Source organism: Copadichromis virginalis, linkage group LG7 (assembly GCF_057382275.1).
Source record: "Copadichromis virginalis isolate Kocher_CV1m ecotype Utaka linkage group LG7, C_Virginalis_male_GT1.1, whole genome shotgun sequence".
NCBI classification, from domain to species: domain Eukaryota; kingdom Metazoa; phylum Chordata; class Actinopteri; order Cichliformes; family Cichlidae; genus Copadichromis; species Copadichromis virginalis.
The window spans coordinates 32,589,883-32,731,830 of record NC_140624.1 but is presented as its reverse complement, the minus strand read 5'-3'; the positions used below and the strand labels follow the sequence as shown (position 1 = coordinate 32,731,830).

The 141,948-nt window shown below is 39.5% G+C and overlaps 11 protein-coding genes across 22 annotated transcripts in view; 5 read left to right on the top strand and 6 right to left on the bottom strand.

Moving 5' to 3' along the window:
- Nucleotides 1–16,625, bottom strand: part of shroom3 (shroom family member 3) — a 73,633-nt gene extending 57,008 nt beyond the window's left edge. The window contains exons 1-2 of the mRNA XM_085463090.1: nt 16,041–16,625; nt 9,555–9,709 (exon numbers count right to left, since the gene is read on the bottom strand). Of these exons, the coding sequence (XP_085319216.1) occupies nt 9,555–9,709; nt 16,041–16,199 (314 nt within the window). The 5' untranslated portion in view covers nt 16,200–16,625. The remainder of the gene's footprint in view (nt 1–9,554; nt 9,710–16,040) is intronic.
- A 4,142-nt stretch (nt 16,626–20,767) lies between these two features.
- Nucleotides 20,768–28,362, bottom strand: LOC146705436 (uncharacterized). 3 transcript variants are annotated; one of them, XM_085463086.1, is made up of 7 exons: nt 28,206–28,362; nt 27,166–27,285; nt 25,708–26,082; nt 25,455–25,568; nt 23,363–23,938; nt 22,976–23,092; nt 20,768–22,890 (listed from the first exon to the last, which is right to left on the bottom strand). In XM_085463086.1, the coding sequence occupies exons 1-7, from the start codon at nt 28,285–28,287 to the stop codon at nt 22,289–22,291; spliced, it is 1,986 nt and encodes a 661-aa protein (XP_085319212.1). In that variant the 5' UTR covers nt 28,288–28,362; the 3' UTR covers nt 20,768–22,288. The 3 variants fall into 3 exon arrangements, with proteins under 3 accessions (XP_085319212.1, XP_085319214.1, XP_085319215.1); XM_085463088.1 differs by lacking the exon at nt 28,206–28,362 and adding an exon at nt 26,940–27,048 and having other exon boundaries at nt 27,166–27,228; XM_085463089.1 differs by lacking the exon at nt 28,206–28,362 and having other exon boundaries at nt 25,708–26,035; nt 27,166–27,220.
- A 736-nt stretch (nt 28,363–29,098) lies between these two features.
- On the bottom strand, nt 29,099–54,571 carry slc71a2a (solute carrier family 71 member 2a). 4 transcript variants are annotated; one of them, XM_085463084.1, is made up of 13 exons: nt 47,564–47,626; nt 42,035–42,179; nt 41,408–41,506; nt 38,842–38,904; nt 38,453–38,580; nt 37,882–37,996; nt 37,475–37,693; nt 35,509–35,622; nt 34,205–34,276; nt 33,794–33,906; nt 33,559–33,656; nt 33,245–33,408; nt 29,099–32,317 (listed from the first exon to the last, which is right to left on the bottom strand). In XM_085463084.1, exons 3-13 carry the CDS (start codon nt 41,414–41,416, stop codon nt 32,045–32,047), a joined length of 1,368 nt encoding a protein of 455 aa, XP_085319210.1. In that variant the 5' UTR covers nt 41,417–41,506; nt 42,035–42,179; nt 47,564–47,626; the 3' UTR covers nt 29,099–32,044. The 4 variants fall into 4 exon arrangements, with proteins under 4 accessions (XP_085319210.1, XP_085319209.1, XP_085319211.1 ...); XM_085463083.1 differs by lacking the exons at nt 42,035–42,179; nt 47,564–47,626 and adding an exon at nt 54,526–54,571; XM_085463085.1 differs by lacking the exon at nt 42,035–42,179 and having other exon boundaries at nt 47,564–47,713.
- A 2,465-nt stretch (nt 54,572–57,036) lies between these two features.
- LOC146705434 (kelch domain-containing protein 1) lies at nt 57,037–73,093 on the top strand. The gene is made up of 18 exons (XM_085465194.1): nt 57,037–57,138; nt 58,866–58,938; nt 59,050–59,092; nt 59,947–60,025; nt 61,347–61,435; nt 61,720–61,866; nt 61,995–62,046; nt 62,951–63,051; nt 63,417–63,502; nt 66,648–66,729; nt 66,819–66,904; nt 67,001–67,088; nt 70,404–70,452; nt 70,609–70,699; nt 70,837–70,937; nt 71,109–71,193; nt 72,479–72,583; nt 72,949–73,093. The coding sequence occupies exons 1-18, from the start codon at nt 57,077–57,079 to the stop codon at nt 73,051–73,053; spliced, it is 1,524 nt and encodes a 507-aa protein (XP_085321320.1). The 5' UTR covers nt 57,037–57,076; the 3' UTR covers nt 73,054–73,093.
- Nucleotides 73,094–80,034: 6,941 nt separating this feature from the next.
- On the top strand, nt 80,035–99,332 carry LOC146705433 (spindlin-Z-like). 7 transcript variants are annotated; one of them, XM_085463076.1, is made up of 8 exons: nt 80,035–80,194; nt 85,797–85,900; nt 87,399–87,494; nt 90,535–90,583; nt 90,693–90,828; nt 91,662–91,779; nt 91,888–92,121; nt 94,733–99,332. In XM_085463076.1, exons 3-8 carry the CDS (start codon nt 87,455–87,457, stop codon nt 94,930–94,932), a joined length of 777 nt encoding a protein of 258 aa, XP_085319202.1. In that variant the 5' UTR covers nt 80,035–80,194; nt 85,797–85,900; nt 87,399–87,454; the 3' UTR covers nt 94,933–99,332. The 7 variants fall into 7 exon arrangements, with proteins under 7 accessions (XP_085319202.1, XP_085319200.1, XP_085319204.1 ...); XM_085463078.1 differs by lacking the exon at nt 80,035–80,194 and adding an exon at nt 80,349–80,505; XM_085463074.1 differs by lacking the exon at nt 85,797–85,900.
- A 3,161-nt stretch (nt 99,333–102,493) lies between these two features.
- On the bottom strand, nt 102,494–107,625 carry dnajc25 (DnaJ (Hsp40) homolog, subfamily C, member 25). The gene is made up of 5 exons (XM_085463073.1): nt 107,236–107,625; nt 104,888–105,040; nt 104,437–104,807; nt 104,250–104,349; nt 102,494–103,385 (listed from the first exon to the last, which is right to left on the bottom strand). Exons 1-5 carry the CDS (start codon nt 107,623–107,625, stop codon nt 103,263–103,265), a joined length of 1,137 nt encoding a protein of 378 aa, XP_085319199.1. The 3' UTR covers nt 102,494–103,262.
- Nucleotides 107,626–112,426: 4,801 nt separating this feature from the next.
- On the bottom strand, nt 112,427–122,574 carry LOC146705431 (uncharacterized). The gene is made up of 10 exons (XM_085463072.1): nt 122,510–122,574; nt 121,765–122,284; nt 121,250–121,287; nt 120,885–120,956; nt 119,944–120,018; nt 115,909–115,983; nt 115,496–115,570; nt 115,034–115,108; nt 114,657–114,764; nt 112,427–114,437 (listed from the first exon to the last, which is right to left on the bottom strand). The coding sequence occupies exons 1-10, from the start codon at nt 122,529–122,531 to the stop codon at nt 113,809–113,811; spliced, it is 1,689 nt and encodes a 562-aa protein (XP_085319198.1). The 5' UTR covers nt 122,532–122,574; the 3' UTR covers nt 112,427–113,808.
- Nucleotides 122,575–122,704: 130 nt separating this feature from the next.
- Nucleotides 122,705–123,846, top strand: LOC146705430 (GTPase IMAP family member 7-like). Its single transcript, XM_085465193.1, has 2 exons — nt 122,705–122,732; nt 122,806–123,846. Exons 1-2 carry the CDS (start codon nt 122,705–122,707, stop codon nt 123,546–123,548), a joined length of 771 nt encoding a protein of 256 aa, XP_085321319.1. The 3' UTR covers nt 123,549–123,846.
- Nucleotides 123,847–129,977: 6,131 nt separating this feature from the next.
- Nucleotides 129,978–131,084, top strand: LOC146705429 (GTPase IMAP family member 7-like). The gene is made up of 2 exons (XM_085461004.1): nt 129,978–130,005; nt 130,160–131,084. The coding sequence occupies exons 1-2, from the start codon at nt 129,978–129,980 to the stop codon at nt 130,876–130,878; spliced, it is 747 nt and encodes a 248-aa protein (XP_085317130.1). The 3' UTR covers nt 130,879–131,084.
- Nucleotides 131,085–133,744: 2,660 nt separating this feature from the next.
- On the bottom strand, nt 133,745–137,852 carry LOC146705428 (uncharacterized). Its single transcript, XM_085465192.1, has 6 exons — nt 137,788–137,852; nt 136,677–137,217; nt 136,249–136,341; nt 135,956–135,993; nt 135,102–135,158; nt 133,745–134,904 (listed from the first exon to the last, which is right to left on the bottom strand). Exons 1-6 carry the CDS (start codon nt 137,807–137,809, stop codon nt 134,279–134,281), a joined length of 1,377 nt encoding a protein of 458 aa, XP_085321318.1. The 5' UTR covers nt 137,810–137,852; the 3' UTR covers nt 133,745–134,278.
- A 153-nt stretch (nt 137,853–138,005) lies between these two features.
- LOC146705427 (GTPase IMAP family member 7-like) lies at nt 138,006–140,179 on the top strand. Its single transcript, XM_085465191.1, has 2 exons — nt 138,006–138,033; nt 138,578–140,179. The coding sequence occupies exons 1-2, from the start codon at nt 138,006–138,008 to the stop codon at nt 139,300–139,302; spliced, it is 753 nt and encodes a 250-aa protein (XP_085321317.1). The 3' UTR covers nt 139,303–140,179.
- Nucleotides 140,180–141,948: the final 1,769 nt, after the last annotated feature.

Sequence of the window (141,948 nt, the reverse complement as noted above, 5' to 3'; positions counted from 1 at the left end):
AGCACGAAACAAAGCACATGCAAATATTACAGAGAACAACAGGAAGAGACTGTGGCCAAACCTGCTCAACAAAGCACCGACCAACTGCAGCGTATGCACCAAGGAAGACACTGCCAGAACAAACGCATACAGAAAATACACACTCATCCACACCGGTGCTGTCATTGATAACACTGAATCAGCTCTGATAGTATCAGGACTGAGAATCGAGCACCATGTTATCCCCCCGAATGGATTCTGCTGTGCAGCATAAAGGCCCTTTCACAACGGACGCGGCATGCGCTGCGCTCACCGCTAACTCAGAGCGAAGGATGCAAAATTAGTTGCGCTGGCCGCAGAGCTCTGTCATTATTTTGCGGCACCTCTGTGTGTACTAGATGCGCCTGCTTCTTGTCGTTTCAAAAGATGTACATCTCTGGCTTTATATCCTCTACAAGAGTTTGTGTTGAATTTTGTTCAAATGTTCAATAAAAACATATCACGTATCACTCATTCAGAACGAAGAAAGCTTTATAACTATCCCGACTAGTGAAGAGTGTTTCATTTCCACAACACTGCTGTCCCCCTGATGTCCACAGATCTGTTGAAAAGGCTCTGGAGGTCCCTGTATAAGCACGTAAGCCTGTGACAAAGAAAATCACCGAACTCAGACACGCACAGACTGTTTTCCTGTGTGGTGATGAAGGAAAACGCTGGCACGTGAAAGGGCATTTATTTACCCTTCCAGGTCCTGAAGCTCAGTAAAACGCCCCTCCGACAGCCAAACGCATCTGTTCTCAGATTGGATTGTTACACTTGTGATTGACATGACATTGACCAATCAGCTGAAAGGAAGAAAAATCTGGTCAAATTCGTTCTTGCAAGTTGAAACTCACACACAAGCGAGGGACCTTGAGCGCATAGTTTTACAAAGAGTTTTTCGCTTTGTATCTGTAACCAGAACTTAACAAAAAATAAATAAATTGTAACTTGTGTAAATATTTTTTACAAACACACAAACTTTCATCGATAGATGCACAAACATAAAATTTTCAGATTTCTGGTTTACAAGGTTACAAAACTCAGTTCACAACTAGTACAGAATATTTATGACCACAATTTGAGTCCACAGGAAACTGCAGAAACTATTGGATGTGAAGACATGTACAAAAAGTGGAAAAGCTTAATAGACAAAAGAAGAAAAGAATAAAGCAAAAGGCCACAACAAAAAGCGGGGACCCAGCGGGGGGAAAAGTTCCAGGTTTTTATTGTTTCTGTCGTGGCTGCCAATGTGTACAAAACACTACGACACAACCACAAGGTAATTAACACCATCAACTAGCATGAATGCTGGCAACAGTGTTGACCACTTACAAGGGTCACATCGCAGGCTCTACAAAGACTTACCGCAGAGGTAAATCAGCCGTGAAGTCTAAACCTCAGAAAGACAGGCCTGACGGTCTAAGGCTATGAACCAAAAAACTGTGGTTGGGTTAAAATACACTAAACTAAAGCCCTTCATGTAGACTGGCAGTGTGAGACAAGCAGGTGGGACAGATGCCGAATCAGCAAGGCCCAGGCAGTATTTGTAAGGTCTGGCCTTACAAATCTGGCCTTAATAATAAGCAGCATTAAGTTGTGGCAGCAGATCTTGAGAAGGAGATGGGGGCAGCTCAGTTATACCACGAGAAAGCCAACAACCAACATTACAATACAGGCTCTGACCTGGAACCCACAAGGAGAAATAACAAAGGAGACGACCACAAAGTACCTGGAGTCACAAAGACGTTGCAGACATTAAAGCAACAGGACGGACAGTAAAGGCGGCTCAGGACAGACACAGCACTGCTGGGTCGTTGTCCAAGAGTACCCAACTGTCTAACAAGAGTAACCATGCATGTTAATGCTAAGGACGGCTTCATCATTAACACTGCAGCAAAAGGAAAAATCATGAGTGATCATGATTCTTCCTCTGGCCAATGCAGAGAACAACTTCATTCATATCTATCTATCTATCTATCTATCTATGTTAGTTATCTTATAAAAGAGACTTTAAGGACATTGCAGTTTGTTATATTTAGCTTTAACTGTAATTTAAAATATCAGCTATGTAATCAGTTCCTTTAAAAGTACTCCAATCTATTAAGTCTGTGTTTCTCTGATGTTTTCTGGCAGACAATGATGGAAAATATGCTCAACTTTATGCCAAGAAAAAAAAATCATCACAGAGCTGCTACTAGGCTGTAGATTATTAATCCTGTTGGAGAAGCACAGATTTGGCATTTTCCTGAATTTTCCACAGAGTAAAGATTATTTTAGGAAAAGCAGCCATAGAAAAAGACACACCTGCAGTGGCCTTGACATTGTAGCATCCAGCAGGAATGCAACTAAACAGTGACTAGAGTTTTTTTCCCCCTTTCTGAAAAAGCCCTGAACATGATCGATGCACTTCACCCAGCAAGCGCCTCCTATATGCACTCTGTGTTTTTTTTGGTTTTTTGCCTAAGGGGAAATAAAAGCTTTTCCTCATGTGTAATGTAACACTGCTTAAGTGCACGCCGCTGCTTACTGGAGATTAGAAGACAAAACGCAGGTACAGCAGCTGCAAGACGTAAGGGGAGTAGTAGTAAAGGTAATACAGGTAACACACACACATAAACACACACAGCAGGGGTAAGCCCCGATAATATTACCTTACTCATGAGGAAAGCAAGTGTCAGGTATCAATTAAAAGAAGAACAAAAAAGATCTACACACTCGCTACACACATGCTCCACTGTGGATGCACACGCACGCACACGCATAATAAGGAAGTTCATTAAGAAAAAACCTTTGAGTGGCCAGTGTCACAACCTTCACAACCCACAACCCAAAGTTGCTTGTCCAATCCAAACTCAATCCAAGAGCAGAACAAGCTCCTCTGGGTTTAATGTGTGGAGACATTAAACTTCCTGGGAAGCTAAACTAGCTCCTTTTCTACACAAAACTATAAAGGAAAATGACAAAAATGACACAAGGCTAAGAATTTTTACAGTGTCTATGTGTCAAATACACAATAGGAGTCAAGCGAGCTCAGCATAAAGACTGGAATTAGGGGGACGTTAAGAAAATCAACTTAATTAACAGACAAATTGTCACGTATTCAGCCAAACGTCCATTTTTTAAATAGAGTCTACTAGAGGTACACGCTGGCACTATGTCTCGACAAACACCAACATATTCACCCGCTCAGCACATTGGTGCAGTTCGTTTCCCAGCAACCCAGTGGTGATGACAAGACTCTGTGATGTCACTAGACCCATCTGTTGTTTGCTGAGAAATACTTGAAGTACCTCCCTCTGAGAAGCGCTACATGTGGCAGTTTCGTACGGCCTGGACCCAGCTCGCATTCAGTCTGATCTACATCAGTTTGCATCCAGGGCCCCAACATAGAGGAGGACCCTCACGTGTAAACGAAACTGTAGAAAACAAATCTTAACAAAAACAGCCCAGTCACCACAATGCACCATTTCACTGGTATATTCAAACAAACCTGTTAAGATTAGCCCTTTTTTCTTTCATGTATATCTATACTGTTGCATTGATGGCTGTTCATATTAGGCATGGTCAAAGATTCAGTTAATAACATCAGCATATATGCAAGTGATCCCATTTAGAAGCAATTCCTGCCACTCTAGACAGTGATTCTGACACCAAAATGAATATTTTGATGAATAAGGAGAGAGTCAACTCCCCCAAATCTGTAATCACCAGTAAAATGTGACAGAAAAATGCTTAAAAATCGATGACTTTGACTTATATCCCTGCAGGTTATACTTCTATATGCGTAATTTAAGAGAATCCAGAGTTCTGAGTCAGCAACCAATGACCTTAACAATAATCCGTAAGTTTTTAGACATAGAAGTTAAGCTTTTGGAAAGACTGTGGATCTTCTGCAAAACTACCACTAGATTCCTTCTAACATTATCTCTCATCTACTGTTTGTGGAAATTTACAAGAAGAAAAGCTGTTGAATAAACTGTTGCATGTATGCAACAGTTCACACAGCTCAGGAAGAAACAGAGAATACATCGCACTGACTGAGAGACCAGAGAGACAAACACTCCAGTTGGTTGTTGGTAATGTTCACATAATCGAATGTCACTATCTGCATGAACCAAGACAAAAAACAAAACAAAACGATAAAGCAAAAAGAATATTTGGAGACAAGTCCCAAGTGCTACTAGTGTCAACCATGGCAACTTGCTAGCAACCAAAGCAATTGTCACCAAGCAGTCAGGAAATTCTTCCAGAGGTCACCAACTGGTCTCAAAGCCTGCATAAATGAGGCCTCAGCAACTGATTTCATAGCAATTACCTCTGGCAACCACTTGCTAACTGTTGCTAAATAGTTTTCCCTATTGATCAGTGGTTGCCAACGAGTCTCTAGGCCTCACGAAGGCCTACGTGTGAACAAAAAAAGAACATAAAACAGGAACTGACAAATACAACACAGGTGAGGCTGTCCCAAGAAAACTACCAAGTGAAGAACCAATGAATAGAAAATAAAACAGGAAATAACCGAACAGACACTTCACATCATGACAAAAAGATTTTTCTCAAAGATCTCTACTCACGATTCTTTACTTGCCCGTATTACCCACATCTGGATTCCAGGTACTCTCTAATAATTTAACTACAACTTTCACCACTAGGGGCAACATTTTACTAGCAAGATGTCTATGGATGTTTGCTGCTGTTTAACATTCATTATCTCTTTTTAGCCCCACCCATTTGACTCGCTGCACCATCTTGTGGTTCAAATTGGTATTGCACTAATGTGCAGTACAGCCCTGCTTTGACTTCAGGGGTTATCTCTTCAATACAACAAACATATTTTGCATAGGTAGCTTTCGATTGCTTTAGTTAGTATCAGCAGGTTTTAAACTATTTTTAAACACAACAATGTACAAGAAAGTACCTTTAATCTGAGAAATCTCCCAGAGCCAAAAAACATTCCACTGAAAACAAACACCCTCCAGGCATTTAAAGGCTTTTCAAGTTTCCAAGTACAATAATTTGGAATGGGCGTTACCTACTGAAGCCTGTCAGACTGAAAAACAATTAAGTGTTGTCTAATCATGTTCCCCAAAGCTTGGAGAACATGACACTATAACTAAGGAGTTAAACTACATGGATTTAAATTAGACCCTCATATGCTGGCTTTATATCACAATAGTCACATTGAAACTCTAAAGTTTGAAATGACATCAGCCATCTTTACTTAAATACAAATTTAACTTAAAGTCTGCTTCATTTGTTCTCACTACTTATAGAAAACACACTTACATACACTTACAGCTCTGATGGGCAGCTCCTCTGAAATTCTTCTGCTTTGTTTTCAGCTTGTTGTGAGTACACTAATGGCATGATTCCCTCTGAATGTCTGTGCTTCTGAGTGTGTGTTTGCGTGTGTGTCTCTCTTTGCTTTTGTGTCTCCAAGCCAATCAGGGCTCACCTGAAGGCACCAATCAGATCGAGCACAGTCAGGTATGGAGGAGAGAAAGTCGTAAGGAGAGACAAAGAAGGCGTGGTCTGACAGGTGCGTTTGGTGTCGACATCATGCGCCTTTTGTCTGACTGACACCAAGGATGGAGGACACACACACACAATACCAACAATAAAAGCAGCTAATACCCGCTAAAGTCACACACATAGTTTTATAATGCCTTCCGGATAAAGGACACGCATACACACAAACAGAGACTTTGGTCTTCTGCGGTAATAACCATCAGTTCAGCTCAATAAATCTTTATTACCCCACCGAGAGGCTGTTGCTTTGCAGCTGGAGACGATGGAGGAGCTGCAGGAGGAGGTGATGAATGCTTCTCCCAAAACAAGACAAACCCTAATCCTAGTGTTAGGCTGAGAAAGAATACACATTCAAACTTTTCTTTCCTTGGATCAACATTACGGGAAGTAACACAAAGAAAGAAACCTACACAAGTCATGGCAAAAGGTAAAGGTGAAAAGTACCAACCCCCCCCCTCCCCCGAAAAACGTGTCCAAAATCTGCAGTTCCTCTAATGTCCACTTGAGGCTGACTCAAGGTAGGCTTCACCTGCTCTGATGAAAATCACTTTAGTAGGTTTTTCAGTAAAGTTTAAGGTGCTAGACCATTTTTTATGGGATTATCATTCAATCCCTTGTCTCTAAATATGGTCACTAATGGTTCCAGAAACCTGGCAGCAGCCAGAAGGCCGGTGTTGAGGCTTCAAAACTGGTTGGCATCACAGTAATCCAAGTAACTGGACTGGATTTCTGGACTGTGTTTTAATGCAATTATATGAAAAATATTATAGCTTTGTGTCATATAACACCGTTAGCAGCTATGTGTCTGTTTTGCCAGCTTGCTAACTAAACTTCCCAGTAGTTAGATGATAACCACCATTTTGTGGTGATAATGTTGAGGCTTCAAAACAGAGACTCCCATAAGACAGAAAAGTTCTAAAATGATACAGCTCCTTCAGACTTTATTACATTATTAGACTAAAACTCCTGACACCTGCAGAACCAGCGAACTTTAACACTTCTCAGGCCTATAGCCAGAACAGCCAAGACTCAGGTGGGTCCATCTGACGTAAACGCACAGTCCCAGCCTTTTATCTATTTTTGATTTGTGTTTCTGGGCATGACTTTTTTGCATCTCTGGATGACATTTTTCTTCTGTTTGAGCTCAGATGTACTGATTTGTGTCCACATATAAAGGTTGAAGGGAGTGATGGTGGAGGGGTCATATCAGAGACCCAAGTTTGGCTCTGTTTGGTTGCTGCGGCTGCCTAGATAACCCTCTAATGTATTTAGTACCCTGTCATGTGTCAATCACCAGTCTCATCGGTAGCTCCTGTTGCATTAAAGTTAAGAAAAACCTTTTTGGGCCTGCTGATTTAGCATTCCCAGTGTGGGAAGGGTTGCCTATAGTTGCTTAAAGTCACTGAAGTCCATTGATTCGTAAGAATGACTTTGGTTTGGTTTGGAACAGATCATAGTCTGGGTAAAAGTAGAACAGTCAAAACTTGTTTTACACTTTCTTGCTTTCTGTGGACAAAATACAAGCTGCAAACATGAATATGCTTCGTGCCAAAGCAGAGCACTTTCAGAGCTGTGCTCGTGAAAAAAACGTGACAAATTGTGTCTGTGGTATCAAATGGATTGCTGGGCTGATCCATGACACTAAAAAGCATCTAAAAAAAACAAAACGCTGACTGCACATCAACATGCAAACCAGGGTCCAATGTTCAAACCTTCTAGTTTGCCTCCGTACAGCCCCATCACAATAGAGTAGAGCAGAACAGAATCGAATAAGGACTAGAAATGAAATGTTGAACCTGTGCAGTGTCCAACTTTTACAGTTTCAGATCCAAACAGGAAGAAAATCAGACCAAAACACACACACAGCCTTCCCTTGTCACCACGCCTTCCACAGTCCTGTGTGTGTGTCTTTACACCTGTCCCACAGAGTGTGTGTGTGTGTGTCTAAAGTCTAAAGTCCTGCATTGTGTTTGGCGTCTCACGCGTCTTCCAGTAAACAGAAGTTGCAGTAGCGACAGTGGCCTCGCTCACAGTCACACCCCAAACCCAAACACATACCTGGCAGTGCATCAACCTCAACACTGATGCTGGGTGGCACGACACGCCCTCTGCTGAGGTCTCCTGCTCCTTATTTTACGATTAAATGGGTGATTGTTGTTTGCTTCTTAGCAGTCTTATGTTTTAATACAGCCTAACCTCAAAACCGACTTAGCTTTAAAACGCTGGACAAAGTCTGAACATCAGCGCTAATCACACAATGAGTGCTGAAGTTGGCACCCGGGCATGTCAGAGGTCATAAATGGGTCTAATCAGCATGCGATCCTGGTCTGATGAACCTTTAACCGGATGTGAAGAAGTGTTTGATGCCTTCAGGAGATTGTAGAAGCTTCACCTACAGGACCCAGGAACAGGCTAGTTTAACCACTCCAGTACTGTCATAGCTTCAAATGCGTCACTCTGATACATATTTGAAACAAGACTCCTTAAGAAAACAAACTGCAATTTCAACAAGACTTCTGTTTTCCCACATCTGCTCAGTACACTGCTTCTCCTTTTCATTAAATGTTTATGTCATATCTTTATGATCTAAAAATCTAGAGCTCTAGAAGTAATCCAAAAACAAATTTCTATATATTTTCCCTACTTTACGGTCATACAGGTATCACAACAACGGGAGTACGCTGAGCCTCAGGTTCAGCTCAGATTTGGAGCCAGATGTGTTGCACCAGCCCAAACTGGATTCAGGCATAAAAAAAAAAGTACTGTCAGGTATTTAAAAAGAGAACCCAGTGACAGGATTGCCTGTGAGAGAAGGGAACCTTTTGCAACTGACTCTGTTGCATATTTCTGGAGGTGCAAAATACCCCAACCATATTTAAATGTGGTTGAATCGATTTATCTTCATTTGGCATGTCAAAAACATGAAATGATGACATTTGTTTCCCAAATAAGAACAAATAGAATAAACAGAATAAACCTTAGCGGTCAACATAATTATAACATGCAGTTTACTGCTAAATATGTCAATATTTAACGTCAAAGAAAACAAGCATGTCTTATTTTTGTGCTTGATATTTGAATGAGCTTGCAGACCCTCGTGTTGAGAAAATGGGGCAACTTTTATACATTGCCCATAAAAATAACCACACCTATGAGAGCTATTTAAGGTGTGCGCTCACGTGCTATTTTGCCCTTTTGTTTGGCCCTTGGTTTGGTAGTTAGGTGAGTCTTTCATCCTCATTTTGGTTTGAGTATAAGAATGTTGTAATTAAGCTTCCTGAAGTTTGCACTCTGGAGGTGTATGGAAGCAAAATGACAAAATGTGTCCTTGGCCAATAACTTATGAACCTCACTGTAAGTGTAATACAACATAATACAACATAATAAATAATCAGCACGACATGAATGACGGCTCCTAGAACACAGGCTGCACTTTGGGCTAAAATCCTATCCCCAAATCAAACTGTGTGCTGGGCACGCTGGACTCAGCTGTTACTCCCAAAACATCTATACCGGACATCCAGTAATATCATTAAAGTGAATTCTATTAATCGCTGACATGGTGACAGCCTTTAATAACACACAGTCAACTGAGTCAAATCCCCAGCCAGTCTGTGCTTGTCTGAACTGTTATTATCATAGATAATAATTAATTATTTAGGGTAAAAGTCTAGACGTGGGCAACAGATTGCGCTCACTCCAACCTTGTACTACACTGTTGGTCACTCATTCCAGATTTTCTTTAATTTAATAAACTACTGCACTGAAAACTCACAGCTGAAACCAAGTGCTGGAATAAAACCAACATTTACAGCAAGTAAAGCTACACTCCAAACACACTCACCCACCGCCTGCTGGGATTATCAGGTTTCAGGCTGTTGCTAGAAAGAGAAATATCCACCCTGCGTGCTTGCAGAAAGCTCTGAGTCGGACTCAGAAACAGACGTTTGTGGTCCGTTTGCCTCAGTTTTGTTGGTTTGAGCTTTAACAACTGGCGTGTGTACCTGCGGACGGTGAGATGCAGAGTCTTGTACGATCCTTTTATCAGAGCGACGGCCTCCTGACGGTACCCGGTCAGCTCAATGTCGTTGATGATGACAATCTCATCGCCCACCCGCAGAGGCTGCTCCAAACTGTCCGCCTTGCCGCCCTCCTCGACCTGTACAAACAAACACACAACATCAGCTAATGCAGTCCAAACATGCGGCTGCAAAGTGTGAGTTCCTAGCACCCGAGTTTGTGGGGCAGGGGCTCGTTACGCAAGGCTGCTCCTGGTACTGACCTCCAAATGAAAGGTCTGAGAGCTGAAAGGGGCCAAGGTTTAAGAGGTTTGTAAGATCCAAGACCTTGAACTTCGACTGGTGTCTGTGCTGAGTTAGGCTGAACATACAAAATGATGAAACATGTTGGGCTACACTTCCTCTGGCAGCTGCTATCAGGCCGTCTATTGTTCTGGCAGGACTCGCTCCCGTGTGTGTGTGTGTGTGTGTGTGTTATGGACAGGGTCACTGCAGGGAAGAGCAGGAGGTCTTGGGTGTTTGTGATCCTTACATCCTGTATGTCTCTCAATTCTTCATAGGTTTCCTTCCTCTAGACGTCAGAGTTCTCATAGTTTTGTCATTTCTAATCAGTTTTTATTCCTATTTCATTTGTTTTGCTTTTATTTCCTTAAGACGGAAATATTCTAAAATGATCCTAAACTAGTCTAAAATAATAAAGTACTTATATTTAGAAGGGAATCAGCACTAATGACACAAAAACAGATTAGATGAGTGTTAACAGGAAATGCTGTTGTTGAGGTTCTTTTTGTAAGTGAAGTTTGGTTGAGTCTCTGAATGAAGCATCAGTGTTTTAATCCTCTCAGTCTGAGTGCTGCATACTGGAAACTGCATACGTGTTTGGAAAGCCTGACAGGGGTAGCAGTAAGCAGGGGAAGAACTTGGCATTTTACCAGCTGCATACAATACATTTTTCATGTCATAGCACACTGAAGTAAACCTTCACTTTAATTACAGCACAAATCAAAATCAGAGCAAACCCAAATGTGACTCGAATGTCTCTGATCACTCCCACACGCTCCTTCTCTAACACACACACATACACACACACTGTAAATATCAGTGTGACCCTGCTACTTTATCATTGCTGACAGTGATGACCCTTAGCAGCCTGTCACTGTGTGTGCATCAGTATCACAGCACACGACTGCCTGTTTATCAGTGTGTGTGTGTGTGTGTGTTTCCTCTTAAAGTCACATCATCTTGTTCAGCACAAGATAAACTCAATCAAATCCTGAGCTGCTCATCAACATATTTCTGGACAAGCGTCATCTGGTCAAAGTGCACTGATTGATTAGAAGTAGTGCACAGTTACAGAGGACGAGCGTTCTGGTACTGAAAGCTTCTGAAAGTTTCCCTTTGTTATCCTATAGGTAAACGGTGCATGTGGTGATCAGGAAGAGAACTGGGTTTGCCTAAATGTAATCTTAAAACCCCTGCTTGTCATCTGAAGACCATTTTGATTTTTATTAGCTGCATTTCTAAACTTTAGGTGATACACGGAACAGGAAACAGGCACCGGTCCACTTGCTCCCGAGGCTAAAACCAGCAGTGTAACTAGTGAGTTCCCAGATGGGAAAGATGCATTATTGATAAGATAAGATGCCTTATTGTCCTGTTGATTCCTGTTTTAGATCGTAATAAGTAAGCATTAGAGATGTCACAGCAACATTTACTATAACATTTGGATATCAGGCATGAAGTGAGCAGCAGTAGACATTTTTTAGAGCCTAAACTCAGCAGAGTTGTTTTGGAAAACATATCTCATCAGTTTGGTCCTGTTGAGGCTGCTAAGCTTTGCACTTGGAAAGGTCAGATTAACCACGATGGGTAAAAAACACACGAGAATGACTCTGTTTGTTTTGCACATATTTTCCTGTGATCGACAAAAGTGTCTTGCTCTGTTCTGAAACAATAAACCCCACCCACCTGGGACTCTTTAAGTTTTAAAACCACTGCCAAAAATGTCTTGCAGGGAGTGTCTGAAGCTCTTCTGAATTACAACACGTGTTACTTCTCAACAAAAACATGATGCGTCTTCACCCACATGCTGCAACTGCAGCATCGGGAAAATACAAAGTTTTGATGAACATGTACCATCTGCGCTAGGCGACTTGAATCACCGACTCTGAGGAGATAAACATTAGTGCGCGGTTGCAGGTGTTTATCTAAACTAGTGCTGATTAACACAAAGGAGTAGTATCTAATGAGCGTTACTGATGTGAGGGAAAAGAAACATCCTCTCAGAGCTGTGAAGGAAAACTGTGTTAAAGCATTCCCGAGCTCTGCAGAACGATGCACATGCCTGCACTGTTTGCCTTTTTCAGGAATAAATATACCCAAATAAGGCCCACAGAATCACTCAGTAACTCCACGAGTGTGTGTGTGTGTCAGTGACTGTGGTATTCCAGCTGAAATTCATTATCCTGCAGACCGAGATATCTAAACAGAGTGGCTCAGCCCGCTCATACCGTGACTGAAACAACATACCTCCTCTAATCAATAAAGACTGTGTGATTTGGGAAAATATCCTCTGAGAGCGATGGGGGGCCTCGGCCAAGGAAAAGCACTCTCTCTCTAAACTAGAGCTGGACTCAGGTTCACTGCCTCTCTAGCTTGTGAAAACCTGAAGTTTCCATACTTTTGACCTCTCATTAGAGGTTAAAGATTAGGCATGTGCTCTTTATTTATTAATCTGAGGGATATTTAGAGGTGATTATAGCCAGTGTTTAAAAAAAAAAGAACACAAATAAAACATCCTGAAGATATAATATGCTGACTTTTAGTTCCAGGATTAAAGGATACAGGAGTGTAATATAAACGGGTAAGCCAGTTCACTGTAATTGCATGAAGCTGGTGTACTCCCAAGAGACATATTTAAAAAGAATTATGAGGATATCCTGATGCTTTAACTCTAAAACACTGGATCCTACATTTACCACAGTGGGATACTACAACATCTATTCATCAAGGACTTCTCACCTCTTTATTCACATTTCCAGCTTTTAACACTGTGGTTCTGAAATAAATCGAATAGCCATCATTATGACATATTCGAGGTTATGTTCTCATGCTTCAAAACCGATACTGAACCTGTTTAAAAGAACCAGTGGACTAGTGTGACACTTAATACACACCATTAACTGGTGTGTATTTTGCTTGGCCACAACCAGCATAACCCTTTAGATTATAGATTATAATATATAAATCTTCAGCCCTGAGCTGGGTCTAAATGAGTCCACTGGTCTTTGCTTTTCTGGAAAATCTCAATATCATGTCATCTAGGTTGTTTTGTTCAACAGCTGCGAGACTGGTGAAAACACTGTGAGTGTAAAGGAGGCTTATCAGCAGATTAGAATTGACGGTAAAAACACATCTTTGCATCACCAGATTAATACATGCATATTCCTGTGATTCACTGGGTGGTTTTTAAAAGTTATATGGCTTAAAAACTGGGACATATGAAACACATCCGACCAGCAATCATCAAAACAGGCTGTAAATAAAAGAATCAGTGAAAACATGGCACTTTCAAATGATCTCAAACCAAAACGCTGAACATAACCTGCATTTGACCAAGTTATGTGTTCAGCCTGTTACCATGGTGAATTAGCCAGGTAAAAAAAAAGAGCAACTTTCATGACACAGAAAACTCTGACTATTACCTTGACACAGATTGCCAAAAATGTAATATCCTTTTGGAGTACAGGCCTCAGATTTTGCTTAAGGTTAGCAACCAAAGTGCAGTTAGCCAGTTTATCAAATTATCCAGGCAGGTTTGTGACCTTAATGGCAAGTTTGGTTGAATTGCCCAACTTATTCTTTCAAAACAGTATTTTGTGTAAGCTAGGTAGCTTGTTAGCTACCTTTAGCTCAAACAAAGCTAGCTTTGATCCTAAAAGTGCACTTAAAATGTTTGAGTCTTTTATAAAAAACAAAGTTTTAAATTAAATCATAATAATAAATTTTCAATAAATAGCATTTTAAAAGATGCACAACGCAAAACTAAATAAAGCCCTGGATCTTTTTCAGGTTGAGTAAACATTTCAGTCCCAGCAAAGACTTTGTTCACCTTTACACTGATGGTGTAACTCTGGCACACACACAGGTCATGAGACCTTCAGATTAAAACTCATTAAGTTTTAATCTGAAGGTTTAACTTTCCTAGAGCCATCGCTGTGACCTCTGACCCCAGTTCAGCACAGCGTTGATACAAAACAAGCAAAGTGTGCCAGGTCTCTTTTACGGTTGGTTGGCGGCAAAAAGAAGAGAATGAGTGAGACACACAAACAGAAAAGGAGACAGGACATAAAGAGAGACGCAAAAAAACTGAAGCGCGACATCATGCTGGTGTTGGGGTCAAACATGGAGAACTGTGCTAACGCCAGCCAAAGTACAGCACAAAATAAAAGCATGATTGTATTCAAAAGCAACCAGGAAAACACATTATTCACATTCTTGTCCTATTTTACAGTGTTTGGCCTCCATCCCAGAATAACCTTCACAGAAAGACACACACACACACACGCACACACGCACGCACGCACGCACGTACCAGCCTGGCGATTTGCATTTTAATAAAATGAGGCCAGGATGGTGGCTGTAAGGATGGAAGTGGTCATCTACTAATGATGATATCAAAGGTTTTGGGCTTTTTTCTTGGCTTTAAAAAGAAGAAGAATTAAAAATCCATCACAGATTTCACTGACTCTTTGGCCAAAGTGTGGCTCAAACCTACAGCTTTCATTGGGCCATATTTGATGGTGTTGACTCAGGCTGACTCAACTTACCCAGAGGTCCATCTTATATGAGCTAGAGGTCAAGTATGTTGTGATGTCTGGCTCACACAATACTAACCAGTGCCATAACTAAGCCATGACTGCCAAAAGTAGCCAAACTTGGGCCCATATTTCTCTGCCGTCTGGGATGATTCTGGGCAATGAAGCGGCTGGTAAAGAGTAACACTTTCATTACTGACATAGTTATAGGGGTTACTGATTATTGGCGCATCGAGTGATTTATTTATTTTGAATTTGTTTAAGGCAAAAAGCCTCAAAGACAGTGAAGCTTGAAAGCAAAGACTACATGTGAATGGATATAGTCACCAGTAAAGTCTTGATTTTGAAGCCTCAAGCCAAGTGTTTTCTTTCCTTTTCTGTTTTTTGCTCAGGTTTTCCCCAACACAGGTTGCACAAGTTTATTTTGCAATCCTTCTCATCTCATGTTTCATATACTCTCGCTGGTCAGGTTTCTGCTCTAGCAGCCGATGATGTCACTTTGCAGTTTCTAGTCTCGGTTCTGGGGGTCGGACAGACTTTAACTCCACTTCACAGACTGCAGCTGGGAGCAGGCAGCGGTTATTGTTCTGCAGCAGAGTTAAAAGCCCATCCAAGAGATGAGGAAGCTACTGAAGAGGCAGCTGATTATTGCTCCTGAATATATCGTTTTATCTGTTTGTTTATTTTATAAAAGCAAAACGCACATACGCGTGTCTGTACAAACATAATCATTCTCAGTCCATGAGAAAAACTGCCCACATGGCCTTCTTGATGTTTTGAAACCAGACACAATGAGTGAGATGTGGATCACACCATTTTATGAGCCTGTTACAGATGTATGTGTTTATTTTGTCCTGCCTCATCCTCCTTTCTGCCTTTAATGGGACCATAATTTATCAAATGAACATCATAATCTATTTAATAAAACTTAAAACGAGCAAATGAAACCATAAAATCATCAGTAAAGTGTGTATTCAGATCATAAATCATTCGAGAATTAGGCTCAATTACCCACAGACTTCTATACAAACCGACTTCAAACCAGAGTTGTCGCCCCCTGTTGGTCATTAGAAAAAGAAAATGCAGAATTAAAGCTCTTCCACATTGGCTTCATCTTCCAAACCTCTGTGGTGTCTTTTAAAGCCTGCCCCGTGCTAGGATGTAAAAATCAGAAGATCTCGGCCTCACCTCCATAGACATTGTCCTTCTGTTTCATGCAGCACATTAAATTAGAGGCAAGTGCTACTAAAAGGCCTGACTGCCCCTTTGAACTGCAATCTGTGTTGATCAGGTGTTCGCAACAACAACAACTTTAATAACTTTTCTGCATATATTTAAAATACATTTAAACTTCTGCCACTGATATGCTGTAGTTACAGATTAGATTTGTGCTGTGTGTTTTATTATTAATGTATTTTATGTATTTCTGTTTTATATTACTGTGAAGCACTTTGTGGTTTTTATCCTGTGAAAGGTGCTATATAAATAAATTGATTTGATTTGATTTACAGTTTAGAAATAATAGTATTCACTGATTCATGCAAAATCAATCGATATGATTGGAATAATTATTCACTCTTTCCCTGTTTCCGGCTTCCCGTCATGCGCAGAACAGGTCACAAACACAGCAGGCCTCACACGTCCTGTCTCCTACCTTGGAGATGATGAGCGGCTCTCCGTGCTCCAGGCCACCCTGCAGGGTGAAGCCCCACGGCGCTCCTCCATGCAGCCGGGCCTCCACCAACACCCAGCCGCCTCCTTCTCCTCCACCGCCCGCCGCCTGCTGGAGCCCCGCCCGGCCACCGCTCTCCATGCCTGGCCAGGGGGAGCGCACACTCCCGGCTCCTATGTCCTCAGCCTGAGGAGGATAAAGTGGAGGTGGAGGGGGGACCGGTGTGAAGAAAACGAGCTGTCCTTCACGAGTGCATTGCCGTCATTCATTTATAACTCCTCGTTAAGAGCGAAGAGAGCAGGAGGTGTCCGTGCACAGAGTCGCGTTTCCTGCAAAGTGCATTCCTGGAGCGCGCAGAGCGCCGGTTCCTCCGCCGGAGAAACTCCTAAAAAACACCCCGTAGGAGTCTGAAAGGAGTCCTAAAAGTTTACGGAGAGGAGAAGGCCATCAAATTTCCACATGAACGAGAGGCAGCCCGAATCAGATCTGCTCAAACACAAATCCAAACCTACTCTCCCTCTCTCTCTCCCTCTCTCTCTCTCTTTCTGTGTCTCGTCCAAAAATCAGTTTAGCATCACAATAGGATTTACTGCGACTCACTGAGCGAGGAGAAAGGAAAGAGACAGGGGGAGGGGGGAGAGAGGGAGGGACAGGAGAGGTAGAAGAGGAAACAGAAACTCTGAGAGAAAGGAGAGAGTTTTAAAAAAGGTGTGAATTAAAAAAGGACACTGGGATAAAAAGCTGAGTGTTTCCTGTGTGTGTGTGTGTGTGTGTGTGTGTGTGTGTGTGTGTTGATGAGCAACAATCCAATCCTTCGCAACTGAATCTGAATCCTTTCTATTCACACTGGAGCCAGATTACTGGATTTAAACTGGATTAAACTTCCTGGTGGATCAAATCGTTTACACGCTGAACAGTAAACTGACAAAAAGCCAGAATATAAGCTTAGTTTATTTATCCCCCAAAAGTTGGGGGATTCCTTTCTTAAAACACATTAAAAACATACCATACGGCTTAAAATACAAACAAAAATTAAGATAATCTATATTTTCTCCCCAAGTCTGTAAACTTCTTTGTTACAGCAGTTAAAAAAATTAAACACAACAGTGTAAGAGTAAGACAGAACAAATGTCCCAGCGAGGTATAAAACCAACATGGACTGAATGGACTTCTTATATAGTGCTTTTATACTTAAATGCTCAAATCTCACATTCACACCAGCACTTTTGCTTAAGTGCTCTCTATCTAGCATTCACACTCCCATGGATGCTTTGGGTTCAATATCTCGCCAAAGGATACTTTGGCATGCAGACTGGAACAGCCAGGGATCAAACCACAAACCCTCTGATGACCTACTCTACCTCCTGAGCTACAAACACCCCTAAAATAAATACAATAAGGAAGGGGGGGACTTTAACAGAAACTTCACAAACTTGCAAAGTCATATATACTTCATTGGTATCACGATCACGGTTTTGTGTTTTGTGGATGATGTGGTGTTTTTTTTGGCTTCATTGAGTGGTATCCTCCAAGTCTGAGGTCATGGTTCGGAGCCAGCAAAGGGTGGTGTTCCCACTCTGAGTGGGGCAGAAGTTGCTGTCCCAAGTGGAGGAGCGTCTTTGTGTCTGTCCTTCTTCTTCTTGGGGTGTCTGCAGTGAAATGCGTTCTTTGCAGCTTTGTTGCAGTGAGTAGACAGCTGTTGATTTACTCGTCAGCATATATTCCTACCCTCATCTGTGACCACGAGCTGTGGATTGAAGTCGCAGAAGTCGCTTCTTCTAAAGGGTGCCTGGGTTTGGGACATAGAGGAGGTTGTTCACTAATCGGAAGGTTGCTTGGCTGTTCTAGTCTGCATGCCAACGTATCCAAGGTAGCTAACTCCAAATTGCTTTCATTCATCATAGTATGATGAATGTTAGCTAAAAAGAATTTGCACAAAGTAAATCAAGCCCTTATTATTTGGTTTACTGCTCTTTTTGAGCATTTTTTTTCTAATGAGCTAATTCAGTGGCTTGTGATACTAAAAATAACACATTTGAAACGTTTGAACGTCATTAGCAAAGTTGTTATGATGCCATAAATCTATCCTGTCAGTCCATGAAAGGGATTTCACAAAGACACTTTTGTGTTCCACATTTTGTTTTCTCTCACTTTTATTTGTTGATTACATTTTAATCACTAAAAAATTACAAATTTCAGTCACCTCTCACATCATTAACACCACATGTTGAAAAACGATGTATCCAACGTGTTTAAATGTGACGCCAAATGGTCCTTTATGTCCATATGTTTGTGAGTTGGTGGGTGGAGAGCTTTGGCTTGAGCTGGGTGTGTTAGCACTTAGGAATGCGGTTTCAGTGAATATCATCAAGTGTATCATCTAACAAAGGGTTAGAGGTTACAGGGTTACTATCGAGAGTAGAGAATGAAAAGGCTTCAGGTGACACAGTGACGTTTTTCACCTGAAGCTCAGCCTGCAGGTCAAACAGGTGGCAGGTGAGTCAGACACAGGTGTCAGTATGACTCTGTCCTGCTTCATTCGCAGGTAAATCTTTTAAATTCGAGGGTATTGGATACTATTTAGTGTTTGCATTGTACAAATACTGTGTAATACATTCAGGACAAACTCCACAGGAAGAGACTATCATCCAAACAGTTGTAGTTTCTGAGGCATGACAGATATATGGAAACTGAGGCCGGTGCTGAGGAGGCTGCAGTATGTTAAGAGATTGCCATCTAGTGGATGGCAAGAGATTTACAACCAAAAGGCTGTAAAATACCAGCGTCATTTGACCTTTTTTTCCTTTATCAATCTTGATAGTATGGATTGGGCATCCATCCATCCATCCATTCGCTTCCGCTTATCCTTTTCAGGGTCGCAGGGGGTGCTAGAGCCTATCCCAGCTGTCATAAGGCGAGAGGCGGGGTACACCCTGGACAGGTCGCCAGTCTGTATGGATCGGGCAAAATAACTGCCCATGAACTGAGAAAAGTCAAGCGTGCAGCTGCCAAGATGCCACTTGCCACCAGTTTGGCCATATTTCAGAGCTGCAACATCACTGGAGTGCCCAAAAGCACAAGGTGTGCAATACTCAGAGACATGGCCAAGGTAAGAAAGGCTGAAAGACGACCACCACTGAACAAGACACACAAGCTGAAACGTCAAGACTGGGCCAAGAAATATCTCAAGACTGGTTTTTCTAAGGTTTTATGGACTGATGAAATGAGAGTGAGTCTTGATGGGCCAGATGGATGGGCCCGTGGCTGGATTGGTAAAGGGCAGAGAGCTCCAGTTCGACTCAGACGCCAGCAAGGTGGAGGTAGAGTACTGGTTTGGGCTGGTATCATCAAAGATGAGCTTGTGGGGCCTTTTCGGGTTGAGGATGGAGTCAAGCTCAACTCCCAGTCCTACTGCCAGTTTCTGGAAGACACCTTCTTCAAGCAGTGGTACAGGAAGAAGTCTGCATCCTTCAAGAAAAACATGATTTTCATGCAGGACAATGCTCCATCACACGCGTCCAAGTACTCCACAGCGTGGCTGGCAAGAAGGGTATAAAAGAAGAAAAACTAATGACATGGCCACCTTGTTCACCTGATCTGAACCCCATTGAGAACCTGTGGTCCATCATCAAATGTGAGATTTACAAGGAGGGAAAACAGTCCACCTCTCTGAACAGTGTCTGGGAGGCTGTGGTTGCTGCTGCACGCAATGTTGATGGTGAACAGATCAAAACACTGACAGAATCCATGGATGGCAGGCTTTTGAGTGTCCTTGCAAAGAAAGGTGGCTATATTGGTCGCTGATTTGTTTTTGTTTTGTTTTTGAATGTCAGAAATGTATATTTGTGAATGTGGAGATGTTATATTGGTTTCACTGGTAAAAATCAATAATTGAAATGGGTATATATTTGTTTTTTGTTAAGTTGCCTAATAATTATGCACAGTAATAGTCACCTGCACACACAGATATCCCCCTAAAATAGCTAAAACTAAAAACAAACTAAAAACTACTTCCAAAAACATTCAGCTTTGATATTAATGAGTTTTTTGGGTTCATTGAGAACATGGTTGTTGTTCAAAAATAAAATTATCCCTCAAAAATACAACTTGCCTAATAATTCTGCACTCCCTGTATAAAAAAGATCTGGTAGCTGATAGTAGATAGTGAAAACTGGAACTTTTCTGTTTGTTATTTATCTCTTATTTAATTACTTTGGTGTAGTATGAATGTCATTTGGAGATCTTAATCAGTAGGAAATTCTGTGAAACTTATGAAAATACAGCTAAAAGTCCGAAATCTCATTCAGGCTGATTGTGGCCCCTGGGCCTTGTATTGACGATGGCATGATGTTTTTGCTTCAATCGTGTTCCAATAAATATTTACTAATTACATTTTTTTTTCCAGCTGCATCTTTAAAAATGTTTTTGTGTTGCTTTGAGCCCAGTGCTTCCTGACTGTTATAACTCCAAAACCTCTTCTTATAAACTGCTTGAGCTCATTTTAAAATGAATATGGACTGCTTGGCTTAAATGTACTTTTATAAAAAGCTACTTAACAGCAATATATTTCAAATTAAAGTAGGTCTTAAACACATCCCTTGGATGGGAATCGCTGCCAAGTTGAAAGGTCGACTGTAACTTGTAATATCGTGTTGTTCAAATCAGAGCTCAAGTTAAACCAGGTTTGATGTGTCAAAGAACAAAATGAATAAAGGTTTGTAAATGTAGGTTTATTTGAACAAGAACGTTCAGTTACTGTGATTCTGATAAGGCACTGAATCGAATTTAAACAAACGCCAGCCAAAAAGAAAAGTAATTACATAATAATAATAAAAATAATAATAATAATGATAACTAAACTGTTAGTTATAGCATGTGCTGCAATTGTTCAGTATTGCATCAAAACCATTTATACTTTCCAAAAGGGAAAAAAAAAGTGTTTTTTTTAACTCTTTACATGTTGACATTTTTTCATTTTAAGATAAGTTTATACAATTTTAACAAAAGTAACAATTCTGGCTTTGTAAAAAAAAAGAAGCAGCAAATTATTTAAATATTATGACACAATAGGATTAGAACAAGTTAAATAAAGAGGACACACATGAAAAGTTTGATTACATTTCTACAGGATCTGTGGTCAGTCACTGCCAACAGCGCAGCTCTTTAAGATGTCGGTTTGTTGACAAAGTGCTGAACCCATCTTTTCCTTTGGCACTTTCAAAAGGACTCTTGATCAATAAAGTCTTTATACGTGAATGTCACAACCAAGTCTGAAATTACACAGCACTGAGCGTAGTTTCACTGTATCTCTGTAAACACTGAATATGGGCCTGGTGATGCTGATTTTAAGTGGTGGATGTACCAGTTTGGGATGAACCTCATTACTTTGGGATAAATCTGTACACGAGAAAGACGCCTCAGCTTGCTGTAGTGTTCTCAAACTATTTGTAAATAAAACTCAGTTTGCTGTTATCTATGACATCCGTGCATAATCTGCAAGAAGGGCTTGCAAAATTTCAATAAAGTGCAGAATTAGGGAGCCAGGAAGTGAATTATATACATTTAATTAGTGTTTATATAGTATCTGTTCACAAATCTGTGTTTTTGTTTAGAAATTTTCAGGACTTTGTCCTTTGCATAAAATGCTTAAAAGTGTTCCTGTCACATTAATGCTTATCAGCTATATTGCTGCTTTCAGTGTATGTTACAGTATTACTTACATAGTTAAGTTTTCCCCCCAGAAATGTGGGGTCATGTGTTTATTGTTAGTTTTCTTTGGGGGGGGGGGGGGGGGGGAACGACTTTACAAGTTTTCTTGCTGACATATTCATCATGTTTGTGATGACAGCGTTCAAGACAGTTCTGAATTGCGGTGAAACAGTTTTCTGTGACTTTTAGGTCACTTTATGTCACAGCATCTACGTCTACATTGAATCTAAAGCCGAATGCCACAAGTGTTTTATTTAATCTACATTATCAATGCTGTGTTTTGATAAGCATGAAATGTGGGTTTCTCACTATTTAAGCTGTTTAGCTCAGTTCATTTCTATTCTGCATGATGTGGATGAACAGGAAGTGGAACAGCTCCACGTTGGAAGAGCCCCTGAAAACTGAAATCGTGGTTATTATGATCATTGTACCGAAGTTTTGAGATTAAAGAGTCACAGCTATTAGAAGAGATGATCATGAGATCTAGACTCGGGCTGAAATGAAATGAATGAATAAGCACACTAAACATCCTCCGACATGCTGTGAATCGTCTCTATTATCTTCTTCTTCAGCTTCCTCGCTTTGTCAGGCGGCGTCTCATTCAGACACTCCTCCACATACCTCAGGAACCCTGCGTGTGGGGACGCTGCTTGAGTCTGACATAGTGTCCTCATGAGGTCCAGCACCTCGGTGGTGGTTGCCCGGTGGCTCGCGCGCTTGCGTCCAGATACTCTGCTGTCTGTGTGGGAGGAAGATGTGGAAGGGGAGGGGGACGAGGAAGGGGAGGAGTGCTGGGAGTCTGGGGGTGTAGGTGAGGGGGGGGCTTTGAGACCCCGCGTGTTCAGCTTGGAGACAGTTTGGTTGGTGGCACGGTAGTGTAAGGGGGGAGGTGGGGCTTGGCTGACCATATGGAGGAGACCGGTGTCCTGCAGCTGGCAGAAGTGGACGTCCTCGGGCTGCTCATCCTCGTCGCAGGAGTCGCAGAGGAACATGAGGTCACGGTAGTGCTTCCACTTTGGGAGGTAGAAGTCCTCCGAGCCGCACGTTTTGTTGGAGCTCACCGCCTTGTGTTCACGCTGGAAGATGGTTCGCAGGTTCCTGAACTTCGTCTTTATGTCTTCCACTAAAGGATGAGAAATGACAGAGATGCTGTGAGTTCAGATTAAAGGCTCCGTGTGGTGACAACATTAAGGTGGCAGGAGTGTTACCTGTGAATGAGACCGGCTCGTTGTTTGACAGGATGCTGCTCAGTGTCTCCAGCAGGCTCTGTCTCAGCAGACGGTTCCTGTAACTCTCAGATTTGTGGTTCCACAAACAGCTGTGCTCTGGAACAGAAGAAAACCATCAATTCTCACATCAAACCTGCTCGTGCAACTTTTTTAACCATGCATGGCAGTGGCTGAGATGTACAGCGACTCTCTCAGCTGCCTCTAACAGCTGATGACCACCATAACCAAACACGCAGCTCCCAGCACATCACTACAAACACAACAGAGGAACAAAAATCTAACATCTCTCTGTTGCAGTGATAGATGTAACATCCAGGGGGTAAGTCTAAAGGGTAACAAGCATTCATGATGAGTGGTGCCACCTACTGGAGTAAAATGAGATGAGCTGCTGAACTTTGGCCTCGCTCCAGAGGCAGCGGGTGTCAGCACTCAGTCTGTTGTCTGGCTGAGCCGAACTGGCTGTAGAGAAATTTAAAGGGGAGGGGTTGGTACAGGATCTGGTGTCTGGCAGTGAACTGGATGGAGAAGTTGGCAGCGTGGAAGTGGCTGATTGGCTGCCTAGTCTGAGGTTATCCGGAGCTGCAGGGAGGAACATTTGGTACCCTGCGCTTGTTTTGGCGTCGCTCTGAGTGGAGCTGGAGGGGGTAGAGGCGGTGCTGAGTTTGATGCTGCTGGTTTGGTTGGAGCTGGAGGAGAAACTGCTCAGGGTGGAGGACGGGGTCTGGTTTCCGTGCTCCCGATCCTTGTCTTCTTGCGGCGTCAGGATCTGCAGATCTTCAGAGCCGTCGTCTTCGTCGCAGGACTCGCAGAGAAAAAGCAGCTGCTGGTAATGTTTCCATTTGGACATGTAGGGTTTGTCAGACGCCCTGCTTGCCTGGACCGCCTTGAACTCGCGGTTAAAAACAGTTCGTAGGTTCTTGAACTTGCACTTTATATCTTCAACTGCAAAAACAGCAACACAGCATCACTTTATGCTGGAAAACTGAAACATTTAGCAGCTCAGAGCTTCTGGAGATTGAAGAACACAAACATGACTTTATTATTTTGAAAAAAATGTATTTTTCTTTCATTTTCTATGCAGACATCTAACTGTATGAAATCACTGTGTGTGTATATTTCAGCTTATGTTAAAATAACGTAAACATATATAAAGGAACAGTTTCACAATTGAGCTGTGGAGAGTGATAATTAGTATTTCCCAAAAATTTACAGTCTGTGCTTTGGATGAGTGGTACTCATACTGTTAAATTGCTCCAGTGCAAATCTTTTAATTACAGAGTACTTTGAGACACACAAACTATGGAGAGGTATGATAAGCACAGCTCACAGGGCTATAACTGCTGGGAATGGTGGTCCATTTCAGTAGAGCAAGAGTACATCCTGTGAGCAGGGGAATGGCATTTTCTCTCAATAACAGCAGAGAATAGGGTAAAAATAACACTATTAAACAAAAAGACCAACATTTGTCCAAACGGAAATAAAACAACATTTATATCCTTCAGTTTTTCCTATGGTGAAGCTATAAGAAAAGTAAACAGCACATTTCTTATAATCAGCACTGACTGGTCAGTTAAGGATTTACAATGGGACGTTCTGTCCTGACGGTGCCACTTTCCAAACATTAACTAGTGGTTAGAAGGATAGTTAAATCACAGCAGAGACCTGCATGGTTTATAGGAAGCTGCTGGTAGTTGAAGGTGTCTGACTTTCTGCCATAAAGGTTTATAAGGTGCTGTAGCGTCACTAATGCACACAGAAAGAATTTTTACTACAATCAAATCCTCTAAAATTCCCCAAACTGAACTCTATTGTTCATGTCATCATGTCTATCAATAACATGGTGGAAATTTCCATAGAGCCTCATTCACTCTTTACGAACTGCAGCCATTTCTGTACAATGGGTTTAACAGGATGTGGAATAACTCTCCTCGACTGACTGAAAGCCCAATCCAGGAGAGCCATTCAAGGTTTATAAAGAAATCTTACCAAAATATTGAATTATTCCTTTAAAAGCTTCCAAAATAACTAAACTTATCAAGAGAATGTGAAGAAGAAACTGCCATTCAAAAAAAGTGATGTTGAGGAGACATTAGCTGAAGCTGAACTGGGATTGGGCTCTGCTTTCATGTAATACCAGTTTGTACCACAAGATGGGGCAGCCAGTCAATGTAACCTTTATTTAACCTGTCAAATTTCTTAAAGAGGAAAGGGCAAGGCTGAAAAGAACTACCACACATCAGAAAACAATACAGCCACCAGTAAACCGCCCCCTAGTGGTGGAAGTTTTAGCCTAAATTCACATACACTAAATAAAAAAGTAGCTTTAAAGCAGGGACTGTTCAACTGGGGGACAACAAGCCCTCAAACAGTCTGAGGTATGCAATTAGGTGAAGAATCCCGAGTTTGCTACTTCTGTAAGAAAACAACAGAAAAAAAAGTGAAAAACGGTGATGCTTACCTGAGAACGACACTGTGTGGTCAGACAGCTGGCTCCTCAGCGCCTCCAACAGCCTCAGTCTGAGCTGACGGTTGTTGTGGTTTTCAGACTTCTTGTTCCAGAGACAGCTGTGCTCTGTGGAAAAAAACACACAGGAATCCCGTCAGCTATGAAACTACTCAAAACGTTACTTAATCTGAGGTTTTTGTCTACGTATGTACTGCTCTTCAGTAAAAACACATGATTTTGAAGATGAAAAAGATCTTTTGTTTACCACAATAGAAAGAAATCAGAGCTCGCTCCCTCTCTTCAGTCCAGTAACATTTAATCATGACACTGGAGGGAACACAGGTGGACGAGGAGGAGGCAGACGAGGTGGACGGGGTGGGGAGGAAGGAGATGATGAGTCCTGGGGAGGTGAGGACAGGCTGGCCCTCTTCCTGCAGAGGGTTCAGTGGTGACAGCGGCGGCTCACCGGCGGCGGGGTCGTCCTGGTCCCAGCAGCCCTGCAGGAACATGAGCTGATGGTAGTGCTTCCACTGCGGCACAAACTCGTCGTCCGGGTTGCACGCCTTACTTGCTTTAACCATTTTGTACTGACGCTGAAAAGTCGTACGGAGATTCTTGAACTTGTTTTTGATGTCTTCCACTTGGGAAAAAAACCCATATAAATTAGTTAAAGGGTACATCTGACTGTCAAACCTCACACTCGTCAGCTGATGAGCACACCCCGGATCATGTTTTCTCACTTTTAGAATAGCAATAATTTGAAATAATGGACTTAATATTTTACTAAAAATATTCGACTAATGACTGAGCCATCAGGAAAGTGGTTGCTGAGGCCACAGAGACTCACACAGAAGCTTGAATGGGCTTATCCTCAGCCCAGTGCTACAAAGCGAACTCAACATACCCACTGACAAGCAGCATAAGCGGTTACACAAAGCTGGTTAACAACTTGTTAAGTTTACCCAGGGCTTCCCCTGTGTGTACACATGAAAGGGGTGCTGGCAGTGCCTGACCACAATTACTGATAAGTGTACTGGTAACAGAGCAGCTGATTTTTCAAAGTAAGATGAAACTTGTACTATGAGACGATATGAAGAGGTTAACCACACAATACAGACTGAAAGAAACAGCAGTGTGTGCGAGAGAGGAAAAGCACGATACAGTAATATCGTATTAATGGTCTGTACTTAAAGTGCTTTGATCAGTAAGACTGGAAAAGAGCAGCTATCTGACACCATGTTTAAATGGTTTCATTCTTTCAGCTGCAGTTCAACAGCCAGGGTAAACAATAAATATAAAAACAGAATTCAAACTTAGGCTGAGACTAAGTGGAAATAAACCCGGAATGTACAAACAGCTGTCAAAGCTGTCACATATCAAAAATTATATATAGTTTTGTCAAAAATCATCTAGCCTTTTTTATTCTTTTCAGATGCTGCCATCACCACCCTTTCATGAGAACGTCCTCTTAGCTCAATAAAGCCGGTGTTAACTTACCGACTTGATAACCACCTGTGTTACTGCTCTGCCTGATTGCCGTTGTTAGGATAAATGAAGCCAGATAACCAAAATATATCCTGGGAATTGCAGAGCTTGGTTCCTAGTACTGGGCACAGAAATTCCCCTGCTAGCCATTAATGAGAATGCAGGTTTATGGTTTTACTTTTATTACACACATAGTCTATGAGTTTGACAGATTTGGTTTATTTTCCTGCTGATTTACCTGTGAATGGGACTGGAGGTGGGAGAGTTGACAGCAGGATCCTCAGTGTTTCCAGGGTTTTCCATCGCAGCTGCCGGTTCTTATAACCCTCAGACTTGTGGTTCCACAGGCAGCTATGCTCTGAGAAATGAAACAAAGAAGATATAGCTAAAATACCTGCAGCTTCACAGGGTCTAGAGTGTGATAAATTAGAATAAAATCAAAACGAACTTGTACTCTTAGTGTGCCTCTGTCTAAGGGACCAAACCAGGCAGGAAAAATGTAAAACAACATTTGCAAGGTCCAAAAATTTTAATTTTTCCTTTAATTTGGCACCTATCCCAGTAACATACACATCAATGTTGCGTTCAATTTCATCACTGTGGTTGTTGTTTAGCTCTTGTGGTGCTATCTAGTCTCTATTAAAGTTAGTTGTTTTTCTTTGGCCATGTTATATACACGATAACAGTATTTTAAAGATATTCCTATGTGGAAAACTGTGGGAACATCTGGAGACATTATTCATTACTTCAAGAAGGATATTTCATTCACCAATTTAATTATTCTAACAACCTGTAATTATTAACAGCTACACACTTATTAATAACAGCCATTTTTAAAATATGTTTAAAGCTGTTATTCACTATGATAAACGCTACAGATCTAAAAAAAAAAAAAAAAAAAAAACCCCACTGGAGTAATGTTAGATACAGATTAAATATAAAAGTCTGCTCTTCTCATTTAAATTAAATCAATTGGCTAAAAGTATGTTTTTATTTAGTTTTTTTTATTGAATTGTGCAGAAAATAGCTCATAAAAACATGCAGAGAACTGATTTTTTTTCAGCCGATTTCAGTTGAAAAACAGCTAACTTGACTTCAGTTGCTGGTCGCCATTGCTCGTCTCTTTCTGCTGTCGCTCATTGCTAACAGCCGTTGGTCTCGTCCAGCAACCGTTGCCCACAAATGTTGCAGCTTCCGACACATCAACGAAAAGGGCAACTTTTAAAAACGTCTTTACACGCGGTGTGAAAAGAGTCCGCCAAGGAGAGTGGCACTTACTGGAGAAAAACGCTATAAGCGCCCTCTCTTTCTCCTCCGTCCAGTACCTCTCCGGAGTGAAGCTGAACGGGAACACCTCCATGTTTGATGTTGCCGTTTGCTCCTTCTTCTACGCGGCTGCACGGTCACGTGATACAGAATCCGATTGCCGATTGGACGAGTTCTAGAGATTCCTGAATAAATAGCCATATTGCCCGGTAGAGGTCGCTGTCGGTTAGTGTTGTTTTCCTTCAACAAACAAAAACACTATTTTATGTATTTTATTCATTTTTCAAGTTTAATTAAAAATTGCTGAGCTTAGTGATTAAAATCAAGACGACTGACTTTTAAAAAATAATTTAAATACATTTATAGCAATTCATTATAACTCTTTAAAAGTAACATTAAAAGGTAAAGTTAAGTTAAAATATTAATTAATTCTCACCTTATAGCAAAGGCAGCCAAACACTAAAAACTGCCAATAGCCATAGAGCTTCAATATGGTGGAAACCTGAAAAATATAGCCTAAAAAAGAAATCAAACTGAAAAATTATTACATAGACGCTCAAATCACATTGGAGAAAAATGGGGAAAAAGGATGTGGACAAAAAAGCTGCATATGATAATAAAAAAAAATGCTCAATTAAATATAATTAAATTAAATAAAATAGAACAATGAGCTCAGTAAGTAAAATAATAAGTAAAATTAATTCCAAACTGCTGTTATACTCTTAACAGCTGACTACAATAATAAATCTATTAAATCACTGGTCTGGGTGAAATATCCAGTCATTTAAAAAGAAATTTTAAAATGATGAGCTGCAGCTGATTGGGGTAAAGAGAAGCAGTTATATGGCTCTTGGGAAAACAAATGACAGCTGGTGTGAGTATGGAGAAAGGACTAAGAAACAAAGTGTTGTTGAACTGCTTTTATTTCCAATAACCAACGACTGGCTTGTACACTTCCAGACAAGACGATAGACAATGTGTATTTACAGTGTACGACCCATGTACACGTGTCCTGTCCATGTACAATATTTACACTGTAGAGTCAGCTGGACTGCTGGTGAAGGAACTGAGTGTATGCAGTGGAGGATCAATTAAACCTCAGTGTTCACATACACACTAATATCCTGGCTAGGATCTGGGCTCTGTTTGTACTTGAAACTCAGTCACCCTGAAATGAATTTTAGAGTTCATTTAATGAAGAAGGCTAAAAAAAATAGCAGATAAGGTAGCTTTTATCCAGCACCATTTGATTTCATTAAGGTGGACCTATTCTGCTTTTCTGTTCTTCCAAGTGACAAATGTTTAGAATAAATAAAGCCAAATTCTCAAACATTGAGGTACAAACATTGTATGTACAAGCAATTTTAAACGGCTCTAAGTGTTTGGTACATATGTTTTTTTCTGCTCTTCGCTCTGTATGATGTCAAAGAGAGGGTCCTTATGTGGTTATCAGCATAGAAGCCCCACCCACGTGCTGGTCAAGTTTTTGTTAGTGAGGGGAAGCCAATCAGAAAAAGGCTGGCTCGCTCAAAGACCTTGGTAAAAATAAGAAAAATGATTGGACTTCCCAATACGATTTAGCCATAAGTTTGGCTAAGATTTAAAGTAAAATATCAACTTAGCTGCACAAAGGCCTCGTATAAGATAAACAGGGACTATTTTGACCCATGAATCATGCAAAACTGAAGTTGAAGAGTAATACATAGAGCTGGAAATGAGTAGAACAGGCTCAGGTAAAATAGATGCTTCATGGTCTAAAAATGACCAAATATATGCTTAACGGGAAAGTGAGAGTTTTATCTGTTTCACACTCGATGCCATGAGAGGAAGAAAATACTTATCCTTGCAATGTAAAAATATTTCAGCTTTAAGAAAAAATATGTTTGATCCCAATAAGCTGACTTTCTCCTGTAGGGTGAGGACATTAGCCAGAAATGGAAGACAAGCTTATTGTTAGCAGAGACAGAACAAAAAAAAAAAAAATAGGAGCAAGGACTTCCTGGTAGATTCAGAAAATGTGCCATTTTAACTCCACTCCAGGTACTGGTCGTACTCCTCTTCCTAACTTCTGCTGTTTGGGTGAATATTTGTGCCTTCGTGTGTGTGTGTGTGTAGGGGGGGTTTACGCATAAGAATGACTGGTCTGCAGTGGTTAAGGCAAAAAGTCAGTTTTACTTTTCTTAACAGGAAGTACTTCCTGTTAATTTTAAGTTTGAGTAAATTAAAAGCTGATGTGTTTTTGGGTTGTTTTTTTTTTGCAGAAAGTCAAAACCTGTTTGGTGGGTGAAACTTTGAGTTTCACATAAATACTGATCATTGGGATACTAGTGTGCAGGTAAATATACTCAGGTATAAGAACGAGAAAATGGACTGGTTGTCCGTGTGACCTGAATGAATTTAAAAATGACTGTTGGTCTTGTGTAACAGTTAAGCTGCGTAGTCGAACCACCCCACCCTCATCCCACTGAGCTACCACACAACCACAACAAGCAAGCCAATCCCACAGCTCAGTGACAATATATACAAACCATAATATCTTTCACATGTACATTTACATTTTAAGGTCATAAAGCCAGTCACTATGTACACTCTGTGCCATTTATACACTTTTAAACTCCTCAGCATACGTTGGAAATCTTCTCTAAAGCTCTTGTAGAATCTCTCTCCGGTGCTTCAAGTATAAGTTCATTCACAGGAATTATCACTGCTGCCAGGGGAAACACATACACCTCGTGTCGGCAGTATTTTTGCAAGTTAAAAGTAAAACTTGCATGAAAATACAGGGAGGCAAAGCACCCAGTTGAAGAGAAGAAGACAGGCAAAGACACTGGGTGGCCACAGGTACAGCCGTGTGAGGATGTTCCCACTGCCAGCAGCCAGCAGCACTTTTATAAAGTGACTTTGAAAGATAAAAAAATAAAACACAAGTGATGGAAGATAAGAAAAACAAGGTTGATTGTGAGGTAGAGTCACAAACTGGTACACTAAAGTGGGAAAAATAAAGGTAAAATCTATGTGGTGAAGAGGCTCTGTTGAGAATAAAAAGTTTTTAAAAAATTATCTGCATCTTTTGGATCGCCTGAGCTTTAGTTTTGCTCTGGTTTACATTTAAAGAAGGAAAGAAACAAAAAGATTAAATTGATATTTCAGGTGGTTGACTCGTCTCTCAGCTTGTCACATTCACACCTCAGTTAGCACTCTTAGTTCATAGCAAGTAAGATACTGTACAATTAAAAAAAATTTAAAAAATAGCATTACCTGTAACTAAAAAAGAAACCTTAACAACAACAACAATAAAAAGAGAGAGTATAAATCAACACAGATGTTTTGGCTGCCTTAAATACGATGCAGACGTGTTTCTTTTGTACGAGAACCAGAGAAAAACACAGCGTCAGAATGATACAGCTAAAAGGTAAAAACACCTTTTCTTAAAGATTAAAGATAAACAAAAACCCTTCAGTGAAAACTTCAAATATACTTTCTGTTAAAGTGGGCAGATCCTAAACCAGCCACGCCTCCTTCTCCATTAAAAAACCCCCAAAAAACCAAAAAACTACACAAAACTTGGTCCCTCCTCTTGTTTCCTGTCAGGCAACTAATCGTCTTTGATTCCTCTCTCCGATCGCATGATGACATCTTGTCCGCAGCTCTTTGACGAATCATTACCTCACTGGTCACATGATGTCACAGATCTGTGAATAAAAATGTTAGTCCCACCTTCCAGCAAATAGCTCCCTCCAGCCAATCAGTAAAAGTACACTTAGTTCTGCCGGACGGCAAAAAAATGTGTTCTTTGTTACAAAGCGTCACTCGATCAAACCACGCCTTTAGCCCCGCCCTCCACCTGTCCATCAAACGATGCTGTCGTGCAGCAGCGGCTCAAAGTCCGCGTCGCAGGCTGCGGGCGGGCTCTCCTCATCGCTCCCTGGCAGCGGCGTGTTGATGTGGACACCGGCCAGCGAGGACATGGACTCTTTACTGTCAGGGTGGGGCTTGTCATTGAGGGACAGCTGGGAGGAAGAGGAGGAGCAAGAGGTTTTCTCAGGGATGAAGAGAGCGACAAGGAAAGCGATGACCACGGTGCATGCCCCTAACAGGAAGGGCGGGCCTGGGATTAGCGCTCGCTAGGAGAAAGGGAGAAAAATAAAGCTAATTTCAACAACAAAGCACATTTAAGTGCAGTTAATTACTGACATGAGGATGGAGTCACCTGCTAATTTTAAGCCTAAAATAGCCAATCGTGTGAATTACAAAAAAAATAAAAATCACTGTAAAATTGGTATGAAGTGAGACACTATCCTTACAGACCAAAACCACTTCTCTGTAGCAGACTGTAAACTTGTTTACTTTTGCTGTAAAGTTGCATTTTGCAAGCCGCCTCAAGTGGCCATTAGAGGAACTGCAGTTTCTGGCATATTCAGTTTACAGCCCTTAAGACTTCTCCTTGGCTTGTGTTACTTTTAAATTGTTGTGGAAAACACATCTAAAAACAATCAATGACTCCATGACATCACCGGAACCTAAATAAAGGTTCAATAGGAAGAAAATGTCTTTATTTATTTCAAATGGCTGTATGGAATTAAGTTCCTTCATCCCGCACTTTTCCTGTGAATGTTGAAGGTGACCACATCCCAGTTTTAAAGCCCCAACTTTATAAGATGAGTAAGGTCATTTTCTCATTGGCTTCTTTGCAGTCAGACTTCTTATTGGGACCATATAAGGCTCACCCTGCTGGCTACTAAAGATAATGCTGATTTAAGGCACTACAGCACAGACCTGGAAGCCATAACTGTTCCAAAAGCGACAGGCTTCTCCAGTAGTACCTACTTGACTTGACTGTTCCCAGTTTTGGTGACAACAATAGAGAATGTCGAGGAGATGGTGTACCTGTTGCTCTGTCTATGGCTTTTTGTCAGACTCAGGGACCACAATGCTGTTTTTTTCAAAAATGCTGGTTTTGAATTTTTTTTCCAGAAGTCACTAGTCACTAGAAGTAAGTAGGCACTAGCGAAAAAGAGGCATTACTGTCAGGATTGGAGTGCATGCTGTACCTCAGTGGGACTGTCCAGTGGCAGGGGGTCGATGTTGTAGTCTCCCTGGATGGGGTCCATGGAATTAAACTCGACGTTGAAGAGAAAGAAGATGAATCCATACAGAGCTGGGCCGAGGCCGTTACACAGACCTCTGATGCCTGTGATCATCCCCTGCACCACGCCTGCAACAGGGCGGAAGAAGAAAGGTCATGAAGGCGCAGCAATGCAAGAGTTATTTTACTTCCTGGTTAAGTAACAAAAACCACAATCTGAAACATCTATTACACAACAGTGACCTACTGAAGTGAGAGAGGACAGATTTTATTTGTCACCTTGTTTATCGGGATCAGCAGACTGTGACACCAAAGCAGAAACTGCTGGGAAGGTGATGGAGGACATCGCTGCTACAGCACCAGCAGCCCACATCATCCTGTTGCAAATATACATATTTATACTTGGTTAAAGATGTGCATATCTGGTCTTTTTGTGAGTTGGAACTTAAAGCAAATACCAAAATGTAGTGTAAATAATTGCCTGCTACACAAGCACACACTCAGCAACTCTCACCATGGCTCTGATCCAAAGCCGTACCAGGCCAGCTGAAGGATCTGGAAGCCCAAACCTAACAGAACAGTGTTTTTAGTACCCAGAGTTCTCATCAGCAGAGTGAGGAAGAGAGTCTGTGGGCAAAGAGGAGACGAGAATTTACAATTATTTAACAGTTCACTAGAATTTATTAACATCTCTTATCGTAATAAGCAGTGTAAGTATAAAGTTGACAGAGAACAAGTCACCCAAGTGTGTATGTTAACTATCAGCCTAAATATTTACTGATGCACTGCTTATGAGGGTGAGTTGTTCTTCTTGTTTATGGAAACTAAAATAAAACAGCGATTTTTTTCAATTATATCCTAATGTGTGTGTAAAATAGGCTTATATTTAAAAGGAGTAATAAATAGCCTCTAACGTGTTGGTTACCTGAGCTACAATGGACAGAATGCCCACAACTCCTATAAAAACAGCGAGGGTCGTTGAGGAGAAGTTTATGACCTGGAAAGAGACAAGAAATAATTTTTATTGATACTATATAAGACAACATAATTTTGTTCCACATTTTTAATTGATAAAACAAGAGAATTGCAGCTCAACATGGGTCAAGTGGGTAGTGAATTAATTCTGAACATATAGTTAAGATCAAAGTAAGCAGGTATTCACACATCAAAAGAGTTGCAGCTTCATGCCCTGCCAAGAGCTCCACTTAATAAATAAGATGATATCATCTGCATAAAAACTAACATTGCAATGTTCAGTTGAAAAGTAAATATTTATGTACAGAGGAAATTGCAAAGGCCCTGATCTAGGCCCACAAATCTATGATTCGTTAATTTTGTCTTACCTAAATTTGTTTGTACTCTATGAATTCATTTATGACTCCCTCAGAACATGAAGGTCTAGCTGACTTAGAAAATTAATTCACACAACATTCAACTAACTACTGCTTATAATGATTATGATTATTTTTGCAGTTTGGTCATTTACAATTTTCCAAAACACCATAAGCCATAAAGTCTCAGAATTAGAATTAAATGCATAAAATAAGACATAAAATATACATAAAGAAAACCTATTCTTACAGGCGTTATCCAATCCTATCTTCTTCATTCATTAAAAACTTCCATCCTTGCTGGATGTCATCACTTATAGTCAGATTTCAGTGAATTTCTAACAGATCAGTTGCGCCTATTCTGGCATCCTCCTCGGACACTATTGTTCCAGTTTATTCAGTCAGATTTTCTCCTGGTTTTTTAGCTCAGCGTGTGGTCTTCTGTCTTATATCGCCACCTCTTTCTCAATTTCACCTCAAGGTAAACATGTCTCAATGTGAAGAGACATGTAAGTGTGCAGATTGCACATCGAGTTTCCACGAGTTCACTGATTTCAAATAATTCACTAATATATGCACGGTAGAATAAACAAAAATGGCCTGTGAAAGGTTTATGAATCTGTCAGTTACTTTGCACATATACTTATTTTTTGTGCAGGTAAGAACATTTTTACACACATATTTCAGAATGAGGAAGATTTAATGTAAAGACAGACACAAAAGAATGGCTGACCGTCGATGCAGCAATGTGATCCGTGGCTTAAGTGTTTCACGCTACAGCTAATGACCCTGTCTGCTGTGTGACTGTTGGTAGATTCGTGGTAATAGTATTCTTAACAACATCAATACCAGCATTGACGCTAATATTCTTGGAAAATGAGTGCGTCAGGTGGCTCACCTGTCTCAGGTAAAGGAAAAAACTGGAGTACTGTCCGGCCTCAGGTAGGTAAGACAGGAACACGGTGATACAGATCAGTAAGACTGTGGAGTCCTGGCCCACCTTCCTCAGAGACTGAAGGAGAGAGATAAAGAAAGAGAGAGGGAGAGAGAGACAGGAAATACAACACCGAGGCTGTCAGATGATCAGTTAGTCTTCAGTTAGTGTCTGGGATTCAAAGGGTCAATGTTACAGGTTCTGACGTGCAAATGACTTGCATCTCATTTCTCTTTATTCCCCCCCCCCCCTAACAGAAATGAGCTGTCATGCATTATATAATGTTATAGCATCATTAAATTATTAAAATAAAGTTACTGCGTTGAGGAACATTTACATACTGTGTCCGAAAACAGAGAAGAGAGTCAAATCACTGAGGAAAGGCTTCATGCAACTACAAAATACACTATGACTTAGGGCTGGGCGATATGGCCTAAAATCCATATCACGGTATAATTTGAAGCACGTGCAGTAACGATATATATCGCGATATATTCTTTTCTTCTGTATAACGTATTTTCCACACTATAAGGCACACTTAAAATCCTTTAATTTTCTCAAAAATCGAGAGTGTGCCTTATGTATGAATTCTGGTTGTGGTTACTGACCTCGAACCGATTTGGGCGTGCAGAAATCTGTTAAAAAATGTTTTAGTACAACTTTGGTAAGCTGCACTGCTTGATGGATTGTCAGAGCATTACGGCTGCCATAGTGAAGAGCTTCGGAGTAATCTGGGTCAAAAACTACGTCCTGTTCAGATCCCAAAGTCAAACGAACAGAGTTAAAAACGGTCTAAATTCTTTCATCTTTAATAAAATCATCAACGTTGCTGCTTTTCCAGGTGTAACAATTGAGTTTAACATCCAGGCATCCATGAAAACAGATTTATTAAATTTAATGGAGTTAGCAGGTTAAGTTAACAGGAAGTTAGCTCGCTAGTATCGGAAGGTCGGCGGTTCGAATCCACTTAACGGCTACCCTGAGGTACCCCTGAGCAAGGTACCATCCCTACACACTGCTCCCCGGGCGCCTGCTTAGTGGGCTGCCCACTGCTTCACTGAGTGAATGGGTCAAATGCAGAGAAAAACAAGTAATTTCCCCATGGGGATCAATAAAGTATCCATTATTATTATTATTATTATTAGTACCACTTAAACATAACAGACCATGTTCTGACTGAGAGATTTTTGAAACGAATTAAAACGTACAGCTCTGCTACCACTTCCAACATAAGTGAGAAAAGACAGAAGACAGAAAACGAAACAGCAGTGGCGTTTGCAGGGTTACTGAAGTTGGACTACCTGGTATATAATGTTGTGCTACGTGATTGCTAGCGACACAGCTATGTTAGCATAACATTAGCACAGTGAAGCTGGAGGATGAACGCCAACTTTTTTTTCCACTCCATAAAAGTTAACGTGAGGGATTCTGGTGGTCAGGGACAAATGCAATCGCATAGCAGGATGCTATACACGGGCCAAACTTCAGTCAGGAGAATAACTGAGATTATTCATCCACAATACGAGGTTTGTCATTAATATACTGCAACAACATGGGAATAGAGCAGCTGCGAGAGAATTCAACATTAATGAATCAATGTTACAGAAGTGGAGGAAGCGCAGTTTTTGGCTTTCCCCATATTTCAAAAGTGCTTCATCTCTTTGCTATGACTGTCGCTCGCCATAATTTGCAGAGGATAATGGTTGTAGCCGCTGCGATGCTTTCGACCAAAACAGGCGCAGCTTGATGACATCATCAACATGCGCTATCACGGTAGAGCGGTATAGTCAAAATCTCGATCGTTGGCCAAATTTATATCATTTCTATCGTATATAGTTTTTATCGCCCACCCCTAACCAGAGTAATCTGATTTGAGCTCATTATTTAACCAGCTAATCAAATATGGTTCTGTAAACGATTAGTTACTGACGGCAAATGGGTCGGCCTGCTCCCAGGAAATGGGCGTCCCCCAGCTGCTGAGCCTCATCTTGTCAGGCAAAGACTCGGGCACGGCCAGCAGGATGAAGCAGATGTCAGCCAGAGCGATCAGCGTGGCCACCAGAACCACCAGATTGTCCCCGTACCAGGCAGAAAGGTACGCTCCGATGGCCGGGCTCGTCACCAGGCTGGCTGCAAAGGTGGCCGACACCTGAAGGGATGAATTTCAACAGAGCACAGCTCAGGTATTTTTCTGTCCTGAGTCATGTCTGCACACAGATTAAGCTGATCTGTCAGTTTCTTTTCGTGTAAGATTCAGTTTCAGGAATTCAATACCATCAACAGTCTGTCTGCCTGATGCACTGTTTGATTTTAGGGGTGTACATTAGGACTCCTTACCAGACCATAGGCTGTACTCCTCTCTCTCTCATCCGTAACATCGGCAACGTAGGCGAAGATGACTGAGAAAGTCACGGAGAAAGCTCCAGACATGGAGATCATGGCGAAGTACCACCTGGAGGAAGTGAAAAATAGATTCAGTTTCAAGAAGACTGATACGAGAATTTAAACTTCTCTGACTCTCTAATTGACTGAAATCCAGCAGTGAATTGATTTTTGACAGGCACACTGAAATATTTCATTAAAAGATTGACTATTTCACTCAGGTCGGATCCATTAGAGCAGCAGTTCCTAACCTTTTACATCTGATGTAACTGCCCAGCAACACTGTTTATGTTCAACTGCATAATGCTGTACACATTTTAAACTCAATATCAACTAGTTTGAACTCTTTGTGTCTCAGTTTAATCAACAATGTTACTTAAGATTCTAACTCACATTTCAATTGCTTGAAATCTTGCTATTTCAACTATTAATTTGTGTTAGCTCAGAAGGTAAATGCTAGCCATACTTTCCGATGTAACCTTTTTTAGTCATAATATTGTTGCAACAGAGAATATTAGAGTCCTACCAGGGGCTGAGCCTCATCAGAGGGATTGGAGCACAGGTGAAGAAGACGGTGACCAAAAGGAAGGACCGCCTGCCCCATACATCTGACAACGCACCAATCAGAGGCGCAGACATGAATGACAGCAGACCCTAGAAAGGCGGAGTCAATGATAAAAACTGTTTAAAAAAGTTTCAGCAACAGTGAAATATATCTGTGTGGTCATGCCATGCTTGATTCATCTTTTATTCATGACGGTTTTCTGTCATTATTACTTATCACGCCTAAAGTCTAGATATCGTTCAAAAATGACCCATTTCATTGTAGCTATTTTCCTAAATCACTGTTACACCCGTTTAATCTGTATAGCATCAACAGAATGAGTCACAAAATGGAAAAGTTGAGTTTCTTACCTTCACGCCCTGAATGAGTCCATTCATCAGGAATGTGTGCTGGGGAAATGTTTCATGCAAAACCTAAGAAAAAAGATACAACACCATCATGGATGAAACAGTATGAAGCAAGGTACAGAATGTATGCAGTTAGAGCTGGAAAGTCTTGGACAACTTTCACAATTTTTCATTAAAAACTATTAAAAATAAAACAATCAAGCCACTGGAAATAAGGCTGTGTATAAAAATAACAGTAATTTCTCATTGGTTAATGCAAAGGTTTTTTTTAACCCCTCAAATTACGTCTTATGATCTATACTTCATTCACACTCTGACATCCCTGGACTCGCACCAGTTTGCATACAGGGAGAACCGGTCAACCGAGGATGCGATCGCCACAGTGCTGCACACATTACTGAAGCACTTGGAACACAGGAACACCTATGCACGGCTCCTCTTTGTAGACTACAGCTCGGCTTTTAATACCATCCGGCCATACAAACTCCGTCCCAAACTCCACCAACTGGGACTTAACTCCTCTCTGTGCAACTGGATTGTGGACTTCCTCACTAACCGTAGACAGAGTGTCAGAGTGGGTAAGAACACCTCTTCCACCCTTGTGGTCAACACCGGTGCCCCTCAGGGGTGTGTTCTGAGCCCTCTGCTATACACTCTCTTCACCCATGACTGTATTTCCTCCTGCGCGTCCAATCTCATTGTTAAGTTTGCAGATGACACTACAGTGCTCGGACTTATATCCAACAATGATGAGACAAACTATAGGACAGAGGTGCAACAACTAGAGTCATGGTGCCACGACAATAACTTGGTCTTAAACACCAAAAAGACCAAGGAGATCATTGTAGATTTCCAGAAGAGGGGTCATAACAACCATCTGCCTCTCTTCATTGGCAGTGAGGCGGTGGAGAGGGTGAGCAGTTTTAAATTCTTGGGGGTAACTGTGACCGAGGACCTGTCCTGGGGCAACCATATCACCTCAGTTGTACGGAAGGCCCAACAGCGCCTCTACTACCTGAGGAGTCTGCGGAGCGCACACATTCCCAGATCTCTGATGTTGAACTTCTACAACTGTGCCATCAGCAGCGTTCTGACGTATGGATTTCTAGTGTGGTTCCCCAGCTGCACCAAGGCCGATCAGCAAGCACTCCAGCGGGTGGTGAAAGAAGCTGGCAGAATTATTGGAACAAGTCTGCCAGAGATCAGTAATATCTTCCCCACTCGCTGTCTGAGGAGGGTGCACAGTATCCTGCGGGACCAACATCACCCTGCGCGCCACCTTTTCCATCTGCTGCCCTCAGGGAGAAGGTACAGGTCTATACAGGCCAGAACATCCAGACTGGCCAACAGCCTGTATCCACAGGCTGTGAGGCTCCTGAACTCTCTGCCCCCCTCTCACGGACAATAACCATATCCAACTTCTTAATAGCAATGAACTGGTCTGCATTGGTGCATCACATCTTTATTCTCTTCCCCCTCCTGCCCCCCCCCCTCTTTCTTAAATAGATAACTATCATATCTGATATCATATCTCACAGTACAATAATATTGAATGGGTTGCATTGTTGTATTTTGTCATGTTTCTCAGGTCTTTGTCTGAATTTCTACGAACATTATTGCTAAGGATTGTCTTATTGCATTGGAGTCACACTGGGTTAAATATGTACACTTGGGTTTTAAGGGGTATTTATTATTTTCTTCTTTTTTTTGGGTTGTATGGAAGCCCCAAACGCAATTTCATTGTTCTTGACAATGACAATAAATAAATAAATACTAAAAAAAAATAAATACATATTTAATTTCCAAAGTTTAAAATTTAACTCATCTTGATCTGCAACATATATGCTATTTATGTACTTTGGAACACAAAGGACTAAGATACACCTGCTGATCTTACAAACAATCACAGCCAAATTTCCCAGATTAAGGTTTAAGTCTAGTCCCAAACTTAAAGAAAGACTCAGTGGAGATCTCCACTGAAAATATTTATGGTCTAGGACTGGGAAACACACATAATCAAAACACATAAAATTACTCTGATATTCTTTTACCATATTTAGATTTGTATTATTTTAATGCTTTCAAATGCATGTAGATGAGATTTGTTAATACAAAATCACTACTTTTTCTAATGCTTTACATTTTGACAAACCTACATTCACAAAACCAAACCCTCTTCCAGAGAACAGAATAAAGACTGGATTACTACCAAAGGGTTCATTTTGGTTGTAATAGGGGTTTTGTCCCATATTGATGTCAAATAGCCATATAGTGACAGTCAGATTTGAGAAGGACAATCCAATAATATAGATTTTTCAACATCTTCTTCTAACTATAAACAATATAGCTCAGTCTTAATTCAGTAAGTGCTAAATCCATTGTAAAATGCAAAGCAGACCTGGAAAAACGGACTAACAGTGAAAAGGACACTGACATCATCTCTGCAATAATGCTGCCTACACAGCATGACTAATTTTCATTTCTTGTTCGGTCTTATTCACACGGAGGCTTTGAATGAACCGGGGTAGCTATATAGATGTTAATGTAAAAACCAATCGGTGTTACTCACAGTGAGCATGGGTGTGGTGAGTAAACCCCAGGAGAAAAACTCCAGGAAGATCACCACCACGGCATGATACACGCTGGGCCTGCCAATGCCCTGCTGGAGCTGAAACGAAAGAGAAACAACACAGACATGTGTCATATGATCATGAATGGATTTTAAGGTGGTATTTCAGCAGGACTTTAAACAATCATCCATTGAGTTTTAATGGTTTCCCTTCGTTCCAGGCCCTTATTTTGTGTTTTTTGGTACAAAAAGTCAACTTTCACAGACAGACGCTGGTTACCTGCCATTTTTTGTCTCAACATGACATTATCATCATCACATGGTAATGTTGTTGAGAGCGGGGACTGTTTCCAACATTGTCCCCTAGGGTCTGACATCTAGGATTTGCCAGTGAATACTGAAATTATTGACACACCAAGTCAGAATTTATGTGCAAAATATTTGCAAAAATTCATGGAAAATCTTTTGTTTCTTCTTGCGTTCCAGAGCTAAAACGTCACATGATAAAAAAATGATTCTCGTGTCTTCCAAAATTAGGTTTTACTAATAAATCCGTGTCTACTTAATAAGGTTGCAACATGCCGGTGAGAGACAGCAGCCTACGATTGTCATCTTTTCTCCACCTACCTGGTACCCCTCTTATTTAGCGAATTATGTGAGCCATCACCACAGGTTGAGGCCACCATTACAACAAATGCCACCAGATAAAGGTGAACCACTGGAACACAAACGAATCTTCGTCGCACTCATACGAACCAAAGATTTTGCGTTCCTGCAAACAAATAACAGCGTTACAATCCTTCCTCAAACACAGTACCAGCCGCGGCCATTTTCTTCTCGCTTCGCCAAGGCTGCATGGCCAGAAGCATGAAAAGCAAATCATCATTGTTGTCGTTAAAGCTTGGACCAGCGTGACTATGAACCAGACTTGGTGTGAGGCAAGATTTACATTTGTTTTTAACTGGATTTCAGTGTTTTAGAAGCATAAACCGAGGTAATGGTTTTTTGGAAGGGATAAACACATAGGGTTAAATAAGACACTTTTTATGGCAGACAGGTAAAACTGCAGTCTCAACTGAACCCATTTTCTAACACGTTTTAAAGATGATTAAAACACAGCGAGTATTAAAACTGGAGCACAGCACATGAAGTGATTACCAGCCGGCTGACACAGATACACAGGATTTAGGTGGCAAATTGGACCATTTTCTATATTTAGTTTGACTAAAAGCAGGTTTCACTAGCACACATTAGAACCACATAGATTATGTGTTACTCTTGGCTGTCCTTCTGTACAAATAATTTTCACAAGAGCAGGAGTGATGTGGAAAAGATTCCTGTACGACCAAATACAACATTCTTCTTTAGTGACTCCATAAAATGACACGATTAAGAAATTATATTTGCATAATTTAAAATTATGGGTAATAACTTTTGTTTGTTTGTTTTTTGCAGGAATTAGCCAATTTGTGTGGCAGGTGTTGTGGGAAATAAATACTTCTAATTACCACACTAACATGTACATCATGGTTATTTGTCTTTTTAGTGTTTGTGCACAAAATATTGGAAATATTACAAAACTATAAAACTAATATCCCCCATGTGTTATGTTTATTTAAATGTTGTTGTATTTCATTTATATTACGGTGTTAAAATCATACTAGAATACCCTAAATACATAACTCATTTAATAATTCTTTTATTTTTTATAGTATTATTGAAACAAATAAAAAAAATTTTTAAGTACTAACAGGAGACAATTGTCTACATAAATGTAATGTTTGTACAATTTGTGTTTAAAAAAATTATAAACAGAAATGAATGAAAAGTATAAATAATGAGATTAGAACATGTCAGAAAAGTTGTCATATATCACCATCTGAGGGCAGCTGGAGCTGAATGGTTCAACTGCATTTTTATAGAGAGAAATAGAAGAAGGCTTGGAGAAAATTGAGCAAAAATATTTTATGATTTTATGGTAAATTCTGCATGACACAAACCATAAATTGTCTATGGTAAATAGACAATAAATGATCAAACAGTAACTAAATATGAAGCTAATGCTGAGCCCAGCTTTTTGGACTTGCCTGGACTTTGTCAGCATCCTGAAGTGATAAAAGGTTTAGTTTGAGGCTTTGCAGAAAGATCTCTGCTGAAGCCAAAGCACATTTACTCCATAATGCTATATTATTACACAACGCACTTAACCACCTACCTGAGCGTTACACAGTGGGGCTGTGTTTTTACAGATTTACTAGAGAGGTTGTAATGCATGTACCCAGATGAGCTGCAGAGCTGCAAAGCTGCCACTAGTGCTGTTGTCCTAAAGGCATTTACAGGCAGTTTCTACTAGACATGCATTAACTATGTACCGTACAACCATGCTTTCACCTTTCGCTACAATTAAATATTAAGTGACGCTTTTAAACTGCATTTGCTGACCACATTAACAAACAACCCATTACTAAAAAAGCTATTGGTCTCTTTTAGTCTTGCTACCTTTGTTTATCTAGTTCCTGCTGTGATTTAAGTTAAATATAAAATTTAATTCCCGCCTCTCCTGTTTCCCCCATATCTTATTGTTAAGCTCTGTCACTGTGTTAGGTGTTCCTCTTTTATTTTGGTAGTCTTTATCTTTTGTATTTAGTTTTACTTCCTCTGTTATCATTGATTCGTTTCAGCTGTCTTCCAGGTGTTTCCCCTTCCCTTGATTAGCCCCAGTGTGTCCTGTGAATATGTAAGCATCAGTTTCTTTTTGTCCTTTGTCATATTGTCTGCTGTATTGTTTGCTCTAACGACTAGTTAGCAAAGTGCTCTAACAGTTACTTTGCTGATGACCTCATGGTCTTAGTTTTAAGTTTTTAATAGAACAAGATGTTCTTTTGGTAGATTTTGGTCACTTTCAGAGAGAAACAGATCATAAAGCTACATATGCTTTACACTATAGTTACCACATGTTTAATGTCACTTCACCTCCTCACTTGTTTTTCTTGCAAGTTCAATTTAAGCCTCTTACCAATTTAGTTTTCCATTTAATTGTAATTGTAGCAAATGATAGATGCATTTTGTATGTTCCCCAGGAATGTGTTACCTAATGCTTGCACTAGCATAAAATCAGTTCAATATTAGGCTGGGTATTTTGCAGACATTTTAAGTGACAAACATGACACTTCAAATAATCCAAAACTGAAACCACTATGAAAATTTGCTACAGCAAAAATAGTGGCAGAAATATAATATATATATAATATATAAATATATAACTTAATCTTAACTTGGGGCAAATTCCGCAAAATATGTAAGTAAATAAGTAGACAAGTGTCCTAACCAATCAAATTTGAGTTCACGTAGACCAGAGGCTCCGAAAGTGTGGGGGGATGCACAGCCAATATTGTGGGGGGGGAGTGCGGTATGAAAGGAAAAAACAAACAAAAAAAAAACACATCGGGAGCAGCGCTGGGCTCTCCAAATCACAGACAAACAGTATCCCACATTCTTGATTTTTAGTTCACAAACACTTGTTGTAATGACTAACTACTCCTGACATTTTGGAGATGTTAGCTCTTTATACAGGAAAGTTACAGTGAGATACAAATAATATCAGGCTGATCCTGCCACGATTTGTTCCCTTGGTTCAAATCACAGACAAACATTATCCAACAGCTGTTTATGTTTTTAAACCCATTTTGCACAGAGAGACATTTTTTGAAAAATGTATTGATAGCAATGTTGAATATTATTACACAGGAAAAAACAACTACATGTAAAATAATCACACCGTGACGCCTCTGCCTTTCTAAATGGAGGACCAGTAAATCTGTGTGTATATGTAAGTGTGTAAAACCTGAAGATAGTCAGATTGTTGTATGTTGTCTCTATCTGCCATTCATCTCATGTAAACAATAACGTGGCGCACAGCATGACGTGAAAAAAGGCACATACCTTTGACGAACTCTGTATTCCTCGTCATGTAATACAGACGTAAACGCAAAAACTGAGTTTTAAACAATCTCAATTTTCGGTGATTCGAAAACGCCGTTTACGTGTGGACGAAAGGCCCAAACGCATAGAAACAGCTGCGTTTTCAAAAATACCCGTGTAGGTGTACCCGCGATCATTTTTTCAAAAAAAGTTTGGGAACCACTGACTTAGACAATGACTTAAAATAACTAAATAAATAGGTGCCCTGAGGCAATTGAAGATGGCAGCCGATTTGCAAGACTTGTTTCTAGAAGGTCTCGGGGTCATTTTTGTGAGAAGAAAATCATAGAGGACTGACTCTGTTTGCTCCATCTCTCCAAAACTTGGGAATTTCTTTGAGTTAGGTCTCCCACAACTGCTCCCGTTGATGTCAGTGGTTTCACCTTTGGACTCAGCAATTTAATTTTTTTTTTTTTTTTTGAGTAAGGCAGCAGGGATGTGCAGCTTTATTGGCTAAAAATTGGCTATGTTGACTGCTGTCAGCTTATAGGAAAAAAATATTCGTATTTTGTACCACATATCTTGGATTCAACTTAATGAACTTGATAGTGATTATTCAAAGATACCGATTATTAACAAGGTTAGGATTACGACAGTTATTAATTATAACAAAGACTTCTTTGTCTCACTCTGGAATAAACAACAAAAAACCCCAATAAACTAACAACAAATTTTCTCTCATGACAAAACCGTCATTTGAAACAACCCCTTAATGAAGCAATCTTAGCTAATCTTGTGCACCACATACATTTAGTCGTTTCAGTGATTTCCACTGAGAAGCAATTTAATCATTCAGCTTGTTAAATATGAAAAAATAGTGGAAAATTATACTGTCAATTATAGGTGACGCATTCAAGCGAAAAGCTTAAATCCAAAAAGATTATTTCCACTTAATGGTACCAGTTTAAATTAAACTCATTTATTATTGTCTATTATTGTTTGTGTTCAGAGACACTTTGGTGATAAACCACTAAGAAACATATTTATGAGGATCGCTTTGTTTGCTTGAGATAAATAGTAACAAACAAATTGTAGTCTGAAATATCTGTGAAGGCAGATGCTTTTTCCCTTTAAGGCAGAGGTCCTTCTGGCCTCTCAGTACTCTTAATTTTGGCACACCTTGATCACCATACTTCAAACAATTATTCCCATTGATTAAACTTTAATCACCTGGCCAGGAAAATATCAGAAAACAGTGAATGTGCTGTCCATCACAGGTGATGTATTTATGCACCAAACAATACTACTGCTGTTTTATTCCTGGTTTATTATTGTCTTAAATCTTCTCATCAGATTTCTCCCAGATATCTTCTTTCCCTACTAAATCTGAAGATATTCATTTCACCGAGGAAGAAAAGCAGTAAATCTCAGAAAATTGTTCACACTTGCATCACAATCACTGGTGGCTATGGTGGGGGTCTTCAGCTTCTGTAAATGTCTGACTCGTCTTCATGAGGGATGTTAAAATGGACGCTGAGGCTGCGGAGCGATGAGTCTGCAGTGTGCGCCCTCCCCGGGTGAATTTCACGCATGGAGCTGTTATGTAACAGCTGATGGATCCGTCCTGACCACAGCAGCATGCACTAAGCTGCAGCCGTCTGTGTGCCACATTAAACCTGCCCTGTCCTCTCCCCGTTACTGTGCACTCACCTCCAGCCATTTTGGACCAGACCTGCTCTGTCACGGCTGATTATTATTATTAATATTATTATTGCTATTATTATTTTTAAAATAACAACACTGTCACTACTCAAACATCCCATTTTTGCCTTTTCCCCTTTTAGATTTGTTACGTTTTAGGTTTTTAATCATTTGAACAGTAAACACAGTAAAGTATAAATGATTTAAGCAGAAATTTCCACGTTTTGTTGGCATTTTGCTGTGAAAAACACTAAAAACAATCTTCTTTTTAAAGCTGCACTGATTTGATAAACCAGCCTTACGTCATGTGTTTAATTCCCTGTTATGTCATAAACATACAGCCCTTTAATTGTTTATTTATTTGCTGAGAATTGAGTATTATTATGGTTGCGTGGGTGATTGAACTGGACTGAATACACACGTCATTTATTGTCATTGATTATCAATATCTAAAAACACCTGCTGGACAAACAGAGCTGTGCGTTTATAAATGAGCAATAAAATACGAGTAAAAATGGCGGGTCGTGCACCCACCCCAGCTCCGTCCTTCATGATGATCTTCTTGACCAACAGCACTCGGCCGGTGGCTGCCGCCGGTTCTCCCGACGTCTCTTCGCACCTGCCGCGGGTCACGAAGCATCCGTGCCGCGTGGATATCCGCGGTTCTCCGGGCGCTTCCAGGGTGTCTACTTAATGAGTCCCCACGCAGAAGCTAAAACCGAGCTAACGGAGGATAACGATTACAGAAACGGTGACCGGTAATATCCACAGCACCTCTTTCTCTGGATCCTCCGTTCTCTTCAGCACCGAAACGTCCGCAGCAGCTCGGAGACGACGTCACTGACACTCAACACCCAGAGGACTTCCGGCTGGTGCTCTTTTCACAATAAAAGCCGAACATAGTCACGTCATTCCATAGACTGTATATAAAAGATTGAGCCCTCACTGTAATGTCATAAAGTTCGCATTTTGGAGCCTAAACGGCAGAGGTGGGTAGTAACGAGTTACATTTACTGAGTTACATTTACTTGAGTAAGTTTTTGAAAAAAAGTTACTTTTAAAGTACCTTTTTTGCACAATACTTTTTACTTTTACTTGAGTAAATTTGTGAAGGAGAAACAATACTTTTACTCCACTACATTTGCAAAATTCAACTCGTTACTTTTTAAAAAAGAATTCGTTTAACACATTAGATAACATCCGCCAGTGGAGTTTCCAGTAACTCTTTTACCAATCAGATGTGGCCATGCAGTCACATGACCAGTTTGAAACTGTGGAAGGCAGAGCGGGCCAAGCGTTTCAAAGTAGCGGACACACGGAAAGAAACACATGAAAACATGGCATGCGATTTTTTTTTCAGTTGCGTTATTCAGCTCCTGCTCAAACTGTACAATTGAATCTCAGGGGTTAGAAGTTCAAAGGTCACGATGCAGGGTCTCGCACTATACGGCCTGATGCTCTGATGCGACTTGAGTGCTCAAACTGTGCGTCCATAACATGAAGCTTATCATACAAAATCTGTCTCTCGCTCTCCCTCTCTGTCTTTCACTCACACAGACACACACCACCACCATCAACTTTGCTAAATTACTAATGAAACACATTGACCAGGCAGCTGCAATTGAGCAGCAATATCCATCCAACTCTTTTCATGGAATATGGAAGCGTAGTACGGATGCGTAGAGCTGCCACCCAGGCAAAAGAAAAATAGAGCTATATCACGTTATAACGTGAAAAGTATATTGTTCTAACAACATTATTACAATATACATAATTATCACGTTCGTACAATATAAATATTATATTGTACGAACGTACAATATAATATTGTACGTTTGAACAATATATGTTTGAACAATATCAATAACGTGATATTGTTCAAACATGAAAGGTATATTGCACTAACATGAAAAATATATTGTTAGAACAATAAACTTTTCACGTTATAACGTGATATAGCTCTATTTTTCTTTTGCCTGGGTGGCAGCTCTACGCTTCCGTACTCGGATGAGCTTGCCACAGTTCTACAAGTTGTGCCTCCATCTCATGTCCACTGCCATGCTGCTCCGCCTTTTCACTTTCATTTCTGCTTGTGCGTGCGCAGTGTGAGAGGCTGCGTTGAGGGGCGACAGGATTTCAAACAGGTTTGATTTTCTTGCGACCATACGATTGATGATTTGGAGCTGGTCGTGAGGTGTTAATCGCTTTTCGTTACCCCATGTATACTACATGATGCATGACACACGATTAAGGCGAAACTCGGGCCGATCCTCAAAAAACGGTTGCGCGACTGAAAAATCGGCTCAAAATGGGCCAAAAAAATTGCACAGTGTATGCCCAGCTTTTGGAGGCTAGCTTCATCCAACTCCCTACCCTGTGGTTGGAAGGGGTGTTTTTCATAATTTTGCAGCCACGCAGACTGAGGTGTTTATCTTCTCAGGAGGGCCATGGAGAGATTAGAGGCTACATCGCAGCTCCAGTCATGGCCAGGGCTGGACTGGGACAAAAAATCGGTCCGGGCATTTTGACTAGAGACCGGCCCACCAGGTATTAGGCTATAGGAAAAGCCATAAAGCCTTTGAATGAAAACAGATGCTGTTGTGACAGTGATGTACACTGTCTTGTTGGTATATGTATGATTTCTATACATTTTACGTCAGATAAAAACTTTTTAAATGAGAATAAGAAAGAAAAGTATTTCTTTGTGCCCCCCTTTCCCTGATAATGCCCTACCTGGCCCCCCTGGGAAAACTTTGCTAGACCCGCCCCTGTACAGTTACCAGCTGTTAGATACTAAAAAAGGATCCTGGTGTTATTTGTCTCTCAGAAACAGTTCATAGCTTCCCTTCAACTCATTCATGTGACCTAAAAGGTAAACCTGTTTCTCCATCACCTGTTCAGCTCTGATGATTCAGTAAGAACATCTCCTGGTTTCATCTTCATGTTTCCCTCTCACCAGATAACCAAACCGACATCATGACCAGCAGCTTTTACAGCCCTGGCTCCAGCAAACATCAGCTGATACTCGAAATTAATATTAAATAAATGCTAACAACAGCTGATCAAGCGCAACATCTTTCTGGCACAAAGTGGGTGATAAACAAGAGAGAAAAGCCGATCAGCTGATCATTGATCAGTTTCATGATTGAAGTAGCAACAGGAGAGGGAGGGGGAGAGAATGAGAGGAGAAGAGGCAGCTGGCAGCGTAAAGACAGAATAACTCCAGCTTTGTGTCTTTTTCCATTGTAGCTGAAGTACAGGACAAACTCTGTTTGTTTTCAGCTCAATACGAAACGCGTAATATTTTTTCTGAATGCGGGACGATTCTGTTTGTACAGGATGGTTGGAAACTCTACTAACTAACCTTATGAATAAAATAAAGTTCACTATCAGTAACATCATAGCACCCACCAGCTGTATAGAAACTCTGTCATGCTAGCTAGTAAGAGTTATTGTAACTGACTGTAAAAAGTCAGCACAACGAAAATAAACTACACCTGAACTTGGTTTATAGCTGACCCAGATAGACTGCAGGTCATAACTTCTTACCTGAAGTTCATTTCACCTGCAGCCGCCTCGGGTCTCTCCTCCTCCGGCCTCACCTTTCCCTCATCCACCTGCTGGCTTCTGTGGAAGCTCCGCCATAGCCACCACCAAACAATTGAGTTATTTTTTACACATGACCAGCATCTGGCCAATCCACCACCTCTCATTGTTTATACTCTTACAAAAAAAAAAAAATCATCGGCCCATCACTGTCTTTCCCCAGAGTAACAGCCAAACAGTGCAAGGAGGATCTATTGGTTCTTATTTTAAACTTAATCTGGAATTCATTGCAAACTGTTTGTGTGGGATATGAATGACAAGATTTTGTTTTTCAACAGGAGTTAGTAAAAAACATCTCCAGTGTGATCAAATGTTCTTGCCAAACATCTGCAGCTTGGCAGTGTATACATTACTATAATGACCAGACCTAATTCTTTTGAAAACCATACATCTTTCCACAGGTCTCAACTTCATCAGACATCACCTAGACACAGAGATGGATGAGTCCAGCACAAACAGCAGCCTAACTGGCTAAGATGATGGGTCCATGGGGTCAGGAAAGCCAGAAGTAGGGGAGCTGGAGAGGTACCTTTCATGCCCATTCACTGGAGGTGTGGATCTATTGCATGGCTTTCCTCACATCAAGAAGCTTTCGATCAAAATCAGTACAGCTCTTCCTGCATCTGGAGCTTGTGAAGGACTTCTCAGTCATGCAGGACTCCTGTTCACTGCTAAACAGTTACAGCTTCACAGAAAGAACCTTGAGAGCAAACTGCTGCTGAAGCTTAACCATCACTTCACTGAGTGAAGAAATGGCCCGTTTTTGCTAAATATGCAGTAATAGATGCACACCCGCACAATTTATGGTAAACTGAGCTGCCTTGTATGGACATATGTTGAAGATGCCTCGTTCTAATGGTTTCTCTGAGGCTGCTGTGCCATTTGGAGCAAAAGTGAATGTAAAGTTTACAGCATATCTTGTCACTGGAAATTGTTTGCACTGTTTATATTATTTACTGTAGGCATTGGTGAAAAAAGCCTTATGTTGTGAAAAACTGAAATCTGGAAATTAGAATTGTTGTGCCTTATTTTGTTGATGTTTTTACATATATTCCTTTTGAAAATACAAAAATTTGTATATTTATTTATTTTTGTTTGTCTGATAGCATTTATTCAAAAAATAAATCGGACATTTCAAACAGTTACTCACTGAGTAGTCTTTTCTCCAAGTACTTTTTTACTCTTACTTGAGTAACTTTTTTGAACACTACTTTTCACTGTTACTTGAGTAATAATATTTTAAAGTAATGCTACTCTTACTTGAGTACAATTTTTGGATACTCGACCCACCTCTGCTAAACGATTCAGATATTTTTCTTCACAAGCAAAGGGAAAGTTAACAGATTACATTTCAACAGTATGGCTCAGTTTTCCTACCATTACCTTTTCAGTAATACAGTAACATAATGGATTACTGTACTAACTATTAGGGCTGGGCCATATCATACCATTCATGGTAATACCGGTATAATGTTGGGCAATGATAAGAAAATGAAATATTGCAATAGAATATCGGTAAAACGCGCATGCGCAGTGCCTTTGTTTTCATATGCACATGGCCGAAAAAGCATGGTTGCGGTGACGGAGAATGAGAAGGGTGAAAGCGGATCGTTATTTTTGGTAGAGCATGCTAGCGGGCCGTCGTTATTACCATGTTTTTTGGAAAATACGGCACACTTAAAATCAATCCTTTGATTGTTCTGAAAATCGACAGTGCCCCTTATAATCCCGTGTGCCTTATGTATGAATTCTGGTTTTGTTTACTGACCTCGAAACGATTTTATGTCGTACACGGCGCTCGAAAATCTGTCAAATGTTTCAGTACGACTTTGCTAAGCTACGAAGCCGCACCGCTTGATGGATTGTTGGAGCATTATGGCTACCGTAGGCAGGAGCCTCGCGGAGTGATATGTACTGTGCTTCAACATAATATTACAGTATTGTGTGTGTATAACCTCTTTTTAAGTTTTGTGGATATTATACATGGTTATGCTGAGGATATGTCGGCCAGTTTCCACTGGAAATGTCTTTTGGTTAAAGTGTCAGCAAGGAATTTACATTCGCACTGTTACGTTTTTATATAACTTTAATGCAGATAAAAAAAACAGTTGCTTGTTTAAGTGAAAATACATTAATGTTTTTTTTTTGCACTAATAAAGTTGTGGAGTTGTAAAGTATTTTGTCTAGTGTCAATTATATCGTCAGTTATATCGTTATCGCAAATTTTCAAATGTATATCGTGATAAATATTTTTGGTCATATCGTCCTGCTCTACTAACTATAGTTACAACTATGCTGTTACTCTCATATCAAAGAAGAAAAAAAATGCTCTTCAGTCGAGTGGATGCAGACTCAGCATCAAAGAAGGGTTACTGAGGCACTATGTCTTTTGGTAACGTTTATTCTTGGAGCATATCAACTCATAAGTCATCCACAGCCAGTCACAGTTAAATACCAGGCCTGGGTTTGCAGTCAGTCAACTTCTATGACAAAGTAATTACCCCTAGAGACTGCTAGAATTAAAAAGGCAAGGGGCATAAATTTCTAAACAATTATACACAAACTAAACTGAAGTGTATTATTAGAGCAATAATACAAAAGTATCTGAAAAACAAACAAACAAACCTAGATTTATAATACATCACAATAAAATAAGCCGCAATTGAAATATTAAAATGGACATACTCATGTACAGTACAGAAAAGCAATAAGCAATTGTGTTTTCCTAGCTAATATCTAAAACACAGGACAGAGTTAGCTACTACAAAGAGAAAATGAACATTAACAGCCTTAGAGCATCTAGCATGCCTGGATAAAATCCTCAAAAATTTAAAAAAGAACTACAAGAGAATTAATTATTGTTTTTAAGCTAAAAAGACCCAAAGAAATACAAATGTTTATTTCCACATTTCACTAACAGAAACTAATCGGTAATTTCTTTTACTTTGAAAGCCGAACTCTATTTCCTGTCTGATAAACTAAACTTGACTGATGATCAGTTGAGTACGGTTCGGTCCATTGGAGATATTTGTGTCTTAGAGCCTCCCTGAGCCTGACGGGGCCAGAACAGAAACCGGACCATCTATTTGATTTAAGCCATGAAGAAAGGGACTGAAAAAGGACTGTGAGAGCGTCTGCTTGGCCAGGACCCCCATGGATAAGCACGTTTTCAAGTCAAGTTGGGACAATAAGGTCTTATATAAGGCAGAACAATAACACAAGACCGGATATAATCCTTTCACAATAAAAGTGCTGCTAAAAGTGAAGAGGCGGAATAGAAAAAAAAAAAGAAAAATCAAAGAATCAGTTTTTATTCGCAACATTTAATTAATTAAAGATTTAAATACATAATTTATTCAAATCAGTAGATTTTCATCAGCCTTAAGACCAGTACTGAGAAATTGGGGGAACGTGTGTGTATTATTTTGAAAACGAGGCTGGACCCCGGTTGGTTTTGACAGTGGCAGACGGAGGTGAAAAAACGAGAGACTCACGTGTCTGTGGCTGTGGTCGTTATGTATGTGTGTGTGTGTTACTGTCTGTATGAATAAAACATGACAAAAAAAGAGTGGTGACGGTGGGAAACGTGACCGGCCGACTCGCATCATCAATCAGGAGAGAAGCAGACGCAGATTGAAACATTTAAAGTGATCACCATCTTATTTTAGAAGCATTATTCTGCCTCCACACATAAAGGATAGCCGTGATTACACTTTTTTAGTGCCTTAATCTACCCAGTGAGGCCAAAAAGATCATAAGAATGATGTACACGGACATGAAGAGCCTCAGAGGCAGAGATGAGCTGTGATCATGCTCCAAAAAAGAAAACAGATGTGAGGCAGTGTCTGGAGAAATGAAATCAAAGATTTTCTCTCTGGCCCTGTGTTTACCTGCAGCAGCTGGTGCACTGAGGAGAAACCAGGCATCTTGGAGCTTCCACCAGTTAAAAGCAAATCATATTTCCATGGATACATTTGAAAGAACACATATTTATACACTCCGGAGATAAATGCAGGTGACTCAGCGTCTCTCTGGCAAAAACACATGTATGTACCATTTGATCTGTTTTCAAGTCACCAGAAGCCCAAATCTTTGGCTTTGGGCAATTTAAAGGACATGCTGTATTTACAGAAGCCTTTAATCTTTCATTTAGACCTTTAAACGGAAACCACATCCATGTGGAATTCCTCATTGCCAGCCAATGCAAGAACACTTTTGCAATCAAGAATTAAATGATTAACTGATCAGAGTTGGTTGAACTTCATGGGTATTAGTTGGTTCAGAAACAGAGACCAGTGAGAGTCCATTTCATCTGCTGTGCTGAAAATCAAAGCGACAGACCCCACTCCAGACTCTCTCACATCTGCCACATGTGTTCAGTGTGAACCTGTTAAGAAAACAGGGCACCAGTGGCTGACCTGCCAGTTCTGCTGTTCTTTGGTGACTCCCAGCTGATCTGGTGTGCTGGTCCGTCACAGAGTCTGTCTCTGACATGCTCATAAGTGATGTGGTGCAGGTCGTTTTGCTGTGAACTTCCTGATCCATGGAGCCCAGAGTTGTGTTTTTTGGTTAGAAGTTATAAAACCTTCAATGGCCCAAATTCAGCCTGAGTGGAAATTCAGGCAGTCTGTTTTAAATAACAAGCAGATTTTGGACCAAATTTAGTGAAGTACATAATTCAAACAACATAAGCCACGTTAACACACCAAACAACAGGACTGACAGGCCCTTACTCTGTAGTAAGTATGGATAAAGTAGTTTATCTTTTCTCTGCAGTGAAGCAATAAATGTGATCAGTTATTACCCCGTGAGTGCCAATGACAGGCTATTGCATTAATTTTTCCTTTAGCCTGAACACACATTTGAGCATATACAGCAAATAAACACTAAACATTCAAGCCTGCATTTTTATTATCAGTAATAGATAACAGAAAGGTAACAAAGGCTAAAAATGTCTGTGGATTTCTCACTTTCAGCCCTTCTCCACCTCCTGTCATCTTTACTTCTTTGTGAGTTTGTCGCCCCCTGTCTCTCCTCACTTCTAATTGCATGTCTGCACGTTAGATACAGTTAGATTTATACTGCAGCTGAAGGTCTTTATAAAAACACATTTACAATTTAATACTGTGCTCGGTTAGAAGTTAGTGCAGCTTTTAAGGGGCTGAAATTTGAAGCACCTGGAAACAAATCAAAGATAAAGTTGGCACACTGCTGCTGTGTTTCATGTTTAATGTAAACAAACCTGTCTCAGAAAAAGTAAGACTTCAGCTAAAGATGGTCAGGTTGCACCAACTGGTTTATTTTAACTGTGCATTACTTAACTATGCATTGAATATAAGTCACATGGACTTAATTTTAAGTTCAATCCATTTCATGTTATATTCATTTAGAAAAATATAGTCAACATTCATAAAAGTAACTTTAAAGAGTTTTAAAAACATAAAGTCATGAGTTTTTGTTGCACTACTGTGTCTCATACACTGCAGTTATGGAAAAAAGTGGAAAACCAGACAGAAAAACGTAGATAGTAAACTCAAATACAATAAGTGAGCGCCACCTACTGTACAGAAGCTGTTATAAGAAAGAATATTAAAGCAAAGTGTAGAACATGAGTGGATTTCGTGTTACGTGTATATTAAAGAGTGTTTTCCTCACTTTTTTCTGCACTTTGCTCTCACTCTCATCCTGTTAAATGCTGACCTGCTTGGCTCGGCTCTGTGTTTGGAGGTGTTGCTGGGTAACGGTCTACCTGCAGAGGGAAGTGTAGCTTACCTGTAAGCTGAGACTCAAAGAGCAGCTGTCAGACTGTGGAGCTGAGATGACTCATCTGTGGGCTTAATCCAGCATCAATAAAACAACGAAATAACAGGGAAGAAGCCGATTTCCTGGCAGATACAAACACCTCCACAGGTGGGTTTTATTCCGCTGCTGCTGTTGGTGTTCGTAACTGGAGCTACAAAAAGGCACGTTTTGAGATTACCTTGCATCTGTGGCACCACCTGCAGGGGAAACTGCATGAAAATTTAAGGTTTGGTCACCATTAAGAATTGAATTTTGCAAGAACCACAATTTGTTTTGAGTAAGGATATATTATGTGCACACCTGGAAGAATTTTGTATAGAGAATATGAGTATGAAATATCAGACTGTATTAACAATGACAATCCTCATAATATGTTTTCGAAAACGAGTAAAAACTTCGGCTGCGTTATTTCACTTTTTAGGGCTTATGAGCAAAAATTGGTGTGATGCTCTTTAACAACACATTGGTACCTGTGCCTTTATTAGCAGCTGTTACTTGTTCTTACAGATTCAGTAACTTTCAGTTAGAAAAATTACATATTTTCATGATTGAAAAACAAACTATGTGCTTGTTACAGCTGTTACCCCAATAAAGCAAAACTGTGTGTGAGACAGAGACGGAGACACCGTAGGTGTGAAGATGGCATTGGCCAGCGGTCACTGGTTGGAGAAGGAGATAAAAGGAAAAGCCCCAAGTCCTAGGTGAGTGCGCCAACCTAAATAATATAAAGGTGGTGCTCTGATGCAGTATATACCACAAATAAACAGGTAACAATCACTCTTGAAAGATTAGTGTATAAATGCTAACATATGATAATATATTGTAGGAGTAGTATATTGTGACATTGTTATAGTGAAGATTGTTTTACACGATACGATCAGGTCAGTAGACCATTAAAGTAATGAAATAAACTGAGTTTAATCACGTTAAAACCTTAAACCTGCAACTCCTCTGGTAGCAAAAGTAAGTTTGGTTGGATAGAAGTTTATGGGAAGCCCCCAGTTCCATTGCTGCATGTCTTTTAAATAGTTTAGTGACTTTATTGGCTTGTTGAAGTGTTCCAGGTTCCTTGGTCAGCTTGGTTGTCCTGAGGTTTCTCGACATGGACAGATGGAGACCCAACAACCGAGTCATTCCTGTTGGAATTCGAGAACATGCCTAATTGGTGCATTGAAATTCACATTCTCTGTGGGGGAAACCACAAAACAGGCTTGTCACCGTCTGATGACAAAATTTATGTCAACTCATGGATGTTGAAAGTATAATTTAGGCATTAGGGTACTTCAGTGGATATCAGTGGATGATGTCACTCATGGCTACATCAGTTTATATACCATAAGTCCAGTCCAGTGATTTTAGATGGCGTGGGCCGCAAGAGGTCATTTTTTCAATTTGTAATTTAATTTTTATCACCATAAAAACAGAAATATTACATAACACAAACTTAAAAGATTTAAAAATGAAACATTACCACAAATTTTACATTATTCTTGATTTCTGGCTTATTTTGGCTCCTGATCTCTTTACTATAGCTCATTAGTGTAAGAGCTAAAATGCAGCACTATTGGCCAAAGTAAAGCTGTTGATAAAGAATCTGCCTCAAACCAAACATCAGAAGATCAAAAGGAATCAATGACAACATGAAGCAGAAAATATGTCTTCTTATGCTAATGTGAATAAAGACTTTGGTGGGCTATAGAAGATTTTTTACATTTCAAAATGAGCTTGTAATAAGTAAAAGTCTTGAAGTTTAGGAATGCCCAACTTAATGCTGTGCCAACATTTTCATCCACCTCATCATAATTCATTCTTGTAATAATTGTGCTCAAAATGGACTCAGTGAGCAGACTCAAACAGCTATTGGCAGTTTTTTGTAGCTTATTACAGTTGGCAATGGTTATTGATGACTGCCAGTGGGACTGAGAGAGAGAGACTTTATAACAACAATGTGCAGACGAGCTCTGCTGGAAATGAGTTGCATTAACTGTAGTTCCAAAGGAGAAGGAATATGACTGTGAGTATTCTGAGTCTGGACCTTTGCCTTACATATCTCAGAGGTGGTTTTGGGGCTAAGAGGAGCATCAGCTCAACAGGGGGAAATTCAGACACTCTGGGAATGAACAGCGGGCAGGCAAGTTTGCTGAGGTCTTTCCCTTACAGGTTAATCGGCATTGCTGGGAGTGTCTACAGTCCACGGGCAGGTGAGTCTCCAAACAGAAATGTTTCCAGGAAAGGGTCCAAAAAGGTAACTAGGAGAGAGACAGAGACAATGGGTAAGATGACATTAAAGACTAAGGTTCAAAGGCGGCCTAAAGTTCATCATATTGGTAAAAAACAACCTGGTGAAGAACTGCTGCACACATAATACTAAGCTCAGTGAAGATGATGTCTGACCCGCTTCTATTTCTGTGTTTCTTTAAATCCACAGACACGGCCATGCTTTAGCCGTGGCTGGAGACGTTGCCTTTCTTTTCGGAGGTGCCTGCAGCATCAGTCAAGAGGTGAGACCACTGTTTACTTTTCTTTTTTATTCAGTCACAGTGAAACATGAGTGAAGCATGGAGCCTGGGTGGTCTGTGCTTCTGCTAATCAGTCTTTTCTGGTTGATTCAGGAGGGCAGTGTTGTTTACTTCAGTGACTTCTACATGCTAACAGGTACAACATGCAGCTGTAGTCCTGATGTGCTTTTTCTCGCATGCATTTTTGGAGGTTTGGACTTCTGCAAGTGGTATTGAGCAAAGTTTTAGGATGTTAATAATGCTGAATTTAAAACCCATTTACTGAACTCAATTTTAAGTTCACACACAGCTCAGTTCAATTAAAAAGCCACGACAAAAAAAAATCTTCTTCTTTAAATTGTACCATGATGATTAAAAACAGGAAAACAACCTAAAAAGCACCATAAGCTTTAGAAAACTGGGAGTAAAAAAAGCTACAATAAATAAATAAAAAGAAAGAAAGTTATTATATTTTTCCAGTGGTTTGGAATAATTATCGCATCTGATTAAAATTATCAGTATGTCCATTTACAGTGGCACGGTCAGTTTTATTTACGCTATATAAAATATCATGAATACCAAAATAAAAGCCTCGCAGGGTTTTTTCTAAATACTTTTTGGCAAAAGCAAATTTATTTCTAATGTGTTTAAAACAGAAGATTAAAAACATACAAAGTGGTTTAGCTTTACAACGAAACAGCAAAATAAAACGTTACAAAGAAGTAAAACACAAGTTAACATACACACACGCACAGCCACACACAGACACCGAGTGTAGATTTGTGAGAACTAAAAGGCTTCAAGTCTATTTTTGAATGTATGCACAGATGTAACTGACCTCGGGTCGTCAGCAGGCAGCTCGTTCCAAAGAAACATGACCACAGTAACTGAAAGCACCCTCACAGGTCACAGCACGTTTTTATGACCTCTTAACTTACTAACTGGTTTTAAATGACATTATCAGATCAGTTATTTTGGCCTTTGCATTTGATGTTTTGGTGTTGTTTGTAGTGACTCCTGAAGATGTGACCTGGGAGGAGATTCCTCAGAGCGGCGACGTTCCCTCGGCCAGAGAAGGGCACACTCTGTGGTAAAATACAGCACTGACTCTGAACTCTAATTATTGATAGTTTAAAACATTTTGAAATCAGTCAGTGTCAGAAAGAAATAGACATTTTTTTTAATAACGTTACATAAATTCTTTTCACATTTAGCATATTCTCCATTGAATCGAGACAGATAACAATAAATGAGGTGACTATCTTCAGAATTCAAAGCAATCAAGTGGACTTTGTGTGTCCTTCTCCTGCACACTTGCTCTGAACACCACCCAAAACCAAAGAGTTTCTAGTGGTGAGATGCCTTTTCTCCTGCTGTGTGCTATAGTTAGAAAAAAAGGTGTCATGGTTTTGGGTCTTCGACCCAGTTTTTATTTGTTATGTTCTAGCCCTATATTGGTGTTTCTTGAGCTCAGTCTTCCCTAGTCTCATCCCTGTGTTTCTCAGCCTTCCCAGTCATGTACCCATGTCTGTTTTCTCCCCAGTCGCTCTGTCAAGCCCATGTATCTTAGTCTCGATCTCATTCTTTCTACTTCTTGTTTATTTTAATAGTCTTATGTTTCATGTGTATTATGCTCAATTTTGCTTTCGTTGTCTTGTCAGTCAGATTAGTGTCAGCTGTGTTCCCACCTGTGGCCTGTTCCCTCGTTATCCTCCTTGTGCATATGTTGTCTGTGCTTCCCTATTGATTGGTCAATAAGATCTAGAGGAGGTGGAGTTCCTGATAAGGTTTCTCCGGCTGGACTTGAAGAAGGCTCATTAATGGTTGCACAGGATCTCTCACCTGGTTCACGTTTGGTTACTTGAGTTAGTTGTTGATTGTTAGCTTCGGTCTCCATCGCTTTCCATGTATTATGTAAATCTGCCTCCAAGCCCTTTGGTGCTCTATCTGCACACATAGACATGTCATGGTGGCAACTGGAACCAGCAACTGGTTTTCCAAGACAAGCTTTATTGTCAAAAACAAACTCCATCTTATGATGAAGCCTCCATCGTAATTTATTCATTTGTGTTTCTCTTGAATTATATTCAAAGCTCAAGGAACTCTCCTGTAAAAAGACAGTTTTTTAAGTTCAGTGATAGCACAATGACTGTAATGTTCCCCTATCCGTGTGCATGTTTTCTTCTCACTGAGCTTCTCCCACCATTATAAAAGCCCAAGACAGACAGACTAATGTGATCTGTCTTGGGCCAGGACACTCACATTAGGCTATGTTATAATAAATAGTTCTGTTGAATATTCAAGGTTACAAATGTTGAGCAAAATAGTCATAATTACAGTTGTAGCTCTTGCAATGCTGCAACACACTGATGCATTTTTACTGTAAACACCATGTTTTGTTTCCTTCTCAGTGTTGTGAAAGGAAGGCTGTATCTGTTTGGAGGAGCGTCCAGTCCTGAAGCCACTGAGTGTCTCCCAGGAGTCTACAGCTTTGATATAGGTGAGGATGTACAGCAGCTAGAAGAAACAATGAACTAGTTTAGTTTGATTTGTGTTGTGTGTGGGTCATATAAAACATGACCAAAGTTTCAAATAGTGAGGTTAGGGTCTGCACAAGTAATGACTGAGCCAAAAAGTCAGACACTTTTTTTTTCTACTCTTGGCTTTGTATGATGTCATAGAGTGTGTATATACCTAAATGGGCTTCTCAGGTACAGAAGTCGCACGCAGAATGGGCCCCCCATAGTGACGCCCATACTTCATTAGGTTTCCATGTCCTGACAGTGACTCTGACCTGGGAGTGCTTAGCGGTTGGGGGTGTGGCCCTCAGAGCTCTAAGACACTGCTCTGCTGCTGGTGGCGAAAACATCTACGTGTACGGAGGTGCTGTGGAGGGGAATCCAACTGATGACCTCATGGTGTTCAACACAGGTTACAAAAAAAACCAAAAAACTTATGCAGCTTTCAGCTTCCTTCTTCTTCTTCTTCTTAATAAAAACAAATCACCCTATTTATGTTTTTACAGTTTAGATTCTGATGTCCTTTCTGCTCTGTTTCAGTGTCTCTCACCTGGACACCGGTCAAAACGAGTGGATCTCTGCCTCCTGCCCTGTGAGACTTCTTCTCTGACACACTGTCACCAAAAACTGTAGTTCAAGCTTCACAATCATGACTCAGTGAAGGAATTTAGCATCAGATGTCATGATTTGGAGACACAAAGACAGCATTCAGAAACAAAAAGCAAGCTGTTTATTTAGCTAATAAAAAGCCAACACGTAAATTTAAAGCTGAGGCAAAATAACAAAATCCAAACACCTCAGAGAAATGTGAGAGGAAAGCTACATGTACAGGGCTCAGCTGAAAGATTTACAAACACAGGAACACAGCGAGGGGTACCGTGGGCAGAGGAAACAGCTGGGTGACAAGAAACAGGTGGAACTGAACAAGGATAACGAGAGAGAAGCAATGCAGTGTTATGAAAAAGCATTTCCCAGTTTTTAAGTTTAAGTTTTTTTTGCATATTTCTCACACTTAGATGTTTCAGATTGTGAAACTAATTTTAATATTATAAAAAGATAACCTGACTAAATACAGATAGGTTTGCATAGCTTTCATCCTTTAATAGATGAAATCATCATTTAAAATCTCAGCTATCTTTGTACAATATGAAAAATTTGTTGGCTGAACATGTAAGTGTGACAAATATGAAAAAAAAAAAAAGAAATCAAGAAGGGGGCAAATACTTTTTATGTTAAAAGCAGAGCACAAAAGAGATGGATTTACCAAAATAAAACAGGAAGTGACTAACTGAACACTGAGATAAACCGTTACCACACTCAGGAGCAGGAACATGAGAATAAAAATGTCGAATCTAAATAATACTTTAGGCCCCAAAACTTCAAGGTCCAGGACCACGACTATCAGATTTTTATAAAAACAATGACAATTCTATTTTGGCAGCATACTAATCTATGAAACCCAAAGAATCTGACAGATGTCCTTTTTCTGTGTGTAGATGGGGTCAGAGTTGTGCTCTGGTTGGAGATCAGGTGTTCATGTTTGGAGGTTATGGAGCAGGAGGAGAGTTCTGTAAAGACCTCTATGTTCTCAATACAGGTAAGAGCCAAGCTGAGGCATTTTCCAGTTAGTTTTACATAGCACATAATAATTACACTTGGTGGGAGATGGAGATGATCATAGAGATCGACTAAATATTAGTGCAGCTTTGAATTACTCGCTTTAAAATGACCAGATAGATTTATTTATGCAACTTTATTTCTTGCACACGATCAAACAAAAAGTTTCTATTTACACAAATGTCAGAGATTTAAACAGTGTATGTTGAACTGCATCAGAAATCACAGGTGTATCTAGAAAAGATCATTCATGCTTATATATACAGCAAATATACAAATTAAGTCAAACACATAACTCTTATGACTTCATCTGACCTTTGACCTTTATGTCCTTTGGGTTTTAAGAGAACCTGCAGTGGCAGAAAATGGAGGTGAAAGGAGAATCACCTGCAGCCTGCAGCGGACAAACACTGACTGCACACCATGATAAAGTACACACACACACACACACACACACACACACACACACACACACACACACACTGAAATGAACTATATGAATGTACTAGTAGCAGTAGCAGAGGTGCTGGAAAGAAAAAAAACACTATTATATATTTTACTTATTATTGAATTGGTGTGATTATAATTAATTTGTTTCTACCTATGCCATGCTTTGGAGAACCAGCTGTACTAAAATTAATATTACCATAATATTAATATTTTTATCCATCCAACCATCCATTTTTCTGCAGTTTATCTAGGCAACAGTCTGAAATACCCAGGCCTTCCTTTCTCTGGCTGCTTGGGCCTTAATATTAAAAGAAAAAAACAACACATAAAAAATATAGTGTTAGAGAGGTGGGAAGAGTAAAGGGTAAGGTCTTATAGGGAGTTGTGAGGCTGGACAGTAAGGAAGTAGAAAGGGACTTGTTAGTGATTGACTACTAAGAAGTCAAGCTGGAAAGGATGTGCAACGTGGCAGAGTGATTAATGGCAGAGATGGAAATGAACTAACAAGTAAAAAGACTGTGTTGAGAAGATGGAAGGAGTACTTTCAGGATCTCATGAATGTAGGATACAGTGGGGCAAAAAAGTATTTAGTCAACCACCGATTGTGCAAGTTCCCCCACTTAAAATGATGACAGAGGTCAGTAATTTGCACCAGAGGTACACTTCAACTGTGAGAGACAGAATGTGAAAAAAATCCATGAATTCACATGGTAGGATTTGTAAAGAATTTATTCGTAAATTAGGGTGGAAAATAAGTATTTGGTCACCTCAAACAAGGAAAATCTCTGGCTCTCACAGACCTGTAATGTCTTCTGTAAGAAGCTTTTCTGTCCCCCACTCGTTACCTGTATGAATGGCACCTGTTTGAACTCATCATCTGTATAAAAGACACCTGTCCACAGCCTCAAACAGTCAGACTCCAAACTCTGCCATGGCCAAGACCAAAGAGCTTTCGAAGGACACCAGGAAAAGTATTGTAGACCTGCACCAGACTGGGAAGAGTGAATCTACAATAGGCAAGCAGCTTGGTGTGAAAAAATCAACTGTGGGAGCAATCATCAGAAAATGGAAGACATACAAGACCACTGATAATCTCCCTCGATCTGGGGCTCTACGCAAGATCTCATCCCGTGGGGTCAAAATGATCATGAGAACGGTGAGCAAAGATCCCAGAACCACACGGGGGGACCTGGTGAATGACCTGCAGAGAGCTGGGACCAAAGTAACAAAGGTCACCATCAGTAACACACTACAACGGCAGGGAATCAAATCCCGCAGTGCCAGACGTGTTCCGCTGCTGAAGCCAGTGCATGTCCAGGCCCGTCTGAAGTTTGCCAGAGAGCACATGGATGATACAGCAGAGGATTGGGAGAATGTCATGTGGTCAGATGAAACCAAAGTAGAACTTTTTGGTATAAACTCAACTCGTCGTGTTTGGAGGAAGAAGAATACTGAGTTGCATCCCAAGAACACTATACCTACTGTGAAGCATGGGGGTGGAAACATCATGCTATGGGGCTGTTTTTCTGCCAAGGGGACAGGACGACTGATCCGTGTTAAGGACAGAATGAATGGGGCCATGTATCGTGAGATTTTGAGCCAAAACCTCCTTCCATCAGTGAGAACTTTGAAGATGAAACGAGGCTGGGTCTTCCAACATGACAATGATCCAAAACACACCGCCCGGGCAACAAAGGAGTGGCTCCGTAAGAAGCATTTGAAAGTCCTGGAGTGGCCTAGCCAGTCTCCAGACCTCAACCCCATAGAAAATCTGTGGCGGGAGTTGAAAGTCCGTGTTGCTCGGCGACAGCCCCAAAACATCACTGCTCTCGAGAAGATCTGCATGGAGGAATGGGCCAAAATACCAGCTACTGTGTGTGCAAACCTGGTAAAGACCTATAGTAAACGTTTGACCTCTGTTATTGCCAACAAAGGTTATGTTACAAAGTATTGAGTTGTATTTTTGTTATTGACCAAATACTTATTTTCCACCCTGATTTACGAATAAATTCTTTACAAATCCTACCATGTGGATTCATGGATTTTTTTTTCACATTCTGTCTCTCACAGTTGAAGTGTACCTCTGGTGCAAATTACTGACCTCTGTCATCATTTTAGGTGGGGGAACTTGCACAATCGGTGGCTGACTAAATACTTTTTTGCCCCACTGTACATGAGAGAGCTGGACAGTTGCCACCTCTCTCAAGTGGAAGGGAGGGCAGCTGTGGAAAGGTACTTGGTCCAGTTGACATATCTGTGGAGGTATGGAGATGTCCAGGAGAAAAGACAGTGGACTTTTAAACAGAATACTTAATATAACCTTGGAAAATGAGGATGCCTGAGGACTGGAGAAGTATACTGCTACTGATTTTTAAGAACAAGTCTGGTATAGAGAAGGTGTAATAGTGAAGCTGCAAGGAGCAGAAATAGTGACGGTAGATGAGGATGGAGTCATCCTTCTAAAGCAACAGACAGTGCAGTGAATTTGTGCCCATTATAGAAGCAAGAAATGCAACAAATTTTTAACTTTATTCAGTTTGCATGTGTGCATATAATTACATTAGAGGACCTCCGTTTTCATGCTCACAGCAATATATAATAGTCCCTTTAGGTTCTGGATCAGCCATGGTTAAATATTTTTTATCATCCATCCACCCTGACCTGACTGTATGCCTCCATGAGCTCACCGTCCTTCTTTTTTCCCCCTGTCATAATTATTCTGACCACTAGAGGGTGTTGCCACAAAGTCTTTATTTTTCTTTATTGTTATTTATAGTGAATCTTTTCTCAGTGTTTTTAAAAACACTGAAATAAAGTAGCTTTATTTAGCTACTGAAAACTGATACTTGCTATATGCGAGCCTCTATAGCCGCTATATCCTTAAAGCTGTATAAAAATAACAGTATAAAAACAAGTAGGATATTATTTTTTAAATCACAAGAAAAATGGACAAAACAAAATAAACAAAAAAGCTGTTAAGACAGAAATATACAATTATCAAAATATATTATTTGTAAAGCAAAATAACTGTAGCTTTAAATAACAGTCACGTTGACTCCTGAATACAATGTTTTGTTTTTGTATTTATTTTTTGTTGTTTATTACTTTTGGAAAAATCTCATGTAGGACATCTACCTGTTTGGTGGCAAAAGCACCAATGAGGATGGCACAGTGACGTCGTCCAGTGAAATCCACAAGCTCAGTATTGGTGGGTTGGATGCTGCAGAGAAGTTAAAACTGACTCGTGTAATTCTGAAGAGTTAAAGTGTGTAAATACTTCACACTGTGTGTCTGCAGCGAAGACGAAGTGGAAGGTCCCGCTCTACGTCGGGATTCCTCCAACACGTCGGCATGGACACACCGCCTTCATCCTTCACAGCCATGTCAGCAAAAATAAAATATATTATTATCGAGGTTTTTTTTTTATTATTACTGTGATGTGAAATAAAGTGTTCTTTTTGTGCCTACTTGATTGGCAGCTGTATGTGTTTGGAGGGAAGAACGAAGAGCAGAATTTCAATGACCTAAAGGTGATGAAGCTCATTAACCCATCAGAGAGGCAACCAGGTACGTTATAGTGTATTACAGTTTTTTCTGATTGCTTAAGCACATTTTTGGTAACTATTGGCTATTTTTGCAAAACTCTACACACAAATAAGAAAACCTGTCACCCAATTATCAAAACATTGTAGTTCTCTTGCAAAAGCGAACACAGCTAGATTAACTCTTCACACCTTCGTAAAAATGGTGTTTTCGTATCAAACAGTACACACAAGCCATCATCTACCAAGCACACAATGCGCCAACTGCACACTGATGGTATGAATACAAAACACATCTGGCTTTTGCTTTCTCTGTGTACAGATGTCAATTTGAGGTCACACCTTTGTCATAGTGTCATGTAAACATACAAGGATCCAAACTTCAAGTATTGGTGTTTATTCACACTCATCAAAACCAAGACAAAGTCAGAACACAAAATAGGAATTTCACAAAAAAAAAAAAAAAAGACAATCAGCCTACATCATGTCGTCTTTCTGGGTCCGGCCACAAAATTTCGTCCACATCGCATGCGATATCCTCCAGTCCAAGGCACCGGGGAAAATATCTCCTTGAATGCCATATCCAGGTCTGACATGATGCCTGGTCAATATCTCCACATGCCTCCTCCATTGCCTGTAAAAGGGCTACCTGTTGATGAGGATGACGGTCATACACTTTCCAGCGCCAGGCAGAGAAGAACTCCTCGATGGGATTCAAGAATGGAGAGTATGGAGGGAGGTTGAGTGCCATGAAGGATGGGTGGTCTGTAAACCAGTTGCGGACCAAAGCAGCCCTATGGAAACTAACATTGTCCCATATGATGACATATCGGGTCATAGCTGCACACATGGTTATGTTACCACCACGTTGTCCTGGGACATTGATGATGGCACGGTGTCCAGTAATGTTCCTGCCACGTCTCCTGGTTTTACTGAGGTTAAAACCGGCCTCATCTACAAAAAGTAGCTCATGTCCCATTGCATCTGCTTCTAGTTCCATCACTCTCTGGACAAGACAAAACAAATGCAACACATCAGGCCCATGCACAGCACTACAGTATGCACTTCCAAGAACCAATGACACTAGCTTACCTGCACATAGTCATATCGCAGTTGCTTTACACGTTCTGTGTTTCTCTCGAAAGGAACTCTGTAAATTTGCTTCATTCTTATTCTGTGGCGCGCGCAAGTACACGACTTAGTGCAGAAATGCTTGCACTGTGTATATTTTGAAAGATGGTGTCATCATCCATTATGCGCTGCTGTATTTCACGCAGTCTTATTGCATTATTGGCAATCACCATTTTCACTATATGGGTCTCTTGCTCTGGAGTGAACATTCTGCCTCTGCCCCCAACATCTGGACGTCTAGCAATTCTGTAAAGTAACAATTTCAGTATTTTTGCATGTATGGTACTGTTGTGTTTCTCATTAGAGTATGGCAGTGCTACAAAGTACTTACCGATTCTCATTTTGAAATGTCCTAATGATGCTTGCCACAGTGTAGCGGCTCAGTTTAGGCTGAACACGTTGGCCAGCTTCCCTCAGGGTCATCCCATGGTTGATGACATGGTCCACTATTGTAGCTCTGGTGTCATCAGTTATTCTGTTTCTTACTCTTCTTACCCTTCCTCTTTCCCCTCCTCGTCCTCTTCTTGCTCCTCCTTGTCCTCTTCCTCTAACATCCTCTAACCCTCTTGCTTCTTCACCTCCACGTCCTCTTCCTCCAACTTCTTCACCTCCACGTCCTCTTCCTCCAACTTCTTCACCTCCACGTCCTCTTCCTCCAACTTCTTCACCTCCACGTCCACCCCCTCTCCCTCCTCTGATTCTCACTCTTCTCACTCTTACTGCTCCTTCCATTGTACTCCACATAGACAGCTTACCTGTGGCCTGTTTATAGTACTTAGGCTGATTGCAAAGTGGACTAATTATCTAAAACTGTTTTCACATGTGAAAGTGTGCCAGACAGTTGGCAAAATAGTGTTAATGATAGCCATACATGTGTATAATTTTGCTAGGAGTGTGTTGGAAATTTGGTAATTGAGTGTAAGCAGTGTTTAAAGTTCTGCAAAAAGAGTGTTGTGCAGTGAATTGTGCCTACAGTTTTGCAAAGTGTGTGTTACAAAATTGCAAACTGAGTGCAAAGCAGTGTTTGTGCTTTTAGTTTTGCAAACTCAGTGAGTGGTTTTGCTATAAGCATTAATACTTTTAGGAATTGTGCTATAGGAATCACAGTTAGGGTTAAAGCCATCAGAAAAAACTGTAAAGGCAAACATATTTGGCTCTTGTTAAAGAGCACAGGAGCTGCAGTGGCAAAGCTGTCCACAGGATGGTGCTAGAGGAGAGGTCAATGGTCATTTAAATAGGCACAACAGGAATGGATTCTGTTTTTACACACTTTCTTGTGCACTGCAGTACTTTTAAATTTTAAGTTGATAAATTTAAAATCAAAAGTACTGCTTTTTTTTTTTTTAAACGTCACATCAAACTCATTCCAGAAAGACAAAGAAAGAAAAGTTTTTCAATTTCACACATCCCCCACAACCACAGTATGTCGTCTTCTACATTAAATGCAGCTTTTGGGACTAAAGTCACAGTAGCTGTTTCTTTAGATTCTTTTCAAGCCATTTTTTAAACACAGGAATTAACAATGAGTAGTTATAATAAAATGTAAAAAAAAAAAAAGTCTTTGTGCTCTCTGAGTTCTTTAAAAGCCATCTGGTTACCTCTCCATAGTGGAGACAATTCAACCTTGCTTCAGTCAAGGAGTGCTGCTAAAATTGTTTCTTGATCTCGCTGACCAAGTAACTCCTTATTTACTGAGTTTGGACAGGTGTTCCTAACAAAGTGTCCTAGTGGTTACAAACTTCCTCCACTTTACAAATACTAACATCCTTGTGTTTCTGAGAACACTCAGAGCTTCAGACATGGTTTTTCTGAACTGTTTGCTACTCATTTAAATTAGCACAGATGGACTCCAAGTTAGAGATACATATCGAGGATATTTAAAACAGACAAGATGCACTGCTCACAGTTTGGAGCCACAGCAAAAGGCTGGATTATTTTTTTTAAATGGAAGATTTTAGTTTTTCATTTAATACACTGAAATACAAGTTTTCAATCATGAAGTCTTAATGATTAATGAAACTGCCAATTAAAATTAAGCATACAACAAAGAAGAGCGCGCATAAACTGAGGGGAATCTATTTTATTATCATTATGTGAGTTTAATAGCTCTCATTACATTTACATCATTTACAGCACTGCACTTGCTCCATGAGAACTCACAGATGAACTTTGTGTCAGACTGAAAAACAAAAAACTTCTGTCTCCACAGTGATGAAGGAGATTCTGTCAGAGTTTGGTCTCCAGGGTATCAGCCACAGGTCAGCAGCTGCTGTCTGTGTGTGCACACCGGCTCTCTTTAATGTGTGTGCGTGTGTGTGTGTGTGTGTGCCATTTGAGCCTCTTGTCATGCTCTGTTTGAGTCTCATATCTCGGTTTTAACTCACTGGTTTCATTCTGGTTTTGACCGTTAACAGCTTCACTCCCACAAAAGTTCCCAACGTCCGCTACGAGCTGAGCGAGGCAGCTCCATCCGTCCAGCAGAAGAACACGATGGTGAATCCACAGGTGTCAACATAATACACTCGCCTTCATTCATTCTTTTCAAATGGTGGTAAAAAGTCATGCAGATTCAGAGGGTTGGAAGACCAGGGTGAAACTCTGGTTACTATGCAACGCAGATAAAATTGCATTTCCTGCTGCAGGTGTTTGTCCACAGAGACTTCAGCGCAGTGCGTGATCAGGCAATGACAATGATCCAAACAGCATTCACACTGCTGGACCAGGAGTTCCACAAACTAGATCGGTACATGCACATCTTCATTTACACATTTAACTACAACTCAAAGGGCAAGAACATGCATGAGGTGACCCACTGTAGGAGCTCATCAGGCTAAAGGTTTAACTGCCTCACCTCTAAACATCGTATTTCCTGTGCTCATCCTGAATGGCTGAATGTGTTTTTTTTTTCTTTCAGAGAGAAGTCAGAGCTGACTAAAGCTGCAGCTGCTCTGCAAAGAGAGAAAGATGCTCATGAAGCACATAGACAACAACAACAACAGGTTCAACAGCCTTCTAACATCCACCAAGTCAACAGTGAAGTCCCCGGGGGCTGGGGCAGGTTTAGGCTGCATGCTACATGAGTATAGTTTCAGAAACCTTGTAGATATATAGTCTTTACAGTTATTCTGTACTCCTGGTATAAGGATGGTGCTATTAATGTGTAAAAGCTCCAGATAAAGGGGTCAATGTGAATGTAATCTAAGCTGAAACTGGTAACTAACTATTATTTACAAAGAATATTTACAGAAACTTGGGATACACAAGACAAGGGTGCAGATTATAAAATCAAAAAAGAGGAAAAACAATACTGTTTAAAATATACAGCAGATTATTTAAACGGATAAATACAAGAAGGGCAATAAAATCGAGTAAACTCCGGAAAGAATGAGATGGAAAAGAGGTCAGTGACTCTGCTGACCTGCCTCTCTCTTTAGATTTACATGTACAGGCTTCAGGCCTCAAACCTGAACCTTTCACCTCTCATCCTCCTTGAATGGAGTGACCTCATGCTGCTGCCGAGCCAAATTATGGATCCGCTGCTTTGATCTGCTTGTGCAGAAATGTTACGAAAACGACCCAAGAAGGCGAGGTCATCGTATGTGCAGTTTGGCATCAAGCTCTAAAGCAACAAGAGGGCAGGAAGTGAACACAGGACCACTAGTGACTCCTGTTTTAGTCCTGTGAATCCCCCTGAGTGGACCACCTGTGATTGGTGTATTGTAAGTTTCTGCTTGTGATCCCAAAATGCTGGAACAGTATTTGAGGACTAAATTTAAGCTGCTCAGACCCAAAAGTTAAAACACCTTTCAAAGTTTAACAGTAAAAACTGGAAATGAATTTAAAAACAAATCAGGAACTTTATCCTGGTTCTTGTTACATTAAGTTCATTTAATCCTAATCTAACCCATTAACCTCTTACACACTCTAACCCATTAATCTAATCTACCATGAATCCATTACATTTTTATCTGATCACTAACATAATTCAATGCATGAGAGGAAGTCAGTAAATGTAGTGCAATCCCGTATGATCTCGTTATTTAAACCTAATCACATGTTAATCAGTGATATATTGTTTCTAATATTTTTTGTAAGATGTTTTAATCTGTTTTATGATTTATTTTACTTAATAGAGCAATTTTATTGTGCAATTCTGCTTTCGTCTGCCATGTTCATATTTCAGGTGTTTAGACCCAGGATATACTTTATTTACACAAGTGTGTGTGTGTGTGTGTGTGTGTGTGTGTGTGTGTGTGTGTGTGTGTGTGTGTGTGTGTGTGTCAGGAGCTGCAGGAGATGCTGGACAGACATCGCTCTCAGAATGAAGCTTGGCTTCGAGCGAGAGCTGAGGAGAATGACCGAGAGAGGAGGGAGCTCTGCAGACTCAGAGTCAGTAAAACAAGCAAACACACTAACACACATGCACACTCTGCTTCACTAACATATTTTTGCATTTCATGCATGTAAACAGGAAACAAGACAGTCATTAAACAAATAAAATAAGTTTTCTAACTTCCTGGTTTACGTCCACACTGTGCTGCACATCACAGCTTCACTGTTTCCAGCGCTGGCTTTGGGAAACGATCAGAATGTGAAATCACTGATGTTATTTTCAGTTTAAGGTGTCTTTATGACAGCTTAGCAGACAAAAATCCATGGTAAACTGTTGTACATGCAGTCCTGTTCATCAGTTAGTCATTATTTGAGATACGTGGGAGTGTTAAATTTGATGTGTGTGATGTGTCTCTCCTCAGGAGGAGGTGTTACAGGAGCAGGAGAGACTGAAGGAGGAGCAGAGCAACATCCAGAAACGCAGCGAACACCTCCTCTCCATCATGCAGCAGTTCAAAGGAATGTGAGATAGATGGATAGATTGATGGAAAGAGAGAAATAAACAATTTTTACGATCATAAGTCGAAAATTTGTGTCATCATCTACAATTTTGTATTCGGTATCTAAAACTTTTAACTTACTAACTCAAAACGTCTAAGAAAATAATTAAAATTTTTGAATGGCAACCCCCCCGCAACATAAACAGCCTTCCATAAGAATAAAAAAAATGGCCTCACTTGCAGCAGCGTCTGATGGTTAGTCCCAGTGTTTATTAGCCTGATGTGTGGATGGATGCAACCATGATGTTTCTGATATTTTGAAGCCTTGACTCTAAATTTATGGTCACTGACATTTTCATTTTTTTTTCTTAAGTTTTGGTTAGTTTTTGTTTCTTTGGAGCCAGAGGTAATCATACTTAGACAAGAGGGTCGAGTGCTGCATTATTAGAAAAATACAGTTTTCTTAGCAAGCTACACCCATAACTGCCCACACAGATACCTGCTGAGTAGTGCTAAATGACAGACTGATGAAAAAGTAGAATTGCACTGACTCTGGAGCATGAAATTCTCAGATGGTCTGTCCCTCACAGAAAGCCATTTTTTTTTCTGTCAGATAATCTGACTAAAGATCTCCAAAAGGCATCTGTGAAGGTTCTCAGTCATCCAGGTCATCGTAGTCTAAGGAGCTTGGAAAGAAAAGCGTCTGGACTCCTTTAAGTTGCTTGAAGACGTTTCACCTCTCATCCGAGAAGCTTCTTCAGTTCTAAGGTCAAATGGTGGAGAGTCCCAGATTTAAACCCAGTGGGAGTATCCCCCCACAGAGGGACAAAAGGACCCCTGATGATCCTCTACCTAATCACATGAGCCAAGGTGTGAAACTGGGTGTGGGTCCCAATCAGCTAGGGTTTCGGGTGAGCTCATTGTGAAACCTGGCCCCACCTTATCATGCGAATTCCTGAGATCAGATGGCCCAGGATGTGAGTGGGCGTTAAGGCGTCTGGGAAGGGATCTCAAAACTGGATTATAGATGGCAGACAGTTTGTGTCGTAACCACTGCCTCTGTTCAAAGATGGTCACTCACAGTGGACATAGATGGCTTCTTTCACTCCTCTTTCAAACCATCTGTCCTCTCTGTCCAAAATGTGAACATTGGCATCTTCGAAAGAGTGTCCTTTATCCTTAAGATGCAGATGGACTGCTGAGTCTTGTCCTGTGGAGGTGGCTCTTCTATGTTGTGCCATGCGCTTGTGAAGTGGCTGTTTGGTCTCTCCAATGTAGAGGTATGGACATTCCTCGCTACACTGTACAGCATACACCACATTGTTAAGTTTGTGTACACACAAACTTAACAATGTTGAAGTCCAGACGCTTTTCTTTCCAAGCTCCTTAGATATCCAAAATTCACAAATGCCATGAAATACTTGAGCTATTGAGTTCCAGTGACTCTATTTAGACAAAGGGAGAACTTAAGAGGCTAGAACTGTTTTGTAAACATGTTTATTTCTGCTGTAAAGCTGAATATTTTAACTCTATGGAGATTGACTCACTTTTGGTTCCTCTGGTGGACACTGGAGGAACTGCAGCTCACACTTGTTTTCTTGTTTTATTTGTTTGCTGGGAAAAGTAGACACCATCTGAGTGTTCACAAGAAGACAATAACCAGTTTCAGGGTGATTTTTTTCTTTTTTGTCGTCTGTCTGTACACAAATTGCTGAACCATGACGAGCTCCAGAACAGCTGCGTGATTCACAGCAGAATTACTGGAAGCACAGTAAAAAGGCACCTGTAGAACATTTTGTTTATCTGATGAAACCGTGGATATGAAGTCTTTTATTCTACTTTAAAGGGGGAAGTTCAAGCTGTTCCACATAAACACCCATCAATCCATCCACCCATGGGCTGGAGCTTATCGCAGCAAAAATGTCACAGGGCAAAAACTGTTTCATAATTTGGATTGTTTAAAGCAGTCAGTATTTCTCTTGAGTGCATGAAGTAGTCACTTGTAATGGTTAAAGAAAATCCACGTTATAATTTAAGATGAAAGTTAGTAATTCCCAGTAAGTGTATATTTGTGCTGGACAAATATGCACTTACAGGCTGTTCACACAGGAACACAGATGAGACAAAAGATGAAGGTAACCTTGACTGATTGATGAATGAGGGGAAGAGAAGAAAGAAGCCAGCAGCATAAAGAGACCACAGACCTTGGATGAAACCTTCCTGGTGGAACCGCTGCAAAGAAACCACTACAATCCTTTTAACACAGCCGAACTAAACCAAGCTGAGATGGTTTGGCATGCAGATGTGGGAACTCCTTCCAAGCTGCTGGAGGAGCTCCAGTGGTGCAAAGCCGCTATCAAAGCAAAGAGGGGGTGACTGTGAAGAATCAGGAGAATCTTAAATATGAAACCCAGTTTGTTTTCCATTTTCTGTTGTTCGGTACAAACATTTGTTATCCCACTGACTTCAGTTCTGTACTGCACTGTGGAAAAAGAGTCAAAATAAAGTGATGAATGAGTAGATGGGCTTGAACTTGTGACAAGTTCTACAGCAGGATCTTGTAATCATTTTAACTGTGTGATAGCGAGCTCTAATTATAAGTGGTTATCTCTGTTTTCTATATGATTTTATTTGGTAGCTGCCACATATCATGAGTACATGTGATATTTTTTCATAAAGCCCATTTGTAATTTTTTGATGGTAATCAGTATAGATGGTGACACCAGCTAGAAAATATTATTTTTTGAAGACAAAGTCAACTAGAATTCTTACTTGTTCGACTGTTCGATGTCTGAAATGACTCTTTATACCAGTGGTGTCAAACATAAGGTCCAGGGGCCATAATCAGCTTGGGAAAGACTTAAATCTGGCCCTCTGGACAGTTTTAAAAAATGTGACGGAAAGAAGGCATCAATTTTGCACTCTCAACTGTATTTTCATAAGTTTTACACTACTAACAAAACACTTTCATGGCCATTCATACAACACCAAGGTAATCATGTAACAGATAACAATTAAATGCCAGATGTTCCTTTTTTTTATTTCTCATTACAGAAATGTGACTTTTTTTTTAACAGTGGGTCCATATTTAAAAGGAATTTTCATTTTCTTTGAATTAACTCTTTTAAATGTATTATTAAATTAGAAAGAGTGTGATTAGTGTCACCAGCATTTCTTTATCGTGTAGAAGAAGAAGCACATTGTTGAACTTGTGCTCATCACACGGATTAAATGTGAAGTTAAACTTTGCTACCCTGACAGAAACAGGAGATTCACTGGCTCAGCCCACTCAAAGCAGGTTGCATGTGGCCCACAATGTAAAATGAGTTTCACATCCCTGCTTTATACTGTATATAAATGATGACATACTGTATATCATTTTCTGTTGCTTAGGAGTGTAGTAGTAGAGGTAGTACTTTTGTTTAATCTCCTACACAGCAAATTCAAAAGTGTTAAATGTTTTGGTGTTAATAGTCTTCTTGCAAAAGTAGAGTTAATTTTACTCTAAGCAGAATCACATTCTTTTAATGTAACTCTGAGGCGTAAAATGATAAAATCGAGTGTTAAAAATGAGTGTTTCTCTGTCAAATCTGGAGGTGTTACAATGGAAACATTAACTCTTGACCTCTTAACTCTGAACTCCTAGAGGGGCTATGACACCAACAGAGTAAATTCACAGACTCCGCCCCCAGCACGGCTCCAATCGAAGCTGAAGTGAAGCCGTTTCAGAACATTTTGCTCTACATATTTGAGTTGTTTGCCATGCTTGGTAAGTCATTTTTTCAAAGATTGTTTCAATTATTATTATGAGCTTTTACTTCTGTGGCTCTTTGGAGTTGAGACAAAGCTGTGTGAAAGGCATTAGCCATGTTGCTCAGTGATAGCATAACATTCTGTTTTAGCTAGCTGAAAGGTATTGTTTGCGGGCAAATACCACAGCCTTGAAAAAAAGCTTGCATGTGAATTTTCAGTCAAACTTTTGGTCAAATACACCTAAAACAATGTCTAGAATGTGAAATGTTGGTATAATGGTGCTACTTGAAGCCTGAAAACGATCGCCCATAAAAAAACAAAAACGAGCAAACAGCAGTAGCAGACGTCCTGACTGGATTCTACGTTAGCATAGATCCCTCCAGAGTTTTGTGCACACGGTTTAGGTAAAAATGAAAAAGTTGAGGTTTTACATTTAGTTCAGTATTACCTGTTGCCCGTGTCTTTGTCTTTTGGGAAAATACTTTACACAAGTAATGGCTCAAAGAGGATTCCTTTTTTTTATTTTTTTACTGTGCTGCAATTGTTTACTGGATTATTTGTGCCATTAATTAATGTCAACTAATTTTTATTCGATCTCCGCACAGGATATGCTTGTGAAGATGGAATATGGGGGAGAGCAGAAGTGCGTTGAAGTTCCACAAAGGGATGAATGAAGGACATGAATATTGTATTGAAGAAATAAGTGATGAGAATGCTGTTATTTGCATTTACCAGCTCATCTATGTCAGACCTTTTGATAAACAAAATTCTAATGAAAGTGAGAACATGTATACTGTTACATCTTTCAGAAAATGTTTTGAAATTGTGGTGCACAGTTCAGAATAAATGTTTTTCAAAAACCATTGCATCTTTTTAGTAAATGTTTATTTCCAAAGGAAATTTCTAGAAGTTCAGAACAGTAAAATTCCCGCTTTTTAGAATGAATTAGAAGATAACTCTTACGTAGTTAAACTAAAATACTCTTTGAGAGTTAATATATAAACTCTTAACACCAAGTGTTAAATTATCAACTCCAGACAGATTTGGTGTTTAACACTAAATCAGAGTTAACGTACCAACTCTCCAAAAAGAGTTAAATTAACACTCTCTGGTGTGGACCCATACAGACACTTTAATAGCGTTGAAATCAAATCCGACAGTGTTAATTTGGACATGCTGGATTTGCTGTGTAGCACTTCTTACCAAATCTCTCCTTTGGCTCCAAGAAGCATCCTGTCCACAGCTTTGACTGCACACTGCCTTTTTAAAATGCTTTTCTGATGGTTTGATCTCTTGCTAATCCAGTGCACATGTTAAAGTGTCCTCAGGTGATCAGCAGGCCATCCTAAATTGCCTCGATTGGAAGCGTGTGCCACTGAGCTGGACCTCTCCACTGTGTGCTGTTGGAGCTTTTTGGAGCATTTTAATGGCATGATCAAATTCTGTGTGGTACAGACTGTCTAGGGCTCCAGTTTTAGAAAGGGAAACTTCAGTATTTTATTAGTCTGTTACTCATTAGCACTCATTAACAGATCTGTGTTTAGGCTTTGCACTGCTACACAAAACTCTCATCCAATTACAGTCACTTCTGGCTCCAAACAGCAAACATGGTGGAGTCAGTGGGTGCCAGCAGCTGTCAAATTCAGGTTTGTGAAACAGGTTGCTGTGACTTAGTGGTGTGGGAGATTTCTTATCTGAGCGCATGCTGGATTCAATATTAGCTGCCTTAATGTGGACCAAATTGTCCATGACGGTGTACAAGACATAGTTTTTGGATTGCACACTGGTGAATTTGACACCCCGTCGTTCCATATCATTAAAAAAAAACTCACATTGTTACCTTTCAGACTTCAGTGGTCAGTGAGTTTATTACAGCTGCAGGACTGTCAGCAGACATTAAAATGGACTTTTTAAATTAACCCATCAAAATGAGCACAACAAACTCCACTGACAGACAGAGCAACATAGTCCAGACAGGAAGGGCAGAACAAGCCAGTTTATTGGTCTGTCTGTCCGTTTGTCCTTCCTGCTTGTCCCTGTTTCTGGCTGTCTCTGTCTGTCTCCTCCACTGTCGCATTCAACAGAAGGACGGATCACTATTAAGCAGGGAAAAACAGCGTAATGCGCCAGTCGGTGTACTTGAATTTCCTCTCGGTTGCACTATTTGGCAAAAGGAGTGAGGGGCGGGGAGAGAGAGTGAGAAGAGTGAAGGCAGCAGCAATACTGCCGGAAGTGTGGCTCTGGAGTACAATAAAGGCTTTATTCTCGCCTGTATGACTATTAAGTTAAATTAAATAAATTGATAGGAAATTAGATTTTTTTTTTTACATATGAAAATTAAGAAAAAAATACCTTTGTGAAATAAATATAGAAGGACTATGAGTAACAGCTTCTCCTTTCTTTAAATGCTTTTGATATGATTTGAATTTGCTGGTGTTGTAATAATATTTTGTATGATTCAAGTTCAATATGTGAGTTCTTTCCTATGCAACCTCAGAAAATAAAGAATATCATGTCTATGTCTTGCAAAGTTAACTATAACTTTTATCTATAAATTTACCTTTTCTTTTTTTCTGACTATTTTTTCTTAGAAAATTTACGTTTTTTCACCATAAAGTTGCAATTTCTTCCTTGCACATTTTCCTGTTTTTTCCCCTTAAACTTTGTCATGAATTTACTTAGTTTTTTTTCTCAAGTTACCAATTTTCTTTCATCAATTTGGCAGATTTCTTTTCTTATGAATTTTCCTGTTTAGTTCTTGTAAATGTGGCAGTTGTTTTCTTGCAAATTTTCTTGCTTTTCCTCATACATTTGTCTGTGTTTTGTTGTCAACGGTTTTCTCATTAATGTATCATTCTTCTAATAAGTTTACAGATTACTTGTAAATGTCCCCCTTTTTTGACACGTTTCCACATTCATATTCCTACATTTTCTCCCTAGTGTGTCAATTTCTTTTACTTCTCTTATAAATTGGCCTTTTCTCATAAATGTGGCTGTTTTTTCCTGCAAATGTGCTTATTTTTCTTATACATGACCCAAACACAATTCATGAAAATTTGATTTTTTCAACTAACTTTTCCAGCTTGGTCTCTACTTGTCCAGCCCCTAATTTTTAGCTATTTATTTATTTTTAATTCCTCCAGTGGCACCAATAACTTCGTCACAAAACAGCTGCTTGTTCGTTCGTGTGGTTAAAGTTTTGCACGTCTTTCTTTTGGGCGCTTTTATTATGGAAGGCTTGACCGGAAACATGGCGCCTGGCCGCCTTTAGCTTATCTCTTCGTGGTGAGATGGCCGTGGAGTCTCAGAGGTTCCTGTGAAGTCGAAACGGGCTCTGTGGACAGACAGCAGGAGGCGAGAGAAAGTCCCTCGTTCACGGTCCTCTTCGGCCTCCGTGTTTTAAATTATATCAACGGTAAGACGGAAACAAACATGCACGTGTCTGCTAGCTAGCTAGCTAGTTAGCGCGCAGGTAAACAAGCAGAAACAAAAACACCGTGAGCGCTCGTTTTGTTGGTTACGTTCTCCCGCCGAGGGGGAGGGGCGGGGGGAGCAGCAGCAGCGGCAGACTGGGTTAGGTCCGTCTGCCGCTGCTGCTGCTGCCTTTCTGTCTGGGACACTGCTGCCTTTTCCGTAGAAATGCCTTTCCCGGACGCCCCCTTGTCTTCCGCAACTCTGAGGCCCCTATCCGCCCCTTTCCCCTCTCATCTGGAGCTGTAAATAATAGTGAGTATAAAAGAAACCGAGCAACATGGCTGACGCTGGCCCTGCAGAACCTGCTTGGTCGTTTTGTCAGTGCAGATGATGACTGTATGATGATTATTGTGTACATATTTTTTCTAACTGAGCAGATTTGCTCGATGCTCATCAGACTCCCTTGCAGAGAATAAAGGAAGAGGTGTGGGGGCTCGTGCTGCTGCTGCCATGCTGCAGATTAAAAACAGTGTGTGTAAGTCAGCCTCTGGGTTTGCTGCATTGTCTCAGTCAAATGCAGCCAATAAAGTAATTGGTTTTGCATGTTACTGGAAGCGGATTTAAATCCTCCAGCCTGATGGTAGCTACGCCCCCTGTGCCAACTTGTAACCAAATCAAAGCAAAGGTCACCTGGAGGCTGGTCCCCCAGGTGAAGCTGTAGCTTACCTGCTGTTGCTTCCCTCACTGAACAGAAAATCAGTAAGGTTTGGGAGTGAATGTGTATTTTTGTCTTTGTCTTTTTGTTTTCTTAGCACCCCAGTGAATGTTAAATATTTGATTTTCCAGTCCTGCTTTTTTGTGTAACCTGAAGGTGACACCGACTCTACCTTTTAGTTTCTCTATTTCTATTTTAATTTTAGCCTACCTGTGTGTCTCTCCTGTTGTTTATCTGCTCTGATGTATTTTTGCACTAGTAAGCCAGTCACTGCACCTCCTCCTCCCTCTTCCTTTTCTATTTTATGTCAGGGTCCAGACCTCCAGTGCTGAAAAATGAAGCAAAAAAACAAACAAAACAACAACCCTGCAGTTCCTCTAATGGCCACTAGAGGCTCCAACAGTTGTTAAAGCTGTTAAAATGGCCAACTTTACAGTTTACAAATTTTCTTGAAGCCAGTAGTGTCGTGGTTACTTTGTGCACTTAGCAAGTGAAAGGTTGCTAAGCTCAAAGCTAATATGCTTTAATGTTGCTACAGTCACCTGTTTCAGCATTCACCTGTCCGTCAAAGAGGCCATGCCCCTAACTTTAAACCTCAGCAAAATCACAACAGGTGACTTATATAAACGTTATGTAGACTGTATAGTTGCCATGCAGGTGGAAAATATCCATAAAGACCAAAACTGTTTTATCAGGTTGCAAACATTTTAACATGATGGTCTATGAGGACTGACTCTGTTGTAACCAGCCTCTAGTGGGCATTAGAGGAATTGCAGTTTTTGACACTTCCACGTTACATCATTGTTATCATGGACAATGATGTCCCATTGTCCATGGGACATCATTGTCAGTGATGCCTGTAGTCTGTAACACAAGCTGACAGAGGTCAGTGATGATCATACAGTCGCCCTTCTGGTGTTTATTAATGAAAGAAAACCATTTAAAAAAACATGAAGAAAATGAATAAATTATATAAAGTCAGCATAATAAGAATCTAAATGAGTGGCTATGCCGTCAAAGACACCAGAACACCAAACCTGCCAGAAACCTTTTTGAGCTCAGTATTACACTGTTTAAAAGCACATGTTAGGGAAACTCTAGATTTATTTTACTTTCTGAATCACGACCCTGAAGAACAGTTTGGGCAGTGCTGGGACTTGATGTAATCCAGATGTTTTGGGAGGTGAAAGAACCCCAGAATTCCTCCATAGATTTTTCTAGTCTGGGTTTCCTTACGGTACCCCTACAGAGTGTGTGAGTACTCGTATTACTGTTGTTGTGGAGACGGATCTGTTCACGCAGTCACATTGCGGGGATGTGCAGCTCTTTCCAGTCCCCGTGAGCTCAGGTGTTAAATCTTTAAGGTTCACAATTGGTTACGGGTTAAGCTCGGGAATGTTGTCAGCCCTGATGGGGTAATTCTCCAGGAAATGAATGCAAGTGAGCTATTAGTTGGACCGAATGACGCTGATTCGTTGCTGTCCAGATTTCCTCTTCCCCTCAGGACGGCAGATGACTAATCCTGTGTTGCTCCAGGCAACGAGAGGAAAATCATCACCAGCTGCAGCCAAGCACTGCAGAGCGTCTCTGGTGTTTCTGGTGGGTTAGTCTCCTCTGCAGGTGAGCGGGAGCGTGTTTGAACATCTGCTCTGCTGATAAAACCATCAGAAAACCCGTTTTTCTTTCCTCGCTAGTTCTGCTGCCCAGCACCAAACCATTTGCTCTCTTATTGTGAAACGTGTGCTGATGGATCAACCCAACGAGTGAGCAATCAGTAGTGAAGGAAACATACAGCCTCTGAGGCCGGTTTCACAAAGATGGAGCTTGATTATGGTTGATTTAAAACGAATAGAATACCTTCATACTGAAAGAACACATCCAGCTGCTTACCCCAGTAGAAAATGTTGGTTAGAAGAAGAGGAAGCTCACAGGGAACGCTTAAAACGATTAAAAATGGTGCTGAGGTTATGTGGTGGGGTTTTTATTTTTTTGTTTCTGTGGATAGATCGTGAACAGGATGTCAGCAGTCAGATTCGGGCAGTTTAGTAGTAAATCATGGCATTTTTGCTAAAGTGGGCGTTTATAGAGATTCACAATGGCTCATTCTTCTGCAGAAGTATACAGTGTGGAAACGTTGGGCAATGTTAAATAAAATGTAGTATAAAATCAGACTGCTGTTTTTAAACAAAGTCAACATCTGGCTTGTTAGCTTGTTAGCTTTCACGCGTCTGTTATTTCACTGATGGCCTCAAAATTATTTGAAATTTCAAGGAAATTTGCGATAATGATGTAAATAGGTAAAAACAAATACTGAACAATATTTTTGTGTGATTGCAGCTTGCAGGCAGCAGCGTTACTGTGTTATAGCAGTGATGAAGCATAAGTCAAATAACAGTCAAGAACAGAAGTTGCCTATGTTGCGTTTTCAATGGAAACTTTAAGTAAAAGTATAGTAAAACTGCTTAATACTGCTTAATAATAATAATTCAGGTAGTGTAACCTTCACATAATGAAACTGAAAAATATTTTGTACCTGGGATGTTTCCTGTTAACCAGTTACTTAAAGCCCTCCTTTTCTACCATGCAACTGCATCAGTAATTTGGTCCAGCAAGCGAGTGCTCCGTTGTTTATTATTAGTCATTTGTTTATGCTAATAACATAAACAAATGTTATTAGCATTTATTTATGGAGGCTGAGACGCTGCTCTCGCTCTCACGGATGTCTGAAGTTTCGTTTTATGTTTAAGGGAACATAAACTCATACCACCTTTATATTATATGACCTTTTTGTAATCACTTTAAAATTTATAGCAGTATTATTGTAGACTGCATCATGTGTCACAGCCCTAATTTTTATTCATTTATTTATTAACCTTTATTTAACCAGGAAGATCCCATTGAGATTAAAAACCTCTTTTTCAAGGGAGGCCTGGCCAAGATAGGCAGCAGCAGATGTCTCACAGTTACAGAAATTACTCAAACACAGGCAGCAACAACACACATGCAACAATAAGTAAAAGAATACAAATAAAATAAAATAAAATTTAATAAAATTCAAATAAAAATAAAAAAGTCAGTTAAAATGACAATCAATCTAATTGAAACACTTGCAAGTTATGGACTTGGCCTCAAGGATTCGTAGTTTGGATTTAAAAGCACTTAATGAAATGAATTCAGTCATTTTCCATTCCTTCTGCAGTTTGTTCCAAGCCGAGGGGGCTAAATGGACAAAAGCTCTTTTACCAAGTTCAGTTCGGGCAAATGGAATCACCATAATCCAGCACAGGCAAGAATGTTGCAGCAACAAGCCGCTTCTTTGTATTAAAAGAGAAACACAACTTATTTTGAAAATCAAATCTCAATTAGCAGTCACTTCAATTGCTCGCCTCAAAGCAGGGAAAAGTTCATGTCACAACCAGTTATTTTGCAGCTCAACCACCAGGCCTGAAGTAGATTCGAAAAATCGTTGTCAAGATCGATGAAGAAGCGAGGGATGGACAGACGTACAGAGATTTCCCACGTTGTTGGGAAGATGGCAGTGGAGTTCAGTCGGGGCAAGTCTTGAAGGTGTAGGTTTGAAGTCTTGAGCACAGCAGACAGTGAGCAGTTAGGGGGTCAGATGTGATACGTAACAACCCGCATACAGTTAAATAATACACTGCAGGCCTTCCTCCCAGGCTCCACTGATTAATAATTGAAGTCTCATGTTCAGGACATGAAACCTGCTCTCTCTTTTCCAACGTGAGATACAAGGTGCAGCGTGGCCTGTTGCCAGTTAGGAAAAAATATGTAATATTCAAGGAAAAGCTTTTGTAGTGCATGTATAGAGGTAGGTCTTTAATTCTAATTACTGATTTGACCAGTTCCCGCCTGATGGTGGATAAATGAGCACTTGTGTTGTCAGTTTTCAGATCAGGATATTGACTACAGATTTCACGATCTTTCGTCATCTTCAAGTGTTTGACAGTCAGGCGGCGTGCCGTGTCTAATTTAGGCATGTCTGTGAGCAAGGCGGTTATCCACCCACTGGTTGTTCTGGCAGAAACAGCGTTTGTGTGTTGGTTCAAGCTCCCGTCTGATGAATAAAACAAAGTTAAGAGGGTCTGATAAATATTGCAGCCTGCGATCAGAGTTCAGGGCCGATGCTCAGTTTGGATGGCAGATTCATCTCTCTGTCCCTTAAACCTGTTCTGAATATCCTGTCCCTCACCTGGAATTTGCTATAAATCAATAAAATCTGAGGGAACAGGTGTGCTTTGAAGATGGCTGTCAAATGGAAGACTTCTAGTAACTACCAAATTTACAAAACTTTCACTGGTGGATTTTAATTACGTGTTTAAGTAAAATTGTCACAGTTTATCACAGAAAATTAGTTTGAAGTGCCGACTTACTATAATCATGTAAGTCAAGATCCATTGACATGCTTCTTTTTATTTAATATTTTAGGGTTTTGTGGCTGTTTATTTTTCTTTGAAGGCGGTATTGAGATTGTTCGTGGGTCAGCTCTGGCTCTTGGGTGTGTCCCGATGCTTTTGCCTGAATGTAATCTTCCATATTTTGTCTAGATTTCACTTTTTAAGGTTTTTCTACTTTGTTATTTGTTTTTATTCGCGATATTCTGCAGTCATGCAGATGTTGTTGGGTCTGTTGTGGTAAACTAAGAGCCGAGCCCGAAGGCAACGCCGTCAATTTACTGGTCGATCTGTCAGACCTTAACAGAGAGAGAATTTAAATATGAAGATGTTATTGTGATGTGATCACAGCATGGAACTTCATTATGACACATGTCATTTACTGTAACATCAAAAACATTTAGGGTTATTTTCTGAGTAATACGAGAAAGCCATCGGTGCTGAATAATTGTTTAATGAAATGATTTCTGTCACAGGTTTGAATCTGGTTTTGCTGAAGAGGGTTGAGCAAAACGAGCTCCAGGTCCTAGAAAGCGACCTGCTGAACCGCTCATCAACTGTGCTGAATACTGCAGACCGGGTAACCACTGCACAGCCTCATTAACCGCCTCAGTTTGTCTCTACTTTTAGATAAAATTGGTGTAATTTTAAAGCCATTATGTGATGATAATTATAACACTAATTTTTTGTTGGGTCTTTGTGGATTGATGATGCACATTCAGTCGTGTGTGAAAGAAAGTTTCCACAGGACTCTCTGCAGCTCTGTGAAAAACTAAGTGTGTCCTGTGATTCAGAGGCTTGTAGACTCACCTTTAGCAGGAGTAACCTGAAGTAATGTTTGACTATCAGTCCCTCATGTTCTTGTGGAGGAATTTTGACCCACACTTCTTGTGACGTTGCTTCAGTTTATTGATGTTTGCAGGCATTTGTTGTTTCACAGCTCTCTGAAGGTCCCACCACAGCATTTCAGTCAGGTTGAGGTCTGGACTTTAACTGGGCCATTGCATCACCTCGATTCTTTTTCGGCCATTTTATTGTTGATTTGTTCCTGTGCACACTTGAGTGCTCCAGACCAGAAAACTCACAAAATATCCAGTTTTGGACCATTCTGTTTTTGATTAACAACACCTTGATGCTACTTACCCTCCTAATTCCTATGCAAGCACTTAGGGTGAATTTAGTTTTTCACAGGACTGTAAAACTGGCTGACATCCAGCAAAGACAACAAGTTAATCTTACGGTATTTAACAGAAATGAGTGTTTTTTTGTCATTTCTGACATTTGACAGAAAAATCTCTCTTAATCCTAAGGAAATGAAACCCCAATTTAATAAAGCTTGTCACCAATCATATTGGTGATTTGAAGTTTCTATTTAGTAGAAAGTGGGATGTTATTTCATAGATTTGGACCACACTCATCCTCAGCTTCACATGTAAGAATACTTTAGTTGTGTCCCATCATCTTTCTGATTCTTACGTCTGGGATCTGGTTGCATAATTGTGTGCTTATTAAACATTTTGTCTTCCGTGAACAATACAAATGAAAACAGTCACGGTATCAAGGTGCCGAGCCTCTAGGTGTAAGTGTGTGCACCATAGATAAAGAGCTTAAGGAAGGAAGAAAAGACTGAGGCTGTGTGCAAGTGGGTGTGTGATTGGATGAAGTGTATAGTGATTTGAGCTGAAGGAAAAAGTTCAGTATAAAAATGTCACTTCACCTCTTCCTCCCAGTGCACATAATATTTGATACCAACATGTTCTATGTATGTAAAGATATGTGCATGTATTATACAGGCAATAGTAGTTAGCGCAGCTTGATCAAGGAGTATTATATTTAGTATTAAAATACTTAAGCAGTTAAATGGGGTCAGAGTTGTTGAGTTCCCCCCCCTGCATCTGGTCTTTGTGCCCCACCAAGCTCTACTTGTGTTGGACCTGTTTGAATGGAAAATTCCCAAAACAGAAAGGCTCTGACATCATGTTTTGTTGATCATGTACAAACATTTTCCACCACTAGATGTCAGTAAAGTCACAGATAATAACTCCTCTGTGTTTTGTTTTGTTTTTTGTCCTTGGCAGGTTTGAGCTGTAGCTGTGTGGCCGGGCAGCCTGGCTGCCCCCCTGCCTCCAGATGAATGAAGAACACTCCGGGACACAGAGACACAGCTGATACAGGTCAGGACGCCCTCACTGCCCCGACACACACTGCTGCACAGAAATAGTGTTTGTTTTCTGTTGCATTTCCAGTCAAGTCCAGTGTGTTAGAAATGAATACAGATAGTTGACCAGTCTTAATCATACCTCGTAAGACCTGTCATTCAAATCCAAAGATGGTTGTAGTGGTGACTTAGAGATACTGACAACTGCAAGCAGCAGTGACGAGTAGAAATTCCTGTTGTACTTTTAATGAAGTCAGCCTGAGTGGTGCATGCATTGCTGCTGCACTGTGGTACAAAGTCTCTGTGGGCCACGCAGCCACAAAGAAATTGACAGTCATGCAGAAGTGCATGACGGTGAACTCACTGTGAAATGATGAAGTTCATGAAACTTAGAGACTCACAGAAACTATAACACGCCTCTTTGGGTTAGGCGTGTTTGGATCTCAGAGGGTTCATTCATTTAAAATCTCCTTGAAACTTGCTGCAAAGAGAGAGTCCAACATAACCAAGTGTTTACTTTTGAAGCCCTAAGCTTTGGTCACTGTGTTTAAATGTCTCAGCGTTCACAAATTAAAGGCTAATGTAGCCACTGAAGAACACAGGCTGAGCCTAAATATTCAGTTTGGACTGTATATGAGACTCAAATTAAAGCAGGTGAATATTTTAAATGAATTATAAACTTCATCCGTCTTTCCAGTTTCTTAACTATTTATCTGTCTTGAGGTTGAGGGGGGGGGGGTCAAAACTTACACAGGGCAGACGGCAGAGTAGTAAGCTGACAGTCACAGTGCTAACAGAGACAACCACATGTTGACAACCACACACTGTCAAATCCACTGCAATGGCCAGTCTAGATTCGCTCAGTGATATAAGATGCATAATTTTGGATTGTGGGAGGAAGGCGAAGTATCTAGAAAGAATCTGAAGAAACGACCCGGTGGCAAGCTTTGAGGTGACATCATATCACAGTTTGAAACAGCAGTGTTGAAGGGTTAGCAAAGACTTTACCATGTAAAAGCAGTTTAGGAATCTAGCCTACTTAAATTAGGGAACAAAGGTGGAGCGCTATCAGCTGAACATGAGTGATCATCACATCTTCTTCTTTAGGCTACGTCCACACGTACACGGGTATTTTTGAAAGCGCAGATTTTTCTATACGTAAATGCCATTTTGGGTCACTGAAAACAGAATTTTTTAAAAACTCCTGCCAGGCTGGAGATTTTCAAAAACTGTTTTTGCGTTTACGTGTGGACGAGGAATACGGAGATTCAGTCACACAATGTCAAAGGTGTGCGCTGTTTTTCACGTCACAGCGTGCGCGTAATTGTTTACATGAGATGAATTTCTTCAATGGCGGACATAAACAAAATACTGTTGCTGTTAATCTTACTATCTGCAGTTTCACACGCTTACATACAAAAACGCAGTTACTGCCCCTCCAGTTAGAAAGACAGAGGTGAACTGTCTTTCTAACAGAGTGAACTTCGGACGTGGCTTCTACATTCAACACAGACGCTCTCACAACCCAAATCCTGGTGCTGGTTTTGAATAAATTAAATTTAAAAAAAATAATACAATCTATGTATGCTGTATGCATTTTGCTCTTTCCTAAGTTGTGAGTCCACACAACACTCAAAATACTGTCTTTAGTTATTAATATTTGAAATGATGAAGGCACTTGAAAAGTAACACCTAATTAGCTGCCTTTCCAGAAAAACAAAAACTTTTCGTTAGTACTTAAGGTTTTGTGAGGGTACAAAACCCTGTTTACTCTTTCCCTGCCAGGCTTCTAGACTTCTGATTGGCCAACATTTTGTTTTTAGTGTTTACATGTGAATGGAGATATGGAGGAAAAAAAAAAAAACGAAAACAGAAAATCTCAGTTTTCAAAAAGAAATAAAAAAATACACCTTTACAGATAGATAGGGCTGTGCGATATGACCAAAATCTCATATCCCGATATTAAGACATCTATCGTCCTGATAACGATTTAAATCACAAAAATGTAACATTTTCTGTAAATTCTGTGAATCTCGGGCAGCTCGACTTGCGGGAAGTGTTTCCAGCTGCGCGTCATGTAGCTGGAGTCGAGTGTTTTAACCGATGCATGAAACGATACATTTTTAGACATAAGTTGTAACGGCCGCCGTTTCTTTGTGCGTATTTATTACACGGCGTGCTGCGGGGAAAAGCCTGTTCTAACGTTTGAGTCTAAGGTTTAGTTTTTAGCACCTGGCGGCTCTTTTTTACTTCTCATCTGTAAATAATCTGCTCTTTCACGTGATTCAGTTTCTTTTGAAAAGTCTCAACAGGATCTTGAGCTTTATTGTGAAAGGTTTATGTGGAACATAAACAAGCGGACACGCGATGGTGCTACCGTTGTTGTTGCTAACGACAACGCATAAAAACAGGTGCTTGTCCGTCCGTAGTGTGGTTATATAAAATATAAGAGAAAGAGAGAACTTTAAGAAATGAATATAGCCGCTACAGTGACCATCAAAACGGTGAAAAAAATATTGCCGTAAACAGTTTATTTTGCGACACCACGAAACAAACGATAGCGTAAAATGAAACGACAGACGTTTTTATATCGTCATCTGATATATATCGTTATATCCAACAGCCCTACAGATAGATATGCCTTTTGTATTGTTGGTTTGCCCTCTTCTGGCTATAAATGCAGCCTTTGGATGGTTCAGTTCTAATCGAATGTGATTTTGTTGTTGTTGTTTTTTTTGTCCAGTTTTAAAAGCATTAGAGCAGAAACACCAGTTTTCTTTCAGAGGAGGTTGATGAATGCTCAGAGCTGGTAATAACTGTGGCTTCCCGAATTACATCAGAAGACGTGCTGTTTGTTACAAAGTGATGCAGCAGTATGTGAGTCAGTGCCTGGGCGTTTTTCCACCTTAATTCAAATGTCTCTAATAAAGGCGAGCAGTAACAGGAAATATCCAGGACTTGGAGTAAATAGGCTGGAACACATAAAACCATCACCATTTTATATGAGCAGGAAGCTGCCGTTTGGTAAATGATCTGTATCGTGTGTTTCTCCTCAGGGCATGCAGGTGTTTCTGCCAATATGATGAAGAAAAAGAACCCGCACAAGTGAGTAAAGACGTGCTGCGGCTCATTTATTTTTATCCGGCCTGAATATTTGCTCTCGTGTGCAACTTTTTAAGGGCAGGGAGCATTGATTGTATTGTTTTGCATAAAGGAAGCATAAGAGCAGCCTCGGCCCGCCCACCAAAGTCCTGTCGCAGCCTCGACGCAACATCGTTGGCTGCCGGATCCAACACGTCTGGAAGGAAGGAGGAGGACATGTGATCTGGAAAGGAACTGTACTCGACCAGGTAACCAAAGGTTTCTATAAACTGTCCAATCATATGTCACTCCATTCTGTCTGTATACACCTGAGCTCACTTTCTTCTGTGTTAAAGATATAAAAGAACAATGTGACCACTGATACCACCACTTTTGAAGCTTCAGTGTTAACGTTTTGGCAGCTGCCATGTTATTTTTTTTGATAGCCAGAATTGACTTTAACTGGAGCTAATGCTGGCTTGCTTGGTTAGCATTGCACAGAGAGATGCCTGCAAATGAAATACTTGGATTTCACTCACCAGAACTAGAGCACACTAATGGGTGGTCTGTTTGTTATTTATTGTTGCTACTTACTTCTGAGGTAACTGCGAGACAGAAACTACACACCCTATAGAGAGGTGTATTTCAGTGACTTGAATTACTTAAGACAGGGGTGGGCAACTCCAGGCCTCAAGGGCCAGTGTCCTGCATGTTTTAGATCTCACCCTGGGTCAACACACCTGAATCAAATGATTAGTTCATTACCAGGCCTCTGGAGAACTTCAAGACATGCTGAGGAGCTAATTTAGCCCTTTGAATCAGCTGTGTTGGATTAAGGGCACATCTAAAACCTGCAGGACATGGACCCTTGAGGCCTGGAGTTGCCTATACCTGACTTAAGGTAAAGCTCAACAGAGTGGTAAAGCATTTCCTAACTTACATAATTAATTAGTAAACTATTTAAAAAACTGCAGTTTTAGGCACTTGGCCTTAATTTTTCTGTTGCTGTCATATTATTAAATATTATTATTATGTTACTGTTGCATTAATTTATGAGGTTGTGTGGACACAAGCACAAAAATTGGGTATTTGTGTCCCACAGGTGCCTGTGAACCCGTCTCTCTATCTGATAAAGTATGATGGATTTGACTGTGTTTATGGTTTGGAGCTTCATAAAGATGAGAGGGTTCAGGGGCTGGAAGTGCTCCCCGACAGACTTGGTAAGGCTGAACATAATTTAAACCCTTTTATTTTTCTTCTTCGTCTAAAGGACACAGCAGACATGTAAACAAGTAACATGAGTCGTGATTTCATTTTGACCCCATCAGCTAAGTCCCGTCTGACAGACGTCAACCTGGCCGACGCCATGATAGGTAAAGCGGTGGAGCACATGTTTGAGACGGAGGAGGGTCCGAAGGAGGAGTGGAGGGGTATGGTGCTGGCCCGGGCTCCCATCATGACCAGCTGGTTCTACATCACCTACGAGAAAGACCCTGTCCTGTACATGTACCAGCTGCTGGACGACTACAAAGAAGGAGACCTGCGCATCATGCCCGACTCTAGTGAGTGAAATTAATTTTTAAAGAGACTTTGCCGAGCATTTGGATCATATTTGCATATGTTGTCCACATTAAAGGCCATTTTCTGTTTAAACAAAATGAAAGTTGATGTGCTTTCTATGTGGTAAGGATTAGGGGTGGGTTCTTATAATCGATTCATCGATTAAAATAGATTCTGGCTTGGATAACGTAAAATCGATTCATTAAAATCCTGAATCGATTTTTTAATATAAATTTATTTTGCCCAAAATGCCAGAATCTCAGGTGAAATCTCACAAAATTTCAAGAACCACCAAACAGTTAAGACAGTAAATGAGAGCAGGAACACTGATTCTGCACAAAGACTTAAACACACAGCGGGACCCGCGGATCAGAATCAGTTAGATGTCGCTTTTCTCACAGTCGGGGCTGAAAGCCGACAGCTCGCTGACTCTGATCTGTCGGCGGGTCTGCGCTTTGTGTGCACGCCCTTTATGCGCCGATTCTAAAGCTGTTAGTTTGATCTCTCTCCAAACAATATTGACCGAACCAGCAGCAAAAGAAGATCCAAACGCTTCACATAAACATCGTCATGAATTCACTCAGACTTTTACTGTTTTGCTTCCACTGCGATGCACAGCTCTCTCTCTGTACTTCAAGAACAGTTTCCCTTTCTTCATTATTCGCTTGCTTGTTATGCACAAGTCTACTGTTGTTTACAGGCTGTCGGCCGCTGTTTTTTCCCTTTTACATTCTTCCGAAAAGAAAACCTCATTTCTGCTGTTCAATACTGAACAAATTTAAACTTTTTAAAATTATTCAAAATGCAAAACGCTGTGTCTGTAATAAAACCGCTGTAACTTCAGAGGTGATGTTCATATGTTGATTAATGGTTTTCTTTCGTTTTTGATGTACTGCAGAATATTTTTATAAAATCCCAGGCCAGGAAAATCACCTTCATGTTTTTCTGTGTTTTATCCTCTGCTACTTTGACACAAAGGCCTCTGCTGTGATGCTCACACCTGTGATAAAGTCTTGCGTGTGTCAGTTTCCTTTTTATTGATACAAAAATATGTAAATGTACTGATCTGAATTATAATATTTCTGACTGTCAAAATTTCCCAGATTTAAATCGAATCGAATTAAATCGAATCGTGGATCGAATCGATTCGGGGCCTTGTGAATCGGAATTGAATCGATTCTAGAAATCAGTGACGATACCCAGCCCTAGTAAGGATCGTATTCTAAATGAACTATTCTATATTTTCTAATATTTCTGCTTTTAATTTCGTCTAAAAGTTGTGCTGCACAGTCTCACCTCCATGCATTATATATACATTGGTTAGCTGCAGTTGTTGGGCAGCAATTGGCTTTTGGGAGAAATCGTCCATCCCCATTCACGCTGTTCTTATTCATGGACTGTAGAAAAAATGCACTTTTATCAAAGCTGCTTGCGTACAACTAGTTTTTGTAAAGTAATCTTGAAGGATTACTTGTGTAAAGGGTCAGATTTACCCCTAACAGTAACCTAACCAAGCACAGTACTGTGCAGAAGTCTTGCTTCAACCCTAATTTATTTATTTATTATTTTTAACTACATGGCTTTTAAGGAGGCAGACTTTCTTTTGATTTTTGAAAAAGCGGTTTTCAGCAGTAGTTCTTCATCATGAGGCTTTTTGGAAATCTTTCAGGTTTTCTTTTGACATTGGAAACTTCTTCAAATATCTGAAAAAGACTATAGACACGAGATAAACAGTAACTGAACATCATGTCCTTGAGGAATAAAATCCAGCAAAGACCTGACACATGATGTTAGAGATGTATCTGGAGCTTCAGGTGTTTCATCTATTGTTTACTGAAGCCTCATCAGAATTGATTTAAGTGGAAGGATGGCTGTTAAGAAGCCATTCTTACTGAAGGGAAACGGGGAGACACATTACACAACAACTGAACTGAAAATCAGTTGCAACAGCTCTGACGGAGTGATGAATCTAAATTTGAAATATTTTGGTTCAACTTATTGTCAGTGTGTACAGAGGAGGTTGGGAGAGGTACAACAGTGAGCCATGTAAAGCATGGTGGAGCCTCTGTCATAGTTTGTAACTGGACATTATGGAATCATGAATCCAGACAAATACCATTAGATTTTGAATCACCATGCAATACCATCTGAAAAGCAATGATCCCAAATACACTGCCAATGCAGTAAAAGGATTGGCACATGGATAGAGAAACACACAAAGGAACATAATGAGTCACTATCAGGCCTTCCATAGAGCCCGGCCTAAACCTGACCCAAAGAGTAAGTGAGAATAAAAAGCCCATAGAAATGAAACTATACAGCAGATGGAGAAAAAATAAAACTAAGTGCAAAAATAAATGTCCAAATAGACTTCATGTCCACCCCTATTAGCGGGAGTTTGTAGGTCTTTAAAGTGGAACAGTACTTTCTGTCTCAGTGTTAGGACCGATTTAAAACGATAAACTGTGAGTTATGGGTGCAACCTCAACATTGCAAAATGGGCTAAAACCTTAAAATGCAAACATGTTGGTGAATCTGTAACATTTTTACCTATTTAAGAAAACAAACAAACACACACATCTGTTTTAGCACCTGTCTCACTTTCTCCTGCAGATGACAGCGTCCCAACAGAGAGGGAGCCAGGCGAGGTGGTGGACAGTCTGGTGGGTAAACAGGTCGAGTACGCCAAAGAGGACGGCGGCAAACGAACAGGCATGGTCATCCACCAGGTAGAGGCCAAGCCGTCCGTCTACTTCATCAAGTTTGATGATGACTTCCTCATTTATGTGTATGACCTGGTCAAAACTTCGTAAGACTCTGTGGATTTCCTGAAGCCCACCCAAACCCAGTGAGATGGAAAGAAAATGCAGCACACGTCAAGACATCTGAAGCATTTAACCCGGACTTGTTCTTCGGACCATCAAAGATGAAAATAAAGACTGAAAAGAAGATTTTTCACAGCGGGAAATTAGAACAAAGGCTGTTTTTGCGAGTCAACTTGTTTCTCTGCAGGAAGGTTTCAAATGGAAAAAAGACCTTCTTTAAACCCTTAAAATAATAGGAAAAAGTTACCTTTTAATAGGTCTAAAAGCTTTTGAAGCCCTGTATTACATTTCTGGAAAAAAAGAAAGTTATGTAAAAGATCAATTTTAGATTAGAAAATAATACAACATGGATTAGATTCAAGAAGAGGCTTCCTTTTTTTTTTTTTTTTTTTTTTTTGTACTAAACAGCGATCTTGTGAATAGATCAATAGTAGTCATCTCTTTTTTGCTTGAGCATTTAGAGATTCTTCTGGAAAGATTTCTGTGTCATGTTTTCTACTGAAGCTCACCTGGCCACAGAAAAACAAGCAGACTCCCAGTGAAGAAATGTAGCCTGAAGCCGGTTGTTGGAAGGGACTTGACTAGAAATCAACAAATCAAACAGACTAGAAGATGAAGATGATGATTATGATGAAGCAGAAGAAGGATTCTTGGACTGGAACATTTCTAGTCACGATGAAGGAGGAGTTGGTGTTTGGACTCAGACGCCACATCTCAGTGTTGACGATAACGTCTCCATCTGCCTAGCATTACCATGTATGGAAGCTCATTTCTGCCATGATTAAAAAATACTCATGCTAAAGGCAGTATTACAATATTTCTAAGTAAAAATTATGACGCCCTAAATCCGAATAATCAGATAGTTTTGAAGGGTAGCTAGATGCGCCGTTTGGTATACGCGTCACTGAATCATGAATTCATACATTCGCATTTCTGTGTGAATATGCAGAATTTGTAGTTCAGGCTCTGTTGGCCAGTAACGAAGGTAAACAGAGCAAAGCAAATGAGGATTGTCTGACAGTGATTTAGAACATGACAGCCAGAAATGCTGGTTGTTCCCAGGGGTTAATTCAGCAAATACGTCCACAAACATCCAATCATTTTCACAATTTACAAGTTTAGTTAGTTTAGTTGTTCAAAGAAAATGATAGGGGAAAAAAAAAAATCAGAATCTTGACTATTTTTTTAGATTCCTTTCCGACATCAGTTTTATTTAATATTACAAACTTTTACAAACAAAGCCAAAAGTATTCACTTATTATGTTGATGTTGAACTAAGTAAACAGTATTTCATTTTAAGATCAGATTAAATAATACTTTGACTTGCTAGCTAATATTTAAACTAATGATATACAATCCTTGCTCAGTGAGATAAAATCTTTGACTTTAAAACAGGGTCATGTTTCATAAGTCTGACTAAGCAAGGCTTTTATTGTTGGTTAGTTTTTGTTGTATTTAAATGGTCATTTTTTTCTTGGTACAAATGGGCTTCCATACAACAGAACTCCATAAGACAGGAAGTGAAACAAACTGGTTCCATTTTGACAGTTTAATGTCAAAGCTGGACTTTGTAAAGCCCTGGAAACTGTTGGCCCAAACTTCATCCAAGCCGGGTGGTTTGGTGACATCTCTCTGAAAAAGGAACTGTTGAAAACATCAAAATGACCTTTGGAAATATCCTAAACGCCAATTTGTGGCCCATCTGATTGGATGAAGGAAAAACTACATTTTTTGTTTGGCTCTTGTACAGAGAAAACCAAGCTTACTTTCATCACATTGTGTGCTACTCACACAGACCCCATGTTTAAAAAAAAAAAAAAAAAACTCCAGCAGTTCCAAACTGTGATTTTAAAAAAAAGAAAAGAAAAAAAGTTTTTTGTTTTTGTTCTTTTTTTTGCTTTCGTCTTTGCCAAAATCCCCCCTTCTTGTTGTGAAGTTGTTTGATGTTAAAGATGATTGCTTTTTGTTTTCTGTTTTTTCTCGTGATTTCACTAAAGCCTTTGGATTTACTCTCGTGTTGTCTTTTCTAAGTCGTCAAAAAAAAAAGAAGGAAAAATGGGGCCGAGAAAATGAAACTGAACCATGGCCAAAGCCCTTTCTGTCCTTTTGGACTTTGTTTAAAAAAAACAACAAAAAACAACAACAAAAAAAAACTTGTCATGGATAGCAGGCAAACACCTGGCTGTGTCACTATTCATGGAAAAACAGACTTTGAGAGCAGAAAGCCTGACTTAATGCTCCTTAAACCTGAAAGGATGGAGGCATGAAGAATGCTTCCTGGACACTTTGTATTGTGTGTTGGACTTTTGAAGTCACTAGAACGCACAAGGACAGACAGATTTGCTGTAGCGCTACAGTCATGTTTCCAACCTTGAAACCATTGGTGAGACCTGAAACTTCTGTCAAGAGCGCTGGGAGCCTAAATCCGGTTCACTTCCATGTTTGGCTTGATAACATTATAACTGAAAATATCCCAGTTTGTATTTACACACAAACCAAAAGATCACAGACTCTTCGTGGGCAGATCGGATCTTCTCCTGGACGTCTTGGAAAGAGCTTCTGTGGGTGCTCACGAGGTGATCCGGTCTGCTTCACAGCATGTATGCAGTAAGAGAGGACACAGTTGGTCGTGTTTAGTATATAAAGAGATTAACAGCCAGTGAAGGTTTGAATTTGTTTTGTCACAGATGTACTTTTTATTTTATTTGGATTTACTCCAGACTGAAGGTTTTCTAAAAACTACTGTTTATTGTACTTATTTGAACTTAAGTTAAAGGGAACCTATTCTGTTTATTGCTACTGGAGTCACTTTGTGTGATTCAGAATTATAAAATAATCCCTAAAAAGCAAGCAAACATCATTTATACTGCAGATTTCCCTCCACGAGGATGTACTGGTTCTTGCCAAACCTCTGTACAGGCTGTGAATTTTAGCATGGGAAAAGAAAAACTGAGCAACAATAGCATAGTAAAAAATTATGAAACTCATAAGCTAATTCCATAACATACAGATTCAATAAAATAATTGAAAGCTTAAAATAAAGCATAATAATAATCAACTCTGCTTATCTGAAACAAACAGTTTTAGCTCCTCCCCTTTTGTTCTGAATTGCCACTCTCCCTATACAGGTGGTTGGAGCTTCTGTTGTCAGATGACCATATTAGGGATATCCACTCTCTCTGACTTCATGCAGAGCCAAGAGTAGAAAAAAAACTGAGTTTAAAGCAGTCTGAAGTTTAAACTTTTGCCACAGATTTATAAACAATAATGGTTTTGATAAGAAGTGCCACAATATAACACTACTGAACTGATAATGATCATAATCAGTATTTAAAAATAGCATTTTTATTGCATCACAAATGCACATATGATATTATCTTAAACAATCCAGGCTGACTGTAACGGTTTGCAGTTTATTTACTACTGCTGTTGGCGTTCATGTTTCTGTTGCCATGGCAACTGCCCACTAATTGGGAGAGAGTCACTTCCCCCACACACACACACACACACACACACACACACACACACACACACACACACACACACACACACACACACGAAAACCTCTCAAAATCAGACTGAGTCACTCCAGAGTCAAATCCTGAGGTGGTTTCTCAGGATTTGACCTTCTGCCAGCTGCTCCGTGAGCGTCTGTGTGTCTGATCGAGTCTGTGCAGTTTGGTGCTGAATTGTAGGTGTACACCTGTGATGGGGGGGGGGAAAAAAAAAAAAAAGGAAAATCATAATAGGTTCTTTTTAAAATACTTGAGTCTGTTCTGAGTCAGTGTTTTGTCATTCGTCTACATTTGTGGGATAAACTGGGATCTCCTACAGGCTGCTGTCAAAGCCGGTGAACTCCAAACACGAGGGCAGCCAGCTGACTTGATTGCACTGTTCAGGCTGTTTGTGACGGTGGAAATGTGCTTGGATGCTTTGGCTGAATCGATGTACAGAACAGTTTTTCTTTGTGAAGCCTTCAGTGTGTGTACTTCCTGTAATGTAGTTAGTTGCAAAGGCAGATTAAAGCTCTTATTATTATTATTATTATAACCGTTCTTTAAAAAAAGAAAAAAGAAGACAGACCCTCTGTGAGGTCTGTAAGTCTCTGCACTTGTGTATCTGTTTTGTTTTTCATTGAAAAAGAAGTATGATTGTGATCATCTCAGCTGGCACTATTTTAATCAGTTAACTAAATAACGCGTCGTTGCTAAGACTCGACTCCCAGCCAGGTTATGTTGGTTCCTTTTTGCTCTTATTATGATACCAGATTATTGTGGTTAATGTTGGAATGACATGGGCCTTCTATCATCCTTTTGCCTTGTATTGTTTGTTTTTGTATGTTTAAAAAAATGTATGTTAATAATTTTTATTGTTAATGGAAAACCTGACACGGTGTGCGTCGTCTTCTTTCTACCATCGTTCATTTTCCGGTGATTTAGAGCTCAGACTGAGCAATGAAGGTGTAGTGCTCACATGCTCCCGTGTGATTTAATTATAGTTCAAACAAAAGCAGAGCAATGTTTACCCAGAGAGCCACATCGCCATTTCATATATTTTTAAATGATTTTATTTTATATTTTTCACTCTGAAACATCAAATAGTCTAGCTCTTCAGATTGAACACAGAATGGTTCGTGAAGCTTGGTAAGTCACAAGAGATGTTATAGTTTTCTTCTCAGTTTCTGATTTTAGATCAGTTTAGTTTTTTGTTTTAAAGCTTTAAGTGGTTGTTTTAGTTTTCGCATTATATGGAGGTCTGTGAAGGATATTAAAATATATTAATTTATATGCTCACCATAAACTTATAGTACACCTTGCAAGTACTGGATCGAAGCCCACTTGCCTCCAGAATTGTCTTAATTCTTCATGGCAGATTCAGCAAAGTGCTGGAAACCTTCCTCAGAAATTTGTCCATATTGACATGATGGTGTCACATGACTGCTAAACAGCCATGGTAGAGCTGGGCGATATGAGATTTTTTCATATCACGATATGTTTTTTTCATTTCAGGCGATAACGATATCTATCACGATATAAGCCAAATAACTATATTTGTAAGATTTAAATGTGCCGTTGCTCACAAGTAAAATGTGAAATAATCAGCAGCTTGTTTTTATTTAAATATTTATTTCCCATAATAAATTCAACAGGGTAGATGTACTTAAGGAACATGAGACTTTTTCAGATAAATAAAGGCAAATATTGCAAACTACACAAAAGGCAGCCGCTAAAGCGTTTAAGTTTCAAAAGAGAACAAATGAAACAGACTAAATTGTCAATTCCACTTAGAAACAAAATATTAATTCTAAAAATAAATCTTAGTTTGTTTTACAGAAGAACAGACAAAACTGACTAACTTTTGTCAATATCAAATAAACTGAGAACTAAAAGGAAATTCTCAATCTCTCCTTGTTGTATAGCTTAGCTTTTCAAACAGTTTTAACAGTTACTTTAGTCTGACAAAAGCCGAATGACGAATTAGCGCTTCCAGTCAGAGACTGAGGCTACGTCCACACGTACACGGGTATTTTTGAAAACGGAGATTTTCCGTTTTCGTTTTAAAAAATAATCCCGTCCACACATAAAGGCAGAAATGAAGGAAAACGCTGCTATGAACATGCCAAAGCAGCAGGTGGCGCTAGATTCCTAACCGTGCAGAAATGTTGGCCAATCAGAAGTCTAGAAGCCTCGGTGGGAAAAAGTAAACAAAGCTGCGGCATAGAAGCAGAACCGAGTCGTATGTGTGGACGGACAGTAACTGTGTGTATATGTAAGCATTTAAACACTGCAGAGAGTAGAATTAACAGTAACAGTATTGTAGAAATTCATTTCACCGAAACAATAACGTGGCGCACAGTGTGACGCATGCACCAGTTTATTGTATTTCCAGACTTGCTTTCGGCACAATTTACAGTGCACGCTACTCTGTTTTTTGTCAGACTTGAAATAGCCGAAATACCTTCACACTACGGAACTTCTATGGCTCTTCCGTTCGACAATCTCTCCGGCGTTGGAACCATCATCTGTTTTCTCTTCGGTCACGCTCGGTTGATTTTTCTAGTCGGCACACTCATTTCCTCCATTACCCGCTGGCTGCTTCCCAAACAAACACAAGTGCGGCTTGGCACTTGTGCTGTACGTAACAAGTCACGCGACGTGACGCTGCGGCTGTGATTGGTTCGGCTCTGCGCTACTTAGTTTGGATTGGCTGACCTTTTTTTTTTATTTTTTATTTTTTTTATTTTAAGAGGACAAGAGCGGCGAGGTCTATCGCGATAGCTTAATTTCTCTATCGAGTAAAAGTTATATCGCGATACATATCGTTATCGTTCTATCGCCCAGCTCTAAGCCATGGTGTGAATCTCCTTTTCCACCCAAAGGTGCTCTACTTGAGTACACAGAGCTATATGTCATATTCCAGAATCCAGTAACTGGGATCATTAAGGGATGGATCTGGTCAGTAATAACACTCAAGCAGGCTGTGGTGTTTAGATAATGCTCAGTCTGTACTAATGGGCCCAAAGTGTACCAAGAAAACATCACCATCACAGCACTAACACCAGCCTTAACTGTTGATACAAGGCAGGATGGATCCATGTTTAAGTTTTTTATGCCAAAGTTTCCTGTTCTTTGGTGACAGGAGTGGCACCCAGTGTGGTCTTCAGCTGCTGTAGTCCAGAGATGCTCTTCTGCATACCATGGTTGTAATGAGTGGTTGTTTGAGTTGCCATTGTCTTCTGGTCTCTGGTATCAAGAAGACATTTTTAACCGCTCGATATTTTCTGTTTTTCTGACCGTTCTCTGTAAACCTTGGAGATGTTTTTGGGGGAAAATCCCAGCAGGTCAGCAGCTTCTGATATATTCAGACAGCCTGTGTGACACCAACAAAGATGCAAGTCAGGTAAATCACCTCTCTTCACTCTGATGCTCGATTTGAACTTCAGCACCTTGTCTTCACCATGACCAAATGCCTGACATTGACTGATAATTATATCTGGGTTAACAAGTAGCTGAGGTTTGAATCAGGACTCGTCCTTGGTATGCGGTGGCAGTGCTAATTGGTACTACATATCCAACCAATCATGCTGTTGTTTTCAAGGCAGAAATTAATTTCAGAACAGTTTTTTTTTTTTTAGTATCAAGTTATAAACATGTTTGTTTTAACTGTGGACTCATTCACTTTTGGAGCCAGCCTCCAGTGGACATTAGAGGAACTGCAGTTCTGGTACTTCTATTAAACAGCAGCTGCTTTATTTCAGGCTTGAGGGTTTAAAGCTCCACCCCTCTGACATGTGAAAGAGGAAACAAGTGTTTCCGTTAAAGTTTGAAAAAGAGAGCAAGCCAGCATGACTTGAACTGAATTTGTGGTTAATGAAGCAACTTCATTAACCACAAATTACTTAAAATAACCAGACACTCTTTAACTCATGATGAGTCAAATAGAGTAGAGATGTATCTGAATATAGCATGACAATTTTATGCATTCTCCTTGCAGTGTTTGATTAGCTCTCAGAAAACTTGTGTTCATACACCAAAAACCACAGGGCAGGTTAATTTCAGAGTGACTTTAATTTCGCTAAAACGAAACGTGGAAACAATAAATAACACAGAGTAAAATCAACCTCTGAAATGCAGTAAACAGTAAGCAGCCACCTGAACTTCTGAGGAGAGCGATGATGAAAAAGAGTCAGCAGGTGACAAAGATCAGCTGTTGTGAAACCGCAGCTGTGACTTTGGTTTCCATTTACACAAATGTATACCAAAACACCACGTCTCATTTTCTTCAGATAAAAAAAGCTTCAGCAGCACATCAGAGACAGAAAAGCCCTGGAAGAAATAACGTACTGAAGCTGTTTCTTATGCGCTCAAACAGCTTCTGATTGATGTTTCTAACCGTCGCTGTCTTACCAAAGGACACTTTGGTATAATAACCAGCAGCGGCCTGGTTATTCATCCAACAGAAAATCACTTAATAACACTTCGGGCTCCAAAAGTCACTCAGTGTTTTTACCAGCAGGAGAAAACCAAAAATACTAATAAAAAAATTACTGAATCATTATTAAACTTCCCTCTACTTAGTTTGGAAAACAAAAACATAATAAAAAATAGCCATGATATAAAAAAAATTACTGAAAATCTCAAGCTTCAGCTCACAGTTTATTCCCTCCGTCGTCCTGTCAGAGGCCCGAATGCTATGAAAATATCTCTGCTATATAATCTTTCTGTACAGGTACGTTTCTCACACAGCGCGGCGTCCCTCTGTGTGTGTGTTGGCACCGAGGCAGGCGTGTCTGTCATCGAGGATGCTTTCTGTGCCGCTCAGTCGTCGATGAAGGTCAGCCGGCCCGGCCCCTCGTTCTTCATCCAGCGGCGGTACCGCTTCATCCTCGTGTCGGTTGCCATCTTCACCTTCATCTCCTCCTCCTGCTCTTTTCTGTACACCTGAAAGACAAAGACATTTTAAGATAATGTATGGAACTGAACAAATATTCGCTAAATTAATTCAGCACAGCGAAAATAGGATAAAAATAAAAAAACGGAATGGCACAAAATGTCCCACTAGGATCCTCGAAGGGCTAATATATTGACAGAGGACGCAGTATCTGAAACCATAAGGCTGTACCAAAGCTCTTCCATCACAGCTATTGGGTCTAAGAATTCTGATTCTGCACGGGCAAACGAGGTGAAGCTGGAAGCAGGAGCTACAGGTAGGTTTGTTTCTGACTGGTCAGGAGTAACTGCTGAAAGATGCTGACTACACGACAACAACATGACTGACTTCTGGAAAGCTGCCACACTCTTAAGGTATTTACACATCAGACACGTAAAAGACGCTCACACAGACATAATTTTATTGGATGAATTTGCAGCGATCTGAATAAACTACTCTGACCAATCACCGGTATGCAATGGCCTTTACTTTGAAAGTCCAGTCTGGCTAGTTCCATTCCTTTCTGTCAGGTGATTCCCTGATATCATTAAACTGTTTCAAATCTTTCATCTCACAGTTTGGATGTAGAGCACCACTGTCTTAGACTGCAGCTGCTGACTGTAGTCTGAACCTGGCCCTGCTATGCAGAGTTTACTGAGGCTGCAGAAAAGGACAAGGTCCATCATCACCAGCTGCAAGTCTGTGCAACACCTGAAAGACCTGTGGTCAAACTAACACCAGCTGCCTTTAAAGGATGGAGCTGGAGCTTTATTCATAAAGTAAGTAAGGCCAAAGACACTAAAAACGTACCAGGAATATCCAAGGAGGAGGCTGTAGGAGGGAAGAAGCAAAAGAAAGAATTGACTGCGACCAACCTCGAAGTTTTCTTTGATCCAGAGCTGTTTGTCCAGGAAGGTCCGCTTGGTGCTTTCCTCCAGGCGGTCAAACTGAGTCTGGGACAGCTTCATGTACCTCCTGAGGATAAAGCAAGGTGAGAAACTTCTAAACATGTTTCATGTCATTCATCCCGGCATTCATATTGTTGCTTAAGCTTGAGCTGACCTGATGATGTAGAGCTTCTCCTCATCTCCATACTCCTCTCTGCAGATGGTGAAGCGGTACACCCAGGACGCGTACCACGCCACGTAGTAGGTCAGGTAGTACGGGAAGAGCACGATCTGACACAGCAGGATGTCCGACAGGTTGGGCTTCTGGTAACCCCCTTTGATGTCTATCTTGTTTTTGATGATGTCGCGGATCACCTCTTCCTCCTGCTCCCGGATCTCCTCCTTGGAGCGTCGGTTCTTGCCTTTTTCCTTGGTGCGGTTGAGGAGGCCTTGCTGCTTGGCGATCTCCGTGGCCTGGATGCGGTACTTGGGAACGGTCATCAGGTAGTTGATGGCCTCGTTGTAGCTGCTGTGCCAGCTGTAGTACTGCAGAGAGATGGGAACAGGTTTGTAAATAAGTCAGATGATGTTCAGCAAACCATGGCTTACTCAGTGTGCGGTCTTACCTGGAAGATTGAGATGGCACAAATGGTGACCAGGACGACGACCCGGACGTCCACTTTGGGAGCGAGCCGTCTGCGGTAGTAGGCATAGTAGTGCTGGTAGTACTCCTCAGGGTGGTCCAGCATGTAGTCGTAGTCCCGCCGCGTGTCCTCATCCTGCACACACAAAGATCAGCAGGTTTTAATTCCTCCAAGAATTAAAACACCTATGAGAACTGAGTTTGTTAATCCGGAGTGAGGAAAACACTGGTTTTCTGTCTTAGGAGAGCTAACAAGCTCTGAGTCAAATACTGGTTTCCACTCATCCTACTTCTCTCATGCTGCATTTCATTTTCTCTGCCAGTCAATATAAAGCATATATTAGAGCACATTAACTGGCAGAAATTGCTTTTATAATTTTATAATCTGACAGATCACTGGACACTAAATGTGTTTCTTTCAAATAAAATAAAGCTACAGTATCCGTCCTTCTAACTCTTTATCAGCCAGTTCCCCTGCACTGAAAAATTTACTGTAACAATCAACTCTAATTCATCACAAAAGTGTTTTGTCAGGTGGAGGTCTGGACTCTGCGAGGGGCAGTCAAGTTCTTCCACATCAACCTTGCTTTATGCACTGGTGCGAAGTCAGCGCTGAAGCATTGAGGGTCCCTTTCACTTGCATCCCACGGTTTGCATCATGCTGGGTGATGTTAGGCTTGGATGAGGCTGCTCAGCCATGGAAACCTATTCCATGAAGTTCTCTACACACTGTTCATGAGTTAATCTGAAGACCACATGAAGTTTGAAGGTCTGCAGCGTTTGATGCTACAGTAAGTTGTTGATCTCTCTGAACTGTCCGCCTCAACATCCATTGACATGGCAACAACTGGAACACTTGAATTCAATGATTTGGATGCGGGACTTTTGGCAATAGAGCATACGTCAGTGGATAGAGTATAACATGGAACAAATGATTAGTTCTTAAAGAATTACATTTTTCGTTAAAAGCAACACTGAGGTCAATTACAGAAATAATTTTAAACTGTTCAACACATTTTATTTTATTCTATTTTTTTCTTCTTCTTTTTTTTTTTTTACTGAACTTTATGCAATTGATTGTGATTATTAAACTTTACCTGCAACTCTAGACTCTGGTTGAATGTAAATGACAAAGGTGTTGAATTTAAGATTAAGTACTTTATCTCTATAGTAACTACCAATAAAATGAACAGCCAGATGATGAAATGTCAGGCCTTTCAGCTCACAACTTATTAATAACAAAGTCAAGATGAACACGAGTCCTAAAAATACACGTATGTGCGGAAACTTTTAAAGTTTTGAACATGGGTGTAAATCAGCTATGAAATACATCATGTTTATGCATGTGTCAGCTCTGATAATATTTAATGAGAAAAGTAAACAATATTCATGTTCATGTGACTCATTGACGTGAAAATGACAGAATGCCTGCATTATACTTTTTTTTTTTTTTTTTTAATTTGACAAGTGGTGTCTAATTTTTGTGTTTTCCTTTACCCAAAGAAATATATTTTTCATAAATTTGTACATGGATGCATAAATCTGTACAAACTGCTGCACAAAAATTCACCAGAATACAAGAAATACAGAGTCTGACACTCAGAATACTCAAAGACGACCTCTGTAAGCCCCAGTTTTGATAAAATCTGTTATCAGAAAATATCAGTGCTTGTATTGCATGCATTTAATTTGTTTGTGCTCCTCGCCCAGCTGTCTGAAGCTTTTTACCACGTTATTACTTTAAAACCTGTCATGTTTTAAAGATTTATTTTGTTTAAACATGTTTTTGTAATGGGTTTAAAAGGGAAACTTCTGCTTATAGGTTTGAATATATCCCAACTCTAAAGCGCAAGTCTCTACCCCTCTGCAGACTTCTGGAAGCTGGCCAATCAGAGGAAAGTTAGATTTTTGAACAAATGGCCTTAAAGAGACAGCTCTTTGCTTACAGGATGAACTGACCAGCACAAAGGCCCAGTTTTTGGAGTATGAATCATGCAAGGTTACTCTAGAAAAGTTCAAGGTTACAAATATGGAAATAAAAATAACTTAAAAATAGTGGAGCGCTATTAAGATGGTCAAATATCAGAGGATATATTACAGGATCGGAAGCACAAGCTGACTTCATGTCTATTTTAGGACTATCAGAGCAGTGAAGACTTAAACCTGCAGCACAGTTTGAGGTAATCCAAGATTGGATCAAGTAGACATGATGGCACAAATAGTTTCCGGGTGGATATTACAACAAATGAAACTTTTATGAGGAAATTAAAAACCAAAACAAAACAAAAAAACACTGTAAAGCTTTCAAACTTCCCACACTCTCGGACGAACCTTTAACGTCTCGTACGCGGTCGCGATGAGCAGGAACTTGGTGTGTGCAGATTCCTGGGTCTCCCCCTCCAAGCCCGGCTCCCCCGGCCTGAACCGGTCCGGGTGGTACCGCCGGGCCAGTTGACGGTAAGCCCGGGCGATATCCGACTTGGAGGTCTCCCGAGTGACACCGAGCACGTCGTAGCACACCTCCTTCCCACAGTACAGACCCTCCACCAACGCCGAGACCGCCGGCAGGGAGGACACGGAGAGGAGAAGCACCGCGAGGCGCCACCACGACTTCACCGCCCGCGGACAGCCGGTGCTCTGTCCGCCACCGCTCCGCTCCCCGGGAGCAGCCATCTCTGCCGTCTGCCTGCCTGCTGTCCCGTCGCTCACTGCTGACGACATCAAAACGAGCCGGAGCGGAAGGATGACAATCGAAGATCGTTTGGTAGAAAGATGAAGCCTCCTTCATTTCTTTGATTAGTCCATTTAAGTTTTTATTTTTTGTTTTTTATTGGTTTTATTTTTCGGTTCCAGCCTATAATGTTCCAGTTCTCTAAATTAAAATGCACAAATATATGAAATACTGTTTTTTTCTTCCCTTTTTTTGTTAAGTAGCTACAACACTGTCATCTTCATAAACCTCATAGTTTAATGGTTCTGGGACTGTCAACTGCTGCTGGTACGTCATGGATTTCCAGGTGAAAATATTGAGTGAAATTACAGTGAAATTATTATTTGTTGAAACAAATATCCAAAAATGAATTTGTTGACGCTCTTGTGTGGATGATGTGTATCTTTATTTCACATGGAATCCCTTTTTATTGTTTTTATAACTGATAAAACTGCAGGATACAAGATATTTTTTTCAGCCCCTGAGGTGCAGCATATCATAAAATGTTTCAGATCTACAGTGGCTGGCCTAACCAAATTATAGCCTACTTTGCAGTCAGATTTAGCACAAATAAATAAACAATACATGTAATTTTGCCCTAACATTTCATCAAAAGCATGGTGGCATTGACAAGACTATTCAGGGAACATTCTGGTGAAAGGTTTGATGGATCAGGAAAAAAAAAAGAAGAAGTTTATTGTCACATGCTGTGAATTTCTTTTCTAGAGTAGTGCACACTACAGGCTCTTAATCAGTGTGATATTACTGGTGCATTGCTCTTGTTTCTGTAGTTAATTATGTTCCACTCACATAGATTTAGTGTTTGGCTGCCTCTGTTGACGCCGGCCATGATGACTGAAAATTCCCCACTTACTTGTGATAAAGATCACTTTCTTTATTCTAGTTACTCAGATATTCCAAGACTGTTTCCCACAGAAAAATGCAGATGTGTTCAACATTTGGGTCAAACATTAACTTCTAAATATTTATAGGAAATAACTTACTGCAATTACAGTTTTAAAACGACAAAATCTATAAAGAGAAAGTTGAAAAATAATTAAATAAATTATCGGAGTGATCCGTCTTCTATCATGAATAATCTTTGAATTGAGACTGAACGATGACGCGGCATCAAGCGACAGGCTTCCCGTCGCCTTCTGGTGGTTGATTTAACAGTTGCAGTGAAGCAGTTCAGATAAAGCTTCACACAGATATCAACTCTTTTAAAGCTTTCCCAGTTTCCCCCTCTTATTTTAGTCATTTTTTAAATCTCCTTTTAAAATGATGATAAATGTTACTTCTGCTGTTTTAATCTTTCATATGATTTTAATGATCTGCTAGTATGGAGGTATGGAAGCCCGTTTCTGCCACAAAAAAAAAAAAAGGATCCAAAACTCGAAATTTCGAGTCATGGATGCTTTTTTTTAAAAAAAATAATTTTTTTTAAATAACTTAAAATTTCTAGTTATTTTCTCAAAATTTCGACTTACTTTTCTTGAAATTTCACGTTAATAGCTCAAAACTTTGACTGACTTTTCTCAAAATTTTGAGTTATTAATTCGAAATTTCGAGTTCGTCATTTCCTTGTTACCCGGAAGCTGAAGCCCTCAGCTACAAATGCTACAGCTAAGCTACCAGTATTACAGCCAGTCATGAATGCAGAAATTGCTGATTATTTTCAGTGTGGCTTCACAACTGATGAAATCCTTGTGTTATTAGCTGAATCACATGGCGTTAATATCACCAAACGTACTCTCGAAAGCGCCAATTTGTTGCGATCCAGTTTTGAGTGTGCTTTCCATGTAGATTACTGATTGGCAGAAGTAACTTGAAATTTTGAGTTACTTTTCTCGAAATTTCGACTTATTAACTCAAAACTTTACATTTTTTTGTGTGGTGGAAACGGGCTTCCATATTTGTTTGTCTTGTGTAAATCACTTTGTAAAAATGCTTTGTAAATCATCTGTTTTCTACTTGAGCGCCCTCGTGTGGCAGTTTGTGGTAACAACAAATTCCGGATTTCCTGAGCACACGCTCCGTGGTAAGTACTGTAACAGTTCTGTGATTATTTCAAATACTGATATGTAAAATGAATAGATCCATGATTTCATGCATTTACACCAAACTATGACCCTGCCATCTAAACGTTCCAGCAAAAATTGCGATTCATCAGGCCAGGCAACATTTTTCCAAACCTCTATTGTCAAATTTTTGTGAGCCTGTGTGAATTGTAGCAGTTTCCTGTTCTTAGCTGTCAGGAGTGGCACCCAATCTGGTCTTCTGTTGCTGTAACCCATCTGCTTCAACGTTTGACATATTGTGCATTCAGAGATGCTCTTGAGGATACTTCAGTTGTAACAAGTTGTTGTTTCATTACGGTCAGCTCCAAAAGTTTGGGCATTCTACCCTGACCTCTGTTATGAAAAACCATGCCACATTTAAAGTGTCTTAAATCACCAATCTCCCCCGATCCCGAGTGGCTGACTAGATATTTGCGTTAATGAGAAATAACCTAACCATTTACTCATGGATATATGAGTAAATGTTATTTGTATTGTAAAATTTCATTTTTGGTTTTATCAGAAATTCCACTTTCTGGGGAGCAGTGAATAACTGAATGATCTCAAAGACATCTATTATGTAATTACATGTAAATCGCATTAATTTAATTTTACAATTTCTAATTGTAACATCTACTATTACCAGTAGCAGTTTATAAAGATTTAAAATTAATACCGAGCGGAACTGAGTGCAGCATATTGGTCCCAACAATCCCAGTTTCTCATGGGAAAATTAATTGCCCACCACTCATGTTCTGTTAAGTGAGGAGTGAGTGATTTCAGACACAGTTGATATTGGTGGGAGCAAGGCAGGGGCACATGCCCACTTAAAAACAAACAAACCTTAACAAATTAAACCATATATGAAAAACAAATCAGCTGCATCTGGTAAGTTACTTGTACAGAGAAGTGAAATACTGTCCTGTGGCCCAGTTTCTGAATGAAGGGAATAAGGGAAGGAAGAATACTCTGCTTCAGTACATGTCACATTACATGTTGGCATTCATGGTTCCCTCAACTAACTGTAGATCCTCAGTGCCAACATTACTCATGCAGCCCCAAACAATGACATCCCACCACCATGCTTGACTGTAGGTAAGACACACTTGTCTTTGTACTCCTCACCTGTTTGCCACCACACACCCTGACACCATCTGAACCAAATCAGTTTATCTTGGTCTCATCAGGCCACAGCTAATCCATGTTCTTAGTCTGCTTGTCTTCAGCAAACTGTTTGCAGGCTTTCTTGTGCATTATCTTTAGAAGACACTTCCTTCATGGACGACAGCCATGTGATGCAGTGTGCGGCATATGGTCTGAGCGCTGACAGGCTGACCCTCCACACCTTCAACCTCGGCAGTAATGCTGGCAGCACTCATACACCTATCTTACAAAAGACAACCTCTGGGTATGACACTGAGCATGTGCACTCAACTTCTTTGGTCGACCATGATGAGGTTTGTTCTGAGTGGAACCTGTCCTGTTAAACTGCATGGTTTTGGCCACTGTGCTGCAGCTCAGTTTCAGAGGTTTGGCAATATTCTCATAGCCTAGGTCATCTTTATGTAGAGTAACAATCCTTTTTTCAGATCCTCAGAGAATTATTTGCCACTATGTGCCGTGTTAGACTTCACATGACACCAGAAGTGAAAATGGCTAATTGGGCACAATTAGCCATTTTCACTTAGGGGTGTACTCAGTTTTGTACAGTGTTATACAAGCTGTACACTGACTACTTTACATTGTATCAAAGTGTCATATTTTCAAAGTTTTGTTATGAAAAGATATAACAAAAATGTGAGGGGTATACTTGTACTCACTTTTGTGAGATACTGTATGTACTTCACTCAGACCCATCACCACCAGGTGTCGCCCTTGTTCTCTTAACAAATGGTGTTTGTTTTTTTAAAGCTGACTATTGTTTGTATTTAGCCTTGTAGTTTATATAAAAGGGTAAGTTATGCATTCATTATTAAGTAATAGTAAAGTTATGATTATGTTTGTTTAAGAAATAATTCATTACCTAAAATTACTTTTAGACAAATTATATTTATACCTAATATCCAGGTGTTCCCACAAAATTAAGTCTGTGGCCTATTGAAGCTTCCTCATTATCAGTAAACTGTTTCTGAGATGCACTTTCATCAGTAACTCAGAGCCACTGCCTATTGTTGTTATTTCAGTATTAGCAGGAAGCAGTATCTGCTCTCTATGACTTGGCGCGGCCATTGAGCAACACTATCTTTACCACATATGTTTCTGAAATTGTCAAACTAACCTACTGTGTTGAAAGAAATGTTGAAAGAAATAGCAAACACCTAAGAAATTGTACAGTGAACATTCCAGTTGGCTGAGACTAATCCAGACAGATGGTTTACTAACTTAGAAGCATATTCTATTTTCTTGCTATGCATAATATCAGGATCGATTTGGTTTCATCAGCTGTTTATGCAACATTTTTTATTAGGTAAAAAAACATAATTTCAACCATTGCTTTCTGACAAATATAACAAAGACTTTAAAGTGTTGGCTAATAATGGTCTATTATTTTATAGCTAGCTGATGATGTGATGTTTGATTAACTTTTGCAAACATTCTTTTTTCTAGTTCAGGCACTCCTTCTGACAGTTTTAGCAAAATATTCATACACAGTTACATGTCCATTGCAAAATAAAGCAGTACGGTTAACAGTACCTTTTCACTGATGGTAGTAGTAATCATAAATGAATGTGTTCATGAGCAAGAGTACAGGTAGCAGTGGCAGTTTATTGCACAGAAACAAGAAAAAAAAAGAACAGTGAGAAAATTAATGCCAAATGATAATGTATATATTGATGACTTTTTTTCTACAATATTACATTCATTGCACATTCAGAGGAGAAACTGAATGTATGTTTAAATTGACAAACACCTGCAAATTACAAACGGCCACGTGTCACCTTTGTCCTCTGAATAATAACTTTTATTTGTGTTTAGCCTATTTATTCTGTATGCTATTGGTACATTTATTGTTTTGTAAAACAAGCTATCATTAGAATACCAGATGCCCATGCATTTTTAGAAGGCGGCTTTGGCCTGAAAGATCCATTTAGGGACTAGAGAGGAATTCACTGAGCTAGAGAAAAAGCACTGAGGTAGATGTGATATTGGGGTGATCGTGGCTCAAGAGTTGGGAGTTCGCCTTGTAATTGGAAGGTTGCCGGTTCGAGCCCCAGCTTGGACAGTCTCGGTCGTTGTGTCCTTGGGCAAGACACTTCACCCGTTGCCTACTGGTTGGTTGTCAGTGGGCTCGGTGGCGCCAGTGTCCGGCAGCCTCGCCTCCGTCAGTGCGCCCCAGGGTGGCTGTGGCTACAATGTAGCTTGCCATCACCAGTGTGTGAATGTGTGTGTGAATGGGTGGATGACTGGATATGTAAAGTGCTTTGGGGTCCTTAGGGACTAGAAAAGCGCTATATAAATACACGCCATATGGAAGGGATAACAGTCAGATCTAATGAAATTTGAATTATCAGGCTCCAAACATAAAAAGCTGCAACTTTTCATATGATGATACAGTGGAAAGTAGAAGTTTGAAGCTTCTATTTTTTCAGTTTGTTTTCACTTCCCCAATGCGCATTTCAGCAAAAACTCGAGAACACACTAATGAGCCAGTAATGGAATAAGTAGAATATATTATAGCTTTAACATGTGTTAAGGCTATGTGAGTGTGTTGTATAATTTATTTTTCACTGCATTTCCTGTTTGAAGTCTTTTGTATTGTCCAAACATCAGTCACAGAAAAAAATAGGTAAATAAAATCAAAAATGTATTCAATTTATTCATAAACATTTAATCTGTATGTTGCTTAGGAACCACTTTAATTTCACAGCAAGCTCTCCTCAGCATGTTTCTAAGTCTTTTAAAGTTAGTCTTTATAACTGACTGCACTATTTCATATACATACATAAGAGCTAGAGGTTGTATCACCAACTTTGGCAGTCTGATGAAAAATTATAAATTGTTTACTAATGTCCTTTCAGTTTGGCTAAATATTCAAGATGAAACAAAATGGCAAATCATGATATCTAGGTTTAATGTAAAATTAGTTCACATGCCAGCAGAAAATTGCACTTCACACCCCTGAATCAGCAGTAGCTAGAATAAAGGGCACTGTGAATGTGGTTTTGAGTTTAAAAAGCTTTCTTCACGAAATTTATCAAAGAGCTCCCTGACTTGTTTAGTATCCTTGGAGTTGTTATTGAATACATGGTAACGATTGTTACAAGATTTCACAATGTGCTTGAGACAACTCCTGTTGCCGATAAACTGATCCACTGTGCCTTTCAAATCATCTCCATGTGTAAATAGGACAATTGTGTTTTTCCTGATTTTCCAGCCAAGCTTGTCTTCCAGTTTCTCTAATATTCCTATTTCACCATCTGTGAACCTGCCCAACTGTATCACAAGTAACACTACACACTGCCCTTCCTGACAGTACCTCTTACACTCTTCTACTTGTGCCTCCTCTATAGGTTTATCTTCATAAAAGAAGTCTGGGGTGTCGACCAGTCTAACTTTTGTTCCACATATCTCGATTATTTTGTCCTTACACTTGGTGGTGATTGGTATGGAGCTTGGCTTGGCTTCAAAACCCTGGCCTTTGTCCTTGTGGTGCTTCCCAGCAGCCAGGATGGTGTTTGCAGTCGCACTCTTCCCAGTCCCAGTTTGTCCCAGCAGAATGATGTTAAATATGATGTCTTCCTTTGCATCACTGCCCCTCTCAACTGAAAGTAAATGCTAGATTATTTCATCAATAGTTTCCAATAGTGTTGGTTTTCAACCTCTGGGTGCCAATATGTCAGCTTTAAATAAAATGCAGAAAATTTAGATCTCCAAGCTTTGTTATGTTTAAGTTGTCTTACTTATGACCACTTTAAAATTAGATTTTTTAAACTGTATTTTCTAAAACAATATACATCAAATATCAGTTTATATGATCTCACTTTCAGAATTAGATGTAGTTTTCTGAAGCACACCCTTGTTTCTTCCAGGTCCTTTTCCTCTTGGCCGGTCAGTCTGCTCTGAGATGGATGTACTGTGATTCCTGGCTCCTGATTGATTGGTATTTTATCATGAAAGCAAGTTTATCTTGTCTAAACATATCACATATGATGAAAAAATTGCACTTATTTACACAGGGTGATCACAAGTTCTCAAAAAGACATAAAATGTCTTATAAAAGTATTAAATTACTCAATTTATTATTATTCAATTTAAATGTAATTAAAATGTTTTTAGTCATGTTGTGCAAATATTATTTAAATGGTCTCTTGTTTCTTTCATTTTGAGATGATATGTTTCGTGGATTTCTGAGGCATACCCTTTTCTTGTACAGCTGCTTCTTCTGCAGGTAGGACAGTCTGTTCTGAGCTGGATGTACTTTGATTACTGACTCCTGAAGAAAAGAAGATACTTTTATCTTATTGCAACATTATGTTCAGAAACCTCAACATACTCGTTATTCACAAACAGACATGTTTGGTAATGTAAGTTATTTAAAAAGTATGAGAACATCATGAACTATAGATAATAAAATAAAGACGACTAGCTGGACTTAAATGGCTTAACATAGGTTGGCTGTAGGATCTTCAAAACTTAAAACATCTCAACTACACATTTACTAACAAACATCAATATGAGATTTTTTTGTCACTGAGAATTATAGATAACACAACAGATACAGTTTATGGTGAAAAAATAGTAGTGTTATACAAAATAAAGAGCAAACTACTCACTTCCTATTATTTTGAGATTAAATATATTGTTTTTGTTTTAAGCATACCCTTTTCTTGCACAAGTGCCTTTTCTGCTGGTTTGGTAGTCTGCTCTGAGCTGGGTGTATTTTCATTATTTGCTCCTGAGGAAAAAGTGGATAATACATACTTCTATCACAGTACAATATGTTCAGAATCTCAGCACATTTGTTATTTCTAAGCAGGTTTGGTAACATTAGCTACACATGCACATAAGGTTTTCACACAGTCATTTTATAAATAAAATAAAGAGATATTTTATACATATAATTAAAAACATTTAAATGGCTTACACAGTAAGTGTTAAAAATGTAACAAAAGCATTAAATTGTCTGGAATTTGTTTACATTGGTCATAAATGTGTTAGTCATGTACAGATATTTAAATTGACTCATTTTCTGTCATTTTGAGATAAAATGTTTTGTGGATTTCTGAAGCATACCCTTCTCTTGTACAGCTGCTTCTTCTGCAGTTGGGACAGTCTGTTCTGAACTGGATGTACTTTGAGTACTGACTCCTGAAGAACAGTGGATAATGCATACTTTTGTCTTATTACAACAATATGTTCAGAAACCTCCGCGTACCTGTTATTCATAAACAGATATGTTTGGTCATGTAAGTTAATTATAAATATCAGAAGGTTTCTACATCATAAAAAATAGAGATGAGTAGCTGTCCTTAAGTGGCTTATATAGGATAATTGTACGTTCCTCAATACTTACAAATCTGGACTACACATTTACTAAAAAACACAAGTATGAAAAGGTTTTGTCATTGGGAATTGTATATAACACAACAGATATGCAACCCAAATTCCAGAACCTCTTTAAATTTGAACAAAATGAAAACTAAGATTCTTTCAAATTACACGAACCAGTATGATGAAAAAAGTCTCTTTTTCAAACTTGTTTTATTAGTTTTAATCTTTTAACTTTATGCATCAAGAAAAATTGAAATTATAGGCAACAGTCTTTGACTTGAAGAATTTGTTTAACATTTAAACCTATATTTGCTGCATATTCCAGCATATAAAATAAAAACAGTGTTTTGTGTTTATACTCACTCTTTCAAATAGATGCAAGTAAAACACAGCAGTAAATAAATAAAATCAAAGATTCATTAAATCTATTTTCACCTGTTTAGCAGGAGTGGGGCGGGTGGAGGTTTGCCTGGGGTTGCAGTGGTTATGTCAGTGGGGGATCCGGAGTTTCTCTGTGAATTTCACATTCCCGTGGCAGCGTGCCCGGTACTTGCTCAGATTTGAAGTTTCATTTTTTGCTGCAGAAAGAAGTTTTCTTCCCACGCAGAGTGTACAGCGGATGTTAATGTCCCTTTTTATGAAATTAAACTCAAAGTAATGTCAGTACTTCCAAGCTTAAACGCTGCATGGTCGTACTCTCTCCCACACTCCGTATCATCCATTGTTGATCTACACATGTCTATTGCTGCCACGGACGTTGCACGTTCGTACATCATTGTCATGAAACACTCTCACAAACAAAATCACGGTTTAGTAACGCAGCATGCTTACGGAAAAGTAAGAGTATTTTAACCTCCTAGGACCTGACGTTCACGTACAGTATGTGGACATCACATTTTGGGTTATTTAGACCAAAATACTCAATTTTGCTCTACAAGGACCTGATATCCACTTACGAGGACATTATACAGCTACTGTTATATCGACATTTTAAATGAATATCCTGATATGTGGATCTCATTTTTCTTAGAAACAAAAACCAGGTAAAAAAAATTCTGGTAATTCTTTGTTTTTACATTCATCGGGCCCCAATATGGCCAAATATCAAAAAGAAATTAAAAATGCATGCTGTGGAAGAGTTCAGGTCTTAATTTCTTTTTTGAAATAGTAATCCTTTAGTTTACTCATTAAAAAAGTAATCGTATTACAGTAATGTGTTACTTTTAATGCATTACGGCCCATCTCTGTTCACAACAGAACATAAATAACATAAAGGTTTAAACTGAGAAATTGTACAACTTTATCCAACAAATGAGGTCATTTCAGAAGCCTGCTACATCTCCCAAAAATGTTGGCATGGGGCAAAAAATGGCTGACAAGTCAAGGAAGTTCAAAAAGGTCTAAGGAGCTTGGACAGAAAAGCGTCTGGATTTCAAGTTTCTTGAGGACGTTTCACCTCTCATCCTTCTTCAGTTCTGAAGTTCAAATAGATTAAACTGGGAGAATACCTAGCAAGTAATTAACTTAACTGATATCAGGTAACATGTAATATGATTAGTTATAAGGGATGTCTTAGGGCAGAGGCTCCAGTCTGTCAAATAGTGCTTGTAAAGATTGTGGATACTTCAAAAACAATGCTCCTCAACATCAAATTGGAAAGGCTTTGCAAGTCTCACTCTCATGCAGTACATAATATAATCAAAAGATTTAGAGAAACTGGATTTCTCTAAGGGACAAGGCCAGAGACTATTGAATGCCTGTGGTCTTCGGGCCCTAAAACAACACTACATCACATCATTTCTTTGCAAGCTCCTTTGACTACATCACTCATCGGCATGTGTGTCACTGACATTACTAAATGGGCCCAGGAATGCTTCCAGAAACCACTGTCAGTTAACAAAATCCGCCGTGCCATCTACACATGCCAACTTAAGCTCTATCACGCAAAAAGGAAGCCATATTCAAACATAGTCCGGAAGCATTGCATGTCCTGTGGGTCCAGAGTCATTTGAAATGGACTGTTTCAAAGTTTGCTTTGGTTAGACGAGTCCATTTGACATGCTTGTTGGTAATCACCAGCATGTCCTCTGGGCTAAAGAGGAGGGAGACCTTCCAGTATGTTATTAGCACTGAGTTCAAAAGTCAGCAACTCTGATGTTGTGGGGGTGCATAAGTTCATATGATATGAGCAGGTTGGATGTATTGGAAGGAACTAGGAATGCAAAAAGATACATAGGTTTTAGAGCAACATATGCTCCCCTCGAGATGACATCTATTTCAGAGAAAGCCTTGTGTATTTTAGCAGGACAAATGCAATGCAATGCAAAAGTGCATACTGCAGCTATTACAACACCATGGCTTCGTTGGAGAAGAGTCCGAGTGTGGAATTTTCCTGCCAACAGTTCAGACCTTTCAACTCTAGACAACATTTGCCGCATCACTAAATGAAAAATAAAGATGACCAGAAACTCTTTAGCAGCTGAAACCTACACTACGAGTCAAAGGTGTTAGAACAACCCAATTTCTTTTTTTTTTTATTGAAAATTATGCAGTTTAATGTCTCATTGCACTCTGAAATGAAATAATAGTACAAATAAACAATTGGAGTTGTGAAAAAAGAAATCATGGAATCAATTTATAAACAAAATGTATTCTAAACCTTTCACTTATCAAAGTCGCCACCTGTGGCACCCTGGATCCAGACCATCACACTTCCTCTTCCATGTTTGACAGTTGATGCCATACAATGTGGAACCATCCTTTCTCCTACTCAAATGCTTACAAAGATCCTGTGTGATGAACCGAAGATTTCAAATTTTTATTCATCAGTCCATATTACCTTGTTGCAGTCCTCAGTGGTCCAATGGTGGTGTTTCATTGCCCAGGCAAGCCTCTTTGTCTTATTCTGATGTCTTAGCAATGGCTTTCTTGCTGCAGCTCGTCCTGTCAAACCTGCAGCTCTTCTCTTCATAGTTCAAACTGAGACTTGGTTACTATGACCACACAACTTCAACTGTGCTTTAAGTTGTTGTCCTGTGAGCTGCCTATCTCACAAGCTGTTAACTCTCAGAAACTTGTCTTCTAATTGAGTTGTGGCTTTGGGTCTGCCAGACCTCTTCCTGTCAGAGTTTGCCCTACTTTCTGTGAGCTTTTTGATGGTGAAGAGGAAACTGTACTCACTGACACCTTGACTGTATTTGCAATTTTTCTGTAGGAAAGACCTACATTTTCAAATGTTATGATGGTCTGTCTCTCTTCCACTGTTATTGCCATTTTGTGCTCACTGAAAAAGGCCTTTTTGTATAATTCTGAAATGTACATTATTTTTCAGTTTTGGGTAACCTTGAACGACTTGAATTGCAATAAATTAATAACTGCAATAACTGGAAAAATTGGGGTGTTCTAAAACGTTTGACCAGTAGTGTATATCAGACAAAAATGGGACCCAACACCAAAACTCATAACCTCAATGCCCAGACGTCTTCAAACTTTTGAAAAGAAGAGAAGATGCTACACCATGGTAATAATGCCCCTGTCCCAACTGTGGCAAGTATCAAATTTGAAATTAGCAAATTTTGTGCATAAAATTGTAAAACTAAACAGTTTGAACATTTATTATGTTACTTATGTTCTGTTACACAACTTCCCAGCTTTTCTGGAATTTAGGTTATAGTTTATGGTGAAAAACTAAAACTGTTACCCAAAGTAAAGAACAAACTGTCAGTCTCACTTCCTATTACTTTGAGGTTAAATATATTGTGGTTTTCTGAAGCATACCTTTGTCTTGTACATGTGCTTTTTCTGCCGGTATGGTAGGCTGCTCTGAGCTGGGTGTATTCTGATTAGTTGCTCCTGAGGAAAAATGAATAATGCTTACTTTTGTCATAGTACAACAATATGTTCAGAAACCTCAGTGTACCCTCAGTGTATCCTTTTGCAGAATGTTTGACAGTTAATTATAAATATGAGAAGGTTTTGTCGTCATGAACAGTAGATAATAAACTAGAGATCACTAGCTGGACTTAAATGGTTCACATAGGACAATTTGTAGGATCTTCAATACTTTAAAAATCTAAACTACACAGCCATCCATCATCCATGCACCCATTCTCTTCCGCTTATCCTTGTCAGGGTTGTGGAGGAGCTGGGGCCTATCCTGGATACCATAGGGTGAGAGGCGGGGACACCCTGGACAGGTCGCCAGCCTGACTCTGGGCTAACATAGAGAGACAACCATTTGCACTCACATTCACTAAAAATATAAATATGAAAAGGTTTTGTCATTGGGAGTTGTAGATGACGCAACAGATATAGCTTATGCTGAAAAAATGCGGCAGGTGAGGCAGTCTGCTCTGAGCTGGTGTATTTTGATGAGTTGCTCCAGAGGAAAAGTGGGTAATATGTGGAAAAGTGGATAAAATTATATCACAGTACAACAATATGTTGAGGGCCTCAGCTGACTTGGTATTAATAAGCAGACATATTTGGCAATGTTAGCTAAACATACACATAATGTTTGTAATAAAAATAAATATGAAAAAAATGAAACTTTGATATTGTGGTCTACAATACAATAGAAGTGTCGTACAAGAACGCATATAATTAAAACGGCTCTGAAAATGTCTTATGCAGAGTGAGCACTGGTTCTTAAAAAGCCACAAAAATAGCACTAAACTGTCTTTAACTCAGTTCCCGATCTCACATCTTGCCTTTCATACCTTTGTCCTGTCCAGGTGCCTCTGCTGGTGGGGCAGTCTGCTCTGAGATGGATGTGCTTTGATTCCTGGCTTCTGAGGAAAAATTCATAATGCATAATTTTTAAAGCATCACATTATGAAACATATTTAAATAATGTTTTGAAATCTAACCAAATACTTTTTTTTCTAATTCACTCTGAAAAAAATCTATTTTATTTAACTTTCATTATACCGGCATACCTGTTGCAAAAATAAGAAAATTAGTACTATGACTGTTTTCAATAGTCTGTAATAGAATGGATTGATTACTTTGTGAGTGTACTTTCACTTTATAATTTAATAAAAACAAGTCAGTTTTATAACATATATTGAATTTACAAACTCACCTTTGCTCCCAGGATTATAAGGTAGAACCTTTGTGTTTCTGGAAGAGTAATTGTGACCATTGTATTTACAAAGCAAATGACAAAACATAAAAAATATATTTGCGTATAATCACACTTCACCATGTCATTTCAGAACATGTAGTGTGGACTAATAAAACACCTAATCCTTGACCAGAACCATTTTAATGTTAAATGAAAAGAACAAAATTTAAATGCAATGCAGAAAATCTGCCTGAAGTGTCATAGTATTGTGTCATTATATTATGTAAGCTGGAAACACCACCAAACCTCAGCAGTGCAAGAAATGGATGAGACTTGTTTAACATAACCTAAAGTATGTTTTATATTTTATTATTTTAACATTATGGCATTTCAACTAAATAAAAATGATTTCGTGACTTCTTCCACCTTTGATGGATACCCTCATTAGAGGAAACAGAAGCTAACTGTTAATACAATTAGACTTGTTATTCAAATGCAGTATATTACAGATAGGAAGAAAATGAAGTTTTTACCTTGTGTGTTTCAGATCATTTTTCCGCTGTTCCACAACATCCTTACTGCAGCTTTTGTAGTCAAACCGGAATGACTTGCGGCATAAACACCATTTTTCATCTACAATTTCCATCTGGATATAGAACATTTGTTTCACATTCTCCAGTAAACCACGGCTCTTTTGGTTTTCTAAGATTATAACTAAACTTTGTGTGACATTGGCTCCAAAGATATCTTGAAGTTTAAGTATTTGAGCCCGAACATTATCTTCTTGGTCGTTTTCTGCATCGATTGCCAGTATGAACAGATCAGGCCCAGGATCAGAAAGTGCCATGAAATCAATAATCAGCTTGTTGTGTTGATGACATTTTTCAAAAAAATCAGGAGTGCTGATGATTCTGTACAAGTCATTCTCTCTCTCAACAAAGTTGTTCACATTTGTCATTGCAGGGTTGGTTCCTTTGAGAATTATATTATCAATCTTTCTCACAAAATCAGCTTTCTCTCCAAACAGAGCGATGGTAAATTTGTCAGGACATTCTGTAGGAAAACAGAACAAATAAGTTACTCTTAAAACACTGCAAAAATGCAGGAACGGTTAAATCTGTTTGTGTTTTATGTTATTTTCAAATAAACACGTGATACTTGGTCCCAATACGGGTATCTCAAGGTCAGAAATTCATTATCACATTATTACACCAGCAAATGATTCATAAATGTGATGAACTTTGACAAGAAGTAATAAACTAAATAACTGTCACTTACGAGAAGGCTCAGGAGAATTCATCTTGGCAAATATTTAATGAAGAGTGCTGTGGGTTTCAGCAGCGTCTCTCAACTTGCTTTGAAATAGGTCAGACTCATGCTGATATAGGCTGAGAATTAGCTCCACCCTCTGGGCGGAGTGCACACTAAAACTGTGGAGTGCTGCTTCAATTTCATTCTCCAAACACACTAGAGATGGGCAACAGCGACTCAATCCCTAAAGGTGTAAAAGATGCTTTAAATGAGATTTTCAACTAAATTTGGGTTTCTAACTAAACATTTTTTTCTTTCTGCAGGTGATCCTCTGAGGATAGTGATCATTGGGAAAACGGGTGTTGGGAAAAGTGCTGCTGCCAACACGATTGTGGGAAAAGAGCTTTTTGAGTCTGAAGTGAGTTCAGAGTCGGTGACGGCGACCTGTGCAAGAGAACGAGTTAAACACTGCAAGAGAGTGATCCATGTGGTCGATACCCCTGGCTTTCTGGATACATCTAAACGTGCAGATGACATAAAGAAAGAAATTGCAAAATCCATTCAGATGAGCTCTCCAGGCCCTCATGTTTTCCTGCTGGTCCTTCAGATTGGCCGGTTTACCAAAGAAGAAAACAACTGTGTGCAAGCCCTGGAGGAACTCTTTGGACCTGAGGCATCAAACTACATGATGATTCTGTTTACTCATGGTGATGACCTGACTCACGAGAAAACAACCATACATCAGTATTTGACAAGAAACAGCCATCCTAAACTCAAAGAGTTGCTGAATCGATGTGGTAATAGATACCATGTTTTCAACAACATGAATAAGAAGAGAACTCAGGTGGTTGAGCTGATCAAGAAGATTGATGACATGGTGGCAGTAAATGGAGGATCACACTACACTGATGAAATGTTTGAGAAGGCACAGACGATTCTGCAGCAAGAAGATAAAGACACACCTGAAAAGCTTTTAAAGAACGCTCCCTTCATGTTGGAACTGCAGCGAAAAGTCCTCCTGTTTCAGAAAGTGTTGGCTAATGCAAAGGGCTGGGCTGATGACTAGGACCATGCTAGCTATTCTTGTGAGTTGATAATATGTCTGTAAGGTGAACAAACAGCTCTTAATTCCCATCTTTAGTAATCACAGTGGCTTTTTTTTTGCACAGCAAAATTGAACAAGCTGTGAGATTTAAGGTGACATGCTGTCTTATGCCTTTTATTCTCTGTATAATAGTGTTTGCACATCTGGCATATTTTCTTTCCTCTTGATGTCATTGTTGTTCCACATCATTGCATTTTGTTTTTTTCTTAAATTTTACACACTGTCCCAAAATTTATTTTGAATTAGGGTTGAAAGTAAAATGTCAGTTAAATTGCAAAAGGCCTCCTGTCTTACTTTTTTACCTACACACACAAACAAATGTGGCCAATAAACAAGAGATGAAACTATGAAATCAGTATGCTTTAAGAATGGGGAGTTTTGTTTCTGAAATTGTACAAGCCGGTATAGGAAAATCTCAATTTAATTTTATTTCCAAAACAAAAGCCTCCAGTTATTTTAAAGAAACTAACAGGATGCTCTGAAATATCTCAGATACCTGCCATTTATGCCAGGTCTGGTGAGGCACATGGCATGGCAGGAGGAGATTGAGGGCCCAAATGCAGGCACACGGAGATGAGGGTGGATGATAACAAAAAACAAGCTTTTATTGCCAGCTGTACAAAACCTACAAACAGGAGGAACTGAGGAAACTAACTAAAACCTGGGCAGGGAAAATAAGCATAAACACATAACCTGAGGATAGAGACCCGAAGCAAGGGACAAGGTACCAGGAAACGCAGGGAAAGCTGATGGAGGAAACACAGGGGCAACACGGAGGAAGGCACACAAACGGTCCGATGAGGAACAGGGAGAAGCACACATTATAAATACACACAGAGGGACACGAGGACGGAGCAAACAGGAGCAATACTCAAAACACTGAACACAGGACACGAGACTATCAAAGTCAAACATCAAATACATGAACATAGAGACAAGGATGACAAGAGCCACAGAAACACCTAAACACTAGAAATCATAACCAATAACCAGAACTTACCTAATGCGATGAATATTAAATAATCAGTATCAAAAACTTTTTTTTTTTTAGCCAAGGTCTTTAAATGTAACTTTTTAGCATCAAGCAATAAACAGTTTCCTATTCTCCAGAAATGTAATTGGATTGATCACAACATGATTACTAACTAGAATAAACTATTGCTATTAAGAGAACTGTGCTACCTTTGGAGTTCCACAGAGTTTTGTGGGACTGGATATGTTCCTCGGTAAACATAATTTCCATGGGACTATTTTAGGAAACTCTGTATACACTTCAGTAGCTATTCAGATGAAAGCAAATTATATTTATCTACATAGAAAAATCACAAATGAGCAGAGTTTTGCATTTGGACCCCAAAACTATATTTTTAGCCATTTAGCCATCCAGATTAAAGCAATATTTTAGTCTGGATGGCATTAGCTTGGATTCCAGTAAAACGGAGAGGAATCTCAGCCGTCATAGGGTCAATAGCACAGGAAGTGCTGACTATGTTTTATGAAATAAACCCTTTACGTCCTGGGTTATTTCATTTTTCTTTCAGGAGGAATTTCCCCAAATCCGATCAGTAACAACTATTATTCAATCCGGTAAACGAGCAAACCTTACATCTCCCTTTGCTTTCTAGTGTGTGATTTCTGAGTGGGATTTTAAAAACAGATTTTAAAGGATTTGAAAATTGTGATTCTGTTTAATTGTTTATGTAAATAACAGAGTAAATAACATAATAATAATAATAATAACAACAACAACAACAACAACAACAACAAAAGTTATAAAGTTTTTATTTGTGACTTTACCAAATTCAATGCAACAAAACTGAAGTAGCATAAATCTATGTCCATTTTAGTCCTCGTAATGGAGGTTTCCAGTAGTAGTAGTTGTACATGAATTTTCAATTTACCTCTATCTGGGAATCTCAAAAAACCCCCAAAACAATTCACTCTCTCAACACACCCTCTCACTATTACAACAAAGTAAGGTCCAAGAGAAAAACATGATGGTTAGTATACAGTGGTTTTATATGTACCGATCTGTTATCTGGAACTTAGTTTGCTACATGTTTGTAGTAACCTAGTAAGAACTGAATCTCACTTCTAACCCTCAGAAAAACTCAGGATTACCTCACTAATCCCCAATATTGCTTCATCATGCAGACTTGATGAGGCTAAGTGTGGCTGTGTTTTTTTTCTAACAACTTCTGAAGTAACAAACTCATTATTCAGAATGTTCAGTCTTTCATCTTTCTTTTCAAACTTCTGAAAACTGCAAGAAGAAGCTAAAACAGGACGAGACATGAAGTGACCGTTTAAAATCAGTTAATTTACACGAGGACAGCAAGTCCAGGCAACTCACAGGCCTGTTCCCTGTGGTAGATTAAGTTGTCTCATTGGAAGGTTGGAGCTCCAATCCCTGGCTGCTACAGTCTGCATGCTCAATATCCTTGGGCAAGATATTGAACCCCAAGTGGCTCTCTGATGCTTCCATGGGTGTGTGAATGTTAGATAGAAAGCACGTAGAAAAAGCATAAAAATGGGCTTGTATGAAATGATGTGAATGAGGCAAGTTGTATAAAGTGCCTTGAGTGCTCAGGTAGAGCAGAAAAACGTTATATAAGAACCAGTCCAATTAGATAAAAGTAGATCCAAAAGTAGATCCAAAATAGTGTTTCAGCTGCAGAAGTCTGTTGTTACAGTTTAACTTTTTTTACAGTTAGATGGAAACCACTAAGACTTTGATCTCTGAATAAAAAAACAAAACTGTTCTCAGTTGATTGATTGTTCACCAGGGTGCTTAGTCTTACTGCAATAAATTAAATATGGCACTATGATAAAATTACCTGACTACCACTTTTTTATGAGACTTTATGAGACTTCTTGCTTATCTTTATTACTGTCAAAGAGAGAAGTAAAGGTAATCAGTACAAGAGTATGACAACAACAGAGCGTGTCATGTTTTTATATTCAAGTCAGAGTCTCTTTGGCATCTATCCACATGGAGGTAAAAGTTAACGGGAAATATTACCAGAACTCATTGCAAAAATGTTTTTTACTAATACTTTTTAGAAGAAACATGCCTTATGAAAACAAACTCAAAACCAAATGTAAAATATGTACCAATGGGCTTTTTAAAGAAAAAAAAATTGTAAGACAAATTAATATCTACTTCATTTCCATTTCTAGTCCTTTAACATCTAATGACTTTTAATGTTTAATGTTTCCTTATCACCATTTTGCTTTTTGGAACCCACTGCCTGTTGTCTCAGTACTTATCGTATAGAGACAATGGCCAACGTTTCACTTTGGCTTAAAAATCTGATCCAGTTGTTTAAAAATCTGATCTCTTGCCAGATGATGGCATGTGTAATAATGACGAAAGTCTGAAAGAAGGAGGAAACTCTTGTAACATACATAAGCATACTATTCATAAGGCACTATGGTGCAAACCATAAGCATATGACTTAGTTTTTTACTGATTCATAAATATCAAAACCCATCTTTTTTCCTTTAAATCCTGCTCTTATGCTCTTCTCTAACTCCTTTCTGACTCTTTCAGGATTGTTAAGAGTTTTGAACAATGAACGATGTCTGGAATGGACTAAAACTCAGGCCTCATGGCAGACAGTTGATGGCAGACAGTTGATGGCAGACAGTTGGTGTTGCAGCAAGTACTCTAGTCTGAGCTCTGTGGACCAACAGCTGATGTCGTTCCATCATGATGTCTGTTATGGTTTTATGGTTTTATTCCTTAGTCTCATGAATGCAAAAAAGCAGCCATAAGATGGTGGTATGAGAAGATTGGTCAGAATTTAAGTTGCTATCAGCTATAAAATGCTTCCAATTTATTGAATAACAATTAACAGGTAAAAATCAGAAGAAGACTGAAAATTCCAAAGGAAAATAAACTGAAAAACAAGTAAGTGGATAATTTTGATTTAAAAAAATGGATGCTTTAACCATAATATTAATAAAAAGCCTAAAACCGATGAGCTTGCATGTAGCTGGACGTCTCTATATGGAGTATGTAATAAAGGTTTATCACTTTTATTCCTGTAAAATCAAAAGTCTCTTTGGTTTCCATCCAGCTACAGATAAAAACCAGGAAACAGAACTTACAGTAAAGCATTTTGATAAAGTCAACTTCCTTCTGAAAAAACATTTCATTGGAAGAGAAACTCAGAAGCAACTAAGTTTAGCTCAAAAAGAGCTTATTTTATATTATATGTGTGATTGTCACTTAACTGTGGAATGAGATTGGAACGGAACCTGTTACATCTGTACCAGCATAAAAGGCAGATATGAGTAAGATACGGCAAACAATTAGCTGATGAAAAATATCCTTGATAATTGGTATTACTATTGAAGTTGCACTGATGTTCATTTGAAAACATTTTTTGTTTTTGACATGCTACTGATGATCTGAATCTTGTGTTCAGTTGCTTGTACAGTGTGACAGTCTTATTTTTTGTGATTGTTACAATGCTATAATCTAAATACCAGTGGCAAATTTAAACTCAATATGAGCTATACAAACATTTCCCTCACAAAAATTGCCACTGTACATACACTTTTCCTGCATTTTCCAGTCGTTTGCTTAAAGCAAATCTAAAGGAGGGATTTGGAAATGCCCCTATTTTTACTATTGCCCCCAGCAGCCATATTAGACAAAGTGTGCTTCTTCCACGATGCTGTGATGTTTTCCTTCAAATATTCCTACAAACAAATAAGTCTGAATCTTTAGTCTTTAAATATAAAGTTTTAAATGAGCTGGACTAGATATGTTACGTATTTTTAAATATGTGGTGAACTGCTGTAAAACAGCCTGTTTCAGTTTAAGAGTTGTTTTCAACAGATTGCATGCTCAAAAAGAATATGTTTTGTCTCACTCCCATTTCTTCCCAACCTTGTTTTGATTTTTTTGATTGATTTTGATTTTGATTTTTTGTTGATTTTTTTGTTGTTGCCATTTTTCAAGTGATCTTAAACTTTTGATTGGGACTGTATGCTGGCTTATATTTTGATCAGATTTAGGTGATTGTCCAACTGTATTACCATCAGTAACCCCATATAAATCATGGTTCTGTGTTTAACAAGTACAACAATATTGTTGTTGTAATCATCATACACATATTTAACATTATGTGTATGATGAATTGACAACACAGTTTTTATCTTTCTGCATTCCTTCAGACACACACAAAACTGGGTTGAAGGTTGAAGCTAGCTCATGTGCACAAACACACCACCACAAAACTCAGACATTAGAACAATCATTTCTACTTTCTCAAAATACATTTCTCATTCATATATTGATCAAACTTATATTTTGATTAGTCTTTGATTAAGAATTAAAATGCTTTATTATTAGGAACTAGAGAAAAGCTCTGTTTTAGCACTTTGATCATATTTAGTCACATAAGGCTGGATATCAAGACCTTTTAACCTCTCTTAGCTGTGCAGAGATAGCGAGGGGGGACTTCAATCTCTTTCTACCCCAGGTCTCAAGACAGTTATTATAATTGTCGTTGTCCCAGATTTTAATGATATTTCCTCTTGTGGTATTAATAAAGGTATCTTATCTTATCTTTAAGGCCTATTAGGAGTGTCCATAAGAGGGTCTTGGCTTTGGAGTTGATGTCACACCGCAGTGCATTGTGGGATCGCGCCGCCATGTTAGAAGGCCACGAATCAAAACAAACACACTTGGAAGCTGGACTGCCAGAACCATGCTTAAAATCAGCACAAAAGACAAAGGGCTGTATCGCGACCGATTGCGCCCAGATGCCAAGAGATGGTACTTGGAAAAAATAGCGTGCATCGGTAATGTGGACTCGTATGAAAAAAGGCAGTGGAGTGGAAACCCAGATGACCTACCGCCATTGTCCTATCCCGATATCTTCGCGTACCTTGTCTGTGGAGTCAGCGCATACACGGCGAATCTTGTTTTGAAAAACCAAAAGTTGTATCCAAGATGGCCGACTTCTAAATGGCCACCATGGTCACCACCCATCTTGAGGAGTTTGCCCCCTCACATACTAATGTGCCACAAACAGGACTTTAATATCACCAACCATTCCCATGTTATTATGGTGTATCCATATAAATGGCCCACCCTGGAGATTTATAGATATGTAAATGTGCGTATATGTAAAACTTTCATGGATTAAATATGATGAACTTTGCCAAGTAGTAATAAAATTATATAACAGTCACGCGAAGGCTCAGCAGAACTGTTTAATGATGAACCCTACAGGCTTCCCCCTCTGAACTAGCTTTCAAATAGCTCATGCTGATAAAGGCCGAGAGATTAGATCCACCCTGTGGGCAGACTGCTATAATCTTCTTCACACTAAGAGGAATCCTGCTTCCTTTCATTCTCCAAACAGAGAAGAGATGGGCAACAGCGAATCATTCTCTGAAGGTGAAGCTGAAACTTTAATTTAAACCTCCAGCTAAAATTTAGATTGCTAACCAAATGAAATGACGCAGAATGTATGAAATGATACAACTATTGTAATTTGCTGTTAAAATATTTTCAACCTATCATGAGTATAACAGAGTTTTTATTTCTACAGGTGATCCTCTGAGGATTGTGATGATTGGGAAAACTGGTGTTGGGAAGAGTGCTGTTGGTAACACCATTATTGGCAAAGAGGTTTTTCAGTCTTTAGTGAGTTCAGAGTCAGTGACCGAGACTTGTGAAATAGAACGAGTTAGAGATTGCAAAAGAAAGATCCAAGTGGTCGATACCCCCGGCATTCTGGATACGTCTAAAAATACAGACATCATAAATAAAGAGATTGCAAAATGCATTCACATGACCACTCCTGGGCCTCACGTCTTCCTGCTGGTTCTTCAGATTGGCAGGTTTACCCAAGAAGAAAACAACTCTGTGCGAGCTCTGGAGAAACTCTTTGGACCTGAGGCAACAAACTACACGATCATCCTGTTCACTCACGGTGACAAGCTAACTAAAGAGAAGATAACCATACAAGAGTATTTGAGAACTGGCCAACCTAAACTCAGACAGTTGTTGGCTAGGTGTGGTGAAAGATATCATGTCTTCGATAACAAAGATAAAAACAGAATTCAGGTGGCTCATCTGATCAAGAAGATCGATCACATGGTGGGAACAAATGGAGGATGTCACTACACAGATAAAATGTTTGAGAAAGCGCAGGAGCAATTAAAAACATCAGGACAGCTTTTAAATGAGGCCTTCATGGCAGAGCTGCGGCAAAAAGTCATCCTGTTTCAGCAAATATTGGCTAATCCAGAGGGCTGGACTAGCTAGGACTACACTTGCCAGTCTTCTGAGTCAATAATGGATCCTTAATCTGATGTAAACGGCCATTAGTTTCCAATTTTGTAATCACAGTAGCTTAAAAAACTGCTTAATGTTTTTAGTTGATATGCTGTCTTATGTCTATTATTATGTGTATAATAGTGTTGTCTGAGAACAAATGTATAAATAATTTAAGTCTGTATGTCTGGTATGTAACCTACATTACATTTATTTTTATGTTCACTAGTAAATATTTTGAGCAGTATATACAAATTCAAGATCTGCTGTAATTAAATAAAACATGAATTGAAAAAAAAGTTTTTTTTCACCTTTTTTGTTTCACTATCAACCATAAAAGTTGATACATCAATCGCGATTTGGTCAAAATTCAGTGACTAATTGAAAACGATCTATTTACTATTTTGGTATCATATCATAATTTGAGGAAGAGGTCAGAGCATCGATCTGAGTTTTACTTATATTGTACCAAATTGCGGCACTACTTGCCTCAGAATACTTCATACTGTTAGGTAAAGAGTTTACATTGTTAGAGACATCAACAAATAGTCCCGTAGGAGTAAGAACTAAGTGAATGTGGGCAGGGAAAGCTTCTTTTTAACAAAATCTCTGGAATCTCCAGAGAAAGAGAAAATTTAGGGAGAAGGAAAACAAGGACAAAGTATAGATGATGGGAGAGAGGAGACAAAATTACATGAGGCAGTAGTTATAAACCCCCGGGGAATGAAAAGAGGTAATAGGGAATCAATGCTCAGTGTATAGAAGTTTTATATAAAAGTTTTAGATTTATATTTTTACAGTAACTTGATAACAGCAAAACTACAGACAGACCACAGGACTCATTTTCAAAATACAATGACAGTAACTTTATATTTGCACTAGTTTTATGTGTCAGATTGAAATATTCAAATTAGTGTTTCACCTGTTGTTACATTTTAACCTTTATCTAAAGCTGTTTGGAAACTACTAAGATTTCTGAACATAATAAAAACCTGTTATCAAATGTTTTATACTCCCATAGAGCACATTAGTGATTATGATTACTGCTGTTAAAAAATTATCAAGGCATAATCATGTCACGAAATACCTGAATGCCATTTTATTACTTTATGAGATTGGAAATGACTGGAAATGAAGACGAGGAGTTGCCCTGTTTTTTCACATATCTTTATTACTGTGAAAAAGAAAGGCCAGCATTGACCAGGACATGAACAACAGGCTATCGTCACTTTTTTGTATTCACAAATTAAAAAGTGTTTTTGCCCTGGAGATGGAAACCAAACCAAACTAGATCAAACCAATAACCGCAACACAAGCAAAGCAGCATGTCGTCCTTGTAAAAAGAAGTAAAAAACGAACAAGCCAAGAGGCAAGTTTCTATTTTACATGTTTTATTCATTATCAGCACAACAATGAAAACAACACAAAAACAAAAAACAAACAGAATCACATATATTTAAAATCATTACATGCATTTACAAATACATATATAGGGAAAAGAGGAGATAAAGAAAAGAAGAAAAGAAAAAAAAACTACAAAAAAACAATTATTTACGATCTACCATCTTCACTCCAGCAGTGGACCTTGGATTCATTGGGTGTTTCGGCCACGTCTATCACTAGACACCCTTATCCGAGGAGGCCCTGCCAGGGTTGATCAGGCCCCGGAGTGTGTCACTGGTTTATGTTAAAATTGTTATTTCTCTTCTACTTCTCTTCTACTTTCTTCTGTTTAGTTTTCTACAATTTACTTTCTTGTACCTCTTTAATATTTATGGAGCCTCACTTTTTCAAAGGAATAGAAAAGGTGATAGAGAGAAGTAAGACAACAGAGAAAAGATCAGAGAGGAGAGCTGGAAGGGGGGCGCCTGATCTGGCATCCTAAACTCCCCCACTGGATCGGACTACATCCTACACCCCCCCCCCCCCCCCCCCTCACCGTATCTAAAAGCATACTTAAAAGAGAGGCAGTGGAAACCTCCTTTAGGTTTCATTACCATGATGTTAACTGCACGGCCCCCAGGAGGCCCTGAGACAGCTGTATCAGTCAACCAGCAGAATTTCTAGTGTTAAGTTTTCTACCCTTTTGACGCCCCCTGCTGAGGCAGGCCCACCACGGGTTGATCAATCCTGGGGGTGTGTCTCGTGCTTAGCTAACTGCCTTAGCTGCCCAAGTGTCAGCCCTCTTTAGCCACAGTGACTGCTCCTCTCAGCAGTGTTAGCCAATTCTCTTATAGACTACCGTTGTGCCTGTCCTCCGATCCCAATCTCTCTAAGCAGTTTTGCTGTCGTACTGGCTACAAAGCCCCTGCACCCCACTTCCACACCTTGATCTTCCAGCCTCTGTCCTCTGCCCCAGCTGCCAAGTTGGCATACCGCAGCCTCTTAAGCTCAAATGCTTCCTCAGTTGCTTCCTCCCATGGTACTGTCAGCTTAATGACGTACGCAGGTTTTTGGGATTTAGACCAGAGGACAAGGTCTGATCGCAGAGTAGTTGTTATGATCTCTGTGGGAAAAATTAGTCTCTGATCCAAGTCTACTTGCATCTGCCAATCCCTGGCACAGGCCCAGATCCAGGGTTAAAGGGCTAGTCCTCAGCTTGTCCCCCTCAAATGATGAATACTGATGCTCCTCTTGGTTCGTAAAAGGTTGAGCTGGACCCTACCCCATACCACTAAGCCAAGATTCTTAAACATTTAATGCAGTATTTTATATAAAACCCTTAAGTTAACAATGAAACTCTGGCTGTTCAGTGTTAAATTACCACATATTCCATACAGACCAGTCAGTATAACAGACCAGTAATAGAATAAACTGAAGCATAATTAAATAAATGGAATCAACATAAATGCTGGATTTATTATTATTTATTGATTATTATTAATTTTTACATCCTTGTACATTTCTCTATCAATCTTGCCTCATAGACGTGAAATTCAGAAAAAGGTATCTGTCAAATAGCCACCTTTAGCTTGCCCATTAACATTATTGCTGTATGCAATCTAAATTTCACAACAACATAGACAACGTGATATCCAGCAGGACAGAAAGTTGGATCAAAGATTTTTTTATTAGTGGAGACAAGTCTTGTATATTTTGACCATGATGCTAAGAAGTATAAGAAAACTAGAGGTTAGAGTTAATATCACAAAATAATGATCAGTATGCAAGAGCAGTAAGTTCACACAGCTTCAAAAAATGATATTCATACTTGCCATCTTGCACAAAGTGGTAGATAGTTTCAAATTACTTTATTCGGACATTCAATATGAATCAGCCAAAGAAAACACAATTTTCACTGTGCATATGATATTTTTTTCTATAAAGACTTGAAACGTTTTCTCTGTATAAAAAACTTGTTTTTTGGACTTGCAGTGTAAAGCAGCTACAGCTAACGTAAACAAGACATCGTAGATGTTCTTATTGTTGGGAAATTTGGAAACATATCTGGAAATTTCTTGACAAGTGCTTTGAATTGTTTTGAGTCTTTGGAGCTGTTCCTGAATACATGGTAACGATTACTGCAAGCCTTCACAAGGTGGTTCAGGTGACTTCTTTCACCGATAAATTTATCTACACTGCCCTTCAAATCTTCTCCGTGTGTAAACAGGATGATTGTGCTGTCCCTGATTCTCCAGCCAAGGCTTTTCTCTAGCTTCTCTAATATGTTTCTCTCACCATCTGTGAACCTGCCCAGCTGCATCACAAGTAACGTCACACAATGCCCTTCCTGACAGTACCTCTTACACTCTTCTACCTGTGCCTGGTTTACATGTTCCTCTTCATAAAAAAAGTCTGGGGTGTCAACTACTCTAACTGGTATCCCAAATATCTCCACTATTTTCACCTCACACCTGGTGGTGACTGGTGTGGAGCTGGGATAAGACTGAAAATGTTGGTTTGAACCACCAATGAGCTTCCCAGCAGTCAGGATGGTGTTTGCAGATGCACTCTTTCCAGTTCCGCTTTTCCCGAGAAGAACCATGTTATAGAGACCTTCCCTTGAACCATAGACACCTGGAAGATGTGGTCAGACAAAACATTTAGTTATTTTAGCAGCAGGTCCTTGCAGGTGCTAGAGTCCGACATTAAGACTGCCTGTTTTGGGGTTTTTTTAACCTCGAAATTTATAAAGGAGTACTTCAAATATTATTTAAATACTTTAATTTACTTTCCTGTCAAAGTTACATGTGTTGTGTTTTTTTGAAGCATACCATCATGTTGTCCGGGTGCTCTTTTTGCAGGCAGGGAAATCTGCTGTGAGCTGGCACCTAAAAAGGGCATATCATATACTCATATACTGTGATTTTGTAATTTTGTAACAACACAGTCAGAAAAAAGCAAATGCTGTACTGAGCAACTATGTTAGTGATAGCTTTTGAGAGCATCTGTTTAATTTATAAATGCTGAGTCTGCTATGAGTGCAGTGTGTGTGATGAATCTCTTTTCAGTAGGTAACTTGACTGTCGTTATATTACTTTCTAACAGCATGGTCGTCAAGCATCAGTGTTACTTTGCAGTTTTTTGTCCTACAACAAGTTACACTTCGGCATGAAATCTGTATTTTTCTGTGATTTTCACTTATAGTTAATTTCCATACCATCAGAAACTGATACCAGAATCTCTGTCTTATTTTATCAACATCATGACACCCCAAAGTCACTTTAAAGATGTTCTCATAATGCGAGTGGTTGCAGTTCTGCTTCCCATCTATCAAGCAACTGTTCAAAAGGCAGCGAGAATGCAAGTTCATTGTAGTCTGTATGGCTGCAATAATGTTGGTCACATCATGATTTTCAGTCAGAGTTCCCACTATTCATAATCAGATCATTATGCATTTGGTTAATATTCTCAAATTTAAACAAATACTTTCATTTTAACTTAGTGTTTGAACTGATATGCGTGTGTTTATCAGAAAATTATTTTTCATTTTAAACTCTGGTCTGAAATTTAATTTAAGATGCTGATGAAAATATTTCATTTATTGCCATAATTTATTACATAATTTAATACATGACATAAAGCCAAAAGATCAGTTTCCTAACATAGGTGGATTTAAGAAACTCACCTGTACTCCGAGGATATTGCTGAGCATGCCATGAGTGTCTGAAACATTAATGTGGTCATTAAATATCAACACAGAAGGAAATGATAAAATATCACAACAATAGCTGTGGCAGGAGTTTTCTGCACTCTCTTGGTCCCAGCTTGTTTTTTTTTCTTTAATAAATCTTCTGAAATGGATGCTTATGCTTGTAATTGAGATTTATCTTTTTTTTGAAAGACAAAACATAATTCACTTTAGTTTTGTTTTGAAAAATCCATTTGAATATATCACAAAGGACTGAATTCTGTCATTACCTGTGTTTCACTTTGGTTTGCATTCCTGTCTCTGTAGAAGCAGACCTGCCAGTGTTTCTCTGATAAGTCTCACCTGTATAATCACACTTTCTCCTGATAAAAAATATTTGGAAAAAAATGAACTGCATTCTTCAATGAGTTAATTAAGTAATTAATTAATTAGGCTTCATGTTCATTTTATTTTACAGGATGAAGTTTGGACTTGTTAAATTATGAAGGAGAGATTAAACATGTGCTAAATGTCAGAAATACTACTGTAACTTGTGAGGATTGAACACATTTAGTTAATTATTGTGATCTATGTATTATTCAGAATATAGAACTTTTTGTAGTATTTGAACAATGTGGAATTTCACCATTGATAGAGACAATAGAGAAATACAAACTAGTTGTTAATAAAATATGTCTCAGAGGGAGACAATTCTTACCTCGTGCGTATCAGGTGATCTTTCCTTCGTTTCACAGTGTGTTGGGGGTAGTTTTTGTAGTCAAACTGAAATGGCCGTTGGTGTGAACACCACTCCTTACATTGGAAAGCAAGATTTTCATTCATAGTTGCCATCTGGATATTGTACATTTCCTTAATGCGACCTTGTAAATTCTCTCGACTCTCTTCCAACACGATGACTATGTTTTCTGTGACATTTTCTCCAAACACACGTTGAAGGTGAGAGATTTGAGTCACAACTTTTTCAACTTGTGTGTTTTTTGAATCTATTACCAATATGAACAGACGAGGTCCAGGATCAGAAAGAGCCATGAAATCAATGATTAGCTGATCTGGGAAATCATATTGCTCATCAAAGAAATCACAAGTACTGATGATTCTGTAGAGGTTGTTGTTATGCTCAACAAAATTGCCCAGTTTTGTGACAGAAGCATTGGGATCTCTAATGATTGTACTTCCAGTCCTGTTCACTGAGTCAGCACTCTTTCCGAGCAGAGCGATGGTAAACTTCCCAGGATAATCTTTAGGAAAGACAAACAAACTTAATTTTCCATAAAAATGTTGTACAAAACTTAAATCTGTCAATGTTCCTCCTTTATTCTACCTATGGGGTGTGATTCTTCTATAGTAGATTTATTTACACTTATTTTGATTATTTATATTTATTTAAACATTTATTTTTAACCTCTTACTTAAAAAAACTAACAAAATGTCAGTAAACAGACAATATAATCACTTATCTGCATCTATGAATGACAAATATACTTCAAATTTTAAAAAAGGGGAAATTTGTGTCTCAGTCACTCACTAAAAGCTCTAACGCTGTGCTGACACACACACACACGCACGCACGCACGCACGCACGCACGCACGCACACAGCTCAAACTATCTATCTATCTATCTATCTATCTATCTATCTATCTATCTATCTATCTATCTATCTATCTATCTATCTATCTATCTATCTATCTATCTATCTATCTATCTATCTATCTATCTATCTATCTATCTATCTATCTATCTATCTATCTATCTATCTATCTGTTGTCAGTATATAATATTGTAATAAAGCTGTACAGCAGTAACTTACATGGAGGCTGTGCAGAGCTCATCTTGTTAAGGGCTTAATCATGAAGACTGCAGGTTTCGCTGGAGTCTCTGAACTACCTTTGAAACAGATCAGACTCTTGCTGATATAGGCTGAGAGATTAGATCCGCCCTGTGGGTGGAGTGCGGTCTTTGATCTCACACTAAAACAGTGGAGTTGCATTTCAGTTCATTCTCTATGAAGTCGCGAACAGACAGGAGATGGGCAACAGTGGGTCGATACCAGAAGGTGAAGTTGGAGCTTTAATTTGCTTCAGACTAAATTTAGGCTTTCAGCAGAACCGAATAACACAAAGAATTGATAGGGAGAGATCATTTTTGCATAATTTAACTTCATTTATTGTGTGATTAACTCCTTGGGGACTAAACTGATGTAGCTACAGTACATAGCAACATTAGTAGAAGTAGGACAGAAGCCCCCCAAATTTACTCACTGGTGGTTGTGGAGATGAAGCAGGTGGAGGCTTAGTAGGCTCCGAGCAACCAGGATGACTTGGAGATGGAAAGGAGGTGGGTCATATGACAGTCTGAAAGGCAGAATGACAGAAGTGCACTGAGGTTTGTAGCACGGGGAACGAAGACTTATTTTCTCACACAGGTGAGCAAGAATCAGTGCGGGAAAGTGGAGGTGATGTAAAGAATAGACTAGATTTCAAGTCTCTATGAACACAGTCAGATTAGATACCAATGCTTCATCAGTTAACTTATGAATAGGCTCCATTTAAAATCTATTCATCCATGCAATAAGTATAACAAAAACGTTCTTTCTCCAGGTGACCCACTGAGGATTGTGATGATTGGGAAAACTGGTGTTGGGAAGAGTGCTGTTGGGAACACCATTATTGGAAAAGAGTTGTTTAAATCTGAAGTGAGTTCAGAGTCAGTGACAGAGACCTGTGCAAGAGAACGAGTTAAATACTGCAAAAGAGATATCCATGTGGTCGATACCCCCGGCATTCTGGATACATTTAAAAAGGCAGATGACATAAAGAAGGAGATTGCGAAATGCATCCACATGGCCAGTCCTGGACCTCACGTCTTTCTGCTGGTCCTTCAGATTGGCAGGTTTACCCCAGAAGAAGAAAACTGTGTGGAAGCCCTGGAGAAACTCTTTGGACCTGAGGCATCGAACTACATGATTGTAGTCTTCACTCATGGTGACAAGCTGGCTGAGCAGAAGTCCATACAAGAGTATTTGACAGAAGGCCACCCTAAACTCAAAGAGGTAGTGAGCAGGTGTGGTAACAGGTATTATGTCTTCAACAACAAAGATAAGAACAGAGTTCAAGTGGTTCAGCTGATCAAGAAGATCGATGAGATGGTAGCAGCAAATGAAGGATCACACTACACCGATGAAATGTTTGAGAAGGCACGGGAGATTCTGCAACACGAGCGTGAAAAGACACCAGAAAAGCTGTTCAGCCACCGTGAGTTCATGGAAGAGCTGCGGCAAAAAACTCTCCAGTTTCAGCAAAAGTTGGCTTTTTTAGAGGACTAGCTCGGTGATTCAGGACCATTTTGACCATCATTTAAAGTTGATTATCTGCCATATGATGAACTAATTAATGGTAATAATTTTTAGTTAATGACAGTTTAGAATCCATTGTTATAGTTTCTAGATTTAGTGAAATGATTCTGGTGCTGATCATTTAAAATATGGTATGAAATTGGTTTCCATGTCAGCTGTATCACTGTAAATTCATCCATTTGTTCACATATTAGTCAAGTCTGGGTTCCAACTTTAAGTTTAAAATCAATTAAAATATGCAAACTCCAACTACATGTGTATAAGGGTAAACATTATCAAGCAAAGGGTGACAACTGATGTAAGGCTGTTAGACACCAAATGCACAGTGAAAAAAATGGCATCAACATGAAAGGATGCTGAGCTGTTGCTGATGTTTCTAAGCAGTAATAGAAGGAGAAGTTCATCCAGTTCTCATGAGGAAATTCACAAAGTTGGTGCTACATAAAGAATAGGTCCAAAAAATATTTTTAACACTCAAAATATTCCCACAGATTTTAGGCATCTGGTGTGTAAAGGCCTTTATTGTTTATGATGATTATAAATATAGAAAACACCACTTGTTATTATTCTGGAGATATACATAAAATCCTGACACAATTTAATTTAATATAGAACGTTTTCTAAAACTTTTTGTCTTTTCCTCACCGCATCAGAATGTGATAATCTGGAGTTTACATTTTAGGGTGGATGCATGGAGCAAACCTTTGAAAACTGAAATCTTAGTAGATGATTAGAGCTCCTGGAGGTTGTGCTGGACCTCAAAATAATGCAGTGAATTTCAACACACGCTTTAATTTGGGATGCAATGGTTACAATTTACGATTCAATGACTTTTAAAAAATATATATTGTGAATTATTTAAGGTACATACCGTTATTACACATAAAAACATTTGATTATTTTAATATTTTTCTGTGCTTTAACTGATTTTTTTTTACCTGTTTTTCTATCATGATCTTGACTGCTGTGGATACTAATGGACACCCTGTCATGGGTCGCACCGCTAATACACACCATGCCCAGTGTGCTTGACCTGAAAGCCCGGTTCAGTAGTCTAGTGTGCTAATTGCTGTGTTTGGGCACAGTTAAGTGATTAGTGCCCTGACCTGTTTAAAGATGTGGGTCTGGGTGTGGTTCAATTGGACTTGGAAATGATACATAGTGTCATCATCAATTGCTTTGCTTAAGTAAATAAATCTGTAAGGCCTATGACAGGACAGTGTTTCACAACTGTTGTCTCAGAATTAAGCAACAAAAAATAGAAAATGATTAACCCAACTCAATCATTAAAGTCATGTGTTTGTCAAACTCCAAATGGAGCTGCCAGATTTTTAACTGGTTCAGAGAACAGCTGACACATCAGATCATTGCTGCTCTGGCTCAGTTACATGCATTAAAATACAGCAGATATGAGTAAGGAAAGTAGGACAGAAACAAAGATGTTAAAGTGATGAGACATCGTGATGCAAATTCAATTGTGTAGCTAAAGGCAACTGAAAAGTAAGCAGCAGGATTTCCTATGGATTGCTAAGGCCATAGACATATAAGTTTATATAACTGTAAATAACTCAGCCATACCAAAACCAGTGTCTGTGTTATTTTTGTAATTGTGATGAGAGCTAAAAAAATGTGAATTTAACTCACTAGCTTTTAATTGTGACTGAGTTATTGTTTTGTTCTTTGTATGTGTTTGTTCCACTTTTTACTTTTTTACTATGTGCAGCACTTTGGTCAACCTGAGTTGCTTTTAAATGTGCTTATTAACAAATTGATTGATTGATTAAAAAAAAAAACCCTCTGAAAACTTCCAAAAATGTCATCTTGAGGCAACTGTTGTGATTTGGCACCACATAAATAAAACTGAATTGAACTGAATTAAACTAAAGTGTGGTTCTTTTCCCCAGGAGTCGTAGTGCAGCTCTTTTAATGAAAAACTTGTGGCTGATGTCATTTCCCTGCTTTGGAAATTAACAGAATTCAAAATATTCACTCTTTGTTTTGTTTTTTTAAATCTGTTTACTTTTTCTTCTTAATATAATGTAAACTGCCAGAAACACTGAAACAGGAAAATATGAGGAAGAAAGTTACAAAACTGCAGGCGACACACAGGCCTCATTCAAGAGAAATAATAATGAAATATTACTGTTAAATGAGTTTTGTGTCTCTGCTTCTGTCTGCTTTTACATTTGAGCTTTTATTGATAGCTGGATGGAAGCCAGACTTTGGTAGGAGATTTAGACTTTTTGGGTATAAAAACCTGTTATGTACAGAGCACGTTAGCATTTTTCTTTCCCACTATAAAAAAATCAATTAACATGATGCTATGACTTGATAATGATAACCTCAGATAATGTCATGTTATCTAATACGGCACTATTATATTAGATAACATATTATCTGACTGCAGTTTTACCTCATGAGACTGCAAATTGCTAACTGTATTTCTTTTTATGAAAGCTTATGGGAAAAGAAGCCTTTTTCCCGCTTATCTTTATTACAACGAAAAAGAAAGGAAAACACTGACGAGGATAACAACAGATTGTCATAACTTTTTATATTCAAAAGTCAAAGTCTCTTTGGTGTCCATTCAAATGGACATAAAGGTTCACAGGAAAT

Bases quoted from the DNA above. Each gene is read 5' to 3' on its own strand.
- LOC146705436 (XM_085463086.1), bottom strand. From the start codon at position 28,287: ATGGAGGTGTTCCCGTTCAGCTTCACTCCGGAGAGGTACTGGACGGAG. The intron at 26,083-27,165 runs GTAAATCAGCAG...TTTTTTCCCAAG, and splicing joins ACCTCCAGTCCCATTCACAG to TGGAAGACATCAAAAACAAG. The intron at 23,939-25,454 runs GTAAGCATCACC...CTGTTTTTGCAG, and splicing joins CCACACAGTGTCGTTCTCAG to TTGAAGATATAAAGTGCAAG.
- slc71a2a (XM_085463083.1), bottom strand. From the start codon at position 54,561: ATGCCTGGTTTCTCCTCAGTGCACCAGCTGCTGCAG. The intron at 33,907-34,204 runs GTAACCAACACG...CTTTGCCCACAG, and splicing joins TTCTGTCCATTGTAGCTCAG to ACTCTCTTCCTCACTCTGCT. The intron at 33,657-33,793 runs GTGAGAGTTGCT...TATTTGCAACAG, and splicing joins GGCTTTGGATCAGAGCCATG to GATGATGTGGGCTGCTGGTG.
- LOC146705434 (XM_085465194.1), top strand. From the start codon at position 57,077: ATGGCATTGGCCAGCGGTCACTGGTTGGAGAAGGAGATAAAAGGAAAA. The intron at 63,052-63,416 runs GTAAGAGCCAAG...TTGGGTTTTAAG, and splicing joins CCTCTATGTTCTCAATACAG to AGAACCTGCAGTGGCAGAAA. The intron at 66,905-67,000 runs GTCAGCAAAAAT...CTTGATTGGCAG, and splicing joins CCTTCATCCTTCACAGCCAT to CTGTATGTGTTTGGAGGGAA.
- LOC146705433 (XM_085463074.1), top strand. From the start codon at position 87,455: ATGAAGAACACTCCGGGACACAGAGACACAGCTGATACAG. The intron at 87,495-90,534 runs GTCAGGACGCCC...GTTTCTCCTCAG, and splicing joins CAGAGACACAGCTGATACAG to GGCATGCAGGTGTTTCTGCC. The intron at 90,829-91,661 runs GTAACCAAAGGT...TGTGTCCCACAG, and splicing joins AAGGAACTGTACTCGACCAG to GTGCCTGTGAACCCGTCTCT.
- dnajc25 (XM_085463073.1), bottom strand. From the start codon at position 107,625: ATGTCGTCAGCAGTGAGCGACGGGACAGCAGGCAGGCAGACGGCAGAG. The intron at 105,041-107,235 runs GTTCGTCCGAGA...TTGTGTGTGCAG, and splicing joins CCGCGTACGAGACGTTAAAG to GATGAGGACACGCGGCGGGA. The intron at 103,386-104,249 runs GTTGGTCGCAGT...TTTGTCTTTCAG, and splicing joins GGATCAAAGAAAACTTCGAG to GTGTACAGAAAAGAGCAGGA.
- LOC146705431 (XM_085463072.1), bottom strand. From the start codon at position 122,531: ATGAATTCTCCTGAGCCTTCTC. The intron at 115,109-115,495 runs GTATGCTTAAAA...TCTTTTCTTCAG, and splicing joins GGCACTTGTGCAAGAAAAGG to GAGTCAGTAATCAAAGTACA. The intron at 114,438-114,656 runs GTGAGATCATAT...ATTTACTTTCAG, and splicing joins AACTACATCTAATTCTGAAA to TTGAGAGGGGCAGTGATGCA.
- LOC146705430 (XM_085465193.1), top strand. From the start codon at position 122,705: ATGGGCAACAGCGACTCAATCCCTAAAG. The intron at 122,733-122,805 runs GTGTAAAAGATG...TTCTTTCTGCAG, and splicing joins CAGCGACTCAATCCCTAAAG to GTGATCCTCTGAGGATAGTG.
- LOC146705429 (XM_085461004.1), top strand. From the start codon at position 129,978: ATGGGCAACAGCGAATCATTCTCTGAAG. The intron at 130,006-130,159 runs GTGAAGCTGAAA...TTATTTCTACAG, and splicing joins CAGCGAATCATTCTCTGAAG to GTGATCCTCTGAGGATTGTG.
- LOC146705428 (XM_085465192.1), bottom strand. From the start codon at position 137,809: ATGAGCTCTGCACAGCCTCCAT. The intron at 137,218-137,787 runs GTAAGTTACTGC...TCTTTCCTAAAG, and splicing joins GAGCTCTGCACAGCCTCCAT to ATTATCCTGGGAAGTTTACC. The intron at 134,905-135,101 runs GTATGCTTCAAA...CACATCTTCCAG, and splicing joins AGCACCCGGACAACATGATG to GTGTCTATGGTTCAAGGGAA.
- LOC146705427 (XM_085465191.1), top strand. From the start codon at position 138,006: ATGGGCAACAGTGGGTCGATACCAGAAG. The intron at 138,034-138,577 runs GTGAAGTTGGAG...TTCTTTCTCCAG, and splicing joins CAGTGGGTCGATACCAGAAG to GTGACCCACTGAGGATTGTG.